Consider the following 144,179-nt stretch of genomic DNA (forward strand, 5'->3'; position numbering starts at 1 on the left):
AACGTCACTTCCCAGTAAATCGAGGTATATACACCGGCAAAGGGCGGAGCGAGTGGGAAAACATTTTCTTCATCATTGCCGAACCACTTCTTAGACAACAGTTCGTTGCCGAAAATATTAAGCGTTAGTTGTAGAGAACCGGAATATCAAGCGAAAAAGGATTTCTGGCATACACTAGTCGTTAGCTTCGAATTCATGCGCAAATCACGTACGCCGTTAAGTGGATATGCACGTGAGTGATATTGCTTACTAGATTTAGTCACTCCAAATGTAATATGGCGTTTTTACTTTAGAGTAGTTTGCCCTATCACTACAGGTGCAAATGGGGTTTGTAAACTTATATTTCTGTGTACGGATACTGTCCTCCTCTTCTGTGGTTGTGCAAGTTTTGTTACCTGATTTTATTGATAATCCTCCTCCCAGTATTACTATCCCTCCATCCTACGGGAGGATGGAATTAGTTTTCCACCATTGCTTAGTAGGAGGCGTGCATGATGTAATACCCTTCGCGCGAACGCAGCACAGCACATGCAGTGGTTGGGACACGGTAACAACTTCCGGATGAAAATTCATAACTGAACCGTTATGAATCGCACCGGAATTCTCCTGCCAGCCCACCTACAGGCAAAAGCAAAGCGGTGGCGCACTGTGACGCTGTTTATATATAAGAAAGTATCGCTGTTGCGACGTTAGCGCTCTTTCGCGATGCCAAGAATACCCACGATAGCTGTATACCGGCTGCGGTTACCTTTTTTCTGATGGAGACGAGAATCGTCAACTCCCGTGTGCCAAGGTGCCGGCGGGTGGTAGAAATCTGCAGGTGGTATAAGTTATTCTGTAGCCGCTCACTACGGAGCTTCTTATACTGTGGTGTAAAGTAGACACCGAGTTCCCCTAAAAATATTTTTTTAACTGTTTAAATCTTTGCCCAGATGAAAGCGCGAGACACCAAAATGAACGACCTGGTTATAAACCTTGGTATAGCATTCCGTGGACAGATTGGGCAACCGGCAACCAACTGTTACTGCATATGGGGGAGATGGGACTGTATACGGATTCAGTAGCGATTACAAACCAGTACAAGATGCTGAAATAGGCATAACCTAACTGAGCGGAGCAACACGATGATATTTATCTTGTATATTGTCGCCCATAACGTGGCATTTGGATTTGCGCTTCATGTGCTGGCGACGATCTTTTCAGCGTAAGTCGGTGGCATGTTTTTCTTATTTGAAGGCAACGTGAATTGTTAATGTCACTGGAATCTCGGGAAAGTTTTCGCAAGCATGGAAACCCGTTCGTGAGTGCAAATTATTTGAGCAGGAGCAACATACGTTTTTTTCGTAGCAGCGAAAGATTGGGAAGCCAAAATGGCCAAATTAAGAAGCCAGCTTTTGCTCGTACGAGCACAGTGAGGTGTTTACAAGCGGCTGTTGGTGTTGTACTGGGCGTATTAACGCTGTTGAAAGTGCCCACAGGATTTCGAGAAACAGACGACAACTTCGTCACTATTCATCACTGACGGCCGGAGCTGCCATTCAAACGACGTAAGGAGCTTACACTAAAGTTCTGTACCATTAAAGAATGGAAAGCAAAAAGTAGCGAAATGGGTTCATCGGCGTCGCCTTGCCTAAATATATTTACAAACGGAGCCGCCAATAAATATCAACTATACCAGTGTCGAAACGACTAAAATTGTGGAACGCGAAGCTTTGCAAAATCAAGTCCAGCACCAAACAATCCAACCCAGAAGCGAGCACCTCTTCCTTATTGGCATGGTTCAATGCGTAGTAGTAAGAATTTGCAAGGCCGTACTGGAGAAACCGTTGCTGGAGGAAGTATACTATCCTAGTCGCTTACTGGGTGAAGCCGCTTACTGGCCAGGACACCACGCACAAGTCCTGCAGAGTTGCTCTTTTACGCCGCGTTTTGATATGTTTTTATCTGGTCGCCTAAATAGTGGACACATGTCTTCAATTGAACATGGGATCTCATGCATTAGGCCTCTTCACAGCCACCGAGCCCTCTCATCTCTTTCCTTTCGCTTATACTGCACGTGGAGAGCAGCTGCTGCCGACATTCGTAACGGGTGGTGATGGGAGCTTCGTGGTTACTGTACCACGTCCTGGTGGCATCCTCTAGGCATCCTCTAAACGAGTATGCATGTCTAAGCGATCACTTGTCGCCGCACTCATTGAATACCACCACATAGCCGAGGCCGTATTGCCAGTCGTCGGCATCCTCAAATCTGTCACCTTGAAACGATATCGGTTAGCGTGGGGTATTTAGAACAAATGGAGGGGCACTGCCGGTTTACAAGATTGCCTTGCTCGCCGAAGAGGTCATCACAGCCGTGGATGGTGTTGCAAGGAGGCCGACCTCAGGCTGAAAGCCCCGCAGGCGGCGGCTGGCCCTGTGGGAGGGTGTTGTGTCCACCGGGCCAGAACGAGCAACGATGTTTTCTTGATCGAAGTTCACCGGCTGTTACCCAGCAAACTCCGCTAAACCTTAACGACAAAAAAGGCATCTCCGTGTTGAAGGAGCTTCTTTAATAGGCAAAGCTGCACGTAGACGATCAAGAAGGAAGAAGCGCAAAAAGCTGAGCAGGCTGTGCCGTTGGCATTTGAAACAGAGAAGTCCGTTTGGCGGCTATATAAACAAGTTAAGTTTTGGAAGTATTAGTGTGGAAATATCCAGAGTTATCTATCGATATCGATTATTCCGAAAACGTATATTTCCAAGGCGATATCGCACGGCCGATGAGAACTTGGACATAATTAATGCGTCTCAAAAGCGGATGTGTAAAGCGGACAGCTTATCGGGCGACAAGCATCGACGCGAATGGCATGTGAATACTTGAATCCATTTTAATTCCATTTGATTTCAACATCAATGATGTTTGGGGGCATGGAAAAAAAGCCATAATGTGCCTTGACTGAGTCCATGCCCTACGTGGCAGACAGCGAGTGCCACAAAGGTGCGTGTATTTCTCGCAGGGTATATGTTATAATACTTCTACAACACTCAAAACACAGGGAAAATAATTGACCCCAATATTTTTCTACAAAACGAAATAAAGCGAAGCATGTAATTACTATGAGTTAGGAAAAACTTTAAAATACCTAGCCATGACGATCTAAATACTGAACAATTAATAAGCAACACATCATTACGTGCCAGTTTTAGAAACACGACAAAATGCACACACTTGCTTGAAAACTCACAATACCAAAAAAAAAAAAAAGAAATGGCAGTAAAAATCTATACCATAATAATAAAAAGCAACCTATCAAAAGAATATGTTCCGCCAATCCTTAAACGGTACAAAAAATATCGACGTTTTATACAAAAAATATCCTTAAGCATTGATGGTAGAAAAAGCTTTAAGCATTTGCTTTCTGTAGTTAGTACAGCACCTCTCCCCTTGCCATTGCTCGGGGCGACGCATGTTATATGTATTAACGCGTAGTCGAAGATGTGTGAGTTTAATTGGTATTTTTGTATTTTTTACGTTTTCATGTTTTGCGTAGTGTTTTGTAGTCTTGTGTAGTAGTAATATATATTTGTAAAGACATCTTATATTCATTACACCATGTTTTTTACACACAAATGATATGTGAGACAAATAAGGTCCTTTGCTGATGATACGTTGCACCCTTTTTGTACTACGAGCCGTTTATCTAGGTTTTCAAGCGTGGCTGTGTTCCTTACTAGCGCACCGTAATTAAATAATGAAGAAAAATGCAATTATAAATAATAACGTTACCCGAAAACGGGAAATGAAAGCAGTGTGGTCGCACATTAGCGGTCACACTGGAAGATGTTTCTATTAGGTAGTTTGTGTGCTTTTCCCAAGACATGTGCTCTGTGGAGTATACGCCTAGTGTTTTGAAGCGGGGCACACATGCTATCTCTGTATTGTTAATCTGTGTGGGAATAAGTTAAACTTGGTATGCTTCGGTCAAAGCAATATTGCTTTTCATTTATTTATAGGAAGTGTCTTTTACGACGGCAACTATGAGAATTACCATCGGAAAATTCTCACGGCAGTCGCCTCCCATTGACTAGGAAGGCTAACCTGAGATTCAGTGGGATAAATATCCGCTGAGGGATAGTACTTGGTTTTAAACGAGAATTAAGGCTCAGGTTCGAGTCTGAAATTGCGATGTTTTTTTAGCTTTCGGAACTTTTTGGTCATTGTGATTTTGTTAATGCTTTTTTTACTCTGGTGTTTACTATATCAAGAGATGTACGCACAGGACTTCTAGAATGGGTTCGGTTACGTTTAATAAAGCTTGTGTTCTTTTTCATTGGGCTGGGTTAAATTAGGTTTGTTGCAGGTTGGCTGGATTTGGATAGGTCATGACGCGTTCGGTTGGGTTAGGTTAGGTTCGGTGAGGTTATGTTCCGTTAGGTAATGTTGGGGTGTAATATTATTCAGCAAATTTTAAGGCAGAGAGCGTTTATAGAAACTGCCGGGAGAATTTCTCGGAGGTAATTTTCACGGCTACCTTGATATTAGACGCATTATTTTTTATATTTTTTTTCAGGTCATTTATAAAATACAATCATTTCTTAGCTGTAACATTTTGTTTGCCCATTCAGTCAAATGAACTCATCATTTACCGGCAAAAAAAATTAGTCTCATCGTAATATGTATTGTTCTTCACAGACTCTTCATATTAGCGATTTAATTTACATAGGGGATAAAAAGAAACCGTCAAGGCATGCTCACTTGAGGAACACCTCCTTGAAATGCATTGAACTATTTTCTGCTTACTCAGTTTCACCTAATGGACAAAATAAAATTAAATAAGAAGGAGATCGTAATGCGAGGTGCCGTGGTTAATTGCACATTAAGAAAGTATCCGCTGATATCTCATAAAAGAAAGTTTCTAGAGCTTTTCCTCGAGGCCTTTTAGATAAGCTAATCTGCGTAATACCACAATTATCGGAAAAACTCTAAACGTGGACAACAGCTACCAAAGCTTGGAAAACGTGTTGCCTTATAACTTCATCTAGTTATTGAATTAGCCGCATTTTGATGTGGCATTTGCATATCTACTGTCCCCACAAGTGCCCTGAATGTACCCTCGAGATAACTTTTTATAAAAAAGATAGGAGGCCGCAAGATATTATCATCTGTTGAGTATAGACAAGTGCTCTCGCTTTACTGGCTTTCTGCGACAGATTGGCAACGCCTGCGTGATGCAAACAAATTGTCAGTTCTACGTTGTCATAGATGTTTCTTTGTTTATGGAGCGCATGTTACTTCAAAAAGCGAACTTTTATCACGGGAGTAAGCAGCACCATTCAAATGCGTGGAGAGAACAAGGTAATAGTTGTAGCCACTATCCCAGGGGTTTAATATGGCTTGTGTACGTATTGTATATGGTAATTATATTAAGCATATTGGTTATTTTCATCAGGGTAAAATAATTTTGGGGAAATAAAAAGCTATGGGACGGAACACCTGCTCCAGCAGCGTCCACATCTACCAAAAAGGTTGACATTTGTAATGACATCGTATAACTGAAAATGACTGGCTATGAGCTCGCAGTTTTATACAGAAACTACCGCTGCTCACTTAGACGGAAAGGTCAGTGTTTACAAAATTTTGTAGTTTTGACGCCTGGATGCGAGCTGATAGTTTTAAATTTTAATGGTGCACGCAAAATTGGATAGTTCTTGATCTAAAACAACCTAAAGTATTAGGATGTCGTTGTTAGTGGAAATGGACACGAAAACCGGCAATACTGAATTTCTTACCCACGCTCTCAACGTAACAAATTGACCTCGGCAGCTCCCGTGCTCCAACACTCTAACCGGCACTCACACCGTCACGTGCGATGTACATGGCTTCGTGGGTATCGTAAGACAAACAAGGTTCGGGCTGACCTCCACATTTGACACTAGTGGCCGCTCTTAGTCTTTGAAAGTCTTTGCTTGTAAAGACACTTTGACGTCGAACAATAAATGCAAAAATATCTTCAGAGGATTTTGTAGAGCTGCGTATCAACCGTTGTACAGTCGTGGATAATCCACAGAGCCGTTACACATGAGGTCTCGCGTGGCATCTTGGAAGGAAATGACGCATCTATCGTAGAAGCACCCATGTCACGAATTGTCTTTGCAGGACTTCGGAACGATTTAAATAACACTGGTGGTGTGAAATATCCGTCCATCTCGAATAAGGTATCGGGAATGTTGGTTAGGCGCAATCACGTCTTATAAACACAGCCGTATTGCGCCGTCGTAAATCATAGAAACCTAAAAATCGCAATTTCAACCTTACGAGACATATTATTCCGGAAGTAGGAAAAAGCTTAAAGTTCAAGATTTTAACAATGCGTGTGGCCCGCAAACAGTCATTTCCGGCGCCTGTGCAAGGGATTTGAAATATACAGGCGTCTAGGTTTAAAATGAATATTTACAATGAACAGTGCAATGTATTTTAAAAGTCACTTAAAAGCCACTGCTCAACAGTATATATTAAACTGTTATCCTGTAAAATCACTGTATGGGCTGCGGTTGTGCACCTTTAAGATAAAAGAACACAGGAGGGGATACTAAACGAAGGAACGAAGAAGCTGACGGCCAGAAGACCTCATCCTCTTGTCATCACTTTGTCCTGTTGTCGCCTTTGTGTCTGGTTAAAGCTAACGAGACCTTTAACAGCGCAGGGTTACATCCGAAATGGATGTGAGGCGCGCTTTAGCATAGTCTCAGCATTTGTCATCAAAATTGGGTTTGTCTGTAAGGTGCTTTTCCTGCCACCATAAGCGCGCGTCACAGAGGCCGATTTGTTTGGAAAAGGCATCATCCTCTGAATATATAGGCCACTATTTTTACACTTTGTTCTGCAAGCAACAACCAATGATATATGTAGAAATTTCCACAGGAAGGGACCTATATTCAACTCACGTCAACCCAGCTGTGACCTGGCATGGACGTCACAAGTGACATTTACAACAGCCTTGTAGACCTTCTCTAAAGGGTTGAATTTATCTATGCGCTTGTGCAGTTCCATTTAAAAAAAACAGAAGCTGAAACTTCCTCGAAAAGTAAAGTTAAAAGGAAAGGTAAAACTTTGGCGAAGCTACACTGTCAGCAAAACAAAACGTTGTTGCTCGTGCCTGTGATAATTTTAAACAAGTGGACTCAAATAAATGTTGCAAAAACGCAACATTTAAACTAGAACACATCTAATAAGCGTTTGAGCGGGTTCTTAGAATAAATGATACGTAACATGCCAATTATAATGTCTCGCATGCTGAGCAACAGCTGTTCGCAATGCATATTTACTTAGCATTGATCCCATTCTCGTCACATGTTCTGTGGATAAAATTCGTAAGCGTCATCTCCCTGATTGTGAGGCACTTTTCATCACACATCATGGCACCAAGCCTTACAAAAAGCAAGAATCTAGAGTGACGACGTGGTAAAAAAAAATTCCCCGCATTTCCCCGAGGGGAAGAATGTGAAAGTGCGAATGCACGAGTTGAATTTGCGCGGTTCGGTAATGTTCGCGAAAGAGAGATCACACACACACACACACAACTACAAAGAAAGAAAGATGCATTTATTCACAGACACCTATTTGTGTTGTCGTTGTACTTGATTGCTAGAGCGGATCTCAGCTTTGAATTTCGTGTCAGTACTCCTTTAAGCGGGTGCATTAGCCCTTCTCACGCCCGATTCCTGGCCAATCCCCCACGTGGGTATGTGCCATGTCAGCGGCCAGGCAGCGCGCGCCCATCTCCCCCCGTTGCCAATGAAGACGAGGAGCGCGCGCACCCGCAGCTGTTGCTATGCGGACGGCGGCGGACGCTTCAGGCTCGCTTAAGAAGTGCATTCGCACTTAAAAATCAACTATTCCTCTTTATAGCGACAACGAAGAGAAAATGTGAATCTGCAGGTGTTCAGTTTGTCGTTTGATAGTTCAGTTTGATGTTTTGATTGCCTCGGTTATATCGGTGGTTCGGCGGGTTCAACGCGGGTAAACGCACTAAAGTTTCGCGTTTTTTCATCGTTGTCGATAGACGGAGGGGTAGCTGATTTGTTTGGTGTAAAGTGAGAGAGTCTCGCAGTCTTGACTTTATTTGCGTCACTTATGATAACCAATCCCACAGTGCGAGTATGTGCGACTCTAGAGGAACACACTGGTTAGGTTGGGCTTAGCAAACCAACAAAGTCATCACGAGAAAGCTTCGCGGTCAACCATCGCCCTGATTAAACTAAACTATCAAGCAACAAACTCAAGGACGAAGGCCTTTGCTTTTTCCCATCGTGGTCGTTAAACAGAGGGGTCGTTGATTTTTTCTTTCACTTCACCCACGCCCATTAATCCTCATCCTCAGAGAAATGTGGCTTTTCTTTGGCGTATTGGCGTACAACGACGTCAGTGAGAGAAATAAAGTATCGCTTTAAAGAATGCTCCAGGCTTATAAGCTTGTTTACGTACTTTAAAGGCGAAAGCTTTGTGGTTTCCCCTGGCTATACTTAGCAAAACTTAGCAAAGCCGAAATTGAGGATTTCGAAGAAACGGATAAAGTGAAGTTGTATCAACCCCACAACTCACTGACTCATACTCCTCAAACTCGGTTGAGGTACAAGTATCAACGCCCACTGACCCCTTGACTGCATTAGTAAGCAATAAATAAGCAACGAAACTTCCAGGCCTTCATTGTCTGGCCTCGGGTGGTTAGAAGGTTGTCCGCAGCAAAGGTTATGCACTGTTAAGGTTAAACATTGCAAGTTCAAATCGCATCTACACAGCCAATGTTTTGTCCATACGCTGTTCTCTCCAGCTTTTTAATAGGAAACGGATTTTAATAAAGTACAATGACTGCCAACCATACTCATGCTGCGTTTTCGGTCCCAAGAAAGGACACTTTCTGAAAGCCCACAGCTTAGTTTATGGGCATTCGTTTTGCACCGGCATCGCCAAGTCGAAAGAACATGCTCGACTTGGGGAGCAACACTTCATGAGGTTCACATCGACCACGAGTTCGTGCAAGGCAAATGGTCGTGCTTACACCAATTCTCCTGGTCAATACCTCACACAGACCTTTATCCTCTTTCTGCATGTAGCTGAGAATATCAGGCAGTAATACGCATTCGTTCATGTTTACCTTTTGTGTCTTTGTTTTCCTGCTGTCCTAATACAAATCCAGCAGTCGAGAGAGTAACCGAAGCCACGAGCTTCAAAAAAGTTTGTTTGCCCTGCATGAATAAAAACTCCACCACAAAACCGTTAGCTATTGTGGGATAATCAGTTATGTCTATCACATTTTGGGACAGTTACATTGGACGGGTACCAAAAGAGCTAATATCTAACATTTGAGGGTCGGAAAAAAACCCAAAATTATGAAGCAGGGGGTAAACGTAGAATTTTGTTTTTACCAGAAATATCACACTCGCGTTGTCTAAAAAATTTGGTCATTTTAGACACCTGTAAATATAGTGACCACGGGCAAAAGCTCTATTTGGCTTTGTTTCGGAAAGGGTCTGCATACGGTGTTTTATGAACGTTCTGCTTTATTTATTAACAGGAGAGCGTTTCCAGCCGACAGAAATCCGTCCGGCGTAGACAGAAAATGCTGTGCGCTGGTGAGCGCGGGCCGCGCGGTGACCGCCCGGAATTGTCCAGGCTTGCGCGCGGGCGTACGCCCCACGAGGAAGGAAGTCCCGCCCCGCCCGCGTCGTCGTCGTCATTGTGTAGCGACCAGCGCGCCATGGGTCCACCGCGCCGAAGACATTGATGACGAATCTGCCAAGCCATCCCTTCACAATCTATACATCAAAACGAACACAGGACCAGTTAACGAAGTGGAAGTCTATACACACCAAGGCGAGTACTCGCTACAACAGGATATACCCTACGTGGCTGTTCCGTCGGAAGACCACAACGAACGAGATGACGACGATTGATACTGAATAAAACCCTGCACATGCTTTGTAGGTCATTGCTTTAGAGTGCCGTTCAAAGCACCTTTGATTTGCTGGGGCAGGGCTTCTCTCTCTTTCCCGGGATCTGCTATCAGTGTGGGGGGAAGCTAAGTCGGCCCCCGGCTCTCCTCTTTCTCCAACCTTGCAACACTAGTGCAAGCTGCGGCGAATTTTCTTTGCAAACGTGCAAGTGTATCATGTGGTGATTCTTCAACGTGGTAACATGACCTTCTTTACAGCGATGTTTCTTCAGCCAACTCTCCGTTTGCTTGAGAATTTCGCAGCCTGCCCTTTGGTTGAATATACTCGGTGATAGGATTCAGCCAGCCGCTTGCGCTGAAATGCACGTACAGATGGTCCAGCTAATGTTCCATCCATGCCGAGACTGAGCGGCCACGCTGCGGCAGAACAGCCGGTAAACCCTGGACTACTCAAGTGGTACCGCAGCAGCCAAGCTCCGAGCAAGCGCAGCTGAGACGCATTTGCATAGTGGATGATGGGGTGTGAAGTAACATATGCTACACTTGCGCAACGGGAACTCAAAGTCATTGCGACGTGGTAATCACCATAAAGAACATAACGTGAAAAGGAAATGGGGTCAGCGGATGACCTCGTGACATACTCCGGCTCACAAAGACTGAAAACGAGAGATAGATGTTTGAGAACAACACTTTTATAAGAAAAAATACAATTTTAAAAACCGTTAGAATGAAACGTGCCAAGGAAGCTCCTTGTTTGAGCCCTGGCAAGTAGTGTGCATCAGGTTAATGGTGAAGTCATTGCTTTATTTGCCAGTCATCTAAGGATAGTCAGAAGGGACGCGGTTTGGAGAACAGTTGGACATCATTGTAAATGATCTGCGCTGCTAGTTCCTGAACTGGGAGGTTGTAAAAAGAACAACAAATATCGACAAACGTTTTGTAATTATTAGGCGTAAATTCTCTTTCTAGAGGGGAATTAAATACAACTGGGTATAAATCAACAATACTGTAAACACGGACAAAGTGTTTTCTGAGTACACTGGGACGGTTACCGTCTTATTTTTAGGAAAACACTCCCCAAGGCCCGTGACCTTTCTCTACCTTATATGCCCGAATCTTACTAATATTATCTGGGTTATTCCTGCCGTTCTAGTCATAATGACTAAATGTAAACAGAAAGGTTTAAGACAAACTGGGTACAGGCCTAGCTGTTACCGATTGAAACTAGGCATATAAACAAACATTTGCAAAGGCCCAAAAGCTCTTTTTGGGAAAGCCAATTTATTAGGTTAATTATACTACACAACCGAAAGAACCACAACCACCATTCACCCATTAAGAACGCCATCGATAAAGTGAATCTTTAAAGTAACAGGAAAAGAAAATTTGAAATCACTAACATCATCAGGCGAGACTGCAAAGAGGCACTACGTGTACCTGTTACGATAACAAACGAGCGCTTTGAAGCAATGGGGCTGCACAAGACCCCAGACGAGCTTATACAAGCCCATAAAATAGCGCAGCTAGAAGTACTGTCTAAAAAACCACGCGCAGGCAGGCTGTTGATTTCGATACAAGCTATTGAGATCGCATACCACACTGAACAGGGATGAAAGACGGTTATCTCTTTATCCCTTTTAAGAGGGGGCAAGTAAATACATACCTTTTGTTTCAAAATAGGAACACGCACCCGGTACGTAACCCTGAACATAAATACGAAAGAGACAAAGCACTCTAAAGGTGATTCGAACACTTCGATTACACGGTCTACGTCGACGTGGGAGAGTACCTTGCTCACAACGCCATGGCCGTAGCAGTGGTCGATCAACAGGGCCATTCGATAGCGTCCGGAACCATCCGCAGGGACAAAACGGAGGTTGGAGTAAAGATGACAGTTGCCCTAGGGCTTTCCTCTATGGGAGCAAAATTATAACTGATTACAAATCTGGAATCAGGAACTTCAGATCGGGAAGGATTTCATCCGATGCGCAACAAATCCTCATGGGATTAAAAGAGTCAGAACCCCGAGGGGTGAAAATTATATGGATGCCAGCGCACAGCTGAGCCACCGGTCCATACGTGGGGTAGTGACCGCATGGTGACCTATTTGGAGATAAGTGATAATTACCGACTAGTTAGAACCAGGTATCCAGCAGTAATCGCATTTAGTGAAAGTGGGACTCAGTACCGTGAGTCTACTACAGACTATCACCTACCCAAACCCAGTGACATATCACCATTCTTACCCCGGGCTCTGTGAGAATGAGTGAAAAGTATGTTCAACAAAGGCTGACCTGGAATACCTTTTATGGGTCTGCCCCCTGAAAGATAACAGCACACCTCAAGCATTAGTAATGACTTCCTGGGAACAGTTAGAGACTGCTGCTCAGTTCCGAAACGGACATTGAACTCAGGGCTGTCCAGATGGCTGAAGACGCCCTCATAGACCAAGTACTGCTGACTACATTCTGAGGAGGGACTACTGAAGAGGACTGTGGCTCACTTCGTCTCCCATCACCGTTTATGACAAAATAAAGTTGACCACTCACTCACTCGAAATGCGGAAACATGAAAGGTTCCTTAAGATATAAAAGAATACTAAAGGAACTATTAAAATGCATAATAATACAGAATTAAGGTCACGGCACTCAATCATGTTGAGTACCGTGACAAAAAAATTTTTGGCATTAAGCAGTGCCTTCATTCAGTTGTGCTTTGCGCAGTGCCGTATCGCTGATCACATTTCCTTGTTAAATGACGGGGCCTGTTGCTTTCATTCTCCGAAATAGATTCCATGGCCGCATGGATTGGTCACTCGTGCGTACTGCGGTGAAGCTGAACCATAGGCTTGCCCGAGAGTGTAACGCAATGTGTGAGGTACGTAAGGTTCCCTGTGTACAGACTTATGGCTCGCTACTACTTTTATGCATGTTCCCAGAGGATAATTGCCAAACAAAACAGAAAAAGCAACCAAGATAAAAACTTGAATAACTGAAGAAAAAAAGCGTCTGTTTTACAGTTACGTTACAAAAGGAAAGTAAACAATACCATGCAAAGAACTCACTCTCGCCCCAATTTGCAGCTCATCGTTTAAAACTCATGCACTGCAAGTAGAACACGTGGGTAACCCCGATGTAAAACAAACAGATTTACTGTGTTACAACATCAGAATTCACTGAGATTATAGACAAGATGATCGTGAACGACATCATAAACAATATGAACGCGAATCCTAATTTTTGTGGTACCATCAAGTATTACGTATGGTATGGTGGTAAAGGGCAATTTTTATGAATTCCTGATCTGCTTGAAGGTATGGACCTGTTTTGAGGTAGTACAGTCGGCAGTCAACTAGAAGTGAGGTGGCGCTGCGTACGCAAAAAAGGCTTGCAAGCATAGTGCATTCGGAGGTGGCATATTTAACACGCAAAGCATTCTTAGCAAAAACAGCATAAAAAATGGGGGAGGGGAGAGCGCAAGGTATCAAAGCACCAATTGAAGTGTTCTGTGAATCAAACAGACACTTCTAAAATTTTATGTTACCTTTAAGAAGATCACAAAATATTTCTAGTCTATAGAGCCTTGGAATATTTGAAACCTTAATATGTAATTACATGCGATGCCACTGCTGTCTATATGGCAATGATTACGTGAGTTACCACTTCTTCTGTATGTTCCAAGGAAATTTACGTGTTACGTATGTTTGAAACTATCTATACTGTTTATTTCGTGTTTCAATAAATTTTTGTTTCCTAAATAATCCGCACTGAAAGCGCACTTCGTGTATATGCTTGTTTTTAATTTCTTACAGGATGCTTTGTTTTGAGAACCTGCAACTGCAAAGCAGAGCTGTAATTTTCGGAGTGTATTCATTGAATGTTATAATAGGTTCAGAGGCCTCGTCCTACATCTTTGCCTTTGGTCTTGGTACCTTCTTAAACAACTGGTGTGAAAAAAATATAGGGAGACAGTCATAGGAAAGTTACCGCTTTTTGCTGGTGGAATGGGCGGAAGGACAACATTTTAGATTGAGATTATAATGTTTAAGGCGCCGAAGTTACACATGAACTATCAGGTGCGCCACGCTGAAGTGGTCCGGATTAATTTGATTCACCTGGGCATCTTTGAAGCGCGCTGAAATGTGGACGCGCGGTGGCGTTTTCACTTTCCGCCTTCCCCTGAAAAGCAGCCACCACGGCCGGAATCTTACGTGCTTCTTTGGTCTCAGCAGCTGAGCAGCACAACGCTTCGGCCAATGAGACACTGTGTGGCGTGTGAGGGAAGAAATTTGAATGGATATGATAATTTTTAAAATGTGGAGCTTTGACAATGACTACAACGGCAGCCGGGCATCGATTGGTGTTGCCTGCTCCCGTGACTTAATATGAGTAAGACTTGAATAGCGAATGTAGACGTCCTTTAAGCGTATAGTACTGCCCTATACACAAGAACGCAAGGGCTGAACAAGCGAAGTCAGGAAGTAGAACTCGACCATGAAGTTGCCTTAGGGGACCTTTGCTGGTGTAACTGCGTTTTGACAACGTTCCTAGGGACACTTCAGTTTTTACGGCGGAAGTGTTAGAGGCTAACTGCCCCGTTTTTTAGAAGTGAAAGCCTTTGCTGTCTTACAAAACAGGATAGATGACCTCAGTCGTAGTTTTCTTTATCATGGTAGGAAAATAGCCGTGGTTGTACAGAGAGAATAAATTGGACTCGTGTGAGATTTGAGCCCAGGTAGCCAGATGATCAGCCCACTGCGCTAACCCTGCACTTTGCCAGATTGCAACAAGAATCAGCCCGATGCACGCACCAGGGCAGGTGCACGTGGGGGTACGTGCGATGAACGGGTGCACGTAGACGAGGGCTGTGACAGCGGGGAAGGTCCCGTATAAATTGCGGCTTGTCTTACTGTCAGAGAGGTTGGCGTCAAAATACGATGAATGATAGTGGAAGAAGCGGCGCAAACGCAACGTGGGGCAGTAAAGAAGTCTTCGACAATTGCTAGGCTTTGGACTTCAATGAACGCAAGCCGGCTTAGGTTGCGAGTACGTTTGTGCGTCCACAGGGCGAGATAAGCGTGCGTTCCTTACTTCGACACCCTCTCCGTTCGGCCCCAGACTCGCCTCTTTTTCTTAATAATTTGATGTGTGATGGTGTGATGGCGCATATTGCCCCAAAAGATACCTTCCCAGCAATGAACTTGTGTTAGAAGTGAAGCTGGCTGAAGCTAAGTGAAGCTGAAGCTTCGGCTATGTCTTCCTAAGATTATTTCCTCACTTTTCGTTTGCACAGTGAAACCCCCTCACTCTGCCTCACTTCGGCACACCTTCTACATCCATCCACCTCTGCCTCCTGCGCTTCATATTCTGGTACAAGATGCGTATACAATCGAACCTCGTTATAACGAACACTTATATAGCGAATTATCGGATATAGCGAAGAAAATACGAAGTTTGTTCAGTCAAGCTTCATTTCAGACACCTATTATTTTCATAACGAAACCGCAACCTTAAGAGCCGCGCGATATTGGCTATAACGAAGAAATATTTGGTTCCCGCGATGCTCAAAACTTGACAGCTAGCATACTAAAAGCAAAATAAAAAAAAGTGAGACAAAACAACCATTATTTAGTAGCTTGAAAAACTGAAGCGATAGCTGAGGGCCTTTATTGCGGGGACACTGCGATGAACTTCGTTCCGCCCATACTGTGTAAAGCCGCCAGCCGTAGGCCGCATCCTCCTTCAAGTAAATAAGAACGCAGGACTGTTTTGGCGAACAACTTTGTTCTGTTGCAATTTTGCGTTCCCATGCTCCGGTCTGTTTAGTTTGAAATGCCACAAGGTAAGATATAAGAATTACCTAGTTTATAGCGGGTTCGAGTTCTAGAACAATGCGTTTTTCATCTAGGATAGTTGCGCGAGCCACATTGCCGATTGGTGGCTAAGTGGCTAAGGAGTTTGCTTGTGTGCCCAAGGAAGCTGGGTGAATTCCAGGAAGCGGCGGTGGCTATTTGGATGGAGGCGAAAAGCGAAAATGGCGTAGTCTAGAGATTTCGGCGTACTTTAAAAAGACCATGGTATTCAAAATTATTCCGGAGCGCTCCACTACGGAGAACCTAATAGGCAGAATCTGAGCTAGAGTCAGCGCTTGTGCTTCGTCTCTCGTAATTGTCTGCGTCCCCAGTTAAATTTAGGCTCACCAGTGTTTAATTCAGAACCTAATACCCTAACTGTAGCTTCGGCACAGTAAACCCCAATTTTGTTTTCAATCGCTGAGTGAAGTTTGTAACAAAGGTTATTTTTCGGCCTTTGGATGTAATTGTTAGCTACTGATATTGTGGGCGCCATTTTATTCCTTTATTTATACGTATTTTTGTTTGTAAGTTCAGTTTTCATAACAACACTTCTTTCAAATGCACCCACATGCAGCAGCGTACGACAAAACAACAATGATTGATCGGGTGTACGTTTTCTGACGTTCAAATCTCCTGACTTCTGACCGCCCTTACCAGGAAGGGGATTTCAAGTTAATTCTTTTAAAACGGCAAACCGGTCTAACAAATCTTAAGTTCTGGCACGAACCCCACTGTGTGCCACTTTCTTGCCCGCACACTCTCAAAACGCACCCAAATTTCAGAAGAGGCATGCGCATTGTTTTGTTTTTGGCAACATTCACTGCTGTAAGCTTTCTGGGTGAGTGCTGATTTAGTTTGCAATAAATGGCCTCTGAGGCTGCTCTCATTTGATGTAAAGGCCTCGAATATGAGTGCGCTTTGTTTTAAACACGCACTGACTAATTAAAAATAATCGTGACTATACAGCGAAGGCCGCTGTCTGCCCTTTTAACTCGGAGCTATTGCGGGAAATTACCCTTTTTTTGGAGGTTCTGTTAGGTTAGCATAGAGTTTGCCTAAACCGAAGCACAAATTCGTGATTTGCATTTTTTGCATGAGTAGTCTTTCTTAAGTAGTTTGTACTTGACCATATCGTTATGAGCCGAGGAAAGAAAATTTTATGTTAGGCAATTATTGTGTATTTTGCCGCGTATTATTAGCCTACAGCGTCTTGTCGGGCTCTCCAGGCCAGATAAGTGGAGCCTTATTTGCTACAAAAATCATGTTTATTGCGAAAAATGCTACGTAATCCCAATGTTGATGTTTTCGTGTACGACAACCTGTTATTTTTTCAGCGATATTTATTGAATATTGTGGATACATCGAATAACTACTTCGAGAAATTAGAAATCCATTTTCAGCTCCTTTTTAACATCGTCGACGTCATTTTTATATTTTTAAGATTTGGCCAACCCTATAGAATTCAAAGGGTTAGAACAATATAACGCGTAGTGGTATACCCCTAGGAAGTGTAACAATTATAGAGGCTTAGATCTGATATTAGGGAGTTTTACTGTAATGCAGTACTTGTATGTCGATTTGCACTTCTGGAATATACAGTGAAACCTTTCATCACTAATTTTACACCGCTTATTGAACCAGGGTTTATCCCTCATCGTCGCATCTGAAGATGGTCTATTTATCCCTAGCTTGACGAATAACTATAAATGCAGAATAAAGGCCCAACAACATGCACGCGCAAAATCGACGTACTCGCGCAACGAAGAACGCCAGCGGCGACATAAGCCGCCACCTTTACGCCGACCGACCGTCGGAGAGGGCGAGTAACCACATATCACCGCAATGTCTACCGCAACGCGCGCGTAAGTCAAGCGCCGCGCAGTGTGGCTCGACTACCCCGAACTCAGCTTTGTGGCGACCAGTTAAACTACATTTTACCTAAAATAAAAGAAATAATGTTTATTCTCACATAAGTACGTATATTTATTACAGAAACAACTAAAACAGCTCTTGGGACAAGTATATTTAATACAGAAACAATTAGAACAGGTTTTGGGACCCCCAAAAAAAACGTACAGGATTAGTATGCATACTCGGCAGGAACAAAACCCTCCGCGACATTTGGCGTAAACTGCCTTGCTCCCATAGTTGCCCGCTGCCTCGCGCTTTGTCCAGTTGTTTGCTCTTTGTATTTTACAAATTATTTCGTTTTATCGCATTATTAATAGTAACGTTAGTTGACTTATCAATTTGCTTTCTTGTTATGCGACCTGACCGCCAGATAACATCACCGCCAGGATCTACGTCAACACCGTGCACCCGAAAGTTTGCGTCGGTGTCTGGCGGGCTCTGACTTGCACGTAACAAGCGCGTAGCAATGCATTCGGCGTACGCCGGAGTACGCCGGTTCCTTACGCGCTTACGGCGGTTTACTTCGTTGGGCGAGTACGCCGGTTTTACGGGTGCATGTGGTTGGCTTAATAGAAATTACCGCGACCGGCGGTTTGGAACAGCATTTCACATCATATTTTGTAAGATCGCCAACTAATCCAAACTCCGCTTTTCTGTTATTTTTCGGCTGTAAATAGTGCGTATATTCTTTTTGTATTCGCACTACATCGATGTAACTGTGATTACTACTAACAACGTAATTTATTTAGAGATAAATAATGCACAAGAGAGTAACATGCATGGACAATATGTGTGCACCCTTCTGAAAAGTTTCAAAAAGCCTTGATTTTATTCTCGGGGCAACTGCGCTCTTTAATGTTTCACTGCACAAAATTTGACAATACAAGTACGCCGATGCAGTTGCGCTCTAACACAACACGTTTATAGGCTCGTATTACCTGGAATGCTCATAACACTTTGCCATATAACTGAACGTGTTACTAATTCTTTAAGTGAGCGGCCCATATCTAGTGTCAGAAAGCAAACTGAATGGTGTCATTCCGGCTAAAGTGAAGAAAGCAATAGCCTTGCAACAAGGTTTTATAACACAGGAACGACAAACAGTGCATGATGCATGCAATGCAAAAATGTGGCAGTACACTTATATTAAAGAGAAGCTGAGAGTTGCATGAGACTCTGTTAAGCCCTGAGGTCAAAAAAGGTTTAGGCAGAAGCTGTGCGTTTCTGGTGGAGCTTGAAGTCCGGTTTATTTCACGAGGGCTGGCGTTTGTTTTGTATTTAGACAAAAAAAATCACTATTATTTCTTTTGATTGCTGTAACAAAAACGGGCCCACCGAAATGCTTAGATTAATTTCGTCCTGTGGGCTTCAGTACTTGGAATATGATGCTTGAAGTGGCCGTAATACCGATGTGGTTGCCTTTCCGATCTACGGCCATGTAGTGTAAATGCCAAAAGCACCAAATTTCGGCAACGCTCTGTTTAAGCAAAATAAAATATATGTAGCTTTCCAAATTCTGACATCATCAATACTTTTATTCCACAACATTTGTTGTTGGAAGCGGGATTGGGGTAACTGGAAAAAATTTCACTTTGGTCATGCGTGTTTGTACAAATTGGACCATCGGAATACAATTTGGCTTTTGTGGCAAATCCTCGATTTGGTGAGGTTTGGAGGAAATTCCTTCTGTATTTTTGACCTTATGTGATGTCAAAAACCGACATAAACCTTTACAATGTCAGTCGTGAAACAGAACGCGGTACAGCTTGCTTTAGCAGCTGATTCGATATAACTCCGCTTCTTATTCACTGTGCCACACTGGGGCACAGCGGCGTGAGGTACGAAACGAGGTAATATGATACGGATCCCGATTACATTTGTTACTGGAGTGAAGGATAGAATAAAAATGTCTTTTGAGCGGAGAAAGGTCATATTTCCAGTCCACCCTACGTAGTGCGTTCAAGAAGGGCTGCTTCTTCAAGGAAAATTGTTTTGCTTTTGACAGCCTGCACTTACTCGAGTATGGCTCAACAATATTGTTGGGATAAAAGGTTCAAAGAAGAATCAACTTTTTTATGCCCCGTTGGTTCTTTAGTGAAAAGGTTATTACAAGACTTTTTTGACAGCGATTCTATTTAAGCTGGCGTTGGTCCGGCGAACATGCACAGGAGAACCCAGCCGAGCAATGATGTCTTAAACTGTGCGATGGAAGAAGTTTCTTCACTAAATACGTATTAGGATATACAGTAGCCGACCGTTTTTTCGGACTTCAAAAGTTCAGACTCTCTGGATATTCTGGACTTTCCCGAGCAAGCTCCAGTGACCCCATAGGAGAAATGTATGTGGAAAACGGATGTTTCGGACAAAATAAATCCCAAAGTTCGATTTTTCAGACAAGATGTTGCGCGGCAGAGCCATGGTGGGACTCCTGGACGACGCCATTTTGAATCCTAACTACCTGGCTAGCCTCGCATTGGATGGGGATTGGCTTTACTCCCGCGGGGGCAACCAAATTTGATCTTTCGTGGCATTTAGAGTGATTGTTGCAGGCGACACCAACATAGTGCGGTGCGCGGAGCTAACGGACGACGAGATCGTGCGCAAAGTGGCTGCGCTGCCGCAAAGCGACTCTGACTCTGACGAAGATTCTGTCGACGGCCCGCAACCGTCAACGCAAGATATTGCCAATGTTTTGTCGTTGTTGCTTAACGTTTATAAATAAAACGTGAAGCTTGTAGAGATAAAAGAAGACGTTCTGACACGAATTTAGTGCAAGGAACCATTCGGGATGTCTTCAGTCCTGTTTAAATGAAATAAAGTTCGCTTTTGCGATTCGCTGTAGACCATGAAACTTCAGCATCTGTGGCACGAATTGTTCCACCACAAAACTCCAGATATGTATCAAGCTGTATATATGACGTTTATCGCCAAGCAGGGGGCTACTAAACAAGCAAGGCCCCCTCAGTATCTAGAACTTCCAGTAAAGTACGGATGCAAGAGCGTTATGCCTTTGTCGTCGATCAGAAAAAGAATCTCCACATCCGGGAATTGAACGAATCATCTCGCCAGTTTTAGGGCTACGTCATAGCCACTGAGCCACAGAGACACGTCTAGAAACAATGTTATACAGGTCTGCACATGCAGACATCCGTTGGAGGCCTCCTAAGGGCAAAAATATACGAAAAATAAACTGAACATGTACAGCCCCATCCATCTGTCTAGGTGGGTTTGTGAAATAAATATTTATTGTTAGCTTTTGTACACCTAATAATATAATCTTGATTATTCCGCTTCTATTCCAAACAGAAATCCACATCTAGCTTGCGCTGTATCCAACGAGTTGGTCAAGAGCGGTAATCGCCTTCCGTATTTCAACAAGAATGGGAAACTACACTACAGGACGTATGACTCACTAATTTACTGACATCGCTCCGACGTATAGGAAGGCGCTGCTCTGTCTTCTAGTTCTTATAAGAGCCCAGTACAGTTCTGCTTTTGCATTGAACAATTACCATCTGAATCGCATTTGGCTCGAAACTTTCTTTCCGCTTGGGAACTTCCTCATAAATACCGCGGCTTCACATCTATATTTACGACGTTCAGACGTCCGGGCGAGTGGTACATGTCGAATAAAACTTTGCACAAGTTCCGTCACATTTAAAATTAATGTCTTCAACGTTTTTTTTCGGACTGATTTTATACAACATCCCACCGTAATTTAATCACGCAGTACCATTTATGCTTGTCCAGCGAAAAAAATCTGTACGTACTGACCCCCCAACTGGCCCAGCGTATCAGTTTGATACGCGGGATGTGAAATGGCAAAAAGTGCGAATAAATTGCATTAAGCTAATACGAAGCCCGGAGTTCCGTTTTTAATACAACAATAGAATGTTATAATGTGAGTAGTTCAGAAAGCCGTTCCCATTGGTCAGCTGGCAGCTCGACAATGCTCTGTGCACCCGTGAGCTCTCGCGGTGCCATCCCACAGGTGTCCTTTTTCTCAGCAAACAGTGAGTATTTTTTTTTCGTCCTACATTGGCCAATTTATATTTCTCAGATGTTGTGCTACCCAAAAAATGTCTTTTTCTGTTGTTTTCGAGGCTAACTTCTTTAAAGTCGCTTCACATTTGATAAAGTGGGTGTGGATTTTTGTATGTCTTTTATTGCCCTTTTCAACACAGCTTTCGAACGTAAACGTTTCAACTGTTTGTTGTTATTTTATTTTTTTGGTTCCGAAATTATGAACATATTGGATCAGAGCGCCGCCGCTGAAGATGTCAGAAATTTTAGTTACTTTTCGATAAGTCATCAAGAAGATTACAGTCCCTCAGCCGCCGCTGACCCCTCCGAGACAAGCGATGATATTAAAATTGGAGTGGATTGCTTCGGGTCCTCCATAGTTGCGTCTTGTTTTGTAGAAAACAAATGGCGAAACGAATTGCTCAAAAACAGTCATACGAACAGCCCGTAGAACACGTGAAATGGTATTGTTACAAGAACAAATCGTTGTTGACATCCCACGGTCTGCAATTGCTGGTGTGTACAACAGTTGAGGCGGAGGATTGACCAGCATAACTATTATGTGTCGCTGTAGACGCACACCATTTGCTCCAGGCGCTGAAACATGTCTGTCATATCGGTGGTATTCACTGAAAAGTTTAGCGGGCGATTTTTTCGCTTGGCAACCCTAGAAACCGCCATGTCAATGGACACTGTGCTTGCGCATGCGATCTGCGCCCGCATCTCACAGAAAAAAAAAACATCAGCGTGCATCATCTGCCACGTTTCAAATTCTCGGTGATGGGGCCAACAGATATATTATTGGCCGCACTCACATTATGGGGTGCGGCTCTACGTGCCCTCGAGCACTCCGCATCCGTCGTCTCGGCGGCGGCGTCAACAGATATGAATAATAGGAGCGACTTTTTGAAGTGATGCAAGAATAGAATAAAAAGTAAAGATTAGAAAGGCGAGGAAAGAGTAGAGATGAGTAGTTCTAGTGTGGTTGATCCCGTCGCACAAAACAAACTCTGAAGACTACTGGCTGGCGTCATGGAGCTTCCCCGAGACGAAAATTCTCGAAAGAAACGGTGAAGCGTAGAGGGGAGCCAGCTTGCTGTGACGAGGAGTGAAGTCTGCGGCGGTTCCAACCACTTCGGAGTTTGCTGGAATGTAGTGTGGCCAACAGACGGTACTGGGGCGCAGAGCTGACACTCGACGACCCACACCAGCTGGGCGAAAGCCGGGTGACATCCAAATTCAGGGTCGCAGCACGCGTAGACAACGAGCCGCCCTACAACGGGCCGCCGAAGCGAAGTCCATCCGAAAGCGCCGGTGGTGAGAAGAACGCTACGCGATACCCGCTGATGCCGTAATCGATACGCGCGGCGGAACCACGTGAGACCTAAGGGCGAATTTCGCCGCGGAGAGGAGCACTCATGGTACGTGGCTTAGATTCAAGGGAATAAACCCATGTTTCTCTACTAGGTAATGCTTTTGATCTCGGTGGGACGGCCTGATGCGGGTGCCGCCATGATGGTGGCCGCGCGCCCCCGTTGCTGAGGCGACACACATGTTTGCCAGCATGTGCGCCACTCCAGGGAATACATTCTATATCACGCTGTCTTTGCCTGCGTCGTTAATTCGTGAAATGTCCACAGGCACCCAAGCCATCATTTCAAGGGGCGGCCACTGAAGCTGAAGACTTTAATTGCCAGCATATCAGAAACGCTGTTCTCCACAGTAAAGAGGATGGCCGGCCAGCCTGCCTTCGCATTACGGGAAGAAGACGAAAGTATGCCGGTCAGCCCAAAGAGCACGTTCGGAGAAACAGTGTTGGTCATCTTGCACTTGTGATGGCGACTTCAATGCTGGAGCTGTGTAGCGAGCGGCAGCACGTTTGGCACAATTTTGAGCGCGAAATGCAATATAACTCTTTGGCTGAACAAGGAACGCAACTGCTTTTTCGAATACCGCAAGCGACGAGACTGCAGCTGGCAAGGAGTTAGCAGAAGAACCCCCTGTATCATATATGACACCTTTATTTATTCTTGTATGGTTTGAAATTTCATTTTTGTTTTGTATGAATGAAGTAGCGTCAGCCTTAAATAAAGGTACGCACGTTTCTAGAATTTTTATTTGCCTGGAAACATGTTTGGGCTTTGTGGGTTAGCAACGTTTGCAAGAATCCGTTCCCATTTAATTTGATCCTGCTGTAGATACTCTGCGGATGATCAATAGTTGTAAAAGCTTCAAAGCTGTATAGTCTGAAAGAAGTTATAGCACCCAGCTTCGTTAATAATCTCACCCATTTTATTACGCATGCCTTTTTGAGGAGTTAGGGGGGTACAGTAAGGGTGAGCCTGGCTCGAGTGGAAAGTCATGCGCCAGATCGTACGTGACTACGCAACATGGGAGCCAAGTTCATGGCGTCATTGTCCCAAATCAAGGCACTACCTCTTCCCCACTCTCGTGATGGCGTGGTGTTATGACCGGGTTAAACTGCATGCTTGTAAGGGCCAGTGGTGGTAACCCCGGGCTTAACTAAAACTATCCACAGAAGCGATATCTTGCTCGTGAAGAATGGAGGGATAGCAAAGTACTCTGTTCTTTCGAGCAGAGGGATCTAGAACCCATTGAACAAGTAAGTCAGTGACGTGCTTGAAAGAGAACTAAAGACTGGAGCCAGAAGTTCTCTGCAGTGAGACAATGGCACATCCCTCGTTCTCCACTAGAGTGATGGCAGATATGTTTCCATCACTAATGTGTTCCCATTGTTTCGTCTTAATGGAGATGATGATTTTAAAAATGTTGGGACAGGCCCATATAGGTGAATTACCGGTAAAATGGCTACCCCCCTGTGGTGGTTTTAGGTGTATACAAACTTATGACCTTCTAAAGATAAATTGGAACGTCCGATGAAAGTGTGCAACGAGATTAAGCACAAATTACCAAATATTCTGGGTTTCTTAACCACTCAAGCGACCTCAAAAAGGAAGAAAACACTGAACAAAATTAAAAATCTTTCTTTTTGCGTCAGCCAGATTTGGGTCACCAAAAGGCACAATCAGTAGCATGGAAAGGGTTGACGCAGCTGGATATTTGACTTTTCAAGAGGCAAATACCTTTGTGCGAATCAACCGCAAAAGTTACTAAACAATTTATTGGCTCTTCAATTCTGTGGAGTGGATGAGCAGCTAAGATGCAGTCTGTACTATGGCGATCTGGCGCGTGTTGTGGGGCACCACAATCACTTCGACCAACAGCGCCACCTGTGGTAAAACGGTCACCACTGCAATGGGGACTGTAACACTAGTTGGCGGCGTGCCGCGACTTTCCTTTTGTTTTAAGGTGTGCCTTGCAATGCCTAGAAAAAGGCAAAGGGCTTTTATTTATTTTGAAAACGTTGAAAAAAAGACAACAATTACTAGGCACATTACGTGTACGTTTTGCGTGAGTTCTATAGGAAGCCTACGTACATACTCTATAAGAGCGAACCGCTCACCGTCAGGCGACTCGCAATGCGCCTAACTGCGATGGGAAGCTGGAAGGGCAAATTCTTTCCTCTGGGTACCGTTTCAATGCACAAAGAAAATTTCCAAGCCTTACTAGCAGGTGCTTGCCGTTTGGCGCTTTGGGGAACATCACTGCGGCTAAAGGAACCGGCGCACTCAGCATGAACAGAGGAGTCGAGCAGGTTGCTGCGATAGCATTTGTTGTTGACTATAAGGAAATGGCGTAGGGTACACTTAAACCATTATAAGAAATAAATGGTTTAAGAACTGCGCACAGAGCACGCCTGTGGGTACCGGCCATGTTTGTACAAAGTTAGAAAAGTGCGGGACCAGCTTACGGTGTTTAAGTCCTCGTATTGCTGATAAAACCTGAAAGGCAGACGCGGGACTGCAGCGTTTGCTTTCAGGGTCCTATGCTGTCACTACTAGGAAACAGAAACAGCTTCAGGATACCGAAAAACATTGTGGGCGGCCACAGTATCTCCCCCACCCCACAGTAATTAAACTAGTTAGTACGACCCTGTCTCTCGTTGAAACCCCCGTATGTAGGCATAGAGTCAATCGTGCTGTTGGGGAAACTGTTGCGATTGAAACCGGGGGAAATGAATGTTCTTAGAACGACCCGACGAGTTTCCGTAGCTGTTAGTGCAGCCTACAACACAAAACGCTTGACTTTGACCTTGTTTACTCGGATATATGCTCTCCAAGTGAGACCTAAATATTAAAAGAACGATGGAAACTTGACACAAAACAAAAGCAGTATGCGCAGTCCGATGCACGGAGCCATTGGCACAATCCGTCCAGCTACCAGGGTTCTATACGCAGCCTCCCCAATATCTACGAACGAAAAAAATTAGAATCCAAAAAATGGAAACGCAACTTGTGCTGATGACGTGACCGCCTCCCTAAGAATCGTGACGAAATAGGCAAAGAAGCACTTGCAACGAGGAAAGGGAAAATTTTGAAATTTTTGCGTTTAATGCGCCCAAGCTACAACTGGACAATGAGGCTATAAAGCGTGTTGTAATGCAGGGCTCCAGAATAATTTCGACCACGTATGGGTCTTCAACGATTGCCAAAATGTTAACAGACTGCTGTTCTTGATTTTTACCTCCATCTAAAAAGTGGCCAGTACGGATAGGAATCGGGGCAGCGTCCTTGGGCTCAGGAGCACTACGCCCGGTCAAACTGAGTCACGGCGATGGACCAACAGAGAGGGCGGTTCGAGAGTAGACGTCTGGAAAACGGGTCACACAACAAAATAACCGGAACGAAGCATGAACATCTAAATTATAGTCTACTGGTATTGCAAATGGTGCCTATTTATGAATAATCTACAGAAAATGCACATCGAAGGGAGAATACGTATGAACGTGATGTCTAAATATCTTTTGAACGGCGTGCGACCCTTATGGTGACCTCGTACTAACAGCACATGCACCGGGTCTCCTGTTTTCTTCGCAGAAGAAGCACGTAGCTTTGCTTCGAGTGAGGCATGAGGCGTGAATACACCAGAAGTTTTGCTTGTGCAGACGAAAAATGAACTGTACCCAGGCCATTAATCGCAACGCTGTAAAAAAGGGTGGAATTGTTCCGGCATATTTCCCTTTGAACTTTTTATACCGTCTGGTTGGCGCTTAAATGCCAGGGATACAAGGTAGCTGCAATGTCCTGCCTCGAACAATTTCAGTCCAAGTTGTCCGATGTTTACCGGCTGAAAAAAACTTCGATATAATACCACATCCATTGATATAATTACAGCCGAGCGTCTTTGAAAAATATGCCTCTAATAGACAAAAGCGTATAAGGCCACACGCATCGCGACCAGCTCCGCCTGGTAGACCATGAAGGACCAAAAAAGGCCGCACCCCCTGACCTATCTCCTGGCAGTTTTAGCTCTGTAGGTTGTTTCTAATCTTCATTGTATTTTTTCAGGTGAGGCAACGTTCTGTCCGAAGAAATGCAGTCGCGATGTGGTGAGTAGTTTATCTCAAAAGAAGCCAATGCACTAGAGGATAACATTTTGCGGTTGTGTTACCACATTTTTGCATATTTATCATTTCACACATGGCAATTGGCGGTCGTCTGCCTAGAATATGCTATGTTTAAGTGTAAAATCCGGATTATGCCAGTGTGACTACTATAGCTTAGCACATAGACCAGTTATGTACGCTGTTTTATACGCAACACCAGAGACATCAGTTTGGTTGCTCGCCACAAAAAGATAACAGCTCCGCAAACACTGGATCGGTACCGTTATACATGAACCCGTTAAGCAGTGCGAAAGACAGAAAGGAAATGAGTCGGTTCGGTTCGAAGTGCATTGGGAACCACCACTTTCGGACACGAGCAACGACGTGTTCCTGAAAAGGGTGTTGGAGCAGAGTGGCTGGTGAGAGTTGTGATCAAGCAAAAACATAAAATACATAAAAACATAAAAATACATACAGCGCAACGATTCCCCGACTTGATGAGACACGACAGCCGAGCTATGGACAGCTCGGCTGTCGTGTCTCATGTTAGTACAGAAGAAGACGTTTCGATCTGGTTCTGTTTTGACGGCTGTGGTAGCGTGATTGAAACCTTTTGCGTTCAAGTGGACTTCGATCGGAGGACAAGAAGGGAATATAAGTTTGAAACAATCTAATCAAGGACGTTATAAGTAAACTTACAGCAAACAGGTTATCGGTTACAGAAATCAATGTGACAGCACAGCAACTCTTGTGAACATCTCAGCAGTCGCCGGGACCGTTCATACGGCCCTCTTCCTCCAGGCGACCCAGCATCGTCTGTTCAAAGCCAGACGTTAGCTAACACGCTACGACACGACGAAGGCCGAGTTACGTTGCTGTAATTTTCCATGCGCCGAGAGCAGGTGCGAACACCCGCAAAAGACCATTCGCTTGAATCGTGCCTACCATGTTTCAACCTGCCCACGTGTATAATGTGCTGTATCGGTGCCGCTGGTGGTACCCTCGGTTTACACAGCTGCTCCACGGGCAATTGCTTTGAGCGGTAACGAAGAAATGGTCACGCGTAATTGAGCCACGTAGCAGCTGCTTCGGTACACTATGCTGTCGCTTGCATGTGCACACATACTACCTAGATTGATTTAATAGGCTAATGAGAGTCCATATTACGCCGCAGAACTCTCCATCGTTATGCCTCGGTTGCGGGAGGAGCTCATCCTCGCAGGTCGCTACCGCTGCCTCATCGCCAACTGGGCGGCTTGTGCGGTGGCGAGACTACGACAACATTTTATTGCTGGCTTTGCTGTAGAATCTGCTTGACCGCAAATGTTTTTTAGAGGCAGTACAACCGCCACTGACAGCCTGTTATCCTAGAAGCTACTGACGCCGCGCTATGGCAATCCTGAAGACACTGCGTGGGGCGCAGAGTCAAGAGGCCCAAACGCCAGTACAATTGTCAAGGCATGAAGGCGAAAAGTCTTGCCTCCACACCCATAAAAGCCCCGTAGATCGTCTTCACCACAGCGCTTGATAAAGACTAATAAAAAGGACTGAACGTACAAGTTCGACGGATAAATCGGCCAGAATGCGATTTCCATACAAAAATGGATATGCGCAGGAACACCGCCCATGGCGCAAAATACGTTTAAATTGCGCCATGCATTTTTCAATGCGCCAACACGGATGCTATAATTAATTGAGATTAAATGTGCGCCATTGCCCCGCGTAAAACTTTGGCACCGTGCCACTTCGATTTGCCACAGCGACTTCTACCACTGCAGGTGAAAAGGCAGCTCATTGTCTTACAAACGGCCTTAAGCCATACAAAATGCTAGCTATGGCTCCAAATAGCTGTGCAGCTTTTACTGTATCTTCTATTTTTTGTTCTTAACAACACAGTCAAATATTAAATTCCCCGCCGGCTTTTAGGCTTATCCCGCTCTAAGAATCAGAGCGTCAAAAAGACGGTTTCAAGTAGGATAGGGCCGCCAATGCTGCAAAATTGGCACAAGCGAAGGGAACATTAGCTGCGAAGTGAACATTAGTTAAAAATACCGTCCCTCCTATACGTACATTTTATTCCCTTTATTATATGCACTCCTTAACGACTAATCAACTCATACTTCTAGCGAACTTTAACACAGGACGAAGCAACACGTCCTGTGTTCACGTTCTCTAGGAGTACGAGTTCATTGGTCAGACACCAACTCGCCCAAGTCTCCGCTTTAATTCTCCTTAACAAATTTCTCGCCTGAAACCTTTGACAGCGTTGTGAATCTGTGCGTTGCCGACGACAGATGCGCTGCCGATGACAGTCCCGCCAAACATGGCGTGAAGTAGAACAAAAAAGAAAGGGTATATACCGTATTTTACATCCTACAAGCCTCAGTAACCCACAGCGCTCGGTCTCGAGCGTGCGGGGCAATGAATAAAAACGTTCGGGCGCATTCCCTCTCTCTTTCCCCACGCTGCTTCTTGGTGTGGGGAATAAGGAAGATCCTGACTGTGGCACCACAGACCAACGTGCAGTAACGCTGAGAGGGCATTCTTTCCTTTCCCACATGCGCACGTTTCGTCAACATCGGGGATACTTTCCCCCGGAGTTAGAGAGCCGATAGAACCACCGGTGCCGGGCGCCAAGACAGCTCTTAAATAACAGTGCATGCTTTTTGCATGGCTACGCGAGCGTCAGCCCTCAAACCAAAGTGTACAAGTTTCCACCGTCCACCCGCCTCTGAAAAGCAGACGCAGTCCGCAGGGCCCGGTTCGAGCAGAAAACAGTGGGATGCGTGAAGCATCAATGTCAATCGCGATGTCGCTTTCTACAAGTTTGGAGGAATGCAGCAAACGGAAGGCTTGAGCGGCGGAACCATACAGATTTACCCACCGCATCAAGGCCCATCCACCGATATCAGCAACAAATGTTTAGCTATTTAACCACCGCTAATACTACTCAAACAGCTCAAATAAAGGAGCAGTCCTAACTTGATGTTTTACCGCTGTATGGCAACAATAAATAGCCACAGTGTAGTTAACAACTTTTGATGACGAATTATAGATCGTTTAGAAAAGAATTCTTGCAGTATTACATGAAAAGTGGGTATTTTAAATATGAGAAACATTTCCCTTCAGCAGTTCTTCTAGTTTCCACACAGGTCCGCATTTTGAGCGAAATTGCTGGGAATGTCAGAATATCACGAAAACCAGCTCTTCTGATACCAGCCGCTTTATATAACAATATAGATCACTGTAAAACTGAGGTATCTTGCAGCCTCAAATGAAAGTCGCTGTGTTAGATAGAAAGCACTCCTTGCTAAGCTTGCTTGAATTTTCTTCTCGCAGAAAGAAGTATTGAGCACGAAAAAACTGTAAGCATGTTTGAGTTTTTTTTTCAACAAGAGCGACGGCGTTCTTGTTATTTATTTTTGAGATCTACTTCCGGACAATGTAAAGCCATATTTCAAGTAGTTTTGAAGTCTACACAGCAAAAACACAGTGTATACTAACAACCATAGTTTGGCAAGCCAATGACATTTAAAAAACACATATATGATCCTAGTATTACTAAAAATGTTAAGATAACGTCATCTGTAACGCTCAAATTATCTTACAGATAATTTCAGGAATGTGTGTGCACGTAGCTGTCCAATCTCAGTTGCGAACACAGCTGGCTGGTAAAATTACAATAACTCCTACGGTCACGAAAGAAATGACGCAGTAAAGTTCCCAAAACGGCGCTATATTGTGATGGGGCGCGTAATCCCACGCCTGTGGTGCATACAAAACAAGGCTGCGCACCAAACATTTATAAGGTAGAACTATGACCACCTTCCGCAAATGAGCTATCCGAATGTGATTCTGCCGAAGTCGGGGTAGAATTCTTCGCGAAGATATTTACATGCTGCCCAAGAAGCTTTTTTGAGCCTTAACATTTCCCTTGGCGGTAAGATTAGAAAGCACGCTTGCGCGAAGTAAGTTGTAGACGATTGAATAGTTCTCCATATCTTTCATACTGGTTTGATATTTTACCTATTTTTTATGTGGCTTCACTGAAATCCGTCATGCTGGACATCAATATTCGCCGCTTTTTCTTCTGTACAGAGTGCATAATATACATTTTATTTTCTTTAGCATCGACCGGTTGTTGGCTGCATTTATCGATGCCGGGGAATTTTGCTTGGAACATATTATGATGGAACACCGTGTTATGTGAGTATTCAAGAAAAATTCTCCTGTGTGTGCACTCAAATAAAAAAAAAACAAATTATTTGTTTGTTCTATTCCTGCAGAGTTTTATACAAGAAAGTTACCCTTTTGCAATATTGCAACGCTGGGTCAACTGAACATAATTTTGTATCAGGTTTGCAATATCTGTATGGTCTGAAGTATGCGTAGGGGTTCTAGAGGCAGCGCCATAGCATATTTGTCATTGCGCTACTAAGTGTGCAGGCGATCTGGGTTTTATATTCATTTATTGATTAACACGCCCTCACACCATCAAAATCCATTGCGTGACGAGGAACAGCGCAAAGGGAGGAATGCACCGCGCAGAGCAAGAATAGAAGACGGTTGGGGGAAACTGTTCAGGTGATGTTTAAATGCACAACCAAGAGTTATATACAGTTGTCAATGCAGCATAACATCAGCAGATCGTTATTATGTGGCACAACGAGTGTGAACAGAAGCAGTGAAAATTATACTGAACAGGTCATGCTATGAGAAGATATAAAACGGTGTGGAAGAGCTATTGCAGTGCATATAAAAGAAGCTGAAGAAATTGGGCTCCACAAATATGATACTTAGGTAAAATTTGCAGATTATACTGAACGTAAGATTTGTAGTTAAATTCAATTCAACCTTTATTTCCAACAAAAAGTTGTGGGTCCCCCTGGCGAGAAGCGACCGTAAAGACCACGTGAAAGGTGCCTCAGGGCCCACACTCCCAAAGTAGAAAGTAGCAGTGTTCTGTTTCTTTTTGCTCCATTATACAGAGTTGTTTGACCTGAAGAGTTGCCGAGGAACAATATGCACTGTCATGCGCAGATGAACAAGGAAGCATAGTAATTGCAGCAACACAGGAGCAAAAACAACAGTCGTTGTTTTTCCCGATACGCCTAACTTACCTTGCTGAAATACTTTAAATGTTGGTGTCCTACGTAAAATACATGCATCTTTTCTCCACTTCCGCTCTCAACCATACATTTAAATGGCGTTCGCAGTTCACTTGTTTTTTGAGAGAGGCGCGGGGGCGCCTCTCACCGCACTTTGAATTTGCAGCCTTAACGCTTCTGCATAGTGCACGAAGCTTAATGGATAGCATTGTGGTGCTGATAATCTGCAGACGGAGGTGGGCCCAATTATTAGTACGATCATAAAGCATGCAACATAAGCACACTCTGTTATACCATCTGTCTAGCATAATCACATTGCAGCATTGTCTACCAAATGGAGTAATATTGTCCATATTCACAAATACTCAGTCGATAAAATGCTTTGCGAAAGCCACACAGAAACAAACTACCGACAGCGCTGAAGATTATATACTCACATTACCACGTAATGAGACGTCGTAAGATGACTTATAGTTAGCCCTCAATTGAATACAGAAAAAGGAAAAGGACATGTATGAGTGCCACTTACAAATGAAATTTACTGCAACAACGAGAACCTGCAGGTTAATTACTACTTGAGCGATACACCAAAATCTACCCATATTCATAGTGTGTACTGGTTGAAAATCAATTCTGAAGAGAATAAAATGAAGAAAACAAAAATTCAGATGTCAGGATTAAGCGATTCGTTAGGGGTACAAATGAATTCTGACATGAAAAAAAAATACGCCGAAGGCCCCACTACCATATTGGACACAAAGCGACCAGAGCCTTCGCATTGTTCCAGAAGGAAGGAAGGAAGAAATAAAGGTAAAGGAAAAGCAGGAACATCAACCAGGCTGTGGCCTAGTTTGCTATCCTATACGTGGGGAACGGGAAAATGGAAAAAAAAAGAGAGATGAAAACAGTAAAAGAATGGGAAAGTAAAGAGAGAGCATAAAGAGGTATGGCCAGCGTTACGACACTATAGGCGATAGAGTTCGAGTAGTCTTTTGCGCTACAGTGCTCCAGAGAAAGCTGTGGTACTAATAAGCTCCATAGGACAAAGGCCTGGTGCGTGCTATACGAAGAGCCATCGTGGTCCTCTAGAGAAGGAATAGATTTCGAAGTCAGATACATAAGTTCTTTTACAGGAGCCGCTTTTCTTCTGCTGAGAGTTCCCAGCGATGATCATTGTGGTAGAAAGACAAATAGGTATTTTACCGTGGTCTGTTTTTTTGCTTGTTCACCGGATATCAAAGTTAGTTTTTCATTTGCTCGTTACACTTCAAAATTACTACACATTCCTACAAGCTGCAATACTGCTCTTGCACTTGCGTAACACAGCAGCATCACATACATTTCAATTGGACAATTAAAATGTAGTCCACCTCATTATGATTACAGCGTTGGTACTTTCGCATGTTCATTCATGTTCCATGTTCATGCACGTGTTCCATGTGCAATGTTTTATGTTCATTCATGTTCATGTTTCTCTTTTTTATATAAAGAAAAACGTAATTATGGTGCAGAGGTAATTTATCTCCGCCATCCTGGTCATTATAAAAGCCGTTCACCTGTGTGTTTGTCATATATTATTGTTTATATATATCATCACCATCAAGTACAGCGCAATTTTTATAATTAGTATGATTTGACATCTTCGTAGAAAATATCAACAGCCGAATCATCGAAACCAGATGTTGATATATAGGCTGTTACCAACGCCATTGTCCCCCCTACTTTCTCTTGAAGGTAAACTGCACTCAAAATTTCAAACTCAAGAAAACCCTAATAATAGCGGAGCTGTTGTAGCTGGGCGTAATGAGTTGCGCGGGACGTATGAAAAATAAGCGGAAATGCCGAGCCCTTAGACGCTTGTGTCTCGCGGCAACCGTCGAGCTTACCTTGCTCACGTTGTGACTTAAGCAAACAAAAAAGTGGCGAAAACGTCAAGCAGCATTTCACGTTGCCTAGCGACAAACAACACCACAGCTTGCGCAACACCTGCTTCACAAAACCTTTGCACGACTCCTGCAACGCCGCGCATCCGTCGTGGGCATACGCAACGCCGCTTGGCTCCAGCTGGCGTCAACCGCTACCGCGCATGTAATTCTTGGCACCAGAAAGACGGAGATACGACGCATATGACGATGATAACTACTAGCACAGTGCGAAGCGAGGACAGAGCATGTCAATAAACAGTTTAAAACTTGTATACAATTGCGGCGGGATGTGTCCTTCAGTGCTCACGAAGACGTAAATCCTTCAGCTCAGCTTTGTCTCCCGACTTGCCCGACTTAGTGCAACCTTCGGCAGTTTTTTGCGGTATAGTCTGCCTAAAAAGGCTGCAAGATAAAAAATATAGCAGCGGAAATACGCTTATGCTTGATGCAAACGACTGTAAAAATCTGCAGAAATATAGAGAATTGTCTAATAATGCATAGCATTCATGTGTGCGTGCCTTGAATGGGAGTTCTCTATAGCCACTTTTTGCGGGTTTTTAAATACTGGGTGACCAATTATTTTCATTGGCGCTATTATAACGATTACAGGTGTTACTTGCGCCAAAATCTGTATTATTGTGGAATTGCAGGGCGTTACACGGTTGGCCATTTACCGTAATTTTTTATATTTTCCCATTTTTCCAGTTTTTCATATTTTGCAGTGATAAATTATTTCCCTTTACGTGATTATAAAGATTACATGTAGAACTTTCGCGAAATCTGAATTATTGTTTTAATGCGGGGCACTACACGGTCCGCAATTTATCGTCATATTTTATATATTTGTTATTTTTTAGTTTTTCAAAATTTTGTTCGAAAATTCATTTCCATTTACACTATTATAACAATGAAAAGTGCAACTTCCGCGAAATCTCAGTAATTAGGGAAAGGCGGGCCGGCGCCCTGTTCGATATTTTTCGTATGTTTTATGTTTTTTTATGTTTTTAGTTTTTAAAAATTTTAATAGACCGATTATCCCTATTACACTATTTTAACAATTACAGCTGGAACTTCTCTGAAATCCACATTATCGTTTAAATGCAGGGCGTCATAAGGTTCCATATTCTGCCTTATTTTGTGAAATATTTTTCTTGTTTTTAAATTTTCAAAATATTGTTAGTTGAATTTTCTCCATTTACGCTATTATAACGAATACATACCGAACTTTCGCGAAACCTACCCGCCACGGTGGCTCAGTGGCTAAGGCGTTGCGCTGCTGAGCACGAGGTCTAGGGTTCGATTCCCGGCCGCGGCGGTCGCTTTTCTGATGGAGGCGAAAAGCAAAAACGCCCGTGTGTACGATATTTCGGCGCACGTTAAAGATCCCCAGGTGGTCAAAATTAATCCGGAGCCCTCCACTACGGCGCGCCTCATCGCCTTCGTTGCGTCGGCGCGTTAAACCCTACAATCAATCAAATCAATCAATTTCGCGAAACCTGCCTAATAGTGGAAATGCAGGGCGCTAGACGGTTCGCCATTTTACGTTTTTTATATATTTCCGAATTTTTTGTCTATTTTGTAATTTTTAGTTTTCCAAAATTTTGTTCCAATATTGATTTCCATTTACACTATTATAACGATTATAGAGATGGAACTTTCGCGAAATCTGCATTATTGTCACGCGGTTCACAATTTGCCGCAATTTTTTATATTGTGCATATGTTTTAGTTTTAAAAAAATTCGTTCGACCATATATGTTCACTTACGCTAATATAGCGATTTCAGGTTAACTTCCGCGAAATCTGCATCATTGTGAAAATGCAGGGCGTTACAAGGTTAGCTATGTCTAGTAATGTTTTGATATTTTGCTTAGTTTTTAGGCTTTCAAAATTTCGTTCGACCAATTGTCTTCATTAAGGTTATTACGACGTTTACATCTGGAACTTTCGCGACATCTACTTTATTGTGGAAATGGAAGGCTTGAGGCGGTTCCTCATTTGCTGTAATTGTTGTATACTTTTCTCGGACTTAGTTTCTCAAAAATTCGTGGAGCAATTATCTCCATTTACGCTTTTATAGCGATTGCAGGTGGAATTTTCGCGGCATCTGCATTTTTGTTGAAATGTAGGTGGTTACACGGCCCTAGCAGGGGGGGGGGGGGGGCAGGACGGTGTCCTCGGCAAGGAATGCTACCCATTAAAAATCGGCGAATTCAAACCCTAAATTTAAAATAGGATGGTCATTACTGGCAGGCTGATGTGACGTTGGAGCGGTCGAGCGCGGCGAGCGAGCGGCCGGCTGTGCCGAGGAAACCTGCGCGTAGCTCTTTGCGCGCGCGGAACCTCCGGGATAAGCCTTCCCAAGGTAGCTCGATCGAATCTCCTGGATGGTTGGAGGACCAAGCGCACGTACGGCCGCAATGTCACTTCCGCATCGTGGCTGTTTGGGCGATCCGCCGATAGGTGCAGCATCGTCTGCGACGGAGCCATTTTAAATGTTTCTAAGTAATTAACATGTCGTTTCTTTGGGCTGTCAGTCTTGTGCCACTTGGTTTGCTGTTATGCAATGTTTGTTCAAAATAAATTTAACCACGACAACTTTTTATGGCTTTTGGGGTGCCTAATATAACGCCAAACAACTCCATAAAACGTGCACCTACTCTACAGTACTCGTTTTATTGCGGAACATCGCGGGTGATACCACAGACTATTCTGCCAGCAAAGCTATACTACGATCGCTGGCCAGAATTTACATGCGGAACATTTTCAGGTTAAAACTGGAGGATAAACCTGTTAGCGCCCACAAAACAGCCCTGGGATCTTTTTTAAATCAATAAAATCACCGCAGTGTTCAGAGGACGGGAACTGGCGCCTGAGCTTGAACTGTTACATTCAGCGCGTGATGGAGATGTGTGGCAGAAGCTTACAGCCTGCTCAAGAAAATGTGTTCTCTCCTTTTCCCCTTTCAACATACACATTACGGGGAAAGAAACCAGCTAAGACGGTGGATAGCGAAAACTGCCACAGAAAGTAAGCATTTCAAAGAGGCCTTCGGCCTATTGCGCACATGTGAATAGCGCGCTTGTGCGCATGTGCGCCTTAACCCGTGTGCCATAACACAGCCGCATGAGCGCCTTAACCCTTGTAGCACATGCCACTGGCTGTTTCTAGAAGTTTTTATTGCTGCGGAAACGAACTGTAGTTGACCTTCCTATGAGCGATTTGTAGGTGGTGAAGAAAAGTTGGCTTCACTGCTCTTAAAGAGAATAAAAATACTGGCCGCTTGCCCCTTAGAAAAAAAATTAATCTAGGTATTCTAGTCACTAGACCAGATCGTACCTATACTTGCCTCACAGCGGCTGAAATATAAACATATTCCACATAATGAAGTAGTAAATATATTCTGCTTAACTCTTACCAGTCCTAAATGGTGCTGAGTATTGCATTGGCCAAGAGGGAATGAATCAAACAGAAGACATCGGAAATCACGACGTTGATGTTAGCACTCTTAGAAGATTCAAATTGTTCGTTCAAAGTACAAAAATTGTCAAGAACACCAAAAGAGGCCTGCAAAAAATCTGCTCATGAAATGCACACGTATTCCGGTGATCTCCTTTGCATTCTCGACATCATTTTATAAACACGCGCTCGGAAGGGAGCTACCGAATAAATCACGGAAATTCTTTAGGCAAAAGGTTAAGTACGAACAATGCCATCGCTTTTCTTAACATAACTTTCACCCGTGATTTGTGTTTTCGATGATCAAAGCATGCTCCTTAATTTTCAGATTTTGCGTCGCTTAGGAAAACACTTTCATTGGACTGGAAACTGCACTAAAGGGATATGCGTTAAATGGGGTCCTCGCCGCAAGGATTCGCCCGCTCTTCGAAATTGCTACCACCGATCTACCAGTCAAGCCTTACCAACCCCTAGCATTCCTTTTGAACAAGGTAAGAAATTTGGCGGAAGGTGTTTCGCTATCTATGCAAGTAACAACGAAGATACTTTCCGCATTTTAGGTGCAGCTCAACAACCATTTTATAATGTTGATGTTTAGCAGACCATGCCCATAATGCCGTTACTTTTTACTTTTGTTACAACATAGTCTTGGCCATTACTTACAGACTGCGTGCGAACAAATATTTGTTAAATGTGGGAGAGGCAGGAAACCGTGACTTTAGGAGTGTGTAAGCTTTGACTAGCGAGCAGTCGAGGGCAGCAGGTAAGTTGGGATTTGTCCGCTCAGGTGCTGCTGAACTCCACTAAACCAGTGAGGCACGGAGTTTAGGGCCAAAACTGTGATTATGCAGAACAGTGCGTAAAAAATATGTTAGAGAAGTCTTCGGGATTCAGTCGATGGGCCGCCCGGTGCAGAGAACCTTATTAAGAAGTATGCGAGGGAAGTGGGCAGTCTCTTTGTTGTCATGGGTACCTAACGAACCCATTTATCTGTTGCTTCTTTTTGTAAAAAAAAATCACTGGCGAGACACACCGAAAGTGATAGTAGCCTACATAGGAGAAACTACAATGGCTGCATACACATCGAGGAAAGTGACGTCGGTATCAGAACTAGCTCCTAGTGCATAGATGTGAAAAGAACAGGAAGATGGCTACACCTTCTTACAGCTCCTCAGAGAACAGAGAAACCTGATTCGGCATTGTGTGCAGCATGGTTTTTCTTGAACATTTTCACATACTTTTTCTGTGCCCTTGACAGCTTGTGAAGTAGAATAAGCACGCTTGCGCCTCAACACCTTCCAGATAGCCTCGTTCGTAAAACAAGCACTTTTGTTAAAACTGTGTTTAGCTTTGAACTCAGCTATAAGGCGACGAAAAGATTGTTACACGTTCAAACAAAGTATCGGGATCAGGAAGCTGAAACAAAGCGCGTTCACAAGTCATGGGGGCTACATTATCAAAAAAATTTTAATTAGTCGACATTTCCAGCCCGCACTAAATCTTCGCATAATTGTCAAGGTCACCGTTTTTTGATGACTCTACGTTTGCCGCAGGGAACTGTCTATTCTTTTCGGAGGAGCGTCGATGTGCAACCCATTTTCTAGAACAGTCTATAAAAACTGGGCAACATTTTTATCCACAAATATTTTTTGAGCGCGTTTTGAATACGTTTTAGTGAAAAATCGTCTAAAGAAGTTGACGACACTTTACGGTTTTCAAACCAGTCGCGGAACACGTTTCATTCACTCGTTTGTGGAAACGTCGTAAGGACGGCGAAAGGTATTTCGTTTCAACTTTAACACGGAATTCGCCGCCAATAAAGTTCCCTGATGTTCAATGTAGCATCGTAGTCAGCGTTCTCGAGCACATACGGCTCTTTGAGTTTTGAGGAAGAATGGCGGCACGTTTCAAGGAAATTTCGTAGCGCAGCCATTAATAGTCGACTTGAGATATTTGGTCCAGCTTTTGTTCTGCTTCTCAAGCAAAAATGAGAACAAAGCGTTAAAGGCAATGCATGGAAGATGCGATGGAATTTTAAAGTAAAGAACTAATAAACGTCACAAGGAGTTCCTGGAAGATGCTCCTACCCAGCCGAGCCTCGTTATAACGAAGTAGTATCGGGAAAAAACTTAGTTCGTTCTAACCAATAGTCGTTATAACAGTAGAGGTAAAAATCGGCTATAACAAATCGACAATCTGGGTCGCGCTAAAGAAATGCAGAGCAAAGAGAAGATCTTGCACGTTGACAAGGACAAAACGAAGCTTGCAAGGTGGCACAGACCGCGTTTTCTGAACAGGCGTATTATAACTTCGGTAATGTGTAGAACGTGCGGAGTGTAGCACGGCGCCTCGATGTCCGCGTAGATGTTCCCTTCTCTTGCTCCCGAAGCGAATTCATAGTAGCGAGTCTGTTTGCATTTCACAAGATAACGTTCTCCGGGTACCCGTTACGGTGCACGTACCATTCAATCTTTCTTTTTTCTTTCTCGAGGCTTTGCACATATGAATGCGAATGCTTTGGCGGTTTACAAATAACGTCAATACTGAGTTCTTGCCGGACATAGAGTAGACAAACTGAAAGTTTTGGTGGCTTATAAAACGCGTCCACACCACGTACACGCTGAAAAATCGGCAATACAATGAATTTTTCGGAAGCGTGTCTAAAAATACTGTTGTACATAGTTTAAGTACCGTAGAAACCGTCAGACGGACTGCGTGTCTCTGGCCGGCATTCAATTGTCCTTCGCGTACCTTACAAAACATGAGGTTCTATTCGGAAGCAGAAACTTGTACTCTCGGGGATGGCACGCCAAGCTACCAATCGGGGACACATTGACATATTCTTGCAGCTGTTCATATGCTTTCCGACAATCCCTATAGAAAGCGTATAGTGGTTATTCCGGATGCTGTTACGTTGCTTTTAATGGGCTCACACTGGACGACGATGTTCTGTGGGACCGCAGAAGCTGTGACGGCAGCAGCAGCTCTAATGAAGACACTGGCGAGGACGAGCTGTAGGTCAGGTGGCCAATGTATATTTTGGTTCTGGAATGCGGCCGTGTGTGCTGTGTTTCTTCTAATTTGTTTTTCAACGTGCGATGTGGTAAGGGGGGAGTCGACGTACGTTCGAGTCGACCTGCAATATATGGCAAGGAAAAGTTCAAAGTTGCTTTATTACGACCTCCGTTGAAAGAATGCTGTTCAGCGCAATACGTGCACTTGTTATTTGTCCTTCAAATTGATACAGTAGGCACCTTCTGGAATCCAAATATTTCAAGAAACAGCGAAAACAATCCGCGGTCTGAAAATTACAACCAAAGTTTAATGTGTTGGTTGCAGAGCTCCTGCTACGATAACTGCTTTTTGTATTTTGCTATTGCGGACATATAAGATACAATTAAAAAAAACTTGAACTAGGGGCCTCAAAAAGTAAAAAAAAATACCCCTAGAAGCAGGCATCGCATTTGATAAGAATGACGCAGCTTACTAAGATTACAGCGCCCGATTGGGTTATACACAATTTTGGGCTGAATATTTCAAAATAAATCACTCAAAATTGAAACGCATTGTTACTAGTTTTAGCTGACCAGAAAGGAGCATGCTACCCAATGATTGTATAAGCTAAGGGCGACAAGTTTGTAATAGTTTTGTGTCGAGTAATAAAATGTTGTGTTCATTTGTTCACGACAATTTCAGCCACAAGACCCGAAGTTGCAACAGAGGTAGAAGAACCGGCGAAACCAAGTTCTGAAAATACTCCTTCACAACCACCAATAGAAACGGCCAACCCAGGTGGATCACCTAATGCAAGCACAAGTACGGAGGCAGCGTCTCAAACAGCTTCATCATCGACTATTGAAGTAACTACTCGGGCACCTGAATCCCCTATAGACAACGGCCAGCCGCCTACTGAAGCCAATTCATCGCCACCAACTCAAGATCAGAGCGCTTCGCCCGCTAGTGAAAGCGATGCTGGCCCCTCAGAAGAAACCACCGAAAGTACAATTGTAACAAGGACGTACGGTCCGAGGGAGCCGTGGGTGAATTGGCGTTTTACCACCACTACAGTGAGCCCTGAAACAAATGCCACCACCGAGGGCTCAGTTTCTCCAACTCCAGCCAGAGCTTGCTAAAGGTGGATGATAGAAAGGCATCGGTGATGTGTGTTTAAATAACAGAATGGCCGTAAACTGGCACGATAATAAAATATCTGGGCAGTTGCACCAAACCAACATATTTACTGTCGCCAGGGTGAAAAGGTGTTCGAAATAGATATACCGAAAAATACGGCGTTGGAGGGGCAAAATAATCACAAATTTTGTATCTAAAGATGTATTGTCGCAAATACAAGAAACCAAAACCACAAGCCGTGTGCTTGAGCTGATAGAGAGAAAATGGCGTCTCGTAATATAGGTGTTTTAGAGTCGGCGCACGTGCACGCCTAGAACGAACGCAAAAATTATGGATGCTTAGAATATACTAGTTTAATCTAGCGACGATTATTCCCAAATCAATTGTGCGCAGATGGAGTAATGAAAATTCAGACGAGGGGAGTGGAATCCCTGTTGTTTAATTTTCTCAGAGCAAAACGTCCTTTAAACGTTTGGTTACTTGTTTATTCTGTAATGTGTTAAAAATGTACAAGGACAAGCACCTGACGTGTGGAGAAAGCATTTTTAATACTAACCAGCACCTTTTCGTGGGCAAACCTTTCAGTATAGCCTTAAGTACTAATCCAGGTTTTTCATATAAAAAAGGGGCGCCGCTAGGGGGCGAACTATGCGGTCGTGCCTCGCATAACGTCTGGAATATTGTCCAACAGTTCTGGAACGTCGTTTCGCTGACAAACGTAAGTGGTGAGACAGCTTCCTTACCATGTGGTGACCACCCCGGATGACCATTCGGCCCCACCGGACTTTCTGTGATCGTAAATCGGTCAGCGCAGCTATCAAAAGGCAGTTAAGCCTAACGAACTGACGGCGTGTTTCGGAACCAGCGGCGGCGGCTGCCGCTGCCGACGCAGCTGCCGGCGCAACTGCAAGTGTGGCCAAAGCCTCCGCGCCGCCACTTTGTGACATGACCGTGGACGAAATCCAGCAGACTAACATGGACAGCCACGAAGCTCATGAAGTGCCACCGAGCGCCCGCTCCAGCCCAGCTGGCCGCTACGACGCTTCCCAAGATGAAGACGCCGAACGTGATCAGCTGATCGCATCGCGTCTTGACATGGGGTCTTGAATGGCATCTTGAATGGCATCGCGTCTTGACTACCATAAAGAAAAAGGTCGCCAAAACCGAAAGGGTAAGTCGGACTCGTTTCTCACTGCAGTTGAGACCACTGGTTAGGATGAAAGTACGAGATATCCCAAGACAGGCCATAACTAACGCCATTGGCTCTAGCTCTCCCAGCGCCGAACTTGCTGAAATGTCTGCTATTAGGTATGACGACGCCGCTAATAGCGCCCACATCACCCTCTACGATGCCGAACACGCTGCTAGGATTTCCAGAACTGACCACCTCACGTACCGGCACAACGGGCGACTTGAAGCCATAGAGGTGACAGTCAACCGAATGGACTTTAACAACAACACGATTCGCGGAGTTATACGGGTTGACTCGGCCGAAAGTAACGACACCATCTTCAATTGGCTGCGTTGCGAACAGGCCAATACACTACGAGTTCAGAAGATAGGGAAGTCGGTCCGCGCCATTATCACCTTCAACTCTGCAGTTCTTCCACGAGTTGTTAAGTATTACATGGAACTGGTGCGAGTAGCGGAATACAAACCTAAGAGAATAGTATGCTTCAACTGCCTTACACTGGGCCACATGGCGAAATTCTGTCCTGCCTCGAGAGTCTGGCGGGACTGTGGCCGCCCACATGCCACAAAAGAGGAGTGCGATAACAACACCTTCTGTGCGGCGTGCAAGGAGCCCGGTCACCTCGCGGTTAGTCCAGTATGCAATAGCCGCATGGGGAAATCGGCCGACCTAGATCAAGATGCCACAAAAAGGAAACGTCAAAAACGAACAAGAACACATCGAAGCTCAAAAATGGGATCTCTTGGGCTGACGTGGTCCACACCGAACAAAAGGACGACCCTTTTCCTCCATCAACTCGGAAAATGAATACTATCATGCAAGGGAACAACAGACTTAAACAGGAACTTCAAGAACTCCGTGCCGAGCTGCAGCAACTCCGCTCGGAACTCAGTCAAGCCCGAACACAGCAGAAGCGACGCCAATCCACCTCTCCGTGTCCGCCGCCAGCGCGCCGAAGTCGGTCTCGAGTGAAGAAAAAAATTTTGCCGCAGCAACATTCGGACAACACGCAAAAATGGTTTACGAAACACATGCTGGCACAACGGGACGCACATTTGAAGTTCGAAGCCTCCAAGGAACTACAAAAAGAATTTAAAGGACTTAATGAGTTACAAGGGCACGTACACACGCTAAAGGCCGACATTCAACAACTAGCCGACCGGCTCCGCTCATTTATTGAAACAGTCACCCCCGAGGAGACAAAGCGTAAGAAAAAGCATTCCCAGCACTGACTTCCCGCCTACGACGCGAAGCCAATAGACTCATTGTACAATGAAACTGCCATAGTTTTTCAGAGAACGGTCCCCTTCTAAAGCACCAGATCAGTACCCACAATCCCATAGCCATCCTGTTACGGGAAACACGGGGATCATGTAAACTCCAAAATTATACTACCTTTATGGATTCCGCCATTGAGCATGCAGGGAAGCATTCTCCAGTCATTGAAGGACAAGCAGCTATATTAGATCGCAACGAGTGCCGTGCCGTTCAACATAGACGGGACCAGGCCAGCAACGCTAATAGGGAGGTTATAATAGTATGCATCGGAGCACCTGGTAACCGGCGCCTGCTTCTAGTTTCTGTGTATTATCGCCTGAAGTGCAGCACTGGTTACAGAGATACCTACGACTGGATCTCGCACATCACGTCTCTCCGGTTCGAAGGCCCTATTGTGATTGGAGAGGATTTCAATGCACGCAGCACACTTTGGGGTTACTCCCACACGGACATCAGAGGGAAGAACCTTGAGAATTCCCTCGAATTCAGCGACCTTATCCTTCGCAACGAGCCATTTCACGCGACGCAGGTAGGCCTACACCGCAATCAAACTGATACCACTCCAGACCTTAGTTTTTGAACCCCAGGATTTATCAAGCAATGGCAACCACTGAACACGACATGGGGAGTGATCTTTACCCCATTTTTCTTCATATCAACAATAAAGGGGCACTGAAACAAAATTTTGAAGGCGAGATAACTTCGGAGATAGATCGGTGGAAACACATATACATCATCTGCAAAATATCAGCGGCGAATACAGCCTAGAACATATTTAAAATCAATTTTAAAGTGTGGGAAACGCAACCGAGCAGCCAGCAGAGGACTACGCGCAATCGACATCCCGAGGATATTGTGTAAATAAACAACGTCCAAATACGTCACGAGTTTGTGTTTGCCGCTTCCGCACTGCCGCCGTTTTTCGCCGGCTCGCCCAGCTCGCCGCTCCAATCGGAGGGCCAGAGGGCGGAGCTTCTGCTCTCGAGAATGAACGACCCGATCGTTGGCGGCGGAGGCGCCGTGATTTCGTCAGCTCATCGGGCAGCTGGCCGCGACCAAAGTTCTACAGCGATTCCAGGCACTCTGTTTCTATTACTGTTTATTACCATTGGATGCGAAAACGCGGCGGAGGACGAAAAGCCCACTGAGCTAGCCGCACGGTCGCTGTGCAGGCGGCGGCCACGGCCGCAAAGTGGCCGAGGCCGGCGCAGGTAGCTCGAGTATAGCTTGTTACCGCTGCACGAAATTGTCCCCAAGTCCCGACCATGGTGGCTTACATGGGAAAGTAGTTAATGATGCGATGGCGGGTTGCATTAAAAATTGTCATCTGCACCGCTTACGAGAGCGGCACTCGAATATCCGCCGCAGTGCTAAGCCGAACACATCTGTAGGCGGACCTGTAGGCAGACCGGCTGGCTGCTCCCAGCGCGCGTCTTGCCACCCACCGTCTCGAGTGTCACGCGTTGTTATTTAGCCGCGGTAGCATTTGCACTCGCAGCGCCTGCGTCACATCCACGGTCGCTTTTTAATTAAGCACCTCACGAGATCAGTACGTGGGGGCATTCGCAGAAACTGCCGTCGATGCGGATTCGATAGTGCTACGGCGGCTCTGCTCTGTGATATCCCTCCGACGGTCACGTGGTCAGCTTTGTTCACACAAAATCCACAAAATCCATCGTTTCGCGGCACTCGCTGAAACCGAAACTGCGACTGGCCGCATTGAAAATGCCTCTAATAAAACAACCGTCGCACGCTGAAGCAAATGAGGTTTCTACAGGTTATAAGTAGGTCACTAGCTACCTATCGCAACAAAAAAAAAACAAGATGCAAGATTTTTGTGTCAGTGCCTCTTTAAGAAGATGCGCCAACGGACCACTCTTAAAACCCTCAATTGGAACCCTTTCCGAGATAACTCGCGCGTGGAAGAGGATCCCGCTCTACTCGAATTTGTACACAATGTCACGGATGCGAGGACTATGGCTTTTGAAACTGTTACAAGCACAGTCGATGTAGAGGTCCCCGACGCTCACATGACTCGCCTCCTTCGGACAGCCGAGCGCCTTACTGAGCGGTACCGTACGGGCGGAATACGGCACCGGGATCTGATACGTCTGAAGAGACATTATAAAATAGTTAATACCAACCAAACAACGCTTCAAACAGAGAAATGGCACAATCTCTGTCACCGCTTGGGTCAAGAGAAAGGTCTTGCCCATCTGTGGAGCATTTTTCGAAGCTTGGCGGGCAAGACAAAATCAAAACTTCCTATTGTTGACGAGTTGATGTTACAGGCATATCCCTACGATGTCGAGGACAAGGTTATCCGCACGTTCTTCCCCCACGCCGCGTGCGATAAGGCACAACTGTTTCGTCTACCCTGCCTCTCAGTCCCCAGCCCACAGGAGTCGCTTGACAAACCTTTCCCAATGGCGATGTCCAGGCGGCTCTGGGACAAGGCAAACCTCGCTCGGCCCCTAGCCATGACGGGGTTACGTTGCAGGACCTCCGTAATCTTCCTTCTGCGGGACAGGAGGCGCTTCTGAAACTGATAAACTCTTCCTGGGAGCAAGGCCAAGCAGACGATCACCTGAAGCTTACGATCGTTTACCTCACCCCCAAACCATGGTAAAGACTCCCGCCGGCCGGAAAATTTGCGACCGATCGCACGAACACCGACGATATGTAAATTCAAAGAGTGCTTAATCAACAACCGAATGCAATATCACCTAGAACAAACAGCGTGGTTTCACCCGGCACAAACTGGTTTCGGACCCAATCTCGGAACTCAAGACTACCTATGGTTGTTACGAAGAGTTATAAATCGGAACTCACGAAAGCTCACACCAGATTACCTCCTGGCAGTAGACACGCAGAAAGCGTTTGATAACGTTAGCCAAGAAGGTTACTCAAGGAGCTCGCGCTGGCCTGCCCCAGTCAACGAGTGCAAACCTGGATACTCAACTTTCTTGAACTCCGCCCAATTCGGCTCTCGAGCAAAGATGATAGATGGACCCCACGCACATTCTTCCCCAACAGAGGAGTACCGCAGGGTTCCATACTAGGGCCAATTCTTTTCAACCTGGCTATGAACAGAGTGGCCACATCCCTCGAACAAGACAAGTCCGCTCGCTTTGCTATCTATGCCGATGACGTCGTGGTGTGGACGGAAGCAGTGGACTATCCAGACGATCAGCACATGCAAACGGAACTTCAAGCAGCTGTGGTCTGCCTTGAGAGATCCCTCACAGCCCTGAACTTGCAATTGTCCTCAACCAAGACAATTTCTCAGCGTCGATGGCCGATAGGCCACGAATACGGTTTACCAGTTAAGACTTGAGATTGGCAAAACTACACTTATGCCCCAGAATGGCACCATCCGGCTCTTGGGCTTGCAAGTTAGCAGCTGAAACAAGACCAATGCATGGATCCGTAAACTAAAAACAACCTGGCGGCAAACTTTGCATTTAATTACAAGAATATCCAACAAGTATGGTGGAACCCAACAGCGCTCCTGCCTCACCCTGGCTCGAGCTGTTGCAATAGGCCGGATGGCATATGACGTTTACACTTACAACCTGCGAGATAGACATATTAAAGACCTCGGTGTACTGCATCGTGCCACTATACGTGCCATTACGGGCCTCCAGCGACACACCAGAGTCGACCTCCTTGAGAAGGCTGCACCGCTTTCACCCCTCTCCGTCCTCGTGGAAGAGACAAAATGACATCACGAACAGTGCCTTGACCTTACCCCTCAAGGGAAAGCTCTCCAGAAATGGGACCACCAAATCAGCCACACAGACTCCTCAAATATGCCGCCTGCTCTTCCGCCATGGGAACGCCCGGCACCTGGCCTACTTCGTCGCCGCCCCATTGAGCGACGTCGAACTACTGTACGGGAGCAGTACATTGCCCAGTTGGCCCACGACAAATGCCCCGAGGAGTTAGACATCTTTACAGATGCGGCTATTAGCGGCATGAGCGCAGCAGTAGCCTGGACTTGCCCCGAAGACCCAACCCTGAATGGATCTCGGAAGATCAGCAACACGTACGGCCTTACTGACGATGTCGAGCTATTTGCCATTCTTGGAACACTCCAACAAATTCAGACCTCCCAGCAACCCGAATATCACAATTACCGCATCATTACCGATTCACACGTTGCCCTCCAGGAGTTCAACGAGGCTTATACCCATAATCTCACTGCCAACCATATTATAAGCACAATTAAATCCTTGCGCTGACAAGGTATTAATATTCGTCTGGCTTGGACACCTGGTCACACAGCTTGAGCGATTGGAAACCAGCAAGCACACGACGCTGCTAGGGAGTGCCTTCTTTCGACTCCTCCCCTGGCTACCACGCCCGCTGAAGAAACTTCACCTACATCTTTAGCCTGGTATAAAAAAAGACGACAACTGCGGCAACAAAGTCAACGGCGGCTTGTAGGGTGGGAGGTTGAAAACAATTTCCGGGCTTTAAAGGCACCTGATGTGCAAGTGCTTAATGTGCCCTCACAGTGTCTTTATCGAAAGCTGCAAAAAAAAGGACAGCCACTCTAAGAGGTGTACTGACGTGATGGTAAAAAAAAACACAGCAACATTACCAAAACATATTAAATCGTGTGTGAAACAGGGGTAACCCCAGGGCAAGAAATTCATCTTGCGATATGCATTTAGTGCTTGTTCATTTCACGCAAGCTTTGGTTTTATTTGAAGCAATTTTAAGCAGAAGATGTCATTCTTTAGCTTCAAAGGACAAATTCAAACTGAAACTTGCCGACATACACGCTACGAACTTGCCTCTCCAGCTCTAAGATCGAAAGCCTGGGCAGCGTTTCTTCTTATGCCAGCGGAGGTGTGCGTGGTGCAGGCGGGACGGTGAATCAACCGACTGTATTACTTTCGTTGCTTCCTTCTGGTCGGCTATCATCGGCGTGCCTTTTTCGAGTGGCAGTTGCGGCGGTTGGACACAGGTGTGGTATGCATTCGTGCAGTTTGACAAGACTCGTACGTTATATCTGGCTCTTCATTCGCCTGCTCGGATCAGGGAGTACGTGTCGCTACTGCTGCGTTCAGTTGCTGTAACATATTCTTCATATTTTCGGATTGCGGAAGGTAAAATACGCGCTGATCGCGCTGTGTTGTCATGGACGGTCACTTACCATTACGGTTGTGAAATTGTTTGCTAAATTCAAAATTCAGGCCATGGTTCCCGCATTTTGCCTTTTCCCTCTCTTCATGCGCAGTCGTCACCCAGATAGCTATGAAGCGAAATTTCTTGCGCTCTTTTAATAAAGCGAAGCTTTACTGTTCTCACTGATGCATCTGCAACGCGAAAACACCCTGCAGGAAAGCTAACTTTTCTGACGATGATGATGAATGATCGTGGGTGAAGCGAAAAAAAAAATGCTTGCGGTGGCCGGAATTGAACCTAGGTCCCTTGCGTTATGAAGCCCGCATACAACCGTTTGCTTCATTTTGACATGGTAGGAGCGGTTTGGAAAGCTCACACGACAACCAAAGAAGCCGTCACGAGAACGCTTCGCGTTCAGCCGTCGTCGTCGTGAGAAGACGGAGTATTAGATGCGACTGCATCTCATTCACTCGCCTTGTCCCTGCATCCGGCGTTGGCGTTGTTGTCGGCGTCCGCCCCTCCCCCATTCTCCTCGCCGCGTGAGCTGCGCTCTCTGCCGCTCACCCCTCTCCTCTCCGATAGCGAACACTATCTAGCGAGGGGCATTGGATTGGATTCGAATAGATTGACTTGGCTTGGCTTGGCATGGCTTGGATTGGATTGAATTGGATTTGGATTGGATTAAAGTGGATTGTGTTGGATTGTGTTGCGTCATAGCCGCGGCACACGCACTGGCGCCGGCGCGTCCCCTCACCGTTATGCGCGCTATAAAACGCGGTGCCTGCGCCGCTCCGCTCCATCGTTCCAGCGCCGTTCCTCCGCTGTCCAATGCTGCAACGTGAACCCCCTATGCGTCGCATCTACACAGGGGTTCCCGCGAGGGGAGGTGGGAGATTTTTATGATTTTTTTCCTACTTCGCCTTGCTGTAAACCACAACAATGTATTACCGCAATGATTTCTAAGTCTAGCCCGGTGAGAAAAATTTCCCAGTCTGGTATTCCTCATATTTCCGGCCCCATGTGTAGAACGTCGCGCGCATACCGGTAGCGTACAGCCCAGCTCAAAGGTACAGGCCGCTGCCACATGACATTGCGCCCCGAACAGTGTGGTTTGGGGTGTTTGACGACTGAGCGAGCACGTGAGTGAGTGAGTGAGTAATGAGTGAGTGAGTGAGTGAGTGAGTGAGTGAGTGAGTGAGTGAGTGAGTGATGGAGTGAGTGAGGAAGCGAGCGAGTGCGTGAGTGAGTGACATGTTTGTTCGTTGGATCGGCAAGACGTGTGCACGCGTTGGTGGTAGTTGTGAGGTGCCACGTTATCGTCGTTATCGCCGTTTCGAAAAAAACAATGTCGTGCGCTTGTGTCAGTTCGCACTCGTGTTTGTTGGTACTCAGAGCTTTTCAATCGAAGCTGGTGACGGCTTGGTACTAAGAAAACTACTCAATGCTCTAGCTTTTGGAATAAAAAGGGTTTGGAATAAAAAGGTACAGTACCAGATGAGCAGCGGTGCTTTTGAGTGCACCGCGCGCAACGACTTCATAGTCATAGATTTTTAATTCTATTATTGGGATCCTCGTTGTGGAGGAGCATATCACTCATTATGACTAAACTGCCGTAGGTCGAATTGTCATCGAAGTTGTAACACTTTGCATTGCACGCAGGTTTGTTTTCGCTATTCCCCATCGAAGTCGTGCTACCAAATCTTCGATTTTACAGCTTAAAACAAGGCGAATAATAATTTACAATATTCATAAATCATTCTTTGCCGCTACCTTGGCGTTTCAGGGGTATGGTGGCGCCATTAATGCGTTCGAAATAATTTCTTAGCCCTCCACTACGGCAGGTCTCAAAGCCAATGTGCAGCTTTGCTCGTGAAACACCGACATGATTTTTCTCGCTTCATGAACCGGTATTATATTGGATATCGGTGTCTAGGGGCCGCATTGAAGATTTCCGCAAAATAAAATGATTAATGTGGTTTAAAAACAAAGCGAAGTAGAAATTTCATTGCTGCATAGAAAGAAACAAAACGAATGCGAATGCAATTAACTAATATTGGCGGTATTGAGGTGCGAATGATTGTGAGTGGGTGACGAGAGTGGTGAGTGTGAGTGGCGAATGCGAGTGGTGAGCGTGAGCGCTAGTGAATGCGAGCGATGAGGTCGATCGGTGAGCGCGACGACTCGCGAGCGCAAGTGAGTGCGAGTGGTGATCGTGAGGAGTGATCATAAAGCGAGTGAGTGGGAGTGGTTGTAGAGAGTAGAGGCGAGAGTAGAGAGTAGAGAGTAGAGGCGACTATCTATTCTTTGTTGGCCGGATAGGCGAGTAGAGACTAATTGTGTCATGAGTTGGTAATGTCGTGTGAAGTGTAGAAACGTGTTAAGCCGTTTTGAGATACACTTGGGCTGTACCTAAGATGCTCAGTAGGGTAGTTCTTTGTAAGGGAAGGGTAATAAATGGTGGTAGAAAGTGGAATGATTTTCAGCTGTAAGAACTCCACTTAATCGGTGACGCCATCTACGATTTGTAAGCTGCTTAACGGTAACCACAGTATTTTCGCAGTAGATGCAGTTGGACTTCGGAAAAACGTCCGGTACAATAAGAGTCGAATAAAACAGCTTTGAGTCCAAAACTTGATGACAATGATGAGATGAGAACTTGATGAGAATATTGATTAAGTACCGCAACGCACTGGCCATTCTCCTGTTCTAGGACGCTATCAAGAAAAATCGGAACATTTACACAGTCGTTGTGGGACTGAGACCTGTTAGGAGGTTGACAGCCGCAGGGGCAATGCACGATACTAACCTGAAACGCAGCAAAGTCAGGAAGTCTGGAAAGTACTTTTTTCCCTTTTTTTCTATGCTACTGTTTCGTGCCTGGGCGATGTGTTTCCTGAAGAGTTTACCAAAGTACAATGGGATTGCAATAAAGTACAATGCCCCTTCTCTACGTACATCCGCGCGACGTTTATTTGATCAAATGGGGATTTTTTGAGCAAGTGCGCATATCCATGGTGCGTCGAGCGCTATTGCTTCTTCCTTGGTAACCTCTTAAAATTTTCTGCAAGACCTTGTGTTGGGATAATATTCATCCTCATACACATGATCGAACGCATCGTGAGGCAGTTCCATACCTATTGAAATGTGCAAAAAGCCGTTTCACAGATTAAAGGGACAGTGAAGTGATTTGTAAACATAGCGGGATTATTAGCGCAAATTGTAGTCCGGAGTCCCCAGGCCATGTTTCGACCACTCTGAGTGCGTTTACGCGAATTTATTTAGTAGAAAAGCAATTCGTAAATGCTGTCCTCCTCTCTGCACACTCACCATTTTTTGTGGCGTTTTTGTGTGACGTCACGAGGAGAAGAGCTGGCAATTGGCTGCACTACTGCACGGTTCGCCGACCTTCCGATCGAGTCAGTCGGCACAGCGTTTAGACCGCCGGCCGCCGACGGGTTGTCGCAATTGGCTCGCTCAATTGAAACTAAGCCACCGCATGGTTGTGAATGAAAGAATGTGCCTTTCTTTACTTTGTTAGTTTGTACACTGTATCTACCTCCAAGTCGAGTCAAGGTCGCCTCACACAAGCGCTGTACAAGGGCACATCGACGCTTCGCTGACTTTACGCTAGTAGGAAAATCTAAGGCAACTTGTAGGCGGGAGAAGAGTCAACGAAGTCAATATTGGTACTAAGAAAATAAAATCAACTGAAACTTTTACTGTACTGCGCAAAACTAGGGACCAGGATGCACTTTCTTGCGCTGGGTGAACAAGCGCAGCGGTCAGCAGCACGAACCGCGCACATCTGTGAACGCTTTTCCGTCCAAGAAATGCAATTGCTAGACGTGAGACATTGTGGAAGTTTTGGGGGGACGCTTACTGCAGGGGCGCTATACGACAAATAGTAATCTAAAGTACTTCAAATGATAAGGCTAAATAAGAGTGTAAACTGGTTATACATTATATACCTTATATATCCATCCTCGGCAGAGCTGTCCTGTGGCAGAGTGGTCTAAGGCGGTAGGTTATGGTTTTGTAAGTCGCAAGTTCGAACCCAGAGGGTGCATCGTTTTTTTTTTGCCAGTTGATTTGTTCGTTTTCGGCCGATGTTTTCTAACCTGAGTTCACCATTTTTGGGCCTTAACATTCACTGTTCCACGAGCGATTTTGCAGAACGCGCGCAGACTGCCACTGCCACTCTAGCGAGTTCTCGTTAGCGTGCTGCTGCTTGCGTGCAGTGGGCACAGGCCTGAATCAGCACATCCTTGGCCTGGAGCGAACACGCTTTTTACGATACAGGCATGAGTGAGGCAAGCTCCGAATATGAGGGAAAAGCGCATGGCATTTGAACGTCACCGGTGACGCGGAGGGCGTCATCGACTGCGTAGGCCTCGGCTAGTGATTTCTACGATTCCAAGCCGTCCTGGGAGGCTTATCTCAGACATTTTACAGCCGACAACATGACAACATGGTACGGCGATTACTGAGATATCGAGAAGGCCCATCCAACGATGCCGTCGGATGTCAAACATGTTGTTTTACAGAACCGAAACCAAAACTTGTTTGAATTCTAACCTCGGACATCTTCCAATCACGGTGCCATCTCCTCGCGACGTCACAGGTTTAGTTGGTGCGGCCGCCACAGATCGCGCATGGTAGTTTTTCTTCTTTCCCGCTTTATAAAATAATTAACGACTTATGAACCGGATAAACGATGAAAAGTGTGGTAATTTGAGCCAGTCTACGCAGTGCAAGCAAAACCGGGAGCTTGACAAATTCACTTCAGTGTCCCTTTAAGCGCAAAGCATTAAGACCGCCTTATGTTTCTTTTGCCTGCAAGTCTCCGCAAAATGCCTCCAGTTCACTGTGCGACATTTAAAAATGGTGACCAAAGAGTGTCAAGCTTTGAAGCGGGTTATGATTTCGCAAGAAGTAAAGAAACCCCGAAAGGCGTGTAGAATATAAAAAAAAATCTTCGAAATTCAGAATCAAGGAAGGGAAAAAAACAAGACAGCGATCATACCCTGTGCTCTCCTATCAAAATTAAGCCAATGGAAGCGGAGGTAAAGAGTCGCCCTTGTATAAATTCGAATTATTTGCGGGATAAAAGATCTGACCCGTGCAACCGACGAATGCTGTGTATTTTCCATGAGCTCAAAGTGTTTATGAGATACTAGTGACGCAAACTATACTGTATGATCTGGGGTCTTGCCGGGGACAACCAGGTTTAGGAAGGAAGGTAACTTCGGCTTTTTCTAGTGTGGTTACCAAAGAGTGGGCTGTGAGTGTACGAAAAAAAAGGTAAATTGAAAAGAAAGCGAGGCATCATGGGCGTTGTAACAGGTGACAGCCCGGAGCAAAATTAAGGTGGAAATGACCGTCTTTGAAATTTTTGTTTGAGTAGAATCGTCATTCCAGGTGCTCGTGACAGAAGAGTGCGTAATAGAGTATTGATATGTTGCTCAAGTGTATCGACTGTAAAGAGTCAGTTTAAAGAAACAACTACAACACTAGGTCTGCAGTACAGATGTGCCTCTTTTCGCGCGACTCTAAAAATTATTGGTCAACTCGGCCACGCGGATTACTGAGGTACGTCCTGCTGAGGTTTGCAACCAGAGCAGCGGCGTCGTTTTGCATATAATGTTTGGAAGGGGTACGGCAGGCCTGGAGTCGCTCGTCTTTTCAAGACCAGCCTAGCTCACGCCATTACTACTACGCAAGGCACAATCGTTATTATCACAGACTCTCAGATAGCTTGCTGTACTTTACAGCAAAGGTGGCACTGCCAAAGCGGCGCTCTATGTCCGAGCATTCCTGAAATTTGTCTTGGTTCCCGGACACAAATTTCTTAAGGGGAATGAGGCGGTTGAGACTGCTGCCCGCTCTTATATACAGCGGGCCGTTTCCCCCTCGGGAAATGACCGTCCATTACTCCTAACCTAAAACCTCTCGTGCGCCGCCCGGTAATCTCAGTGAAGTAAGCGCACAAACGGTGAATCTTCCCAAACCCAGACAAGCGACTGACAAAATATCAAGCCACCACCTGCCGGCGATTCCAGACCAACACCCATCCCCACCGCATTCGCCTTCATGCCATCTTGCGAACAAAATATTAAGATAGTAACTATTTTGGAGCACTAGAAGACCTATGTGAACAGTTCTTAGAGCTAAAGCAAACGCCAGATGTTCAACCAGTCTTTAACCCTTTCATTAAACAGTGGACGGAGTTGTTGACCCGCACCCTCCGTTCATGCTTGATCTGATGAAGATAGCCAGCTGAGACCAGGAAATCCCCGTCTAAGGATCACTTCCACGAAGGGAGTGCGCTAACAACACCACCTGTTGTGTTCATTAAATGCCTTATTAATAATTCATCCTCTCTATCCGGACCTCACGAGAGAAGAAAACTGCGAATGTTAAAAATAAATATTCAGAAAATATTGTTCTCATGTGACAGACGCCTTTTTCTGATCCTCACGTCCCCAGCAATGTTTCTCATATTCATGAAATTAGTTGTTACAGTGGATAACTGGCATGTAGGCGAAATTACTTTACGTAGGAATGTCTGAAAGGGGGCGGAGAGAAGCAAGATGTACGCCGTGGGTAGGTAGCCACTAAAGCGAACAAGGGAGCTGCGAGCTCAAGGGCGGATTCCTGCAACGCGCCGTGTCGCACTTCGGGTGTCGCATCCACCAGAAGTGCTGCAGTGTGCAGAAAGATATGACGGTGCACTGGGCGAGCACTTGCCCTCGGTAAGCCTCGATTTGCGCTTTTTGAGAAATGAGAATCATAATCATCATCGTAATCGACAGCCTAATTAGGTGCCCTGCAGGATGAGGGCTTTTCCCGACGACCTCAAACGACAGGAGTGGATGGAGGTCGTTGCTGCTCGGGTCCATTCTTTCCTACGAGTCCTCTTAATTCTTTCCTCGATGGAGGTATCGGCGTTCCCTTTCTTGTGAACTAGTCTCTCGGTGTCCAATATGTCACCCTTGTGCTCCACCGGTCGTCACTTCATCTCTCTACGTCGCCTGCCCAACTACATTTCTTTTCCTTTATTTAAAATACGATATCGTGTACTCTAGTTCGTTACCTGATTCAGGAAACTCGTTTACTGTTCCTAAGTGTTACTCCTGTGATTATTCGTTCAATGGCCCCTCAGCCAGCCTTAGTTTATTTTCCAGTTGTTTATAATAGCAAGGTGGGAAGTTTCGAGCTCAATATGTCATCCCCGGGAGGATGCATTGGTTGTACAATCTCCTTTTTAGTGATAGACGTAATTAAATTTTAATTATTTTGGAGTTCTAGCACAGTGCACCCCAGCCAACGTGTTTGAGCGTTTCGTTACATATGCTAAGCAGGGTGCATTCAGAATGTTTATTTACCCCTACTTTATATACAATTATCTTCATTTATAGCCTTGGGGCCATGCTTATGACTGTAGTTCCTCATGCATTTTTTTCAGATGTTCTGCAGACTATATTCGCAAGATTGTGTCATCTACAAACCTAAAATGGTTAAAGTCTTCTCTGTTCATACGTAATCCTGTGTTTACCCAGTCAAGCTTCCCGAATACCCTCTTCATACATGCTGCGAACAGCTTCCGCGATATGTTATCCCCCTGTCTTACGTCATTTCAGATAGGCAATTGGTCACCTTGCTCCTGAAAGATTTTTCTGCCTGTCCATCCTTCGTATATGTCGTTGAAAAGTCTTATGTATGTTTACACTATTCCCGGGTCTTTTGATGTTTCCCGCAGGGTGCGATGTTTACTTGATCAAAAGCATTTTCATAGTCTAGAAATGCCATGTAAAGAGGTTAAGTGTATTCTGTGGAAATTTATATTACTTGATTGACGACGCAGATGGGATTCATTGTTGAGTATCCTTTCCAAAATTCAGTCTGGCTGCTCTCCGAGTTGCTTCGAATCTAGGCTGTAACTTTTGCTGCAACTATTAGTTTGATAAAAAGCTTGCACGCAACCGAGAGTGGGCGGATGGGTCTATAAGTGTTAAGGCCTTTCGTATATCCTTTTTGAGCGGCTGTGTGCACTTTTAAGGTACTTAGGCATTCCGAAAACAGTGCAACAAATTTTAAAGACGATAGTCTTTCTTGGGCTACTTGAACCCAGAAATTTTGGTCTGTCTGTGTGTCTGCCTGTCTGTCTGTAACTCGACTCAGCCACCCGGCAAAAGTAAAATGCTTACTGCGCAATAGTCTTATATATACTCACAACCAAATGTAAACGTCTAAGCCCGGTTTATATGTTCATACTTGTCAACTTTGTTTAACAAGAACAAGACATTACGCAAATATAAGACGGGAAATTAGTACACAAAGTATATTTACAGTGTTCCTTTATTAAAAAAATTCCTGGATGCTTGGTTTTTTGATATCAAATAATATTCTACATCTATTGCAGAAACCGCTGCCTTCTGTTTTCCGCGCCACCTTCTGGTGTCATATGAGAAATCACGCGGCAACAGCAACAAAAGGTTCCACTAGCTAGGCTTCACGTTCTGCTTGGAACGGACGTGGAGCACGGCAACGCGCTTCTATAAACCTAGAAGTCAGCGGCCGCGATTTACGCCCGTCTCCGCCCTATACTGCAGCGCTGGTATCGACGATCCCCGCCTGTAGCAGTGGAACGCGGTAAATTCAAATCGCCTTGAGAAAACTTTTAGTGTGTTTACCTTGGGATGAGCGCGGCGCTACAGGAACTGCATGAGAGGTGAGCGGGGAATCAAAGGGGGGCATTTCCTTGGCAACTGTCTACAAAGACTAGCGTCTTTTGACGACATTTGCAACGAAAGGAGCAGATACGCGGCAATTGTTTTTTTCAGTAAGATATCTCCCCCCTTTTTAAAAAATCAACGACTATGGCGTGGTCACCTGCAGCTGCTCCTCTGACCATGGTCTTGAGACCCGTTTCTACTTCCTTTTTATTTGCTAGATGGACATCGCAAGCTATGATTCTATGCTCAGTAGTTTCCCCTGGTCTAAATTCGCTGGCGTATAGCTAGGTGTAGAACATTTCTGCTACTGTAGTTATCTCACCCATGTTGTAAGAAATTTTGCCCTGCTGGTCTCTGAGTGCGTAAATTCTTTCTTTAACGATAGCTCTCTTACTCTCAGGTGCTCGTAAGCTTCGTCAGCGATGGTTTTCGCCTCCAAAATTTCGCGTGTAAGGGGGTGTAGGTGCTTGGCCAAAACAACACACTTCTCAGAGGGGAGGGGAACAGCCACGGAACAGCCACAGGGGAGGGGAACAGTGGCTGTTCCACTCCCTCTTTGAGAAGTGTGTTGTTTTGGCCAAGCATTGACACTCCCTTACACGCGAAGTTTTGGAGGCGAAAACCATCGCTGATTTGGGGGTTAATTGCATTTCGAAGCCGTCGGTAGCTTTCGGGGCAAAACAGTTAGAATTTTTAAGGTCAAACCCGTGAATTTTTGAGCAGAGAGTTTCTCTTTCGCGCATGCGTCTACTGATTGCCCTTGCGTGAATTTCGCAACGTCCCATTTGTAAAGTTCTTTTGTTCTTTTTATCGGTTTTTATCGGTGTTATTGCGATGTGTGCTTTTATCGGCTTTGACAATGTTAAACTTCTCCGCAGTTTTATTTGTGTTGTTGTGATATTGACTATATCCTGGTTGGTTCAATGAGGCATGTTGGCTGATAATGAGCACTATATATGGGGTGGTCGGGTTTTTGTGCCATTAAAGTTGGAAGTTAGTGCCCTGTGTGTCGTCGTCTGTGTTCCTGTCCTCGTCTTTGCTGCGCTTCAATACGCCGCTAATAATCAAGCTAAACAATCGATAGTGGTTAGAAGTAGTTCAAGCCTATGCGTCAACAACGAGCTGTGATGGTGAAACCGTAGACAGCTTTACGGGTGCGTCGAATCAGCAACGAAGAAGGATACAACACTGTATACAATTCTTATGGCAGACTTTAACGCAAAGGTAGTTGAGAAGCAAATAAGAGAAAGGTCACTGGGAAACTTTGGAGTAGACAGTCGCAAGAGTCGAGGATATACACTTGTAGTTTTAGCGGAGAGAAATAACCTGAAGAGAATAAACTTTTTTTATAAAATGAAAATAATGAAAAATGGAGATACAAAAGTCCAGACTGTACAAAAAACAAGAACAAAATTGTTTTAATTGTAAGTGACAACCCAAACGCGACGGAAAGGGGTGTTTTGCAACAAAATTTCGGGAGCATTATAACGTAGTACCACAGATCAACCAATATGTCGAACCAGGTTAAACAGCGGTTCGGATTACGGTTAATTAATTTCGTTCCGGTTCGGTTCCGATTGAACTAAATCATGCACTGAACGACTTCGAAAGCTTGAACCGGTTCGTGAACTGGTTCAAAACTGCAATACTTGAGAATTGAAAAAAAAATTTTTGGTAGTGTAAAGTCGCTATAACACTCAGAACCATTTTGTGCAATCAAAATTCTGCTTTTTTGTAATCAACGTGCGGTATAAACGTCATCTTTATGCAGTGAGGCCTGATATTAACGTACCAGCTACTTTTTTCTCCAAAACCTTACGTCGCCCTAGGGACAACATAAAACCATTACCAAGAGACATGACTCCAGGATGAATTGGTTCACCTTGTTCGGTTTTTTCGTAACCGTGGAAAGTTAAGAAAAAGCTAACACGCTGCTAACACTGTTTCAATTTGAACATTTTTTAAGTTACTTATTTTTTTCTTGTGAAAACTACATTTTTGTAGCCATAGTGGAGTTGAGCGATTTACAAAAGGACAGTTCTTTTATAAAGACGAGGTATGGATTTGTTTTTAGTGCCCATTTTGTGTCCCACACCGAAAGTGAAAGAAGACGCCACAGAAAAATAGCGCCACCAGGGGCTGCGGAACATTCTTCATCGGTTTTGCTATCACGGAAACCAAGAGGGAATGCTACCTGTATCCCTATAACAAAGTAATCTTCAAAAAACTTCCGTGTAAAGTGCGTACGAACGCACTTACGCATGCACGAATACATAACAGGGAGTTCCAACCATCTGGGAAGAACCGCTTTTCCTGTACAAGAGATACAAACGGCTCTAATCGCAATCAGTGAACTCGAGCGACTTGTGCCCAACGCTTGGCACACCTTTAAATTCGAAAGAGTGTTATCTCTTGAATTTAAAATTGACTCTCGAAATTTTGCGTTGTCACGTGTCTTCTGTTGTCTCCCTGTAGTGTGTTTCAGAAATATATTTCTGCGCCCCCTCCACCCCCCCTGTCATTGTCTCTTTCCTTATCTTTTTGATGAGGTTCGACTTGCTTGTTTAAAGCCAATGCAGGAAACAAAGCGCCTCCCTTTTCTTCCAGTGTTCCATCCACCACGCTGTTGTTTTAATTCTGACGATTACCTACCTACCGGGAAAAGTCTACCCACCGGGGAAAGTTTCAACCCTTTGAGGGGAAATAAGTAGGCACATTTAGGTTTAACCTTGGCGGGTTCGCAGTGCAGCAATCTTACGGCCTGACTTCCCCTGTAAAGTTCCAGCGGAGGAATGACAATGTTCATGGTGCAAGTCTCCTAGAGGCTCCCGAGAGTGTGACATTTATTTGCTCACCGTGGCGGCATTAATGCTTGCTCGGACAGCAGCTTCATACCATTGTTATACTGGTGCGCAGTCCTGTTACTATTTTCTGATTACGAAGACAGCGTTTATATTGTTTAATTATACTGAAGGGGAAATTGCGCTGGAGGTTTTGAAGTCAATAGCGCGTGAAAGAGAAAAGCCAGAGTGACACACCACCCTCCGTCAACTATGGGTGGTCGAACTTTTTTACCCTGAACGGGTAACCATAATTTATTTTTTAGGTTCAGTTCCTGTTCGTGTCCAGCGGGTTCAAGAAATAGCGGTTCAGATTCTCGTTCAGTTTCGCCAAAAATACCCGTTCGTTCCGGTTAGACGCCCTGCTTACGAACTCTTGCCGAACACACTTCTGGAGACCAGAAGAACTCTGGGGAACGCTCGTTTAGGCAGCTCTGTTACGCGCTGAGTTGTAAGCCCCGATTCACAAACATTTAACCAAAAAGACGATCTGTTCTTTAAAAAAAAGGCCTTTCCACGACGCGACTTTGTCACGGAGCCCTTCCCTAGAATAAGCGGAAAGACTCGTCTTACCGGATTTTGTTCATAAACGCTTACCGCTGCAGACGTAAACCAATAAAAAACTGCCGATAACCATTGACCTTTTTTTTCGTTCCGAGAAATTTTACTATTACTTAATCCGCCCCAGCTTCATGCCCGTAACTGAATATCAATCCTTGCTTCTGTTGGCTCTGGTATCAGTTAGTCAACCGTAAGCAATACAGCTGGAATCTAAAAATATGTGCCTATTTTGGTGTAGCACAAAAAAGTACGCCCACCTCCCCTCGCGGGAACCCTGGTGTGATGCAACGCATCTCATGGGGGGTTCCATTGGCGTTTTCTATCGTATTGATAGCGCTTATAGCAGGGATTCTCACGCGAAGGGTAGGTGGGCGTAATTTTCCATTTTCACGATGCAATGCACATGCAGTACACGTATGCTCAGGTATGGTCTTTATTGCAGACGAGAATGAGTGCCTTGTGGTCCGTAAAGTGCACAGTTAGGGACTCGACGATTGCATCAAGCAATCGTCGAGTACTGCGAGAGAGCGCAAGCGTAATGCGGACGACCGTCGACTGAGACCGTCGGAGCGCGGCATGCCACTTTATATTCACAGCGCCCGAAGGAGAGGAGAGCGCGGAGAGAGAGAGAGTACTGCACATGCGCAGCGCGCGCAGCGCTGAGCGCAGCGCCGCCCACAGGTGCCTAGCAACGGAGTGAGAGCGCGCTGCGCGAACCCGCAGCTGTTTGGGAGAGAATGTTCGCTATCGGAGAGAGGAGAGGAGGAGAGGCGCAGCTGTGCGGACAACGCCGGACAGACGCAGGAAGGACAGACGGGCGAGCATGAGATGCGTTGCATCTAATAAAATACAACCACGAAAACGGAAATCGCAGTAACACTTCTTCCTGAAGCATGCCACTGCCATCGACCTTTTCGCAAACAGCCGGTGAGCGTAGATGAGAGTACCTAGTACGAACAGAACCCGGAACCACTTGGCGTTGCCCGCAAGAGAACCACGATTCTTTAGTAAGGGTAACCGCACAGCCATTCAGAATTGCAGGTACGATATAGATAAATGGCTGCAGAATTAATGCATGGGCAGCGCCCACATAGCCAAGCTTGGATAGAAAATTAAAGAGCCGGCTGTTTTAGAAGTTTTGTTGTTAAGTGTTGATCACCTTGTCCCCTCAAACGCGTGCAGGATACCTTTTAAATGCAGAGCATTTCAGTAACTCACGATGTCACCCGCGTTGACATCCATAGTCCGCACCGCACCCCTCCCTACTATATCAAAAAGAAAATACTATCCGGCGCCAGGTTTCGATCCCTCGACCCTGCGGGCGGAACGCACGTGTACATGGTACTCTACCAACTGCGCCACAAAGCCGACACAGAATGGGACTCTACGAACGCGCCTTATATCGTTGACTCATTCAAATTACTGCTGACGAGTGCTCTCTCGTCAGCAGTTGCCACAAGTGCAAAAACATTAACGTAACGCAAACTACTTAACGTCGTGCGCCCCCGGAAATGCTCTGCATTTGAACGTGCCCCTCGCGAGGGGGATGTTTCATTGCGTCTTCTCGCGGTAGCGGGACCCGTGGCGCCATCTGGCGGAGGCGCGGCACAACTCGTAGCACTTTCTTTGAAAAAAAAAAAAAGCGCCTCGAAAGCGCGGCAAATATGAAATAGGGATGACGCGCTTTCGAGGCAATCCGCCGACGCGGCTGCTTTGTGTACAGACTCGGCGCCGAGCGTCCCGGGATTCTGGTGCCGACCGAACCCCATTTCTTAGTTTTTTTACCAATGCTGAGAATCTTGCTGCGCTAGGGATCTCTAGAGGTGTCTACAATGAAACAGGGCACGATGTTAATTTATGTTCGCCAAGATTTGTACCAGAGCATCGTTGCGTAGCGCTGTGGTGCAAGATACAAATATTCGCTCCATTTTTTCTCAGTGACCTCGACAAAGTTTCGCGTGATTGTGGCCAGGTAAGTGCTGCTGCCAATGTTCAACTGGCTGCTCATTCTTTAGCTTGGTATTGTGGGCAACAAAATTTTTTGTTTGTACCAGAATTCTCCAAATTGTCTGTTTCAAAGCTTGGCTGTGGCGTTGGACTTCTAATTTGGTGAAACGTTTAAACGTACCAAATAAAACAATATTTCAGCTAATGGGGCGCGAATAAAAAACACAGGTTGTCTTCTGCCTAGTAATGGTAAAATAGAGTAGCAAGAGTTTATAGCTTTTATAAAAACTCTGTATCATTATAAATTGTGGTTTGTGTCGTGTTAAAGTAGATCTGCATCCAAAATGAGAAAAAGTACAAAGTACGCTTTCAATCCTCGTAGGATCTCTTGGGTTATATGTCAGTGTCATCTGCTCGACAAAATAATCTTACCATTCCACGGACGCTTAGTTGTACCACCCGGTTGCTCACCAGATGTGGAAGTATTAAAAACCGGATAAAAACTCGTCGACTTGAACTGTGTATGTGATTCACCAATGAAGCTGCGTTAATGATACGACGGCACGCCAATACTACAATTACGTCACCTTTTAAAATAATTTGTTCTGCCCGCACGCGGTCGCTGTCCCTACGCCGCCTCGCGATAAGCATTGAAGGGCCGACGCTCTTCCTACCGCACCGTGTAAGCGCGCTACGGCGATTTGTAACATTCGGCGGCAAACATGCAATCTCCTTCTCCCACCACCGCGACGACGACGCTACGTGACGGACAAATTTCCGCAGCTGGTCGGGGGGCGTTGTTCCTGCACGAATGTGTTAGCCTCTGCCAAAGTGTTCTGTATTAATAGCAGAGCTGATTAGGCCGATAAAACTGCGTACGTCGTACTAAAATACCATCAGCTTCAAGAAAAAAATGGGGTTAGCGAGGTCCCGGGAATCTAACTCGGGGCCTCTACGCCGTGAAATTGGCAACCTAACCACTGGTCCACCCCACAGACTCCAGGGGTACGGCTTAGCAGCGGGGGAACATTAACGTGTAAACCAAATTGACAAAAAAAAACGCTTCCGATGGTCGGAATCGAACCTGGATTCTTCGCGTTATGAAACCGGCGCCTATCCGATTGAGTGATCGTAGAAGTTTTTGTTCTTTATTACATGGGAGAAAACGCTCAGACGTGGCAGAACGAGGAATGCATAGTCAAGCAAAGAAAAGAATACGCTGAAGTTATGAGAAGCACATGTACATCAAAATTCAGGCAAACACACACAAGCGTTCACAAGAGGGAACCAGTCAGGTGGTTGGCCAAACGAACTATACACACTATGTAGAGATGCCACAGTTTCTCGGAAATATGACTTAGTTGATGTTGGTCGCTCAGCATGCCTATCACATAAGCGGCATCGCCACAGACTGTACAAATCAATCAACACAGACATGTTATAAGGCGGCTCACCAGGAAAGTCGAATGGCAAAAATGGGACAGACAACGGCGTAATATTCATGTCGTTTCTGAGCATTCGCTGTAAAATGTCCCAGAAAAAGACAGCATATCTACAATCTATAAAACAGTGATCGATTGTCTCTGGTCGACAACAGAGCCGAAAGTGTGTCGACCAAGTTATAAAAAGACCCAGGTCTTTTCCGGACGCGCAGGTTGGTAGTGCGGGTGTTTGCTTTGAACTCGGTCCCGGGTTCTAGCGTGGGCCAAGGGGTTCACTTTGGGAGAGATGTGTAAGCCTGTGGGCGAAACGATCGGGGCCTGCCAGTCATAGAAAATTTGGAAACAAATGTGAGGTTACAAATGTGTTACATGAGTACATGGTGGCTAATGTGTTACATGGTTACATGGAAACAAATGTGAGGTTATGATATACGGAGCGAAAAGTTGGCGCCTTACTAAACAACTTCAAAGCAAACTTAGGTCGGCCCAACGAGCCATGGAGCGAGCGAATAATGTCAAGAGTAACACTCAGAGACTGGAAACGAGCTACCTTGATTAGAGAACAAACTAGAGTAGAAGAGATCATGGGTCACATAAAGAAAAAGAAATAGGTTCATCTTAAGCGCAGAAAAAAAACAGGGACACAGTAGACAAGGACAAGCGCTACCTCCAACTGAATTTTATTGAATCAAGGTGAAATATATAGCAGCAAAAATACAAGAGATAAAGAAAAGGTTACGATTATACACAGATTAAAATAACGGAATCGCTTGCCGCTGTCGCACACGTGTCAGTTAGTCATTACCACGAGCAGTTCTTTTTTTAGAAAGCTGCCTCCTTATCGGACAAGGATACTGATGTCATGCTGACACTCAAAATCACCGTAGTTGCATTTCAGCTGGCTCTACCATCTCACGCGTGCGCTGATCAGAATCGTGAAACAATATCACAGAGTTATTAAAGTATGGTTCACACTTGGGGCATTCACCGAAGTGAGTCGACAGGTTACCATCCTTTCTTTTGTGTACATTATTTTGATGCTCACGTAACTTGGAGGTGCGCACCGTGCCGTCTGCCCTACATACACCCTTCCGCAGGCCAACGGAAAACGGTACACAACCCCTATATCGCATTTCACGTACTTGTTTTGGTGTCCAACGTTACAACCAGTATGTTCTTTTTGTACAGGACATGTATCTCTGCAAAGCCTCTCGAGTTTAATTGGTGCGGACATTACAACACGAACCCCAGCCCTCTGCCAGATTTTCTTTAGCCGATGTGCGATACCGTGCAAATACGGTATAACTGCCGTCTTACGGCGCTCGTTGCCGTCATGCTCATTTGTTTCGGCCGCTTTTATTACCTGTTTCTCACGCCTGCGGACAGCCTCAACGACTGCCACAATGACGTGTTCGGGATATCCTGACCGTCTCAGCCGAGAGACCTGTGCCTCCACAGCGCTCTGCACGTGATGGACACGGGATTTCTTTAGAGTATTGCAGAAGCACATCGTTGCTACTGAGCGTATCACCAGTTTGGTGTGTGCAGAGCTAAATGGCACGAGGGGCTTCTGGCTGCGGGGTGCGTAACTCCAGCAAACCTGGATGTCCGAAAACATGAGGCTCATGTCCAAGAACTTCAGCGCGTTACCTTCTGGTACTTTGTGAGTTATCTGAAGTGGTTTCAGGCAATCTTCGAAAACTGCCAGTGTTGATCTCCCATCATTGTCAAAGCTAGACGCGCACAGGTTCGTGGATAATTTTTTGGTTGTCCTTCGTAGGGGTGCGTATAGCTTTGACAATGATGTGAGATCAACACTGGCAGTTTTCGAAGATTGCCTGAAACCACTTCAGATAACTCACAAAGTACCAGAAGGTAACGCGCTGAAGTTCTTGGACATGAGCCTCATGTTTTCGGACATCCAGGTTTGCTGGAGTTACGCAACCCGCAGCCAGAAGCCCCTCTTGCCATTTAGCTCTGCACACACCAAACAGGTGATACGCTCAGTAGCAACGATTTGCTTCTGCAATACTCTAAAGAAATCCCGTGTCCATCACGTGCAGAGCGCTGTGGAAGCGCAGGTCTCTCGGCTGAGACGGTTAGGGAATCCTGAACACGTCATTGTGGCAGTCGTTGAGGCTGTCCGCAGGCGTGAGAAACAGGTAATAAAAGCGGCCGAAACAAATGAGCATGAGTGCAACGAGCGCCGTAAGACGGCAGTTATACCGTATTTGCACGGTATCGCACATCGGCTAAAGAAAATAGGGCAGAGGGCTGGGGTTCGCGTTGTAATGTCCGCACCAATCAAGCTCGAGAGGCTTTGCAGAGATACACGTCCTGTACAAAAAGAACATACTGATTGTAAGGTTGGACACCAAAACAAGTACGTGAAATGCGAGAGAGGGGTTGTGTACCGTGTTCCGTTGGCCTGTGGAAGGGTATATGTAGGGCAGACGGCACGGTGCGTCAACTCCAAGTTACGTGAGCATCAAAATAACGTGCACAAAAGGAAGGATGGTAACCTGTCGACTGACTTCGGTGAATTCCCCAAGTGTAAACCATACTTTAATAACTCTGTGATATTGTTTCACGACTCTGATCAGCGCACGCGTGAGATAGTAGAGGCAGCTGAAATGTAACTAGGTGATTTTGAGTGTGTCAGCACAACATCATTAGCCTTATCCGATAAGGAGGCAGCTTTCTTAAAAAAAATTACACCATCTTCCCGCGAGGGGAACCATGGGGTAGATGCAACGCATCGGGGGTTGCCGTTGCGTTTCCGTTATGTTAGCGATGTGAGCGTGTGGATTGCTGTTGTTGTGTAACCTGTTTACGCAGAATGTTCCCCCCCGATGCGTCGCATCTACCCCATGGCTCCCCTCGCGGGAAGGTGGTGTAAATTTTTAACCGAGCGCAGGCTGCGCGCTAACGCACAGCTAGCACGGCGACGGGAGCGAGCGCAGCCAAGCGCAAGCTGCGCGCTGACCGCGCTGACGCACAGATGGCGCTGCGGTGAGAGCAGCGGAGCGCGCAGCTGCCGCGGCGAGGAGAATGGGGGAGGGATGCGGACTACGCCGCGACAACGACGCGGGACAAGGCGAGTTAAAGAGATGCGTTGCATCTAAAAGAACTGGTCGTGGTAATGACTAACTGAAACGTGTGGGACAGCGGCAAGCGATTCCGTTATTTTAATCTGTGTATAATCGTAACCTTTCTGTATCTCTTGTACTTTTGCTGCTATATATTTCACCTTGATTGAAGAAAATTCAGTTGGAAGTAGCGCTTGTCCTTGTCTACGGTGTCCCTGTTCTTTTTTCTGCGCTTAAGATGAACTTTATGGAATACCAACTAGCCCGAACGCAAGCCCTTCTTCAAGAAATAGGTATGGGCCGGCCACGTAATTAGGCGAAATGACAATCAGTGGACTACTAAGATGACAGAGTGGACACCGAGATACGGGTCAAGAAAAACAGGAAGGACAATTACTCGATGGAGGGAAGAAAAAAGGATATTAGGACGCAAAGAGTGCACTAGAGCGGCGTGGGACAGGAGTGGTTGGAGGTTGATGAGAGAGGCCCTCGTCCTGCAGTGGACCTAGTGGGCTGTTAAGGATGATGATGGAACCACTGGGTCTCTGGGGAAGGGAAAAGGGCCGCCAGCTCTACTCGTTCTCCAGCCTTGCACCCCTAGTGCAGGTTGCTTCATTTGTTTTGTGTGGCTGGCAAACTACGCCACAAGCACGCGGCTGTGGGGTATTTCGCTGTGATAGACCTCGACATTCCCTTTTGTTTTTTTGGCTTGGTGCATCTGTTACATGGTTTTTTGCACATGCGCACTCCTTGCTTCGGAGGGTTTTCTGCGCCTTGTTAGACGGAGGGTTTGTCCTAGCAATATACAGCAATGAAAAGCCGTGTGTTCATCTGTGCAGAATCTGGTGGCTTATGCAGCAAAATAAGTTCCGTTCAACAAGCTACAGCACACGGTAGCCCACTTAACACACAGGAGCGGGTATGTAATATAGAGTTTTTAGACTACCTGTAGAAGAAGCAAATACGACATATATTTCATATCATACGTGCATGCAACGCACTGGCAATATTACCAGCATGGGTTTTTCTCTGCGACCTTTTTTCCTGACACACAAAAATTGAATCCTAAAAAGAAAGCGCCTAAAGGGCAAAAACGTTACCCGTTTTGAGACATCCCGAAAGGTATTTTTCATTTTTTTCTTTGGAAAGCTTACACTTGAATATCGAAACACAAAGGAGCGATTGCAGGGTTATGGCAATAAGCCGTTGTGTTGACGTCAAGGGAATTTTTAAACGATCCGCAGGCTACAAAGTAAACAAAACGCTTGAGGGGAACGGTCGTGCACCGATCAGCTGGCCTCATCTAACACGGGGAGGGGGGAAATTCATGTAATACAAAGTCTAGAACAAAGCTCAAATTGTCCGCAGATATTTGTTGCTGATTGCATGACGCTGCCCGTCATTGTTGATAAACATGTCGTATGCCAGCTTTTTTATCCTTGTGGTAAAGAAGAACTAGCACGTAAAGCAGCCTTGTGGTTAAAATTAAAGAACTGAGATTTCCTCGCAGCCAGACTTTGCCTATGGAGCCCTTTAAATTGGCCAAGAAAGCTTCTAACAAAACTTAACTTTCTCCTACGAAACCGTATGGTTGGGACCTGATACTGTGCTTCAGTTTTCTGTCTGTATAGGGGTAGTGTTATTTATGAAATTTCAAAACACACATTTAAAAGAACCCAGTGAAACAGCACACGAAAGAAAACAATGATATATGGGTGTTCGTTTCATGACGTGCAAAGCCGCTGACCTGTGACAGGCCTGACCAGAAATGACATTCATCTTAGTGCGTTTAAATACGCATAGCTAACAGACAAAGGCACTGTTGTCACCTGAACCGCCCACACTCTGCGGTGTTTTGCTCTCGTGTTGCCTTCAACAGGCACGCAGAATCGAGAAGAGATATGCTTATTGTCTTGGCTTTGGTAACATTTGCTTGCGTAAGCAATTTGGGTAAGTGCTTAGCATACCTGTGATGAAAAGGTCACTTAGAGGGGCCATATCACTTTTGAAAGCCTTGGTTTTATTGTGTTCCGTATTATACAATCAATTACTCACTAAAGAGAGTCATGATTATCGAGAAAGACCACTAAAACGTTGTGAGAAGTTCCAGGTCTAACGATTCTTTGACTGTTATCTCCAGCTCGCAGTCATGTCACGTAACTCTGATTATAGTAGGAGGTCGCGAAAGTGATGCACAAATGAGAGGTTTATATAAATCTGCATACATAGGTTTCGAGGTGCGTATTTACACATCTACATAACAAAGCAGAGAGAGGGAGCAAAACTATAAAATACTTCATTGTATATGTAAACTTTCTTTTATTAAGATTCCTGCCTGTGATAGAGGTTCCTAACTCTGTAACCCTTGTTAGGCGCACTACGACGGAAAGGTGGATTTAAGTTTCCCACGAAGAAAAAGGTACTTCTTCTTTAGAGCATTGCGCCTTAAGAAAAAACTTGAATTTTGTTATAGGCACGATGGTGTAAATAATACACAGGGTGATCAATGTTAAGTCGCCAGATGTTTTCAAAATTAGGCGCTTAGATGTACCGGAAGAACATCTCTACATTAAGTTATGCGCCAAGGGGGACACAGAATAAGGCGGTAATTATTGATGTCAGTGGCCTATTTAACTAAAATTGCCTAATGAACGTTCTAGTGGCTGCATTAAGCAGACATGTTTGTATTGAAAAATTCAACGCTATCGTGTTTCTGCATAGTTTCATTTGGCAGAATTGTTCTAGCCTGCTGAGCACGAGGTCGCGGGTTCGATTCCCGGCCGCGGCGGCCGCTTTTCTGATGGAGGCGAAAAGCAAAAACGCCCGTGTGTACGAGATTTCGGCGCACGTGAAAGATCCCAGGTGGTCAAAATTAATCCGGAGCCTTCCACTACGGCGCGCCTCATCGCCTGCGTTGCGTCGGCGCTTTAAACCCTACAATCAATCAAGAATTGTTCTAGCACACCCGTACTCCAAGACATCGAAGCGCCAATTTTGATTGCCGTTCGCATGATTACGAATGCAAAACAGCGAGGGTCGGCGCCAAGCTCCTCCCTTTTTGTTCTGTGTTTTGATAGCGGTTCTGAGTGCTGCAGTTTACGATAACGCAAGCCAAGACTAAAAGGATGCCAGCTATCACTTTTGCCTATGCCTCCACACAGTTGTCAAGCTGAACACCGTACACAGCAGGCACGTTACAAATGGGAATGTTGGGGTGCAAATTAAGGAAGCTGCTGGTGGGTTCTGGCAAGCCCAGGTGGTGTAGTATAGGGTTGAATGTTTGTTGTAGTGTGGGAATATTGGTGGCTATAGGGTGGGTTCGGTGGTGAACGAGAAGCTAAGGTGGGGCATTTGTTTTTGTGTTGTTGGTGCCTTGCTAAAGCCTACTCTCGGGTGAGCTTCTGGTGCGGTAGCGGGTAGGCTCATCCTGCAGGATGGGGGTGTCGCAGAAATGGACCGTATTGCTAATGGATGGGCTTTGGGTCACGGGGTGACTGGTGCCGTGCCGGGATGTTGCATTGTCGGGCTGTAGGCAGGCTATTGACAGCGAAAAAGCAGGACGCAAGAGAAGGAAGATAAAAATAATAAAATAGAAAGTAATCATGAAGACAGTAATAAGAAGACACATTCCACCACTCCTCTGCGACCACCCCCCCTTGGAGGTCTCCCGGGATAATTTAAGCACGCTAACGGTAATCACTGAGAAGCACGCTTACGCTACTGGCGTACGTGTGAAGGCAAAAAGATAAACAAAGGTGGTTGGCAAAGCCTTTCAGCAGCAGTAATAAGGAATAAATATGACGCCATGGGAGAATGACTTCAACACGATTATGCTGCTACTGCGGCCACTATTGCAATAGACTGTTGAACCAGTACGTTAATGGCAGCTGTTACACGTTGTGGAAAGTGGAAATAGGTCTAGAAGAAAAATAAAAAGTACACAGAAATTTCAAAGGAGCAGCGATGAGGCAGGGGCTCGCAGGAGCTTAACACTCCACAAGGTGACACCGATGCAGCCTCTATGTTGCGAAGGGTACACGACAACTTATATCCGTATGATGACGGAGACATTGTGGCGAAAGAAGATGCGTTCTTCTGATAGGCCTACAATTAGGAATGCATCATCAGATAGCTTAAACAAAATTACACGAATTCGCAATCCCCCAAGTCAGGAGTTTTAAAGGTGTTTCTGAATTTCATTTATTCGCAGTTCATTGCTTCTACGCCATCTCCTTCAAGCGTTCCTTCATTAAAAGGGTTTATGTAGGAGCGGCGGTTTTGTAATGGACAGAAAAAATGGCGTGGCGAAGCACTTAAATTGCGGCGGATTACCCATGACACGTTTTGGTTACCTTTTGTTGCGCACATTTGACTTACAAAACAGGATTGCCGAAGACGCAGTTCTGAGCATTGCAAAAACTTCTGTGTTTTGCTGATCACTGCTGTATAAGGTGTTGGCTGCAGCAATGGTAATGTTGCGTTCGACGTCACACTATCTCCCTTCAACCCGCTTTTCCGCTTCTACTGCTTCGCCAGCGCCGCCTGTATAAACATTGCCTAACGCGTCGCCAGCTTTTCAATGAGAGTGGCAGGTATACGCTTAGTTCAGGCACTCATCCGCTATGTGGCGGGAGCCGGCGGACGTCCCGCCTTACGTCAGTGCTCGGGAGTGGCGAACGCTGCACCCACTTCTACGACGTGTGTCTGTCAGCTTGCCTGTACGGTTTCAAGAGCACTTTCATTCACATCTTTGCCGGGACGGCGCGCTAGTTCGGGGGCGCACTGGGGATTCCGTTCAACGTGTCGCTCGCTTCATACCTGCTGCATTTTTCGAAAGATACCGACGGAGGCGGAACTAAAATAGTGCAAGAACATATTGATTGTCGGGTAGACAAATAGCAAACAGAAAAACTGTATTTTCGGAAGCTACAGCCATTATTTTACCAATATTTTTATCTCTGAAGGATTTAGTGAAGAAGAAATTGTGTGCACATCTTTTGTTAAAGCGCTCACGTCTACCATTACTTTCCAAAAAAATCGCGTGCTTGTAAATTTTAGGAAATTATAGAAAACAAAAGGATGAGCAGTTGACGGTCCAGCGACGCTGTCTGGTCGCTTCTACAGTACAATTCTCGATTTTAGAGCTGCATACCGGTGCGGAGTGCGAACAGCATGGTCAAAACAAGGCCGAATTGGGGAGGGGACAGAGGGGGATGACCCACTCAGAAAATTTAGCGGCACGTGATCCAAGTAGGTAAGCGCGCAAAGCCGGCATCAGCCTGCGGCAGCACAAGTGGTTTTGCGTCCGCCGTGGCAATGGCACTTTTATCAGCGACAGAGAGCGACAGACGGGCATGGTGCAAACAAAAAGGCGTAGGAACGCCGCCTGGGAACGCTAGACAAACTGTCAAGTATTTTGCATAGTTTCTGAGAAGCGGCGCTGGTTGGTGGACATGAAAGTACGTAGGAAGGCTACGCAGCAGGAAAGGGTAGGAGAGAGCAGCAGGAGAGTGGATGTTTGGCCATTTTTCGGTCACGCGTTAGGCAATGATTATACAGGCGGCGTTGGCTTCGCGCTATCTTCCACCTTCCACGTCTCTGATATAGCGACGAGCACCAACGGCACACCTCCCCACCCTCCCCTACTTCACTGCGGGTGGGAGCCCTTCTGAGCGGGAATCATGTTTTCAACGTCATAGCGTTATTGGGCTCATTGTTCAATTTTCCCGTGCCTGCTAGCTGTCCGCTATCAGCCGTGCTCATCAAGCGTCCATGGAAATACGTTATCGCCGCCACCCGGAAGCTACGACTGATGCAGCGAGATGCGAGTGTTTGGATAAATATGAAATACGACAAAACGGCAACTGAAGTGTGGAAAGGAGAACAATAATAATACGTCGGAGATTGAAGAAACGACACGCATTTCCAGTAGAATCTGCGCCTGCACAGTTATATTCGTTTTACATCCTATCGGTGGTAGCATGCTTGGCAGATACAGTCGCCAGTCGCGCCCGAAGTTGGTGCCATCACAACAAAAACACCTCTACACCGGTAGATAAACAATAAAATTTTCGGTAATTAATTTCCACAACCAGAGGAGCTTTAACGTGCACTGAAACCTCGGCACACCGGCGATTTTATTTTCTGCTTACATCAGGAAAACTCTTCCGCGGCCGGGAATGAAACCCGTGTCCTTGGGCTCGAGTAGCACAATGCCTTACCCACTGAGCCACCGCGGCGTGTTTTTCGCCGTAAACAATGCCGGCCCCGAGGATTGGGTCACCAAACTAAAACAGGAGGTAAAGAATTAACGCCAGTCACTCAGAAATCAAGCAAATCATACAATATGAGCAGAAACCAACTGAAAAAAAAATTCAATGTATCGAGTCTAATACATGAAGTTTCCAAGTATTTTCGATATTCCCGCGGTTCCCTTTCCGGCGCAAGCTGTGTTTGACAAACGACGCAAGGCACCACGAGGCAAAGTTAAAAGTCACCCAAAAAATAGGTACGGATATCATCCCAGAGTGCAGTCACGTAAGAATTCTCGGCATGCCCTGGAGTTAAGCGACAGAGCTGGCTTCACAATCACCCCCCCCCCCAAAAAAAAAAAAAAAACATTTTAGCAACTTGCCCAGATTACGAAACGTCTAAACAAGCGAAAAGCAAGAATGAGAGATGAAACGATAAAAATCATGAAGCCTTTGATCACAAGGCGGATTTTACTGAGCCTACCGTACCATTGTAACTTACCCGCAGCGAAGATCAAGTGAACCCCATCATCAGGGCAACATATAAGGCAGCCCTCCACCTCGCAATTTTTAGTGTGAGACAAATTGACAGGTGCTGGGCCAGCAGCGTAACCGAATTGAGAGGCAGAGACCGATCCAAAATAACAGGCAGAGACCGGCCTTTAGCTCTAGGGAGGATCGAGCTAAGAAAATTCGGAGGCAAATAATAAATTTGGGCAGCGCCGCACAGGAGTGGGGGAAGGCCTTCGCCCTTACATAAACCTGAATGGTATGTTGATGATTTTGACATTGAGTTGTGTCTTTCAAACCTATTTGAAGAAACCAGACAAACGGCTTGCCTGGCACCAAGGGCGTGTTTCGGAAAACAAAATCGGGCAGGGTCATCATAACAAAAACAGGACCCTCACCCCCACCCACATGGATTTATCGAGTGCACGCCATCAAGGGCATGTCACCGACCCAGCGGCTCCGTTAAAAAAACTCTACCAAAAATGGATTGAAACCTACGGAAGGAAAGGCAATGTGACAAGATCAAGTAATTCAAGGGAGGTGAAGTATCAAGGCAATAAAGTATACATCGACTGTGGGATTTATGATAGTAGAAGGCAGCAATTGTAGTAGTTGGCTATTCTGGAAATTTTTGTGACTGCATGGCTCTCCTACCTACAGGAACAAAGAATCGGACGTTGGAGCCATTCTCGAACGGCTAGAATCCTCGAATCTAGAACGGCTAATTGGAATTGTGGTCGCCGAGTTTCCATCGCTCCTCGAAGAAGTTGGTCCATAGTGATTACGATGTGTTGCAAATCTAAACCAAATCAAATTTACCTCAGCTGCAAAATAACAAAACAAAATGTTGCAGAGACATCTACGTTTGTATCCTAAGATGTAACGTGCGATAGCAATACTTTGAATCCCACGGAGCGTTTCCGTACGCAGCTGCTGCATTTTGGACCTATGCTTCACCGGCACAAAAGGTTATTGAAAAGAGAAAGAATAGAAACCAGGGTTTTATCGCCGTATCCCAGGATACATAAAGGTTCTCTGCGCTTCTGTGGCATAAAATGTGAGCGCGAAAGGTTGCAAATGCGAGGGGTTGGTCAGTTTGAGCAAAGAGTGGTCAGTGTCAGTGTATAAAAATGTTTAATTCGAAATGTTTGGGCCGGGCTGAACAATTTTGCTTTTTTCAAAGAGAGAGAGTGAGAGAGAGAGAGAGACCGATCTTTGTTCAAAAAGAAATAGTTGTGGTTTACGTAAATGGGGTAAGGAGATGGCGCGGACCTCAAAGGTGGAACCTGAGTCTACGGCACCGGATGTAGCAGCGTCTTTCCTTGCCCTCTCAATCAGCTTGTGCTGATCTTAAGGTAACGAGCTGTTCAAATCTGCCTCCCATGCTTCGAAGAAGTGGAATATATTATGTTTAAATTTTTCTACAAGGCCATACCCTTGGACATGGCTTGGTTGCGCACAAGAGGGTGGATGTTTCCCCGATTTCAGTACAGTTCGAAGTTAATGACTGATGTTCCCACCGTACACCTTAACGCACGTGGATTTTCAGATAAGTCTGTTGGTTTTTCGTCCACAGAGTTTATGATTCTTCGGCATTGAGACTTCGTTGTAGCAAGCAAAATGATTCGTTCTTAATGCTTCTTGAAGAGAGGTAGTCGTGGTGTGGTAGTCGTGGTCACAAGGACCACTGTATATGAGTTCGTGTGCCTCTTGCACAGTGCGTCGTTTGCTTTCAGACCATTGGATCCGGCTGTCCAGGTGACGTTGTTAACTGTCTGCACTTTGTATGGGAATATCTTACCGAAGCGCTTAGTATTCTGCCCCTAGAAAACTGTGTTAATGTCCTTAGTGAGTCTTTAATGATGTTATGCTTTTATTTGATACTTCTGATATACGGACTGCATTGTTACGCTATACGCTATGCATTGTTTCTCCGATTTCTCGAAATGCGTTAGGAAGACAAAAGTGGAGGACCTATTCATCGTCACTATCACCAACATCCTATTTAGGACGACTCAAGCGTGAAGGCCTCTCCTACTGACCTTCACCCGCGGTTGCCCTGCGTTTCCCTAGTACATTATGTGCTCCGAATACTGTTATTTCATCTCTCCATCGAGTAAATGGCCGTCCCCTGCTTGTAGACCCGTCTATGCGTGTTCATTCTGTTACTCTGGTGGTCCAACATTTGTTAGTTCATCTAATGGTCAAAACTGCGAGGTTGAGAACGGCCTTATATGCTGTACTAATGTTGGTGGTTCTTTCACTTTCTCTGGCGCGGGTAAATTTGTGGTTCGGCAGGTTCTGCAATATTCTTGTCATGATCAGTGATTGCATGAGTTTTATCGTTTCTTTTCTCTTCTTCTTGCTCTTTCTTGGTTGGATGTTTTGCTTGTGGGCAATAATTTGTTAAAGATTTTTCTTTTTTTTTGGCGATTGGAAGTTGGAAGGGACCCGCTTGTCTAGAAACCCGCCGAGCATTCTTACGTGGCTGTTCTCTGGGAGGATATTCGTATCTTCGGATATTCGGAAACTAGAAGTGACTTTTAACTTGGCGGCGTGGCGCCATCTGCCGTTTACTAAACGGAGCTACCAGCGGAGACAATCGTGGGAATATTAATAAGTATTTTGAAAACTTACGTGACTAGACGCTATGTAGTGGGCTTTATTTGAGATATTTTGGGCCTATAATCTATACCTTTCTTGATTTCTGAGAGACCGGCGTTAATCCTTTGTCCCCTGTTTTTTGTTAGGTCATCCCCAGTTGGTGCCGGCATAAGTCCCTGTGGAAAACGTTGGTAAGGCGTCGCGCCGCTGAGCCCAAGGCCACTGGTTCAATTCCGGGTAGCGGCGGTCATTTTTCTGATGGAAGCAGGAAACAAAAACGCCAGTGTGTCCAGATTTCGGCGCAAGTGTTAAGGACCCTAAAGTGGTCAGAATTGTTCTGGAGGCTTCCACTACCACATGCCTCGTAGCCCACGAGTAGCCTCGTTATATGACTTCCCGGATATTTGTATTTTTGGTCTTCTGGTGGAAACCAGCCTTGGTGTGATGCCGTACGTGCAGTTACTGCTGGAGATCGTGTCTGCCGATTATGCTTCCACCGACTGGGCATAGGACAAACTTCACCGCGCAGGCGCGGCACCTGGTGCAAACGCGCGTCCTTTCTTTCCTATCCGACGTTGTATCGTTGTCCTCCTTTCCAGAATTATGTTGCCGAGGCCCCACATTGCAGGTTCAGCGGAGCCCTGAATCGTGCTGCCTCAGTCTTAGCTTCCGGGTGGCAGCGGTGGCGTATTTCCGTGGACGCCTGACTAGTACGGCTGATAGTGGACGCCTAGAAGCCACAGGGGAATCGACAAAGGAGCCTAATAACGCTATCACGTTAAAATAACAGCGTAGCGACCGCCCCACGCTGTCCAACACCTTATTTTGCTTCCGCAGCGGGCGACGCGTTGCCGGCGCCCGTGATTCGGGGCAGGTTTCCTGTGCGCCGCGGTCGCTGATCTTGGCCTGCGATCACGTGGCGTGCGCAACAAGCGTGTGGTAGCGCCTGATGCGCGATATCGAGTTCAGAGGTGGCTTCTTTGTGTTCTGCCCGCTCAGTTTCGCGCATGTCCATTCATCATAGCGCCCGCACAAGAATTCGGACTCTGCTTAATTCTAACAATTTTGTGGTCCTCTTCGAGTTCTAATTAACGATCTTTCACTGTACTAAGTTCTGCAGTTTTTTTAAAAGAGAAATCTCTAAAACCATGCAACTTGAATTTAGCTCTGATTACCTTTTATGCCAGAGCACCTGCAAAACTTTCCATGGGCCTAATATAATACTTATATTATATGTAAATGATTTCACGCTCTCACCAAATTTTTTGTGCATGTTTAGTTGAAGAACGGTGCAACGTCTTTGATGGAAACGGGCAAAGGTCCACTATAGAGTCGTAATGCGATCTTACGCCATGAAGCGTCACCCCAATCATTTTCATGACCTTCTTACTTTTAGTCGATAGTGTTCGTACTCCTCAATAACTTCAATATAACATTTGGTATCGTAACCGTGCTTAACACACGTTTAGAACATTCAGTCAGAGCCAGGGCGCTCCTCAGTAAAGGGGGCGGGGGGCGTGCGGAAGAGGCACCATCTTGCTTTTGCAGGAAGGGCCGATGCAGTCTTGTGTTCTTTGTGAGGAGACAAATCTTGATCAGTCTGCACAAAGGCCACGGTGACACATGTTGTGCAGCCTAATGATGAGCGGAGCCAGGATTCTTTCCAATGGAAATAATGCGGCGTCACCTGTCCTTTGCAAACGGGATGACAGCATTCAGAAGGAGCCCGTGGGTTGCCGTCTGTTTGCGTTTATTTAATTTAGATGCACAGATGCCTTGTGGGATTTAGAGCCCTATTTTTGACTGCACAAATTCCCAGGAAAACTGGGAATTTGGAAGAAGTTTTTTCTGATTGGCTTTCAGTTTTGGTCACGTACTTCCGGTTGACAAAGCGGTTGTGTGTGCCTTCGTCATTTTGACGTTTGCAGACGTTTACGGGCATTACTTCTAAAGTTTGCCTTATTTCTCTTTAGTTAAAGCGCATAATTCTTGGCCGCCAATAGAAAACTAGAATAAATGCACCGGACATGAAAACGTAGGTCTGTCTTTGCTACTCAACAACAATACTGCTTGTAATACACGCCCTGTCTGTGATTGCCTGGTCAGGCATGATGTAATTTAAACAGTTGGGGCGAACGATCTCACCACACGTTGGCAACTTCAGCCTGCGCAGAAGTGACGTAACGTTACGTAAAAGCTTAAAAATGTTGCCTGCTTTTGTGGCGAAATAGGGCAAAAATTTGCACACACCTTTGGCGCTACGAAATGTCCGCGAATTTGCAGCAGGCGCAGTTTCGCCTGACACCCGATTTAAAGAATGCTTTCTACCGAAAGCAATAATAGTTTCGACTGTTTCCGACTCAGCGATCACGGAGCATACAAATAATGTGCAGTATTTTGCTTTAATGTTTGGCAATACAATACAATTTATTTCTTTGGCGTAACCGCAACATAAGAACACAGTACACGGCTCTCCATGACAAAGAGAACCCAGTGCATGGCATCTGTCCACACTCCTCCTAGTAAGCTGCTGCGTCACACAGCCGAAGTCAAGAGAAAAATAAAAAAAAGTGGGTTTTGTTCATTACAGCGCTGATTGTAGATGAGCTTGTCTACTGAGTGAATCAGCAACATCGGTACGCACCGCGGTAATCAGGCGTAGTGCTTCGCTGCTGTTATGTGTCATACAAGCGATGGTTGCGGCCGTCTTTTTATGTGATCACGCCATAAACATTTTACATAACAGCAGACGATAGAGTGGCGGCGGTGGCGGCGGTGGCGGCCGGGAAGGTGATAACGCAACAAAGCTTGCGTTGAAGCAGACGGCTCAACTACGTCACTAAAAGCGATTGAAAGAAATAAATAGATAAGTTAAAAAAGACTGGGTGATGTTCTTTAGCTCAACATCCCACTTTCGCTGGCTTTTGGATCAGCGTTACTCGATAGCCTTGTGGTGCTGACGCCAATTCGACCTGCAGAAATGTGTTCCCCTTGCCAACCCCAGCTACTGTCTAGATTTTTAGAATACATGCCAAGGGTTTTTATATTTTTTATGGGCAATATTTTATACCTTAGTTGTAATCTTTATCAGTGAAGCGTCCAATTGCACTGCATGTTTTCAGAGCTATACGTGAATCATGTCACTGATTGCCTACGTTGTGCTTACGCAAGAAACACGGCGAATGACCTGGCAATTTGTGCAGTCCAGAATAGGGCACTTATTAGCAATTCGTTTGCACGGGAACTAACCTTAGATATTTGTACAGTCTAAGGTGGACGATGCGCGCCCTGATTAAAAATGTTTCCGCGCTCTCGTTATTTTGAAAACTTTAGTGTAAGTTCTCTGACGTTTACAGCCTGTAAAAAAAGCTTCTTCATTACCACGTGAGCAGTGACCTAGTTTTATGTCAAAGCCTTGCCAAATATAAAAGCGAGTTATCACTGACATCGCGGCTAGCGCACCTGCTGGACGAGGCTTAATTAATGGTTGCAGCTCAGCTGAGTCCGTGAATCTATTATCACGGCGGCACTTGTCTAATCATTCACTTGTTTTTCCAGGTGAAGCCAAGAGTTTGATCTGTCCGCAGAAGTGCAGTAAAGATCCCGTGAGCTACTTATTTACTTTACGAAAACGATTGCAGTGGGTGTTCGCACATAGAGCGTGTGCGGCCATTAAATGTTTGTATATTAATCCTGGGCGGTACCTTTCGTTTAACATTTAGTCGTTTTTTAAATGTCGCCTTAAATATGTTATGTTTCGTTTTATAAACATGACGATGGCGTTTGAGTTCTCAAGCTGTTTAACACCAAGAATGTGAACAATGTGAAATATATTTAGAGTTTCTACGCAACACTACAGAGCCAGTGGTGCTTCTGCATATATAGAAGCTGAGTCTTATATGAAGAACTGGTAGACAAACTTCTGGGCCCAGCTTCTTGCTTCCCTGCAAATGTCATCGAAGAATCAGTCGTTTTGAGACACAGCCAAATGATATTTTCTTCGATCTCCCCTTTCGATTCATTATAACATTCCGGTCCTCTCATGCATTTTGCATGATGAATGCAGTTTACTGTACCCTTTGTTTCTTTGTGCACCTCGGCAGTTTACCCAGGCAGTATTGAACAAATTGTAGACATCGTGGGTAGTGCCGTAAAAGCTTCCTCAACCTCAAAATTTTTGGCCCTTATCTAGCTGCGTGACACAGGGTGAAAAAAAAAAACAGATCGTGTCAAACTGCCGTGCACCGGGCGTCACATAGGAAGAAAACAGCAGCACAAATGTTCAGGTGGACATTAGCCAACCCATAAAATTGACAAAGTTTTGCCCAATGATAGCAAAGAGTGAGGCGTCATTGTGCAAAAAAAGGATCAGGCGCACTATACTGTCGGCACGAAAGCTATGGAGTACGAATTGCCCGTAGTGTACGAAGAATGCGTACATTAGTGACAGTCAATAAAGACGGAAGGGAGATATTTACCCAAATGTTTTAAAACATGGTAACGGTATAATAAATACAACTCACGTGCGGAATGGCATCAAGATAAATGTCTTCCTCGTCGTTATGGGGTATCTATGAAAATGTCGTAGGCACCTTGGTGCTCTTATTACTCCAAGCTGATTGACAGTTTTTAATTCGCGCTATAGTGTTTGCTTCATGGGGTAGCCACGGGCAGGTTGACAACATAAGGCTTGTGAACAGGATTGAGCGACAAAAAATACAGCCCAAGGACGCACCTCTGAAGCACCTATAATAGGACTGAATTGAAATATTTCCAGTAGGAATACATAAACGACTTCTATCAGTTCGCATGTTATTATGCCGGAGTTGGGCATGCAAGGATCATGAGATATACGAAATGCCCCAATAACTTTGTCGAACTTTTACATTGCCTTCTGTGCAAACTTTAAAAACTTTACAAGCCACCGCCGGAAAGAAAATATAGACGCAACTTGTTTCTTTATATCCCTGGTGCTGCTTCGCTTACCATCTTACCACTTCTTCTAAGGTGCTGCACTAGAATTTGAGACCGGGAGTAAGTATATTTTTCCCTTTTTTTGAAAAACTATAACGTATTTTTGGTTTCCCTTAGAGTAAACCTGTTCTTGGTTGCATTTATTCATGCGACGGATTTCGGCTTGGTAAATATTATGATGGAACGCCATGTTGGGTGAGTGTCAAGTTGAAATTTCTAGTTCAATTGCTTCAAAAATTTCCAACAAATTTTAATGATTCATGCGTTTTATTGTTCTATGTAATGTTTTAATCCCCAATAAAATGACTTTATAAGGCTCACAATATCTCTTTGGTGCCATGGTCTGCGTAAAATAAGCCAACGCCTAGCCAAACTACATTTTGTTTTTTGACGTCTGGCTGAATACAGAGGTAGAATACGTTTTGCATATTGGACACATTTCTACCCTGAGGAGGCACGCGTAATACTGTTTATGTTTACGAAACGAGAACTTTTATATACTCCCTGGGCTCCAGCTCATAAAAAAAACATAACGAACTTTGTGGTACAAATATAAATACCTGATAACTGTGCTGCAACTATAGGTTGGTGCTACGGTGCAATATAGTTTCTACCATTAACTGGACACCACTGACCTCCTTCTCCCCGCAGGCAAAATTTGTTTCTGATAGTGGGTACATCATCAGAAAGCAAAAGCGACAGAATTACGCTAAAAATTACTTCCCCAAAACCGTTACGTCTTTGTTCTTATTTGGCGAACGCTGCAACGAAATAGGAGTACGTGAGCTTATGGTGTAGGGTAAACTACACTCATCTCAGCACACTTTCCTAAATGACGATTGTGTCATTTAGCAGAGGTTGCAAACTACGTTGAGCAAGAATTGCCAGGAAATTTGTCTATCGAAAATATCACTGGGCTTTCAAATACAGCCTTGAAAAATATTGCCTTTAAAAATTAGGTAATTAGTGTTGGAATTTCTGTTTCATGCGGCAAAGCCTTAAATGTTCTACGAGGTGTGGTATTATTTACGAGGGGTGAACTCTCATGGAAGTTGTCAATTTTAGTTTGTTTACCCGCCAAAAAAAATAATATGAATAGCAATAGCACCTATTAGGAATAGCACCTAATAGGAATAGCGCCTCCCGGCACACATACTGAAAGATATGTAGAATGGGGCTAATTGGTAATGTTTCATATTGAATTGCGCTACGTATGCAAATGCAAACAGCTAGCTAACAAGAATTTGCACCTCCTCCAAGTCGTGTTAGCGTCCTATTTGTCTTTTTATACCTAGCGCAATTCCGTATGAAACCCATGCTGAATGGCGCACGGTGGTTGGTACCTTGGAAAAGTACCGCTGCAGGACAATACAAGAAAAATCAGCCGAACGTTTTGTGACGGCTCGTGTTCACCGAAAAGACCTCGGCGGGTGGGCGGCCTCAAGAGCCAGCACGGTGCCAGACTGGTACGGTGTTATCCGGCAGCACCACAAATCCCGGGAACCAACGCCAAAAGAGGCCATCGCTGGGCCATGTATGTGTGTGCGGGTGTGTGCATTGAACTTCTAAGGATCAGCGACGGGTCCTTTCCGAAAAATGGTCGAGCACGCCACACGGGGAGGGTGTCACCGGGCTATCAATGGTAATTTCGAGTAGCGGCGGAGAGGTAAGTGCGTTGGGAAGCCCGAATGACTCACAGTGGCAAGGGCATCTTGGTACCTTTTTGGAGGCGCCGCTCTAAGCTGGAACCTCCCGATAAGAGCTCCTTTTGTGACGACGTAGGTGGCTCATTATGCCCCAGTCGGACAAGAGGGGACAGTGGTCATTGACTGCGTGGGAGGAGGTGTGGAAGAACGACGAAAGGTATTAAAAGGGGAGGCTGACCGGAGGGCGAGGATCAGTCAGATCGAGAGGCAGTCAGATAGAGGGACATCGATCCGGAGAACGGACAAGACTTGTCGCGAGATGGGTTAGGCCGTAGACAGGGGGCTTCTGGCCCCAGAGGCTAGCCATCACTCAGGTGCGACGTCTGGGGTGAGAGCGATCTGGGGAGAGGACGAGACGAGATGCAAGAAGTGGTAGGCAGAAGGCAGGGGAGCTTAGGACTCCGGAACCTAGCCATCGCTCGAAAGCGACGTCTCACCACCCGTCAGCACACTTAGCCAACCGAAGTCCAGCCATTGTACGAGACCCAGTCTAAGCAGCCCTATCACGGCGGGCCTTTCGTTCGAGCCCGAGCCAGAAAAGCCTCATTGCTGCGTACGCCACCTCTTCGTTCTAGCCCGCGCAGCAGCAGCCTCATCGCGGCGAGCCCTTCATTCGAGCTTGAGCCATAGCGGCGTGACCGCGGCGAACGTCAGGCCCTTCCAACAAGCCCGTGCCACATCACGCTGAAGCAGTCCAGCGATGCCCAGCCGTAAGCGAGGTCGAGCCAGTTATCTTATTAAATTCCATGTAATAACTTCCGTGTGGCTGTGCCTCCATCTCCTCATGCCCAGTGTGGACCCAGGGTCACGTTGAGAATCCCGACCATCACATTGGTGTCAGAAGTGGGGTCCACACTTAAATAATTAAGCAAAAGCTGCATTTCACCCCCAGCGAGAAGAGGTTGAGGCACTGACTCGGTTCTAACATGGAAGGAGTCCAATCGAGTGCACAGGCCTTCTGGGCGGGAGTGTTTGCAAAAGCCTGCACGACACCAGAACTCGGGCGGTTAAATTTAGAGTAGGGGGCCGCGTTTACCTAGAGTGCGTGTACATAAAGGCAGGGCTAGCCCGTAAATTGACCCCCAAATGGAGAGGACCGTACCGCGTTGTAGGGCAGCTTTTAGCGATCAGTTTTCGGATTCCAAGGAAATCGGTTGTTGGAATTCGTGCAGCAAAAGATAGCACGGCGTAGAGAGACGGCGGATGCCGAGTGGCTAAGACCGAAAGAAAGGTTAGAACGGGAGATAGAGACATACCGGGTGGAACCAGTGCAGTAGTTTGGACGCGCTGGAACAAAACAGACAGAGGAGGAAGGATGAGGCAGAATAAGACTGTGATGCGCAGTCAAGGAGCCAAGGAGAGTTTCAGCCCAGGCTCGAAGGAAACGACGGTGAGGCGCAGTTAAAGAGCCAAGGAGAGTTTGAGCGGAAAGGTCAATTTCGTTTGTTTTGGTTTCCACCTCGCCTTAGGTCTTGTAATTAAGTAAATTATTTTTTCTTGTTTGTTTGAAAACTGTACATAGTGTGAATAATCCCAACATGTGCACTCGAGGGGTATTCACATTGATGAATTCTTTTGAAATTCTACCCTGGCGTGAACCTCGGGAGAGACAAGCGTGATATTCTTTAGATGAGTTTTCGAGGAGGCTGTGCGCATGTGTGTTTGTGATTACAGTCAACTGTTATTGTTCGTTTAACATTCCTTTTAAGAAGGAGCGGATGTGATGGCTCGTGTTCGCCGAAACGACTTCGGCAGGTGGTTGGCATGGTGTCATACTGGTACGGTGTCATCCGGGAGCACCAGCCTACCCGGGCACCGGCGCTTAAAGAGACCAACACAAGATAGTGACAGAAATAACACAAAGGAAACACTGGTGAATCACTGCTCCGCAGTTCCGACAGTTTAATTTTAAGTCTTCCACTCTAACTTGTCCACTTATCCAAAACAATCGTGTTCTGTCAGAAAGGGTAATATTATTATTTTTCATTGCATGGTCCCTATGCGACCTATGCTTTTTCTAGCTGCTTGAGAATGCCCTAGAACAAGGTTCCGCAACCTCCGGCCCCCGGGGCAGAAGCACGGGGCGCCAGCTTGGTGTAAGGCCCCCCTTCCCGCCCTCTGGTCAGTACATATGTGAAGGCCGACATGGCAGTTTTGACCTATAACTGGGGTCAAAGCTGTGGCCTTCATGGTGTAAATAAACATGATTATGATTTCTACTACAGTTTCGTACACTATTTTAATTTGTCCGAAAATTTTTGTTGTCCCTGTAAAGCCCTTTCTCTCCCTCTTCCCCGATCTACCTTCAAACTCTCATTACCCAGGTGAAGAGGTTGGTCCTGGATTGGCCAATCGCCCTTTTTAACAACTCACAATTTTAGGGTGCACATGTTTTGCTACTTTTGTAATATTATGCTCAAAACACGGCTGTGGGTACCAGTGGTGTCATTGTGTCCGCTCATTACCTTGTCATGATCCCTTTTCTTTGGCGCCTTTTTGACCGCCTGTTTGTCATGGAATTGGGGCGTTCTCTGTTTAAATATACTGTATTCGCCTAACCATGGCAAGGATTGTTTTTTTCTGTTCTGTTTTTTTTTCTTTACGCGTGTCAGCAATTCATATTTGCAATAACCAGAAACGTGCATGGGTGCTTCTGTAGCTTGGATGATGAAATTATTTCTGTGGGCCACAATAACTGTCTCTGTTAGAGGCATTAGGTGGCTTTTAAACAGCCTGGTTAAAGCGCCAGGTGACGCGGATTTGAGCTGGTCAGCTACCGGCGGTTGTACACGGGATGCGTATTTCAATCGCACCCTTTAAGAAGAGAATTTCATGTTTAGATGCCCTTAATTTCTGCGTCTTTGCTCTTATTTTGTTTGTCTGTTGGTAGTCCTTTAAACTGCCTTTACGTCATGTCGACGTCGTTCGGCTCATTTTTTTTAGAGGGGTGGTGGCACCACTTTTCCCGGTTAATGTTAGGGTTACGTGGTTCGCTTCCTTTACTCAGCAGAATAAGCTGGTTAAACTATGGAAGGGCTTAGACCCGCGGAATATTGTTTATTTCGATCTCATTTGTCGCGCCAATGGAACAGCGCAGTTAGTGGCAGGAAGCTAATGGGCACCAGCACGACATCTCCCTGTGAACAGGAAAAATAGTGACGCAGCGGAATGTCTCCGACGTTTGGCAGGAACTGGTGACGTCACTCTAAACGCGCGCTAGGCGAGAGGCGACAGGACACTGGCAACGCTCTAGAACTCATGCACATAGGCAGAGCTACAAGTATCACCGATCACCAGAAGTGCATTGCTGTTGGAATCAAAGTTTTACATGCAGAAAAAAGGCCTATAATTTATTCTAGAATTACAAAAAAATTCACCATTTGTGCTTTTTTAGTAAGCGGTTTTCCCATATTTAGCATATTGAGAGGCCTAAACGGGTTCAGGAAGCTCAGCCGCTCAGCTGTGGGGACAGGGTGTTCGAAAGCGCGCTTCCGCCAGTCTCCACCCTATTTAGCATTCAGCACAAATTCGGGAAGTAATAGCGTGGTTTTGTTAAACGCGTCATTTGGGCTCCAAGCAATGGAAACCGAAAGTAACAACTTTAACAGCGGAGCTGTTGTAGAAGCCTTAAGTTTGACGTTGCAGGAAAAAAATACCAAGAAAATGCAGAGCGTTCATGAGCGCGTGCCTCGCGGCGACCGCCCAGCGTTCTCGGCATACTCAATGGCCTTAGGAAAAAACAAAAAAGAACTTAGCGTACAGTGCATGTAATGATTTGCATGAGCAACACGACTATATCGATGCACATGACGGTGACTACTACTATAGCACAGTGCAAAGCAACGACGGGACATGTATATAGACAAATTCAATCTTGCACATATGCCTAATGATGGTTCCTTCAATGCTCATGTATAATAAATAAATACTGCTCTTCGCTATGCTCAAACCTTGCGCGACTTAGTGCAAGCTTGGCCAGTTGGTGTGGGTAGAAGTCTACTATGCTGAGGATGACTTTGCATCTACCACCGTCCACGAAGAAGGCGATGACCTCTTCGATGCATACGATGACGATTACTAGCACCATAACTATGCAAATAAACAATGATACTTAAACAAATATGGGTCCGGAAAGGCTCATATACAACAGCTTAGCCATTCAAGTCTTCGGCATGAGTGGAAGTTTACCTGAATTTTTTATGCGGCTCAAATTTATGAGTTATCGCGCGATGAAGTATTTGAAGTTTTCTGCCAGGTTTGCTCGATTCTTAAACATGAATGAAAACTGCAAAATAGAATCTAAAGCTTTTATGTAAGTACTCCTTAATGTGACGATTGGTGTTTTTTTATTAATATTAGCGTAGTGTACTTCCATTGCTCCTGATTGTGTGCTGTCAAAGCCTAAATATATTCAATCAGTCAAGCTATATATTCATTTCGGCCGAGTATTGGTCAGTTATTATTTGAGCCCTGTGGTTTATCGGCTAGGAGGGATTCATAGAACACAGTCCCTTAAATTATTTTTTGTCATGACTGCTTGAAACCTCATAGTGTGCGCTTGAAATTTAAAAAAAACGCACCACTAAAATTTTTTGATTTGAAAGAAAGTTGTTTGTAGATGGCAGAAATGTTGCACAGATTTTTCTGAAGTATTTCAAACCAAACATCCAGAAGAAAACTGCAGGGAAAAGCGCAAAAAGGGCACTGGTAAAAAGTGAATTAGAAACAATGCGAATGCTTTTATTGAGATTACGTTTACTTGTGAAATGTGCTCAAATAATCTGTAAAGTTCTCAATTTTTAGATTTTGCGTCGCATAGGAAAAAGATACGGACTGCAAGGAAACTGCAGTAAAACGGTATGTATTGTATGGCCAAAGAGATACGGTATGTCGGACGCCCAAAAAAAATGCCATAAATCATCAACACCACAAGCCTTGCCAACGGCTCCAAACACGTTAGATCGAGGTAAGAATTTCTGAGGGCTGTTTTTTAACCACTTCTCCAAGTTAGAGCATAGATCTTTCCCAAAAGCCAAAGAAACCTGAAAGATCGCTTTTTGCGCGTAAAATCTTAGAACAATAACCAAAATGATAATGGTAATACAGGATTGCATTCAGACGGCATGCGAACAAACTTTTGCTAAATGTGAAAGGGGCCGAACATATTTTTTTGCAAAGGGACAAAGGAACAACAGAAAAACCATTAGGTACACATTCTATAAAATAAACGTTGATAAAAAAAACATTTGAGATCTTTTTAAGCAGGAAAAAAAAAACGCTGAATAATTTTTTGCACCATCCAACCATTTTATGCACGGTGCCTAACTTAGGAACATACCAGGAAAGTGCAACAACCTCTTTTTCGTCGTGGGAACTTCCCGGCCCCTTTCCACAAACGCTTCTTCCTCCGCTTGCGTACGAGCAGTGTTATGGCCTAGTGTCACGTCCCATCATAGCTAGCTCTTGACTCGTTGACAGAAAAGAGTGTAAAGGTGGCTAGTCATGTCCCATATCGTTAGCTTGTTCCGGCGACATTTTTTTCTAAGCATACACACGCCAACACGTTTCTACCTTGTAAGCACATAGCTTTATTTGGAAGCTTGCGGTACATCTTCCAAGCCTGCAACGTTAAAAATATCAATTGGCGTGGTTGCGTGGCAAAACATTTAAAATAAGCTGCTCTGTTATACATGCATTTCTCATGAAATTTCGTTATGCATAAAAACAAACTAAAATTTGACAAAAATGGTTGTGCTACATTCACAAAACCTACCGGGCTAAGAAGGACCAACAAAAAAATGAAAAAAACCTTACAGTAACGCGTAAGACTTGAAAGTAGCAAAACTGTACGCAACCTTCACGGCACGACGACTGTTTAGGTTCACCAATGCAGCCGATTTGCTGCTTCCCCGCTGCCGGAAGAATCTTTACTTCAACATTGTTGGTATAACTGTGAGCTTCCTACCTTTTTTGGAATTGATAATCATTGCACATCAGATTGGAGGGTCGCTGTACCCTCAAAAAAAAAAACGTCCGCCATTGGAGCCGATTTTCCTCTTCGCCGCTCCAACGATTTTTGCTCCATCATTGTTGCTATAAGTGTGAGCTTCCTTCAGTGTTTTTGTAAGTGATAAAGAATACACATCACCTTGGAGGGGCGTACACTATGACGCGTCTTTCTAGAGCAAGTGTTCGTCGATCGTCGACGAACACTTGCTATCGTTGAAGCAATCGTCGAGCCAATCCTCTACGTCGTCTCCAGGAAGTCTTGAAAACATCTGAGGGTCTCGATGCCGGCTGGTGATCATCCAGGCTGGGGCAAGTGGGCTTGAAGGTGCTGGGCCATCGGCAGGGTTGGTCGGATCGCCTTCCGGCATGCTGAGAGTAGGAAGATGGACACGCCGACCTAAACGAAGCTCCAGGGAGAAGCCGGGGAGAGCGTACGTGGATCGAGGTGCACTTCCACCACGTGCAAGATTAGTACACGGGAGACTTGAAGGACGCGTTTAATGACGACGCAGCTTCTCCGAGAGGCCGTTGCAAAAAGCGATGGTGGAGAAGGCGTGACGATGATAGATGAAAAAGATGGTGTGTTGCTCGCGTGCGACACACTGATGATGAGTTGCAAGGTGGGATTGGGCATTCGAGTAAAAGTTATGAAACAACAATGACGCCTGTGCTCGCACTTATACAAATGCAATAATTGCAAGCTCCATTTACCGCTTGACAATAGGCATTCGAATATGTAAATTTCAAGGCTTGCGGGTCCTATATTAAGTGTGCCGCCAAAGTGTCACGCATCTCTTTGAATACCCTTGGAGTGCTTAGAATAACGCTTCCGCATTGAAGAAGCAAAACAGAAGCTGCCTTGTGGCTCTGCCAGTGAGGAATATTGCTAACTGGGCGCGAGCTATACGGCCTCATGCTATTAACTTAGCTCATGTAGTTTATTCAAAATATCCAATGTGCGTTTTCTAGCCAAGGATTTTGGTTAAGCACCGTAACAGGGTTGGAAAGAATAGCGTGAAAAGAAATGTGGCTTACGACGATCCAAATATGGAAGCTACACACCATACGACAGTTACTCAAAACAAAATTTTCCCCTCAATTTTATTATAGTTGATTTAACAGTATCCACCAAAACGTTTATATATACAAATCTTTTAATGGCTGGGTGAAAGGAAAATCAGGGGTCGGTGCACGCAGAAGACTCTTCCGAGCATGGTAAGCGGAACGGGGCATCGGAGGGACCGAAAAAGGCTCTCTCGCACCAGAGGGCGCGCCAGCGAGCTCCTGCTACAGCAGCGAGCTACTGAAGCGAGTCCTAAGCAGCACTAGTATTAAAGCAAGAGTATAAAACATAGGCATATTAGTCCTTTTTAATATTATGACGTGTCATCGCCCTGCTACAAAAGGTAAACCAAGAGCAATACTCAATCATCATCATCATCATGCGTGACTTACTGCTCCAGCGACAATGGCGGACAGGTTCGACGGCAGTGTGGGCGCAGCGTAAACTTTGGAACGGCAAACACTGGCCGCACATTTTTGGGAAGTGGGTAGGCCCCGCTTCATAGATGAAATCCTCGCTGCATGTTCCAGCTTTAAGTTACATATTCCTTTGGTAAAACAGAGCACAGATTTGTGGATTGCCTCAAACAAGCTCAAGGTTTTCGGCACCAAACTAAATTGAGAAGTTTTACAGGGCACCGGGAGTGTTTTTTTTTTTGCAATGTTATAATACTTATGAACAAAATACTTTCTTAGACGTTGTGTAGACCATCCACAACAAAAAAAAGAGCTTTCATAAGTCGATGGCAGAAACACCTCGTTGACATATTTTGCTTTCAGAAATTAAAAACGTAATACCTTACTGTCATCTCTGATTGTGGATAAGGAGCACACGTTAGAATTGATCCTGCTGGTTGGAGCGCCGCGGACATGCCAATGAACAGCGCACTAGTGTGAAGCAAGCTGCCTATGTGTGTATCCGCAATAATGTCTGGTTATTAGTAGATCTCTCGCGGTATCTAGGCATTGAATTATCTTTATTTCCAGTGGTGTTTAACACTAACAGCGCCGACGTCTGGTACGCCTGCCCCAAATTCTGTCAATGGTGCTGGTGCATACCCAGCCAATACATTGTTTTCTTCAAAACAGCGCTGTGTGGAACAGCGGTAACGCTTGGTACATGGCAGTGGGGCTTGTCAACTTGTGTAGGTTGCGGGAACGTAACATGTATATAATTGAACTTCAAGGAAGGTTGTTCTATAGCAAAATAAACATTGACATGATACATATAAACAGTTTGAAAAAAATCTCAAAAGGCTAACATAATTGTGGACAGGCTCAAATTCACAATTTTACAAATTCTTTGACTGACACAGCGTTTTGCAAAAAAAGCAGCATGGAATTTCTTTTCAATTTCTTCTCTTATCGCAGCTAAACACGACAATTTTGCAAGCATTTTCAATGAAATTCTGAAATTTTGCGGTTTCGTTCTTTTTGCTCCCAACTATTCTAGGCACTACTCCCAAAGTCACAATAGGTGCGCACAAGCCTGTGGATCCACATTTTGAAATTACTCCCTCAACACCGTCAACAGAAACAGCCGAAACAGGTGGAACATCTGATGTTAGTACAAGCATGAAGACAACTTCTCCCGCTGTTTCGCCTTCGACGACAAAAGTTGAAAACGTGTCTGCCACGGCGCAAGAAACCACTATTAACAATAGCGCCACCCAGGAGTCTTCCAACACCAATTCACCACCTGCAACTCATAATGAAAGCTCGTCTACTTCTACCGACGAAACAATTATAGTCACTACAAGCATCCCGCTGGGCTCTCCCGCCCAATCATCCTCTGAAACTGCACCAGACACTGTAACTCCAGCTGATGACACTACTAAAGCGAATGCTAGCATCGAGGTTATTTCTACTGCCGACGCACCGTTGACAACGGGAGTGGAAGGTGATACTTCACCTTCGGAAGAATCCACCAAACACGATGTTCCTCGTACGTTTACATATCCCACCAGACCGGCCTGGCTGAATGAGCGTTTTAAAACAACCACTACAACCCAGAAAACCACTGAAGTCAGTGCCAGTTCTTCAGTGGCTGAAGAAACTTTGGCCCATAGCAACAGTACAGTCTCAACAAGCGGTACGGAATCATCGAAAAGAGAAAACGCCAGTGACGATTCTACGACGACCATGGCTTCGGCTTCTACTTTTCCAACGGCTTGCTAAAGGCGGAGATTTCAAAGGAATCGGTGATGGGCGCAAAAATAAAACTACACCCTCGACGGCAGTATTCAAATCACCAACTAGCCGAATCGGAGTAAAATAAAAACAATTTAGTTCCCCAAAAGTATTTCCTGTTAGCATGGCGTGAAAGTGAGGCCACAATGAGTAAAAATGAACAGTGTAGGAGGGGGAAACACCAAATAAAAGTTACTTTAAAAAGGTGTTCTCACACGTAGAAGCCACATAGACAAGAAACCGGGTTTTTACGCGGATAGAACTGAAACTGGCCCTTCAATAATAGATTGGACAGCGTCTATTTAACACGGCGAAAGAAAATTTTCTAATGTCATTTTTTTCCTGACAAACCGTGCCGATGGAAACAAAGCGAAATGTCGGTCGCTTTTGTGAATACTTTCATGGCAGTTTTTCCTTATAATAACATGCACTATCGAAGAACGGTGGAGAATTACATAACACCCTTCCCTGTACGAGAACTAAAAATCCCGAGGTGTTCCACTCTGTGAAGTTGGATGACCAGCGAAGCTTTCAGAAAACGAAATGGAGATAACAGCCTAAAGGATAACGAGCACAAAGATAACAACCACAAAGAATAAAAATTAACACAGCAGAAAACTCTGTGGCACATTGGTCATCTTACCTGCATTTGAGTAGAAAGCATGACGACAACAAATGTATTACTTCTACACCGTATTAACGTCTCTCACTTCGCTTTTCTTTTTTGTGCTTTCGCAAATTGTTTCGACCAAAATATTTTCTGCTACTGACGTTGCGTCCCGATGAAGTTTTACGCGGTAGCATTATTCACCTTTTACGTTTCCAATTCGCGGTCTCCTAATTTTTGAAGACAGCACGTTGCACCATCGAAGGTCCAGATTATTGGCCCGTCCTCCAAGTATGGGCCACAAGGAAAACAAGAACAAAAAAAGTACGGAGATAGTAGTAGTAGTAGTAGTAGTAGTAGTAGTAGTAGTAGTAGAAGTAGTAGAAGTACTAGTAGTAGTAGTAGTATTAGTAGTAGTAGTAGTAGTAGTAGTATTAGTAGTAGTAGTAATAGTAGGAAATTTTTATTAAGCCAAGAAGTAAGAGCGGTTTTCTATTATGGGACACCGAGTGATGACCGGGCGACCGATACCCTGGATGCCAGAAGTTACTGGACGTCCCGGTCGTCACTGGTGATGTGGTTCTCTAAAGGTCAGGGAGGGCGAGGTGGAAAGGAAAGTGCTGGAGATCTTGGTTATGTGCACACTCTAAAAAAATTTGGTCTGATGTGCGTGGCTGTGGTTTAGCCGACTTGCATGAACCTAGTAGTTTAAATGAAGAGAGGAGTAATTTTGTCTGATTTAAAGAGTTTGGGGTGAGGTTCAGGAAAAACTATCTGTCAAGTCGATAGTATTATGCAATGTCCTAAATTGTGACCAATGGTGTAAACTCAGCTTGTTATTCTGGTGCCCGTGCGGAGAGTGCATGTGGTGGGATATTTCCTTGCTGCTGCGGTGACCGGGGTTCAAAATCGGTGTTTGAGCACACATGAGTTTTTACTGAAAAGTAGCATACCTCTATCAGCCGAGGAAGTTTTTGTATCTGCGTAAGCAGAAAACGCCTGGCTAAATTAAAAAAATAACTGGCACCGGCAGGAATCGAACGTGGAGCAAATAGAGAAACAGAGCGACAGCCTGTCGTCTTACTGACTAAGGTACGCCTACGCGAGGAGACGGGGAGGCCGACGGTGCACTAAGCGAGCACAGCGGCGGGTCTATTACCTGCGCTCATTCAAAACCCTCAGTTGAAGTGCAAACTGCAAACCGCATAATTTATGATAACGGCGTTCACGGGGTTTGGATTAAGGGTGAATGGAACCGCGTCTGGGGAAAGGGAGAGCGCGGAGGGTGATCCGTGGCACCTCCCATGGAGAAAATGTGAGGGGGAGGCAGTGCGAGAGATGAAGCCTTAGCCGCGGGTACCGCCCTCCTCCACAGCCTATGTCTTACGCTCCTCTCTGTTTTCTTGCTGCCGTCGCTGCTGCTTTCGCTCACAATTACGCAGATGTCCCCACCCCGCGCCCTCCCTCCTCCCTGTGAAACCTAGGTAACGGTTGCCAGAGCCTCTGGTTTCACTCTTTGTAGAGCCTCGTGTGTGAATTCAAGTTACCTCGCACGGGTAATCATTGTAGGTGTCGTTTGTAGCTTCGCAGTGCAACCGCCTTCACAGCGTGGATTGTAGCCATTTTTTTTATGAACTTCCCCTTTGCAGCTGCGGTCATTTTCTTGCAAGGTTAACTGCAACAGGAACGACGACGATTTTTTGCATAATAGGACACCTAGGGCTTTCGCATTATATAATACACCGTTAGGGATACGACTTGCTGTAACTTTCTAACCAAAGTTGTTGGCTTTCTGGAGTCGTTTTCTGCCTTACACACAGCAGAGCGATCCGGCTTTGTGAAGACGCGAGCGTGTACACGCAGGTGTTATTGCGAAGGTGTGACCATCTCTGATGATAAAAAGTATATATTGTGTCTATGGCGGTGGGTTATTTACTTGGGAGATTGATTGATTGTGGGGTTTAACGCGCCGACGCAACGCAGGCGATGAGGCGCGCCGTAGTGGAGGGCTCCGGATTAATTTTGACCACCTGGGGATCTTTATCGTGCGCCGAAATCTCGTACACACGGGCGTTTTTTTACTTGGGAGCCCGCTGATGGAGAATTAGAAAGATAAAGGTAAACAAAACAATTATCACTGACCCCAAACAAATGGCTACGCAATTCAATGCGTATTTTTTTTTTATACGGTCTTCTCTAATGGGAATCTGTGCGATATTTCGGAGTGCTGCTCTGGCTCATTTGAGGGTCCAGTGGTAACTTGTAAGGGAGTTGTTGAAATGTTGCTCAAACTGGATGTAAAACAGTCTACAGGACCGGATGCCATTCTAAGTGCCTTTTTACGACGATATGCTGAACAAATTGCAGCGTTTTGACACATTTGTTTATTTATTAATACGGACAGGTGGTATACTTGATGACTGGCTTATGGCACGGTTAGTCCCGGTATTCAAATAAGGAGACAAATTAGATTACACCAACTACCGACCAGTTTTTATTACAAACACGTGTTGTAAAATGTTAGAGCATGTCATCGCGAATTATATTGAAACAGTTTTATGGGAAAGAAATTTGTTGTCACACTGCCAGGATAGGTTCCGTATGGGCATGTCCACCACCACCCAGTTGGTTTTAACAGTGCATGAGGTTTCCGAAATTCTGCATCGGTCAGGGCAGGTGGATATGCTCTCTGGACCTATGCAAGGCTTTTAGATAAAGTACCTCATGAGAACTTGTTGTATAAGTTAAAACAACTAGGATTACCTCTAAGTATTGTTCGTTGGGTGAATTCATACCTAACAAAGAGAAAACAGTTCGTCGAAATTAACAATTGTGCCTCTGATATGCTTCCTGTATCCTCGGGGGTGCCCCAAGGTAGTGTGTAAAGTCCCCTCCTGTTTCTGATTTAGGTCAATGATTCAGCAGAAGTTGTGAGTGATGTTTCAATCAAATTATTTGCTGACGATTGTGTAGTCTTTAGGGAAATATCGTTAAAGAAAGGTCACGACGTACAACAAAATAATCTTTTGGCAATAATTGATTGGTGTTATTGATAGGGCATGTTGCTCAACAATGAAAAAACAGTATTTCTGCGTGTAACACGTAAGATGCATCCAAGTACATTGTCTTATACTCTTCACATCAATGTCATCGCAGAAGTTTTAAAATACATGTACCTTGGTGTTACCCTATCTTCTAAGCTCAATTTGTGTGATCATGTATCCTATATCTGTATATCGTCTCTTAGTAAGTTCTGGTATCTGAGGCGGAAGCTCAAAAATGCTCCAGCAAACACTAAGCTAATGGCGTACAATGCATGTGTTCGAGCGAAATTAGAATATGCTTCAGTGGTTTGGGGTCCCTCTACTAAAAAAGACATTTCTCTGTTAGAGAAGGTGCAGAGAAAAGCCGTCCGATTTATTTACGGGAAATACAGCAGGCATGACTCACCATCTCTCCTGATAAAAGAAAATATATTCAAACGTTGGATGATCGCAGACCGGTCAGTCGGCTGATATTTCTGCATGATTGCTTGTCAGGCAAACTAAAAAAAGTATCTCTTCCAGGCATCGTTAACCACGTGTAACAAGGGCTACGAGACGCACTCATGAATTCGTATTGACACTTATTTTCGGTCGAGCAAATGGATTCAAAAATAGTTTTCCCCCAGGACTATTGCAGACTGGAATTCTTTACCTCTTGACGTTTTAAAAGCAAAAGATTTGGAAGAAGCGTTACAGCGTCATCTTTTTTTCAACTTCATGTGTTCTGTCGTGCTGCTCTTGTAATACATGTGTATAAGGTGCAGGGTACCATGAATTGTTTCTGATATATTTATTGCCTGTGTTCCCTTTCGTACTCATTTCAGTCCAATGTTTTGCATAAGACCCTCCTGCTTGGGTCGAAGTTTTGACCTGCAGTATCTGCAAATAAAAATAAATAAACAAAAATTATTTTCTACAGGGACTCAAGCATTTCTTTCAGACTGCGTACCTTTAAAACGTATCCCTGGTACGTCGCTTAATGAATCTATTTACAAAAGCTAGAAAACGCTCAGCCCTTGTGGAAAGGGTTGCAGCGATATAAATGAAAAAAAAACTTAACGCAAGATGGTTGAACGCGAAGCTTCCTCTGATACAAATTCAAAGTCCATAATCCAATTACCAAAGGCGAAATGTACGACAACACCGAGCTAAGCGAATTTGATTTAATCTTTTAGCTATTTGTTCATGATGGGGTCACCTGAGCTTGCTAATTCGGTTAGCTTAGCATTGTCGTTTATTTGGAGGTTGGCTGATTGCGTTGTGATCCTTGAACATGCACCGAAGAAAGCCTGACGCATCATTATCATCCTCATATCATCATGCACCCTCCCAGTGTGAAACGTTGGTGTTCCTGAAGTGCGTTCTTACGTAGCATCGCCACCAGTGTGGCGCAGTAGGTTCTCTTCAAAATGACTCAGCAACGTTTTCTTCAGGAGAGTCTGCTGTGCGTTAAAGAGCTGACACTGAAAAGAAAAAAACTAAACATCACAAAGCGTTCCCAATGTAATAAAGCCGCTGCTCATGGCGGATACCAGGGAGAAAACTTGGACCGGCCGTGGAGTGCAAAAACAGAGGATATATGTAAGCTCGAATCGACCCAAGGATGCCCCAAAGTATAGGTTACTGTAGCTGTAATTTCTTCGGTCGACTCTGCTGACTACGCATAATTTAGTTAGTAGAGTCGGTCCTGGCTGGCTGGCCGACTCTACAACGACTTTATTCCACGCCGCAAGGTACAAGCTAGTCAGCTGGTCTACCCACGGCTCGTAGGTAGGGCTAGTGATGCCATACAACACGGTATTGCTGGCAGTTTTGTGCAATGTCGCATAAGAACCACATGATCGGCAATAGGCACAGGTAACGCAGTATTTGTTTTGTTGAGTTGTTTTTATTCCTTGAAGGCAAGTGGTTTTAGGCCTAGTGATTCGAGGGTGAAGGGAAGAATATCTCTGGTGTCAGAAGTGGTAGTAGGTGAAAAAATTAGGGTAAGAATTAAACTCCCTGCTTCTGCATGCGGTCCTACGTTGGAGAGACCGGGAGGTGTCCATTCCAAATAAATGGCTAGTGTGTCATGTGTACAAAACTAGCCCTAGTCACATAGTGGGAAGCATTGCTGCGCGTGCAAGTGCCTTCCTAGGTCGAAAGAAAGTGTTTGATTGATTGGTTATGATTTTTAGCTTGCCAAGGCTACACAGGCGATGAGGTATGCCGTAGTAGAGGGCTCCGGGTTAATTTAAACCATCTAGATATCGTTAAAGTGCGCCGAAATGCCGATTACACGGAAGTTTTCGCTTTTCCCCTACATCAGAAAAGCTGCCGCCGCGGTTTGAAATCGAGCCCGCGTCCTTAGACCCAGCAGCAAAATGCCCTAGCCACTGAGGCGCCGCGGAGGGTGAAGAAAACGACTTGTTTGCGTCTACAGGAAGATGCGGGAACTTGAAAGCTTGATTGTGCAACGCTTTCGACGTTCCCTAAAAGGGGCTGTATCGGGAAGGCGGGTAAATAGGTATGTGTTTGTTCTATGGCGCGAAAGCAACAAAGACCAAAGAAGGCAGACACAATGGTTGAGCCATTATTGTTGCAATGTTTGCGGTAAAATAATGTTCGAAATGTGATGTGTTTAAAACTGGTTATTGTGGGTGTATATAGCGAGATTCATTTAAGCACGAACTTCAAAGTTTACCAATGATAAACGGGTGATGGGATGTAAATGATGAAAGTACGCGAAGAAGAAGAAGCTACCCTCTTCTCTGCGGTATACTGAGTATACATGCGGCATCAAAAGCGTTAAAAAATTCTTATGTAACAGACGTGTACTTGTACCTACTGGTCGATAATTTAAAAACAACCAAATATGAATAGGTACAATGCACAGTAAAGTTGAAAGACGTGGTCATTTCATACATCCCGAAGTATCGACATGTTCATAAAACATGTACGGCTGAATTGCTATATTTCAAACTTTCGTATTGTGGCCATAGGGCTATGTTTAAAAAGCGTTATTGTGTAGCTTGTGGATGGCCTATTAGGAGTCGCACATGAATACTTGTCAAGTTATCTTCGGATTTTCGGAGTAGTTGCTGACCATTTAGAGTTTTAATGTGTAGTTTTGTTTTCAGTTTGGGCGTCCCGTATCGTCTGTCACCACTTATGCCCCATAAATTGTGTTTTGAATCTTATTCTATAGCGGTGCCGTTAAAGAAGTATGCTGCCTGCTTCCATCAATCAACACTTTCATAACTAAATACCGAGTTTTAGGAAAACGCCTATGTTTTTACTTGCTCGCCAATCGCCTCACTTTAAAATATGAGAATTAGAAGTGAAGAAGAGCTGTTATGGTGTATTATAGTGACTGCCTATTTTGGCGTTTGTGCCTAAATGCCCATAAATGCCTATGTTCAAAATGGGAGCGTATATTAGCGCTATCTGTAGCCTTAAGTTTCTCTTTCGAGTGCAATTTAGAATCGTTATTCACGTCGCCGGGCGACATTGAGTGTTCTGAACTCTACGGGATTAAATCGAATCCTCTACTTTAACCAACTCCCGGAAAACAACGCTGGCAGCAGTGAAGGAGACGTGAGCAGTTTCCCATTGTACCCTCCCAGCAAACCACGTTACGTCGTGCAGATATCCCGGAGACGTCAGCAATCGACATTGCAGATGTCCAGGAGACGTACCGTTGGGATCAAAGTTACATATATTCAACGTTGCTACAACTGCAAAAAACCCGTCCAATTCAGACAGAGGTTAACGTACAATAGACGTTTCATGGTACTTTTATACGCTGTTTACGGGACATTATCTTAGTGGTACGTCTTATGGATATTGTCGTGGTACGCATGCAAGACGTATATAGATGTCTGTTCTACATTGGTTTTCTGTCTTTGGCACAAGCATTAGTTTTTTATATTCATGACTTGTGTACGTTAGTATGATATTGTTGAGATGAACCTGTATGCCTGAAATTTACATTCTTTATACATTATTTGGAAAGTTGGCCAGCCCCCTTACCAAGCTTGCCTACGTGTTGTGGGCATTTATACCTCCAATACATGTCTTACTAGCTATTCAGCACTGTTTGCTGTTACTTGTCACCTGGTTTCTAGACTAATGTGCTTCCACTTTTAAAGTGCTGAATACTGCATGAAGTTTCATATGTGAAGTGCCAAGCTGACCACACACTCTCGCAGAAGCACACGAAGCACAGCTCTAAACAAGAAATGTCACATCGAAAACAAGAGGCAGTAAGTAACAGCAAACCAGTCCTGATCAGCACAAGCGCCCTGGACAATAAGGCAAGCACAGTAGCGTCATCGAATTGTACCATACAGCACGGGGCTGTACAGGCCTTCTGCAAACAAACTATCACAGAAACAATTCAAAAATTAAACTAATTAAAATGACATTCTCCCATCCTATCTGTAGGTACCTGCAGCTGGGTAGTAAGAACGCTTTCAAGGTACACATAAAACACAAGAGTTCAGGTAAGACAGTTTATATTGACTACCAAATTATGTGCTTTCGCAACACAACCACTCTAATTTTCATTTCTATCTGTCCTGGTCCACAGGGTACACATCGAACAATTACAAGAATAGTACAGATATTCATGACTATAAATAAGTTACACACAGCAAAAAGGTTGACAAAAAATAGGAAGAAAAGCAAACATGTAAACCCAGGGTACAAGCGGAACATAGTTATGCAACTTGAAATATCACACATTAAAATAATTGGGTGAAAAACAAAGCAAGAAAAGTGTGAAAACAAAGAAATGATTCAATGGTGGTTATAAAAACACAGCAAATTTACGGAACCTAATAGTTCACATGTAGTAAAACGTTTCTGGAACAATAAAACATAAGCACCTAGGAAACACAGAACTGGTGTTGAGTGGTGGTTGTGAGTGCCATAAAAGTTTAAGCTACTTTAAACAAACCAACATCTAGGGAAATGGTTATGACCTATAGAAAAGGTGTGTATGAAGAAATGACTGTACGCTGGTTACAAGAGCAGTAGAAATTTACGTGATGAAATGATTCATACTTAGTGAAATGGCAGGACAACAATAAAACAGCAAGAAACTTTAGAAACAACTTATTGAATTGTAGTTAGGAAAACAAAAAGTTACACTCTTTCAATATTTAACACAAACTGATATGATTTGGGAACAAATGAAAAAAACGGGGAACACAGAAATGATTGAATATTAGTTACAAGACAGATTTACTTGACTACGTGATTCATATTGTCACGCATGTGGAATGTAGTTAAGCTAATCTAGCAAGTCCATCCTCCAAGCTTAAGAAGAAGAAGAACGGGTACGTTCGAGGAAGAGAAGAAAGAAGCTGGGACCTCTCGACGGTTTGGACAATCGGCGCCCCAGTTTTCCCTCGGCTTCAAGAGCAAACGTTCTGCGAATAAACCTGTCCCGGACGTGACAGATTGGTGGAGGTGCTGGGTACGCAACAACGGAACCACAAGGTTTGCGCCGAAGCCAACGTCTTGCGGGCCTGCCACCAGCGCTCTGTACCATGCCTCCGCGCGGTGATAATCACCAGCCGCAAACGGCGCCAATGGCCAGCTGGCATCCCCAACGAGAACCACGAGGCTTCTGGGGGAAAGAGGAAGAAGACGTTGAGGAGTGGCTGACACACTTCAAGAGGGTGAGTCGCTACAACCGCTGGGACGCCTCTGCTCAGCTCTCGAACGTTGTGTTTTCCTCGAATGGAACAGCGCTCACGTGGTTTGAAAACCAGGAAGAGAAGCTTACGACTTCGGACCGATTTGTGGAAGAGATATTAGCCCGTTTCGGCGACTCCGCCGCAAAGAAGAAGAAAGCAGAGCAGACACTGCTTCAGCGGGCTCAAGTTCCCGGCGAGACGTGTAGCACATACATCGAGGAAGTACTAAAGCTATGTCGAATCATCAACCCACAGATGTCGGAGGAAGACAAAGTAGGCCATCTTTTAAAAGGAATAGCCGAAGACGTCTATCATTTCCTGATAAGCCGGGAAAAACTGGAGTCCGCGGCGGACGTAATCCAGCAATGTCGTACCTTTGAGGCATTGAAAACCCGCCGCATTACCCCGAAGTTCGGCCGCTTGACCAACGTCACCACCGTCGCAAGTGTTGACGATAACCCTCCGCCTGACTTGGCTGACACTATCCGCCGCATCGTGCGAGAAGAACTGGCGCGACACCAGGCATACCAAGACAATATCGACCGCGGGCATACACGTGAAGACTACTTCATCCAAGAACTGCAGGCTAACACTCTCCAGCCCTCCAACGCCGGCTTCAATGACCGGAACTTCGTCACTGGGAGGGAAAGTTCTCGACGTGTTCTTGACCACGAGTCAGCCAGGTACGGTCCCGAGAATTTCCGTCGCCGTCCCCAACGACCCTATTATCCTCCACGTTTCCATGACGCGTATGACGAATACACCACTGGCCGTGAGCGCGAACCGCCTGTTTGTTACAAATGTGGTGTGGCAGGCCACATATCCCGCTACTGCCGTCGTCGACGCCAAGGAACAAGGTACGAGCCCCCACGCGTGTTCTACCGCTCTGAGGCTGGGGATTCCCGCTACGACGACCACTGGCCGACAAGTTCATTTTCCGGGGGACAACCGCCGACACGTCACAATTCACCGGCACGCCACGATTCACCGGCTTCAGACCGCAGCGTTACACCGCCTATCCTTCGCCGGCGACGTTCACCTTCGCCTCGGCGTAGGTCACCGCCGCCGGGAAACTAGATGGCGCGACCAATGGAGGTGAGGTCGCTGGGCAAACCACGTCTACTATACCTCCGACCGGACTGTCTACGATGGAATTACCTTCGCCCGTTCTTATGCTCAAAAACAAAGTTGGAATCGTGGTTGACGGTGTTCGAACAACGGCCTTAGTTGATACAGGGGCTACAGTTTCTGTGATGAGTGCTGATTTTAAAAATAGGCTTGGTCGTAAGGTGATGTTTAGTTGGGACAAGGTGGCTACATTTCGTGGTGTAGGTGGTGAGTCACTGCGACCGCTTGGCGTATGCTCGGTGAATTTTTGCTTTGGAGGTCAGTACTTCACGGCGGAGTTCACAGTGCTCCCACGCTCAACCCACGACGTGATACTTGGTATTGATTTCTTGAAGCAGTGTGGTGCCAAAGTTAACTGCAAAAATGGAGAAATTTTCATTGATGGGGCTGCTCTATCTGCACTTGTTGAAGACACTGCTTGCCATCAGAGCGCGCTTAGCGTTTTAGAGGACACAATGATTCCCGCGCGGTGTGCCCTATTTGTGAGAGTTGCATGGCCGGGCTCCCCACTCCGTGATTTCGACGCTGTAGTGGAGCCTACAACCCAGAATTGTGCCAAGAAGAACGTCCTAGTTCCCCGTGCCGCCATTTCAGTTGTCCAGGGTCAGTCCCAGTTGTGGACAGTCAACTATTCCAGCGAACCGGTAATGTTACCTCGTGGTCTCAATGTTGCCCATGGAACAGAGTATACATCCACTTCGGTAGCCGTTTTAACTGAAGAGTCGGGCCCATCCGTCCACACTCACCCAATGGATTGCTCCAAGCTTCTCGACATGATTAATAAGTCACTTGAACCGGATGAGCGCCGCGCCCTAGTCGATGTTCTCTCCAAGCACGCGGGTGTTTTCGATTTTTCTCAGCTGGAACGGTGTCCTGTAATTCCTGCTACTCGGACTCACCACTCAATACATACTGGAGGAGCACGCCCTATTCGCCAAAAACCTTACCGCGTTTCCCCGTCCGAGCGACGAGTAATCAACGAGCAAGTCCAGGAAATGCTGAGAAATGGCGTCGTTCAAGAATCCTGCCGTCCCTGGGCAGCACCTGTCATTCTTGTAAAAAAAAGGACGGTTCATGGCGATTTTGCGTAGATTATCGACGTCTCAATGCTATAACCAAGAAAGATGTTTACCCGCTGCCCCGCATAGACGACGCCATAGACTGCCTCCATTCAGCATCTTACTTTTCCTCCGTTGACTTGAGATCAGGCTATTGGCAAATTCCCATGGACCCTAAAGATAAAGAAAAAACTGCTCTTGTGACGCCCGAAGGACTATTTGAATTTAACGTAATGCCCTTTGGGCTCTGCAATGCCCCGGCCACCTTTGAACGCTTCATGGATACGATTCTGCGCGGTCTCAAGTGGGAAATATGCATGTGCTACTTAGACGATGTCGTTATTTTTGGACGAACCTTCAGGGAGCACAGCAGTCGCCTAGCCACCGTTCTTGAGTGTTTGGAAAAAGCTGGCGTAGTCCTAAATTCTAAGAAGTGCCGATTCGGAGACCGCCAAACGCTTGTGCTGGGCCTTTTGGTCGATAAAGACGGCGTCAGGCCTGACCCACGGAAAATCCAAGCAGTAAGCGATTTTCACAAGCCACGTTCTGTCAAGGAGCTTCGAAGTTTTCTAGGCCTTTGTTCTTATTTTCGCCGTTTTATACCTGGATTCGCTGACACAGCCAACCCTTTGACTTCGCTACTTCAGAAAAATGTTCCGTTTACGTGGACGTCTGAATGTGACACCGCTTTCCGTCAGCTGAAGCTTCTTTTGACGTCAGAACCTATACTTCGGCACTTTGACCCCTCGGCTCCTACCGAAGTTCATACCGACGCCAGCAGTGTTGGAATAGGTGCCGTACTGGTTCAACGCCATGATCAAAGTGAACACGTTATCGCTTACGCTAGTCGAGCACTAAGCAAGTCAGAAAAGAATTACACAGTGACCGAACAGGAGTGCCTGGCTGTCGTGTTCGCCACACAAAGATTTAGATCCTATCTCTATGGCCACCCATTTACTATCGTAACAGACCACCACTCGCTATGCTGGCTCATCAACCTTCGCGATCCTTGTGGCCGGCTTGCACGTTGGGCCCTGCGTTTGCAAGAGTATAATTTCACCGTGTCATACAAGAGCGGCCGTAAGCATGCTGACGCTGATTGCCTTTCTCGACTGCCGCTGGAAACCACTCCCTGCGACGATGCCCATTTTGACGACTATCTTGCTTCGCTCTCAACCCCATTTCCTGACGTCGGAACCTTCAAGGTTGAACAGCGCCGAGACAAGAGTCTACAGTCCCTATTCGAGTCTGCTCGTAATGAAAGGCGAGCTAGCCGTTTTTGCGTGCGCGACGGCCTACTGTACGCAAGGAATTACTCTGGTGTTGGTTGCCGTCTTCTGCTCGTGGTACCGCAAAGCCTTCGAAACAGTGTTCTCAATTTCACGCACGACGACCCCACATCTGGCCACATGGGACTGGCGCGAACGCTGCATCGCACCAAACAACGTTTTTATTGGCCGAATATGCATAAAACAACACAACATTATGTGGCGACTTGCACACAATGTCAGCGGCACAAGCTTCCCACAACCATTCCGGCAGGAAAACTTCAGCCGCTGCATCCGCCAACTTCTCCCTTCGAAAAGATTGGCATCGATTTGCTAGGCCCGTTCCCGCGCTCATGGAAAGGAAACCGCTGGATTGTTGTGTGCGTGGACTATCTCTCGCGCTACTCCGAGACCGCCGCACTATCATCTGCTACCGCAGCGGAAATCTCCAAATTCCTGCTTAGACGTATTCTACTTCGCCATGGACCCCCTCGCGTCATCATAAGTGACCGTGGCCGTCAGTTCACCGCCGACATCGTTGAAGAGATCCTTCGCCTCTGTCAAGTGCAGCTTCGTCATTCTAGCCCATACCATCCTCAAACGAACGGCCTCACCGAAAGGACCAACCGCACACAGACAAATATGCTCGCCATGTACGTTGCCTCCGACCACAAAAATTGGGACGACCTCTTGCCCTTTCTTACGTACGCTTATAACACTGCAAAGCACGAAATTACCGGCTACAGCCCTTTTTTTCCTTCTCTATGCCCGTAACCCTCGCAGCTGCCTCGACACCATCTTCCCTTTCGAAGAACACGACGAGCCTTCAGTGGCTAAGACACTTTGTCTTGCAGAAGAAGCACGCCGCCTTGCGCGTTTACGCACATTGGCTGCTCAAGAACGCTCAAAGCAGCGGTATGACTGCCGCCACTCCGATCTCGCTTACGCCCCTGGTGACTTCGTGTGGCTCTGGACCCCCCAGCGTAAACGTGAACTGTGCAAAAAACTCCTTCCCTATTGCGTTGGTCCCTTCATTGTCCTGAAACGCGTGAGTGAAGTTACTTACCTGGTATCACGTGTAGCCACAAGTGGACGACCATACAAGAAAACACAGGTTGCGCACGTGGCACGCTTGAAACGCTATAACTCCCGTACTGCACAGTGACTCGCCCAGAGGGCTTCGTCTGCGACCGGGGAAGTGTCACGCATGTGGAATGTAGTTAAGCTAATCTAGCAACTCCATCCTCCAAGCTTAAGAAGAAGAAGAACGGGTACGTTCGAGGAAGAGAAGAAAGAAGCTGGGACCTCTCGACGGTTTGGACAATCGGCGCACCAGTTTTCCCTCCGCTTCAAGAGCCAACGTTCTGCGAATAAATCTGTCCCGGACGTGACAATATCAAGCATACGCTCAAAGAACAATCACACAAAATAAAACCGCATGGAAGCGCCGAAATGATTCAATGGTGGTTCAATGGTGCATGCCTCCATCATCAGTTATGGTAGGGATTCTTGAACAGTTTGCGCTCTTCTTTGTGGTGCCAGAAACTGCCAAAATAGTTGCACACCGGATTGGTTGGAAAGTGAGTAAAAATTTCATGGTTCAAAGGCTGAAATAAATTTGAAACCGCATCTAACAATAAAAACTAAGAAGCCGCAGGTTGTCGACAAACCTGATATTTGCGCAGGATGTGACTGACAACAAAATCTGGGCCCTATACATTGTCTGGTGAAAGAATTTGAAGTTTGTAACAACACGAATATATCTAGTTAGACACAATGCAGCATGCCACTCGCAGGGGGAAAAAGCGTGTTTCCTGTTTCCCAAACCAGGAGAAGTCCTGCGCCAAGTTGACCGTCAACAGTAGCTTGAGCAGGCACCTTGTGCAGACTGTTGCAGTAGCACCTCCCTTGTAAGCCAGTTCTTCAATCTAGGCATTGGTACAGGAAAATCTGTGTTGTTAATACAGATTTTTAAGACTGGTATAATACAGAATGGCCGCCTACCATTGTCCCTGAAAAAGACAGTGTATGACAGCTGCATCCTGCCGGTACTCGCCTACGGGGCAGAAACTTCCAAGCTCACTAAAAGGGTCTCACTTAAATTAAGGACGACTTACAGGCTATGGAACGCTAGAAGATGGGTGTAACATTCAGGGACAGGAAGAGAGCGGAGTGGATATACTGTAATGTCAGCATTGGCACCACTAAGGCAACCCTAACACTAACTATGACAGCTATATATTGGCACCACTAAGGCAACCCTAACACTAACTATGACAGCTAATGTGAGGTACCACTAAATATAAGAACTTTATTTCGTGAATGGGGAGTCTTAGGACATTTTAGCCCAGCTACAGGTCCCATCTTAACTTGCAAAATATTTTCAGTGTCTATCCTAACCGATTGGTGGATTGAAGTAACAATATATACACGGATAATGCCATGTCCACAAAATGTGGCAATAGGAAACATGCACAAACCCGGACAGCGTCACTGCCATGGACGCATACATCGTGCAGCAGAATGGCGAGGTGGGCTAGTTGGTATATATCCATAACTAAACCTTCAAAAAGCATATCACTGAAAAACTCGTGATGTTGTCCTGTTCGCTTGTCCTGCTAGGCCTACATTTTTAGTTGAAGTATACGTTGTCCAGCGGGAAGCATCAAAGTAGTAAGTAACATGTAACATGTAAGTAATATGTAAGTTATTAGCAAACGACAGGCCAGACACCAGAATAATACTCTGCCTTAAACCTGCGAAATCCCAAATGCTGTGTTACCGTGAGAACAAGGTGTGTTACACACTAAATTCATTACGCTGAAAATTCCATAAGTGACAGAAATTTAACAGCAATTTTTGAATATTTTTACAAGGTTCTGAAAGGTTAATTTACGTTTGCTGTGCTACAGTAAGAGTACGTAGCACAACCAGCGCTGCTCATACTACTGTACCAGTCACGACATGCGTGTAGTTCTGACGTTACAAATAACTTCGGGTTGCATACACGTTGTTGATTCTAACATTTCATGACCAAACTGAGCGTTCGAAAAGATTGAACACTCAATGGAAACGCGAAAAAAGCATCCAGATTGCCTTTTAATCCAATGCTGTACTCTCAGAATTCACTGTATTAATATTTTATTTTAATGCTACACGAACGGCAATTATTCAATTTATTGTGCACGTTTTTAACCGAAAACTATCATGAAAAAAAAACGGCATCTGCAGAAACGAAGCAAAAACCAATATCACACCAAAACTACACGATGTGCGTGTAACGCATACACGCTTATATTCACACACGCACTTATATTCCCACACGCACTTATATTCGCACTCTCCAGCTTCCCTTATTTCATTTCATATCAAAACATTCGCGTAGCAAAACAGGACAGAACACAAATACTTCAACAAACACAGGGCAAGAAATTGCGCGAGAATTGATTCTGTTTACAAACGCAACAGCCAGAAACAAAGGTCTACCGACAAATCTCCGCAACGCACAAAGCGAGTCCCTCAAATCGTTAGGGCTAAGCGCTTACGCGTACCGAAGTTCGAGAGCAACTCTGCTACATTAAATACAAATGACAAGAAAACAAGGTTCACTAGTACTCACTTACCTCCACTACTTGGCAGTATTTGTACCTCCGGTAGAAAAATCCATGGCAGTCAAATCACCGAAATAACGAAAGTTGAAGGCTTGCACACCCGTGCCGTCACAGGCCTGTAGCACGCGTATCGATACGGAGTGCAGTTTATACACTGTCGGACTAGTTCCTGGAAGGAAAAAACTAGTTCCTGAAAGTTTTATCAATATTTGCCCAAATTATTGGAAAATACAGATATTAGTTGCCAATTATATACAAGAAAAGCTTGGGCGTGGGTATTTTTTAAAGAAAACTAATTCTACCGACAATCTAGATTACGGCATTTAAGTCGATTTCAGGGTCTGCGGTGGAAATAGAGCTGCCGTGGGGTTGTGGGCACCGTAATTTTACGGTTCGTTCTGAGGCAGCAACCACTTGCAGCGTATTTTCCGCGCGTCGACATCGCCCCGCGTTGACGGCGTCGGCAAAATGTACGGCGACGTGAGCTGACGCGGAGGAGGAGGAGGAGAACAAAACATTATTGAACAGGTAGATCGCGCTTAGAAGTGGGCGGGGTCCTCAGTCCAGGAGTCCGTTGGTGCGGCCTGCCGTCTTCGCCCTTTCACCGAGCCAAAGCTGCTTACTTAGGTCCGACCTGCAAGTTCACTCTCCCACTGCTCCTATGTAGCTACGCCGATTTTTATGCTGCTCGCCAGATATCAGCGTCGACGCAGCGCCAGAAAGCATCCGAAAGCGGGCGACATCGTCCGGATTCCATGTCCATCTTCTGGTTTGGAGTCATGGCGTTCGCAGAAAACAATCAATTTTTTAACGTGCGGTAATTGGGTGCCTTGAGGCAAATTACAAGCTATTTCTGTTCGAAAGTGCGCAATCCTCCGTGGCTAGCTTGGCTTTCACCGGGGAGATCGGGGGATTGGGAGAGCTTTTTGCGAGTTAAATACGGGAGCTCTGGCTACATCGCTTGTAGTGTTAGCATGAAGGGCTTGTCTACAAGATCGGTGCGTAACGAACAAAGTTTATCAACGCTAGAAATCTAGCGGTGCATTCAATTTCATTCGCGGGGATACCGTAGCTTGCATTGCATAGGGGGAACGATGAAGCGCGATAGCTTTTCTTGGCTTAAAGGGACACTGAAGTGAATTTATCAAGCTCCCGTTTTTGCTTGCACTGCGTAGACTGGCTCAAATTAACCCACTTTTCATCGTTTATCCGGTTGTCAAATCGGTAATTATTTTACACAGCGCGAAAGAAGAAAAACTACTATGCGCGGTTTGCGGCGGCCGCACCAACTAAAGCTGTGACGTTGGGAGGAGGGAGCACCGTGATTGGACGATGCCCAATGTTAGCAATCAAACAAGTTTCGGTTTCGGTTTCGGTTCTGTAAAACACAACCGATAGCGTTGTTGGATGGGCATTCTCAATATCTCAGTAATCATCGTACCGCGCTTCTGCCATGTTGTCGGCTGTAACATGCGTAAGATAAGCCTCCCAGGACGGCTTGGAATCGTAGCATTCCCTAGCCGAGGCCTACGCAGTGCATGAACGCCCTCCGCGTCCCCGCAGACGCTCAAATGCCATGCGCTTTTCCCCCATATTTGGAGCTTGCCTCACTCATACCTGTATCGTAAAAAGCGTGTTCGCACCAGGCCAAGGGTCTGTTGATTCTGGCCTGTGCCCACTGCCCGCAAGCAGTGGGTGCTTATGGCAACAGCACGCCAACGAGAACTCTCTAGCGCGCCAGTGCCAGCCTGCGCGCGTTCTGTGAACTAGTTCGTGCAGTAATGAACGTTGCGGCCCAAAAAAAGGTGAACTCAGTATAGAAAGCATCGGCGGAAAATGAAAAAGTTGCGGCCCAAAAAAAGGTGAACTCAGTATAGAAAGCATCGGCGGAAAATGAAAAAGTTAACTTGGAAAAGAAGCACGCACCCGCGGGGATTCGAACTAGCGACTTGCAAAACACTTGCAATGACATACTCTGCGCTCTAGACAACTGGGCCGCGGGGTGGGCTCTGCTGACCTTGGTAATATACGGTATATATTGTATAACCTGTTTACACTTTCATTTAGTTTTAGTATTTCAAGCAGCTTAGGTGACTATTCGTTGTTTTACGCTCCTGCAGTAAGCATCCCCGAAGTTTCCACAATATATCACGTCTAGCAATTACAATTCTTAGACGAAAAAGCGTTCGCAGATACGTAATCGTGCTGCTGACTGCTGTGCTTGTTCGCCCAGCGCAAAAAAGTGCTTCCCGCACCCTAGTTTTACGCTGTACGGTAAAAATATCAGTTGATTTTATTTCCTTAGTACTTATCTTGACTTCGCTGACTCTTCTCCCGCCTTCAAGAGGCCTTATATTTTCCTACTGGCGTACCAGTCAGCGAAGCGTCGCATGTGCGCTTGTGCAGCGCTTGTGTGAAGCGACCTTGACTTGGAGCTAGATACAGTGCACAAACTATCCAAGTAAAGAAAAACACATTCTTCCATTCACAAACGTGTCCTGGCTTCGTTTCAACTGAGCGACCGAATTGCGACGACTAGTCGGCGGCCGGCGGACGAAACGGTGGGCCGACTGACTCTGCCTGAACGCCGGGGAGCCGTGCAGTAGCGCAGCCAATTGCGAGCTCGGCTCCTCCCGACATCACACGAAAACGCCACAGAAAATGGGCGAGCGTAAAGAGAGGAGGTCAGCATTTTCGAATTAACTTTTCTACTAAATAAAATCGCGTAAACGCGCCCAGAGTGGTCGAAACATGGCCTGGGGACTACGGACTACAATTGGCGCTAGTAATACCGCAATGTTTACATATCACTTCAGTGTACCTTTAAATAAGGAAGCTTTGGTTATATTGCTTGCAGTATTAGCCAAATTGACCTCGCCTCCAAGATCGGAGCGGAAGAAACAAGCGTTAGAACTGCCGAAATTTGTCAAATACGACAAAAACCAATCACCCGACAATATTCGTTGGCAGCCTCTGTTAGGGTTCCAAATTCTTTGGAACACGCATTGTTTTTCGGCGTGGTCGAGTGGATTAGAGCTTAGGTGCTGGTTTTGTGTTTTGAAAGTCTATGGTTCGAGTCTTGACAGTACTTCACGGATTTTTTTTAGTTTTTGTTTGCAATGAGGGTGTCAATTTTTTTTTTCAAAGCAAAAAAAGGCACAGCACCTTGCCGTTTAACCTAAGTGACGTTTGACGGTAACCTCAGTATCGAGGCATCCCCTAAATTTGCTTTGCTCACACTTTGAATTCATGAAGCTGCAGTCGGTACGTAACATCAAGGTTAAATCAAGTAGCAAGTAAAATTGTGCTAATTGCGCCTTCGTTCATCATCCTATGTTATTTTGTTCAGATTTGACGGCAATGACCCCCGCCCCTGCCCCCCTCCCCCCTGAAAAAAACCTTACAAGGCCCGTTGGCAAAGCCGCTTGTAAGTCCTTGCCTCTCTCCGTGAGGTTCGGTATTGGTCGGTATTGGGCTACTGTTTGAAGGTCATAGTTTCAAAGCACTAGTGGTGGATTACAATATTTGCACAAAACCCCTCGGTACAAAACCCTTCCAAAACACATGCAGAACCCCTCGGAAACTTCAGTACACTACGCCTGCGGAGAGTTTGAAAATAAAGTATCGCAGATATAGCTAAAATAAATGTAACTGCGATAGACATGTTCGAACTAAAAAACGGACATACCAGCAACATCTGAACATCAGCAAAATATGTCCAAATACCGCCCACATATGAAGCAGCAGCAACATCGAGAGTACGTCTTTAGCAAAGTTGAAAGAACGCCCGACATTAAGGTACCAGCAACGTTATCTCAACATCCAAAAATTTTCATTAAAATATTGTACGTTGTACGGATGCCTACTAGAAATACTGCCTGGACATAGACGTTCGGATCTTTGTGGGGCGTCGCAGAGATGTTAGTGGTTTGCTGGGAGCTGTAGCTGTCGCAATCACTACATTATAACCGGTGCCTAAGTGCCCTTATTTCTAGCGGCCGAGCTGTTGTAGGTTGAGTGTCTCGTAAGTCTGCTGTAGGTCTTGCGTTATGCAAGGGTAGGAGCATGTTCCGAGACCCACCGATAGAAAGGGCAGTGGTTTCACCACAGGCGGTCTGGCAAAACTCGGTTCAAATAACCACGGCAACGGGGTGCAGTGGCGTCGAAGATGCTGGTTCTGCCTCCCGCTGGGCGAGGATAGGGGAGGTGGCGTCGCGCCTCTGACGTGTTGCTGTCGATGAACGCCTGCAACTGTCGACTCCTGCTTCAACAAAGTATCATTATGATAGGAAGATGTAAAAAATCGCCCACGCGTCACATTCCCGAGGTGTTTGTAATCCACAAAATCGAAGACTCACGTATAAGCACCCCTTGAAAAACAAAATTGCCAAATAGGGCGGGTTGTATCTACCAATAATAGGCGAAAGCCTTTTCTGTCTCTTTGAAAGTTGTCCTTGAATGAGCCCAGCATTGAAAAGAACGGTAAAAACCCAAAGAAGGCCAGACGCGGACTATGCCAGCCGTTTAAAGTATAAGAATGATTACCAAAGTAATTTATTATTGATTAGTGATGAGTAGTAATAACCAGCTAGCGGAATTAAGGAATGATTACATAGGTTAGGATGAAATGAGCATCAAAAAAGGTGGCTAACAATAACTTAAGATGAAATAATAATTGATTAGAAGCAGGCAAGAGGTGCACAACGCTAATTTACGATCCGTTATGATATATTATTGACTGATAGTTGTCAAGACCCAAGGGAAACCAGATAGAGGGGAGGTGTCAGAACCCCTTTAGAAGACGACAAAGAAATAAACTGCAGGCGTCTTAAGCGTGGCTAGTTGGTACTGTTTCATGCTTGCTAACAGCGCAAAAAAGTGGACGAACGAGGGAGACACAAACAAGCCCTGACTTTCAACTGAGTTCGAAAAAAAATGACAAATATATTTATATATCTCATCCGCACAGAGAATGCGCGAAAAGAAAGCAATGAAAGAAACACCCTTGCTGCCGGCACCGGCACTACATACTATCAATTGCGGTTTAAGCGTATGCCCAGGTATGAAGCCTTTTTCATGCAAAACCACAGAAGGCTGGCTGACAGAATCCGTCGACCGTTCAAGAATGTGCGCTGCCTTGGTCAACTCCCTGGCCGTCTTATTCGTATGGGGGAACAGTATTGAAGTGTAGCCTAAATTAGGTGTGCAAATGCACTGCTTGCAGTGTGCGGACAAGCGGGAACTAGTAGCCCCTTCTATTGAATTACATACTTCCGGTAATCGCACGTTAAGGCAGAACTCCAACCCGCCGCGGTGGCTCAGTGGCTAAGGCGTTGCGCTGCTGAGCACGAGGTCGCGGGTTCGATTCCCGGCCGCGGCGGCCGCTTTTCTGATGGAGGCGAAAAGCAAAAACGCCCGTGTGTACGAGATTTCGGCGCACGTTAAAGAGCCCCACGTGGTCAAAATTAATCCGGTGCCCTCCACTACGGCGCGCCTCATCGCCTGCGCCGCGTCGGCGCGTTAAACCCTACAATCAATCAAGGCAGAACCCCGTCTGCCCTACATAGACACGCTTGCAAGGAAGAGGGATAACATAGACGACGGAGATGTGACAGGGTGCTATGGCGGTCACACTTATTGGAAACACGAGAGCGCCTGGCAAGAGCTACTACTAGACTAGAGGATCCTAACAGCGCCGCGCGGAAGCAGCGGGCATGCGCGTAGCGGGGGCAAGTAAAGTACAGATCTCGTCGCGCGCATCGCGGCATCAGGGGGCAGCGCGTCGTCTTTTGCTTGCCAGGGTCCGGCGCTCACGAAGCAGTCGATGTTGCCGATGGCCGCCGTGAACGGCAAAAATAAAAAGTCTGGCGCTGGAAAAAAGACAAGAGATTTCTTTAACGCGCAAACAAAACAGTTGATGGGAACAAGGAAGAACGAATCGCGGTATTTTCCAACTACACGCATCGTCATTCTGCAGCAGTGATGATCGCTGACAGGAGCCGTCACAGCGCCCCGTTGCATGTCTTCAATGCTCGAACGCACTGACCGTCCGGACTATGCGCGACCACTGCGCGCACTGCCTGCATAGGGGTATCGTAATCTACAGAACTTTCATCTCTGTGGGCGTAAATCAGGATGAATCTCTGCTGATTATGAGCCTCGCCTGAAACCAAAAAAGCGAGTCTCCGTCTTGCGATACTTCTGTTCAATAATATTTTTGGCGAACTTCGTGCGTTTTGTGCAATGTTGTCAATAACAAAAGCTCGTAGTTTGCGTCCTAAATTGTGTATTTTCAGTGATCTCCTAACTATGTATCGCTAAACCAGCTTTATTGCAGTTTGAGGAGGATCTTTGTTAAACTGAAGAAGCTAGCTAATCTGCAATAAGAAGTTGTGCAGTAAAACCCCCCAGCCTGGGAGCATTACCGGGAAGCTGGCTTCTTGATTTCGAAGAATTTGTATTCGAAAACCACGCCTATTAGCTCTTCAAAGTTCCCGACTGCGCGCAAATTTCCCATGTGGGCATGTGCTGATGTGCTGCAAAGAAATGAATAGCAACAAGCACAACTTTTTAAATTTGTTTCCGTTATTGGACTTTGCTCGTCACAGCTCTTGTTTGGCGAAGCTCTCTACCGTTGTTTTTGTATCCAGTACAATCCTATTACTCCCCTTCCTTCGCCCTCTATCTGCTCTCTCGCTCACCCTTCGTCCGGCGTTACGCTGTTCCTTCCGGTCTCAACTCTCCCCTTCACAAGCTTTGCAGGATCTCCGTCCTGCAAAACGACGACAATGGTCGACAAAGCACGCTGAAATGCGCAGAGATCGCCTCCGATAGTGCATACACGCCATTTTGGTATACTACCCTGCCAGTAACGTTTTCGCAAGAACGGTAAGACACACAACGCCTCCAGCGAAATTCTCTGCCGCGCAGACAATAAATAGAACTCCCGGTCATGCAACGCCTCATTCCGAACAGTTCTACTAGGAGACGGTAACTGATGCGTACGCCCCTGCTGCACACGGTTGGACGCATGGTAGAAACTGCGGAAGCCATGTACGGCGAATCATAAAGCTTCTTACCATATACACTAGAGAGGAATCTCGCGCTAGTGCCTATGCGGCTCACATCAAGGCCGTCTGTGTCGTCATGGGCTGCCATTATATCATGCGCTTGCCTTAGTTTCATCATTTGCTTGGAATCAAACAATTTGTGGCCGTATATTCGAACACAGTGCCAAAAAACGCCAATAATGGTTTGTTAGTATATAAGTGGAAAATAAAAGAGGCTGTTTTAAAAAAGCTGAGGGAAAAGGAAGCAAAGCATCTTTTTGTCGGAACTGTTGTGCCCACTATTCGGGTAGTCAAGCTGGTAGTTAAGAACAATGTTATTATTTTGGGAGAAACTTATTTAAAGCTCTCATTTTATTCGTTTTACCATTATTTAAAATATTAGGTTGTTTGAAAAGCATGGAAAAGTTCTTGACCGTGCTAATGAAAACGTCGCCTTCGTGTTGAACCGGTGCACCGACCGCCAGTTACAGTTTAACAAAACTTCTTGCTGAGCGAGTTGGCTCATATTTGAAGAAAAAGGAAAACGTGGCCTTAAACAGCCGTGAGTGAAGACAACATATGGACAGCCGTAGGCGCCCGTATATGTCGTATCTGGTCGTCATCGAGTACATTTGGTTTCTTTTTTCTCGGCAGCTACAACTTTCGGGGCGGCATATTACCCTTTCGGTGATACGTTCTTTCCACGCCGGCATGACCACGTTAGATACGATCGCGCACTGCCTGCTCTTTCACCAAGCATGCAGTTGCCCCGGCTCACGGCTAGCACAGAACAGCGAGCATTTCGGGTGCCTCTGTAGATCGTAGAAGTGTTAACGCATAATAAAGAATGCAAATTGAAAACACTGCTGAAGAATCCAATTGTCATGCCCAAGCAAGAAGCCGGAGTCTTCCCATAACCCCCCCGAAAACATAAATTCGCAGGTGGAGCTTCCTCTCTAGTATACCTATGCCGCGAACCACCTAAAGAAAGCGCAAGACATGTCTGCAGCAACCTTACTGCGCACATACCGGCAGACTGTAGACTGGTGGCGGTCGCTGGTGCGGTCGCTACCAACGTTTCCGTGGAAGCTGCCCGTCCCGTAAAACGGCAGCTCACACAACACTACCTCCCCGGCGGTAATGGAGTGAAAGCCCCCTCAAAGTCGTCGCAAAGGGGATCGGTCGCCAGGTTCTGCCCATTCAATGCGCAGTAATTCCGAGAGACGAAAACAAGCTCAAAATTCCTCCACCCCTAAGGAGAGAGATCTGTCGGGATAGATATATGCCTGCTACGGCGACCGTGGAAAATGAACCACGCTGCAGCAGCCGCCGTACCGACTCTCACGAGGTCAACTAGCCTGTGCAATAAATATACGGAGTTTCCTCTGAGTTCTAGCAGTCAGCGAACACTACCAGCCCCTTCGTGGTCCTGGTGTAGCGACCGAATCCCCACTCAGCCATGGCGTCCACCTCACCGGTGGGGTGGCGTCGCAGCAACCAAGTCACTTGCATTTGATGCTCCGGTAACAAAGCTTAGCGGCAAAGAATGAGCGAACGAATTGACGAGGCCACCGTCAGCGAATGCTTCCATAGTCGCTGGGGTGTCCAGTCTGAACGAATAGTTCGCTCTAGGCCGAATGGTAGGAGATGCCAATACGACAAGGTTGTCCAACGGCCGCCTTCTTCTTATACAGAGAAAACACAATCTACGAGCGATGACATGATTTCAACATCTAAAACGCACTGGTCAGTCTTCAAACACACTGACGACCAGCTGAATTGGGGCGACTTCTGATACTACGCCCACCGTCCGCACATAAACAAAGCCAGCCACGTTTAACAGAGTCGGGATAAGGGGGCATTCCGTTCGCTACCCTTGAACTCCTTCTGTTACTTTGTTTGGGCTTGCACTGAGAGGCAGTGCAGCTACCTTCAAACCATGTAGCACATAATTGAGTGCAATAACAGAACACAGAGAAAATCGGAGCCGCCCCGCGCCGCTTTTAGAGGGCTGAGCTTTAAAGAAAGCTGCGGCCAGGCCGGAGTTTTAAAACAAATAACGGGGTTATCTACTTTACGCGACGCAGTGCATATTGCAACTTGATTATAGAAGGCTCTTCACATGGATTTTCGTACAAGCCGTGCTTTTTCAACGTGAGCGGCCTCAACTGGGCGCGCTGATATAGCCAAGCGCGGTCCGCGTGACTGCGCCGCTGTCGAACGAGGTGGTCAAGTATTACTACTTTGTTATTTCAAACTATCGAGCTATCTGAGACCTTGGAGCTATCTCACACCTAAAGCGAGCTATCTCACACCTTCTGGAATAGTGCCCCTGTACTCTTCTTGCCCCCGCAACGCGCATGCGCGCTGTTTCCGCGAGGCGCCGTTGGGATGCTCTAGTAGTAGCTCGCACCAGCGCTCCCGTGTTCCCCCTAAGTGTGGTCGCCATACTACATATATATGAATATGCTTCACCGGGCAGCCGGATGTGGTAACAACGCGTTTTAAAGACGGCAGTTTTTCTTGGGCTACCTAAACGGGCACATTGTGGTTTGTCTGTCGGCATGTCTGTCTGCCTGTCTGTCTATCGATACAGCCAGCCGGCCAAAGTTAAACGTTATCTGCGGAATAGTCTTATATACTCACATCCAAATCTGAACGTCTAAGGCTGGTGTTAATGCTCGTACTTGTCAACATTGTTGAACAAGAACAAGACACTACCCAAATATAAGGCAGAAAATCAATATATGAGTGCTATTTTCAATGTTCCTCTATTAAAAAATATATGGATGCCTGCTGTTTTCGATAACAAATAAATTAATACATGAACTGCAAAAACGCCTGCTGTTGCCCGCGCTACATGGCGGAATTCAAACAAATCAAATGGCAAAAACAACTAAAGGTTCCACTATATAGGTTTCAGATTCCGCTTGGAACGCTCTTGGAGTAGGGCAATGTGGTTCTACAAATGTTGTAGTCGGGTTCCTCGATTCACGCGTGTCTCCGCGGTACGGCAGCCCTGGCATCAAGGCACTCTACTTGCAGCAGCGGAACACGGTAAATTGAAATTGTCTTGAGCAAACCTGTACGTGTTATGTTGGAAGAAACGAGAGGAGTATGGCACAGCCGGAGAGGTGTTGGGGAGAGGGAAGGGGTGCATTTACTTGCCAGAGGTGCCAGTCGACTGTCGTCTTGCGTCAACATTTACAATAAAAGGGGCAGATACGGGGCCAATTTTTACTTCGAAGCAGTTATATGTCCCCTCCCCCCACCCCCCCTTAGTTCCCTAGTTTTTATTCTTATGTAGCCGATTTACTCGGCCCCGCTAAGGCTCTCCTCCTTGCCGTCACCGAGTCCTCTTTCACGAGCTGCGCAATCGGCTGATAATGGTGGCGTTACCAGAGCAACTTGCCGGCTTTGAACGCCAACGTGAGCCGATAATAATTTTTCAGCATGAAAGGCTTTCCGCGCGATATTTTAGCCCGTCTACCTTACGTGTTTTCGCCTAAGAACGCGCCCATCACCGGTTACCGGGTTATGCGTGCACTGGTTGGGGTGGGAGAAGGGGAGCATGCCTGCACAGCTGGTCTTCATGTCGCTACTGATTACAAGCGCATTGTGCTGGCGGGAAATGTATACGTGGAAGTCTAGCGGCTCAATGCAAGCTGTCAGATATACGCAATGGTCGAGCGACACGCAAAAACGCCCATGTGTACGAGATTTCGGCGCACGTTGAGATCCCCATGTGGTTAAAATAATCCGGAGCCCTCTACTGCCTTCACTATGGCGTGCCACATCGCCTGCGTTACGTCGGCGCGTTAAACCCTACACTCAATAAAATAAATCAATGCCCGGGTGGTTTGGGTTGGGCCTGGTGCGCTACGAAGACAGTAAGATGCCTACGACGCGGGACGGAAAGAGACAGGCAAATGTTTGTCCAGTAGAATGAAGCTCGAGTACTTCCCGGCTTTAACTCCCTATGGACAGACGGGTGTCGTTCGCTCAAAAGAGGACCGCGGGAATCAAAGGATCGTCTGCCGGAACGGAAGCACGAATGGACGCGAAAACAACAGAAAGACGCTGCCGCCGCCCTATCCACCGCATGTTCAAGCTTTCCGAGTAGCTGGTAATCTCTCCTGGATGAACAGCAACGTCGACGTGAGGCAATATTTCTTGTTCAGCTAGAAGGGCTTTCGGAGCGATACTTTTGGCGGTTCCTTTCAGTTCGAAGCACGTGCGTATAGCTGGTTGCCGGTTCATTAGCCACGAGTTGGTAGTGGAGAGAAGAGGCGTGGGTTCACGTGAAATTATGGGTTTCATTTCCTCACTGATGACATGTCTGTTGTGCTGGCAAGAAGTTTACACGTGTACGTTTCCCACCCCAATGCGAACTTTCCACTGTCCTGAATCGTCCAGCGGATTGGGTTGGTGTGTTCGGCAGACTCTAAGATGCCTACCACGCGGTAGGGAAACAAGCTACATGTTTGTCCTGTCCGCTAGAATAACTTTTGTGTCCTTCAAAATTTCGATGGGCAAAATGTCAACTGCTCGATCGCAAATTGCAAACAAGGGTGTTTTGTTTCTTGCATTTAGAGTACTGCGTCCAGCTGCTCAAATCATCCTTCTTTACAGAGTGGAAGGGCACTGATGTTTTCTGCTTACGTGGCGATCGACTTTTGCGCGCAATCGCGCCAACTAAGTGCGCGCGGAAATTACAACCTTGAATTCAGTGTTAACGTGCGCTGCATATTGGACGGGGGACGGGGACAGTGAAAAGACAAACAAAACGATGGTGCGCAAACTAGGAACTAGTTTATGGACAGCTGTATTGTTATATATAAGTATGCGATGGTGAGTGCACATTCATAAATTAAGCATATCTTCGTGCGCGTGCGCTCATGTACCATTGGACTTTTGTTTGGTAATTTTTGTCTCCTTTTCTGTGAGGGCTACGGTGGGCGCGCTAGTACATTTGTTTGGTTCCACTGACAGCATACTGAAGGCCTCAATCCTTTCCCGAACACTTCAGTCTTTCGAGCGTGATAGCCAATTTGCTTGTTTCAGCTTTGGTTTTCATCCGCATTTAGCGCAGTGGGCTGCAAGGTGGCATAGAGATTGTAGTTGATTGCAAGCACTGTTGTGCTCTCGCAATCTGTCATTTAAAGACCGGCGCGCTTGCCCGATGTAGGATGCGACGCAGGGAAATGGAATTTTTTTGAGCAACTCCAACTGCGCATTCGACGAATTTGTTGACGTGTTTTACACCACAAGATACCCGCCCTTGTGCGCTTTTTATTTGCGAATTCACTTTTTTGCACATTGAGTGTAGTTTTGAAGACGCTGAAAACAGAACTTCAACACTGTGCTTGCATCCAACTTTTTTCAATCTAGGCGATACGAGGTTGTTTTTTCTAGTTATGCTTTTTCTTTTGGCTTCTCGTTAAGTATTGTGAAGCATTTCTCGGCCACAGAAACCACCACCTGCTTGGTGTATCCGCTGGACATTAGGCGTCCAGTTTACAATAACAAACTTTCTGAAGCGCAGTGGGGACACGACTTTTACAGCTTGCATCGTGCTTGACATAGCAAGACTTCGTTTTGTAAGCTTTGAATGGCTTGAGTCAAATGATAGCACACCCAATTCTCACTTCTCGTTTTATAGGCCCAGCATGTACGGTCATCTTGAAGTCGCAGTTCCAGGCCTACGTTCTGGAGGCGACTTTCCTTCGCTATTTCAGTGGTAAACCGTAGGCTTTTTTGTGCCACTGTAAACATTTTCAGACCTTGTTCTTCCCTTCTCTTTGAATGCTTTACACGTGGGAAGCAAACTACGTAATCATCCACGTACCGGAAGCACCAAGACACACCTATAGATATGATCTAAGCTCTGGCTTCACTCCAGAGTGGCTTCAGCCATGTATATGTAGGAAAGCAGGTTGCATATCGCTCTGGTATACAGGATTTATTTGCCGCGCGCAAAAATTGAGCCGATTGTGCGGAAACGTCGATCACCGAGTAAACAAGCAATGCGCTGTTTCCACACCCGGCTGCACGGTGAAGCATATTGATAGCTGTGTACCGTGTCGCACTTTCGTCGTCTGTTATATCCCTGTACTTTGGATGCGTCTGTGTAGGGCAGACGGGGAGCTGGCTTGACGAGCGATTATGGGAACATTACCATTTAAATAAAGAGGGCACAAGTTCCAACATTTCGGCACATTGCAAGCAGTGCGGTTGCACACCTCGTTTTGCCGATACTTCAATACTGTTCTCTCATAAGAATTAGGCTGCAAGAAAGCTAGTCAAGGCAGCAGGCATTTTTGAACGGTCGACGGATACTGTCAGGCAGCCTTCTGTAGTTTTGCATGAAAAATAGACTTCATACCTGGGCATAGGCGGAAACCGTTAGTTATAGCATGTATTTTCTGTGCCAGCAGCTAGGGTATTTCTTTCATTTCTTTCTTTTCGTGCATGCTCTGTGAGGATGAGATATATGTATATATTTGTGTTCTTTTGTGAATAAATTCCGTGGAAAGTTAGCGCTTGATTGTGCCTCTCTGTTTTCATGTTTTCTTCCACGGTTTAGCGCTGTTAGCCTATATGGCGCGACAAAGAGCTTGAAAATAAATTTCGCACCGTAAAACAAAGATGCCTCGCGAGAGATATGGTCGCTTTAAAAGAGTTAGCAACTTCAAATGAAAAATAGCTGCGTTCCGAAAGGGCAAGAGGGCCAAATTACGAGGCGTGGCGACGTTATCAGGGGAGGGTGTAGGCCAAAAGTTTAAGCTGACGAGTTGGATAAGAGGATCAGTAGGGAGCGCCATGAGGAGACAGCAGAGTCTGGTGCGAGGAAGCCGGAGGTGACGCTGCCGCGACATCGACATCGGACCTCAAGCTTTGGCTGGAGCGGACCAACGGCGCAGTGGTCCATGTTTCTGAAAGGACACCCCACGGGCGTTTAGTAGGCCCCAATTGCGACGGGCGAGTGCCTACGAGCACCGCCAATGCACCTTGTGCACGCGGTTGGACGGAACACATATTGGCGACGCTTCCAGATCTATTTATTGTCTCTTGTGCCGCATGGCTAGTATGGGAGTAACCACCGAAGTCCGCCCTCACAGAAATACAGCATCAGAGGCTCGTCCACGCCGGTTCTATTCACCCACGGCTACGGGAAAGCAATGACAGGGCCATTGTTGGTAAATGGGCACCCCTATTTCATTTTTATTCCATTCTAAGGAATTCGAACTTTCCCTCATTCTAGTCCCTTCAAGTGCCCTGAATTGGAACATATTGCCCGTTCCCTCTCCTGGAATGGCATATAAGTTCAATTCCATTTCTGTACTTTCTCAGCGTAGAAACTACCTCCTGGTATCCATTCAGGTACGTACCAATGCAACGAAAAGGTGACGTTATCAGGCGCGTTGACAACCGCAAAAATATGCGTACATATCGCTAATTTCGGGGGGATGGTAGCACCTTGGTGTCATCTGGTGCTGTACAACCGACTTCCGAATTCACGAACAGGTAGTGTTTCCTATACGTAGTATATTTGCATCATCTGCATCTTGTAATGAGTTGCTCTTGCGTGGCGCTAAAGGAAGAATTGACTGATTGACGAGATATTTTTCTATTTGAAGACGGGGTCTAGACGTTTCTGCTGTGGGAAGGCGGGGAGGGAAAGAGGTAGGCACCCTCTAGATTCCGCGCGCGAGGCTGCTGGCAACATCACACTGGGCTGATGGTACTTGTGCTGAGGCTGTCCGAGTATGTATTAATTCACAGCTTCTACAGGAGAATGTTTAAAAACACTATAGTTGTGTCGGTGAAGATGAAAAGCAGAGCAGTGCAGTATAAGACGTATCACGGTAGCTTCACAGTCGAGGGACAATGTGTACATATGCGGCGGGCAATATCGCCAGCTTGACGCCTGCTCAGGATGGGGTACAAGGTCTCGCCGCATAATAGTCTGGAGCTCTGGCTGCTCATCTGCAGCCTCTACGGCACCGATCTTTCGATCTCCGCGACCGCCCCCATGCGGACTTGCCGCCAGGCGACCACTTCGAAATGGCGGGAGTGCGACACTGCCTCAGTTTTTTTCACTGGGACAGGCTGACACCCATCACTTTTACCCTTCAGCCGATCCACAGTAATACGCATCAACAATGTATTCGGTGACATCCCCAATGCAGACCCTTGCTGACCAAAACAGGCAAAATACGTTCCGGTCAGCTTAGTTATCTTTGTACCGTCTGCGACGTGTTACCTGGATATGGGCTTCGCGTATCATCCCACCAGTTCCAATACACTACAGTAGCTAACTCACGCCCACGTCGTCCGTACCTTGATCACATCCACACGTAGTTGTACTCCACAGAAGTGAGGAGTTCTATGTTGACAGCGCGAGGTGCGATAGGGTAGCATTTAAAAATAACGATGTTCGTTATTCATCTTCGCAAGGCCCACCTTTTTTTAAAAAAAGTTGATTTTGCTTATTGTTTTGTTTGGGCCTCAGCTCTTTATGTTCAATAGAGGAAAATTTTTGAAACCAATCTAGTTACTCTTGGCATATGTTTCTGCATGTGTCTGTGAAGCTGATCCAATGTTCTAAACACTTCATTTCGCGAGCCCTTAGCGGACTGTTTCGGAGCAAGCTGTAGCTATATGTTTTTGCTACACATTCCTTTGGTTTAGACCCTGGCGCACACCAAAAGGGACACAAGTAACCAGTTAGCGCACATGGTTGCTCTTGAGGGTCTCACATATCCACGCTTGGCTTCCTCGGACCCGCCCCCACAGTACTCAAAACTACCTCCAAGCAAAGATCCTCAGTCGTCAGCGCCGTCAGAAATCCGCCTACGTATTTCTCCACAGCGCAAAAGCACCTCCCAGAAAAGGAGGTTATCGCTATTAGGTTGGTTATTAGTTTAGATTTTGTGCTCTTTCGAGTATTTTTTTAGCGGTCGTGTTCCCTATTGTGAGATAAATTTGTCTTATCTATTACTCCAATGCTTCCGTGTCTATTCTCTTCTGCCCGAGAAGGACGATGTGACACAGTAAGCATTTGTATGTTGAGAGTAAGAAAAATTAAGGTTGTTTAAGTTCGAATATTATTAGAATACCTTAAAAGGTTAATGTAATTTTCTAAAATTATTTTAAAAATGTTGCAAACTTTCAGTCATTCCAGCAAGGATCAACATGGATCAAGGATCAACAAGGGTCAAAATGCTCAACAGAAGAAAGCTTTCGCGTTTATCTAGCAAATGCCTGAATTTGTAATGAATTAGGATTAGTGTAATATAATGATTTTAAGAAAGTAATGATCAAAAAGCAAGGAATAATGTAAAAATTGGCACTTTTGACAACAGTTTTTTTGCGGAACGGACTCCAAAATAAAATGCAATGTACAGATTTCCCTCATCCCAGTTCTTTGCCCAGGTATGTGTGTGTGAAACGCGTAATGTAATGAGGATGTAATGTAATGTAATGTAATGTAATGTAATGTAATGAGGATGTACGCGTAATGTAATGAATTAGGATTAGTGTAACATAATGATTTTAAGAAAGTAATGATCAAAAGCAAGAAATAATGTAAAAATTGGCACTTTTGACAACAGTTTTTTTGCGGAACGGACTCCAAAATAAAATGCAATGTACAGATTTCACTCATCCCAGTTCTTTGCCCAGGTATGTGTGTGTGAAACGCGTACGCAAAGTTTAATTTCGAACAAAAATGTTATTAACAGTTATGTAATGCCAGTTGCAAAATCTTGTTTGGGGAAAAAAGTAAATACAAGTACGAAACCGCATGTGATGGGGTTACATCCGAAAATGGGCTTACATCCAATCGTCACTGATTTTTATAACCGATGCGGTTTGTTGCGGATTGCCAGTACAAGGTCAACCAGCGACAACGTCCAATATAACAATAGTATGAACCAAATTTTTTGTAACTTTTCTCTGAATGTTTATAGGTACCGCAAAAGTTGGAAACAAAATAAATGTTGCAGTTTACTTTTTGTAAGAAATGCAAACCTCTCTGATGAAGGTGAACAGCGTTCATTCAGCCTTACACATCTCTGTCATGGTTCTTGTAAGTTTTATACGAGTACTGATTGCGCAGACAACGACCAGGATATAAGTGATAACATTCGAGACAAAATAGGGGAAGAAAACTAGGGTGCTACGTGCATAGGATATATTTCGTAAATGTATTTAATTTCGGTGTCGTTACATGAGGGCAAAGGTTGGAAAACTGTTTGTAATTATATGCAAAGCTAATCACGATAGGAACTTAGAGTTTATTCTCACTTGTTTATGAATGCTCAGAGATATTTTAGAAACGAACAGACAATAAATTCTCACATCAGAACAACATTCTTTTTTGTTCGATCTCAATTTTTTGAGTTATGATTGCGCAGGCCAGAAGAGAAATATCTGCGCACAACGATACTGTCTAAATACTATCACAAATACTCCAAATAGTTATGTAGAAAGAAATTATTGATTTCTTTAGGCAGTGCAATTTAGTTTCGGTTCCTTAATACCACGGTAAGAGCTCGAAAACCCGCCGCAACTCCAGAAAGCATCATAACAGGAACACATTTTTTTCTAGAGGCTTATAACTGTTTCGGGGTGCTACAAATATACAAACATAAAATTTAACTTCTTAAAAAAATTGGCTTTTTAAAGTTGCCTACCACGTTAAAGATCCCCAAATGGTCAAAATTATTCCGGAACCCTCTAGTACGGCGCGCCTCATCGCCTTTGGAGCGTCGGCACGTCAATCCGCAAAATCAATCAATCAAGATTTTTTTGTTTTATTTTTTTGCTGCTCATAATCAAGATTGCCTTTTTGCCATGTGTGGCCCTATATTCACACTAACAAAATGAGCAGTTTTTATGTGCCCTTCTGTAAATGTGTTGTTTTCACTGAACTCTGTTTTGGGCTGCTCTGTTCTTACACTTTAAGAGTATTATTAGCTCCTTCTACTGTGCGCATACTTAGTAGACGTATGCTGAAGGCACGGCTTCGCTGGTTGTCTGATTATCTGCAGTAGAATAATGACGGCGCCAATAGTGCGGTTGCGGAGGAGGTAATGGGTACTTTGGCGGGACCCACGTCACCGCGAAATTCATCGTATGGACTGGCGCAGGTCGGCTCACCGATAGTGCTGTACCCAACAACGTGATCACGTTTCTTCTTTTTATCGTTGCCAGTATTACACCGTCCAAACGTGGATGCTGAAGCCATTCTAACGGAAACCTCGATAAAGAACCTCTTTCACATGCTGTTTCCATGGCTACCTAGCGCAAATTTTGTTATGCCCCTTACGGGAACCCTTCGCTATTCGTCGTCGTCACCGTGAAGGGTGACAAGGCGAACTCCGAGCTTCCGTACTCACTGTGACCAACCATGACAGAAATCTTCTCAAGTAAAATGAAGAAACGTTGAACTTTGGCCGTCGGGGAGTTCGCCAAGCACCGGCAGGTAAGTATCGTATGAGAATACAGGCCCAGAGTTCCGGGACATTGCCAGATAGAAGGATAACACAGGTGGGCTTACATTACTCATTATTTACACCTCTTATATGTGGAATAACAAACTCTCCACACCCCAAAAACTAATGTTGCCTAAAAAGGTTTCTCGAAGTTTTGTTTCCAACTGTTGACGTCATCTTTTCGAGGAGTCGTATAATTACTTCCATTTTATATTATACAGTTCGTTGACAAATCAACCCCTGTTTCTTAACAAACGGTATTTATCGAATTGCATATTTTGGAAGGCATTACCGACGACCCGTACGAAAACCAAGAACGAAGAACCCGAGAATCTGATGCGGACGTGAACAACTATCAGCGAGCCCCGAAGCTGCTCACTCAAACCCGCAGGGTAGAACTGGACATTAGGGTCACCCGCAGCCGTAGCCTCAACAGCTCGCAGAGTGTAGTCTGTGAGTAAGATTAAACAAATGAAAGAAAATGGATCTGCTCGATGCCCTCAGAGAGCAGTGAGTGCGTGACAGCAGTGAGGGGTATCACCATGCCTCGAGAGGACAAAAATCTAGCAACAAAACACTAATTCTTATATTCTACCTGTCGACACTTCCCAAATTCATCAATGCAGGCTTTGTGCTCAGTTCTGTTCAAGTCTACATCCTGTTAGCACACTTGATGCTCGGTTCTGTTCGAACAATTTCCTGTTAACACACCTATATCTCCGCTTTTATCATCATATAGTACAGCACTTTTGGTGCTGTGGAGCGCCAACATAAACGTTCATTATTTACGATTTTACTTTTCCAAGAAATGTCTTTGCGATGTCTGAGTAAAAATGTATTAGTATGGAATAAACAATGTTCTACTTTTTATTATTTTCGATCTTACTTTTGGATAAAATGCCTTCGCGGTGTCTGAGTAAAAATATTGTAGTATGAAATAAACAAGGTTGTACTTTTATTATTTTCGATTTTTCTTTTGTATAAAATGATTTTGCAGCACCTGAGTGTTCAAGTTATTTATAAAAGTATGTTTCTATCAATGCTGTTGTTCTTTCAATGCTGTTGTTTGTCTCACGATCACTTTAGAAGTGAAAATATGATTTATTGTTTAAAGGCAATACCTGCTGTGATAGCATCTAAAAAGGTTTTCTTGCATTACTATACAGAATAAGTCTTCGCAAATAAATTAACTCAGAGGGGGCTAGTTTTGTTGAACAGAAGAATGTTTAAACGGACCATAAGGGCGATTTGGTACGAGGCTAAGATACATAGCTTAGCAGTTCACGCCCACAAAAGCAAGACATTTGATAACTCTTTGGGTGCTTGCTCATTTTCTTCGAAGCATTTAAAGATTTTGACTCGGCCACTCACTCCGTGTTTGGGCCGTACCCTGTTTGCATAATTTTGTTTAAGTCTTGAACCTCTACAGCTGCAAACATATCTACCCTATTTCAGCTGTTTGCCGGATGCCACGTGAATTCTGATAAAATCAAACAGATTACGGCAGTACCGTAAAGGTGAATTCGAATTATATATTAAAATGCGCTAAAGTTAAAGCTAGGCTACGATGCATGCCGCACCGCCGGATTCTGGATGCATTTCGACCACCAGGGGATCATTCTTGCAAGGAGAAATCTCGATAGAAGGACGTTATCGATCTTTCCCTTCATCTGAAAAGCATATACCACGTCCTGGAATTGACCTGGGCCATTTGGATCAGTAGCAACACAATATAGCCGCCGAATAACGGCTGTGGACAAAGAACAAATCTCTACCGCCATTTTTTCACACATCAGTTAGGTTGCTATGAATCGCAGGTCTATAATATGCCAATATGTTCAATCAGTGAGGTTATTGTGTCATCCTGTGTATTACACGCAAGAGACCGCAAAGTTGCAGCGGAACTGAAGCGTGCTGCTTAATTATAAAACAGTAAAATTATAACCAACACCAAAGACAAAGCTTGTGAATTCTTCAATGCAATGAGAAATATTTAAATACTTGTTGCTGTGTTGTTACACCTTCAAACCCGTTACAACTGATTATGAGCCATACCAGGAAATTTATACTCCAATAGTTGCCGTTTCACAGTGACATCAGGTGGAATATCCATGTACCCAAAACATGTCACCCCAGGTTCGATAGATGCCTTCTTTCGTATACTCCTTATATCCCATTTTCTTTTCCGGATTAAAAGACACGCTGTTTGCCTTCGCGCCTAATGTGTGACGCGTAATTGAATTGGCCATTGCTCATTCTCTACTTATACATTGTGCAATGAACTGAACATAGTGTGGTAAAATTGTTATATTTTGTTTTCTGTGGTTTGCGAAAAAACAAGACTATTGGCTGTTTATCTCAAAGCAATCAAATTTTCCCTGCTTTTTCTAGAAACTGTCTCTGGAAATTGTTTTTGTATCGGAAATGTAGTTGACTATACTTGTCAGGACTCGAAACACCTCCTTGATACCGCCGTGCAGCGACTCCAATTCGCTCCGAACATGACGAAAGAGTCAGAAATTTTCACCTACACACCTGTTTTATTGATTATTAGAAGACTCTGAGCTTTTCATTACTCAAAATAAAAAAAGAACGTTTTTGTAACAATAGACCGTTATTTTCCCGTCACTGCATTTATTTGCTTGCAATGTGAAACGCTTTTATGCGTTACAGGTAGCATAATTACAAAGAGGAGAATAGCGAAACTGAGCCGAAACACAAGAAGAAAATGACAACCACGAGCGCTGACTTACAACTGACTTTATTTTTCGGCATGTCACATTGTATACGCTGACAGAAAAAATACAAGAAAAGCAGAAATAACGGAAAAGCTGGCGATAACCCAACCGATCGTCACGCTGCACCCGACGCCATCTGCCACAAACACGTGCTGAACTATTTGTGGGACAGAAAATTAATCCCTTTTTGCGAGGGTGCGGTCACACATTTTCTTTTCGGTGCTCTATTTCTGTCGATTATTCATTTCTCTAGTTATTTTACATTTGTGTTTTGCAATTACGTGTGTTTTGTGAAAGACTGTAGCGCAGCCGCGGGAATTCCGACACTGGACACCTAGTAGTCTCTGAGCACTTATACCAACTCTAAAGCCACTAAAACCAACGCGCCCAAGCCTTAACTCTTGCAAGCTAGCATAATTTACTACTGGCTTAAAAGGTGTCGGAAATGAAATTCACCGGGCACTTTCGCTGAAACCCAATGTTGCACTTTAAGGCCCATACAAGCAAAAAATTGCACTTTTGAACAAAAATAATAATACTAACCTAAATTATTTAATATCAATACTCATTATTTCATTTACTTCACATATATTCTTATTACTCGTATTATTATGTTGTCCAATTATGCTTTCCATGCGGCAGCTCAGATTTCTTGACTTAGTTATTTGCAATGGAAGGTTAAGAAATCTTGGTTCTAGAGCTTTGCCCTTGTGTTTTTCTGTGAATCAATTCTGGTCCTTCTGTTGTCGTGCACAAGTCTCCTGGTTTAGTTGGTTCGGTTTCGTTATTTCGTCACGTATGTTTGTAACGCGCTTCACTTTTACATTGTATCCATACGTGTACCAGCAGAAAGGTCTCATGATTTTCATGGCCCCCATAATACTTCGGTGTATTCCTTCACGTCGCATATATTATTTTTATGTATATATTGTACACATTTTTATTTCTTTCCTACATTCATTTTGTGGTGCTCGCTAGGTCACTTTCCTTTTGCTGTGACCCTTTGTGCCCGTTTTGAAATATTCTGCAAGTACGAAGACAGCCTGGTTGTTATATCTGAGCAATATAAAAAAGTATTGATATGAAATCAACTCATATATGTAATGTATTGTTCCTTGTTCAGTGTTAAGTGTTCTTTTTGTCTGCATCTTCCAGTATACACATGCGGTGGCCTAAGCGAGAGTGACATTCTTTAACTCTATAAATGTCTACAATGCATAGATGTATGAAAATTATTATAATCATCTTCGCACATCCTTTCCCATTACAGCAGGCACCGGCTAAAGCCAAAAGTTGTTGACTATACAGTTATCTCTATTCTCTCATTGCGCTTGGTGTCTTCGCCTTTTTCCGCATCCTAGCAGACTAGGGTTTACGAGACACGTCCCGGAAAAAAGGCGACTTCGTGGTGGTTATGAGGAGCGTTGAGTTATCCGTGGAAATCGATAGCGTTGGGGGTGTAGGACAAATTGCTTTAATATGCCTTCCATGAGGTGCGTGCTTGAGAAACGTCTCCAGACCAACAACTGCGGTGTATGCAAATCAAACAAGTGGTGCCACGAGAAAGTTTAACCAGGGAATTGGACTCCGCTGCCATTACTGAGCTCTCATGCAGAATCGCGTACTATGGTAGCCTTTTTTACAGCTCTCCTTGGTAACACAAGCAAGTACGCGAGATATCTCTATTTGAAATCAAACCCCGCGTTTTGCATCGATTGCCGTGTGTGCTAGGGACAATCTATAGTGGGATCCGCGATAATTCTTACTTGCATGTCAGCGCAGAAGTTTTGCCGGAGCACAGTTCTTTGCTGAAAACGTAAGACACCAAACAGAGAGTGGTTTATATGTTAATCGACCAGATTTAGGGGAAATCCCCAAGGTGGAGTAAGTTTCTGTGAAGGAAAGTTTGGCTGCATTTAGGTGGATGTCAAACTTTCCTTCACGGTTTAAATGTTTTGAGGCAAAGATCACGCGTGCCAAAACCTCTTTCGCTTACACAGGACACGCATTATGCTGTCTACCATGCGAATGTATGAACAAGACGTTTTCGTGCAGGCAAAACTCAGATTTTAAAGATGTCAACGAAACAGAAAGAACTGGACGTAGACGATGGCCCGGCGAACATGTCACGCCAAGAAAAATACCTTCCTGTCTCGAAATTTCTTTTGTTTTCCTTTACCTACTTTGAACAGCCAGTCTGCCAGCAAGTGAAAGCTGCGGCAGTTGGCTCTTTACTGGATCAAACCGAGGGTAGTTAGAGGGAAGCAACCGGTGACGAAGTAGAAGAGACACCAACTACACCACCAACTACACCAACCACAACACCAACTACAACCACCGGAAGTGCCACGTGGACTACACAGGTTAGATTTGAAAGTCGCAAAGAATTTACTGAAAAAGTAACGTAATACGGACGGGGTAGATTTAAAATACCGTTATGTGGCTTAGAATTCAGGTGCGTGGTCAGGACAAAAATGGCTGTTTCCCAGCAGTTTCACCTTGTATGCTTTAAGCTCAAACTTGAACATTTGTTGTAGTGCGAGAGTACATTTGCTTGAGTCATGTTTTAGGAGCTATGTATGTCCGTCACACGGCACCTCGGGTTATTGTTGCGATGCCTTCAACGAAACATTCACCTAAATTTATTGTTGTCAAGTTTTTCTGCCGGCTGAAGGAAAACGCGGAGCTCATATTGCTGTTTAAACGTAATCGCTCCAACGCTTTTCGATTATTTACAGTTATTGGAGTTATTTGCTCACGGCACGACAAGGACTATAGCTGCCAGTGGTCTACGTTCAAAAGCTTGCATTGAATGGGAGCCGAAGGCAGGTATCCGCAGACTCAACCTCACCTTCGGCCAAATGGGTACAAATAGCTTAGTCTTGCGGATGGCCACAAATATATTTAAAACCTTAAAACTATAAAACAATATTTTGCTACCACCAGTGGTGAGCAACATAGTTTGAACAAAAGCTGAATTTAGTATTTAAGCTTATAGATGGATAACGAGTATGTGATTCATAGCGGCCCTCTTTGACTAAACGTCAAAGAGCGTTTGGCGTTTGATGTCATTATTCATTATAGGTTTTTATGCATATCATTTTTTCAGCCGAGTGCTCCTACCCTGCTAGAAATTAATGGGTTGGTATTATCGTTCCTTTTTATGTTATCCATTGATCGCTTTATTGTTGAAATTTTGCTTCCACGAATTTATGGACCTGCATTTGTTCCCGGTATCTATCCCAGTATTTTTTTCACTTCATCTCGTCGTATACCGGCTCCTGGGGCATGTGTATCATCTCTCGCACTTGAGTACGAAACAGTAAAATTATATAACGGAAATAATGGGACCAGTAGTGTGTTTTGTGGCATTCAAAAGGCCGTGGTACTCCTCTAGGTGTCTATGACATGCATTTTGTTGCCGGTGACTGTGTTTGAAGTATATCTTCCTTGGTGAATAATGCCGTTTGCCTTCACCGGATGGCAGCTGGAAACGTGGGTCACCATTTAATTGTTCATTGCGTGGTACGTGAGAGCTCGCGCTAGTTCCCGCCTAAACTTCAGCTGCCGTTTAAAACGATTGACGCGCATGAGTGCTGCTTAGTGTTGTTAGTTCTTGCGAAGAATGAAGCGGTCACATACATGTGCTTCCATTTGTGGGATGCGAGTTCTAGACTTACCATTCCTGGCTTTGTGTTTTCCAAACAAGCGGCCATGCTCCCACTGCAGGTTTACGACTTCCAGCATGTGTCAAAGCAACACTCGCGTTCAGTATAAAAGTTATGCTTGGAATAAGCTGCTCGGGCTACTTCAGCGCGAGCACAGTCAACGATGGCGTGATGGCGCCACAAAAAGTACCATCCTAGAATGACGTTGTGAGAGCATGACGAAAAAACGATGAGCTCGACAATATACACAAACGCTTTAATTGTAACCCGAGCAGTGCATGTGGCCAGTGGTTGCACAAGCCGCGCACTAGCGGTGCCGAGAGTAACCGCACCTCTAGGCGTCGTTACCTATCGCAGCGATAGGCAACGTTTCCCGTCAATAAAAGACACTGCAGTTCCAGTGTCAATAAGCGCCAGGGTAGCAACACCACCAACACTAACTCCCATTACATTGGTCGGCGAAGACGGAGGAGTGGAACAATTAGACGTTCACGCAGTGTATGCCTCCGAAACCGTGGCGTCTAGTTTTCCGGATCACCGTTCGGCGTTGGTAGCACCACGGCGCATCGAAGAGAGTGAGCGATGTCGTGGAGACAGCGAGCGACGGCTGGCAATGTCGCGGTTATCAGACGAAGCAGGTGTCGACGGCAACAGGGTTACAGTGAACTGAGTATTCTAGTTTACTATAACCGGGTCGGAGCGTGCTGCATGGCGCAAAACGTACGGGTCACGACTAGTCGCGTGTACCCGTCATGCCACCACGGCAGTAGCGCGTGACATCCGGCATTCCAACACGAATAGCAGATAGGGCGATTATCGGCCGTGCGCCGAGGATTACCAAATGGAGACGCTGGATGCGGCGCTAGACGCGTGGACCTGACGCGTTGAACCCCGTCAGGGACGTAACTCTGAGTGATTGCAGCAGCCGCAAAGTAGCGTCCGGGTACGTTTTCATTAAAAGGTCGTGCAACGATGTTGGCATAGGGGAAAGGCCAGTGTGGCACCGGGTCGGCGAAAGTCAAAGGAGCGGCCATCAGCGTTTGCGACATGATGGCGTATGCCACTGGGGCTACCGTGGGATTGGGCTGTCGGGTGCTTGGAAGATCGTCAGCAATTTGTCGTTGTATTAGGGTTGGTGGTAAATCCGACTAAGGCTGCTTCGCTGCGTAGCTGACGAAAAAACCTGACGGGTCACCTCTTCGCAAAGAAACTACTGAATTCTGCAGAAGAGTTCACCACTATCACCAGACACAAGGCTGCATAGCGAATGGTCTTCATGCACGGGTTTTCAAGTGAGGGCCATCTCTCTCCGGAGTTCAGAGAACTCTTGGCAAGCTTTGATGACTTCGGGAACAGTCCGAGGGTTTTTCGCGAGCAACATTTGTAAGACATCGCCGTATATTGGTCCTGGGCCTCAACGAAAGCCGTCGCCCTTGAGTCGCTTTCACTAGTGGCTCTCCGATGTGCGCGTCTCCTGCGTCGTCTTTCTCTTCAACGTGCGGAGGCTTGGCTGAACCCGCCGCAGTCACAGCCTTGACCGTGTCCATGGTTTCCTCCCCTTGCACCAACGCTTCCCCAGAGGCCCCGGCGTTCGAGCGTCTTTCGTCGCTCTTATCCGCGCCCTCCTCCGCGCTGGTAAGCGTTCCGCGTAAGTCTTCAGCGTCTCCTTCCTCCGCGTTAGCGTCGGCTTCACTCGTTGTCGTCGCGGTAGTTCCTGGGGTCTCGCTGCCACCCGTTCGTTGCTCTGCTCCCTCTGCTTCGGCGACGTCCATGAGGTGCTCAGCAGACGCCTCAGGGCCAGCGCGCCCCTTTACCGACGCGTACGAGGGCACGCACTCCGCGGCGAGATGTCTGAATCGCCGGCACTGGGTACAACGCGGCACTTTACCCTCACGGCGCACATGTCCTTGTCGATTGCAGCGAAGACACTGCATAGGCCGTCCCGTCACCACCACTAAGGCGAGCTCTCCCGCAACTCTTATCTGATGTGGCAAGTCGTCCAGCTTGATGCCACTTTTCAGCTTGAGCAGCACCGTCCTCGTCGCTGACCCCTTGCTTGTAACGCCTTGGACACGCCAGCGTTCGCGGTTCACTTCGGCCACTTTGCCGTACGGGGCAAGGGCGGCACGAATGTCTTCGTCGGTGACGCCGTGCAGCAGCCAATGCAGTTTCAGCCGTGCCTGTTGGTATTGCGGGTCAATGATGACGCACCGCCGGCCCTTCACCTGTAGCTCGGTGAATGCTAACATCCTCGTCGTCGCTTCGCACTGTTGAATGTTATCGCCCACACGTGGTTTATTTGTTAGGCTCCCAAGGCGACAACCTTGCAGAGCAAACCAGTCCGTGCAAGCGCGTCCCTGAAGTCTTCGACCTTGAAAGGTCTTGCTTTCACATCACCGTGCAAAAATAACGTGTTCGCTACAATACGACCGGTGGGCAGTTGGGGCAGTATCACCTGCTAATCCTCGCTGTCGCTTCCGTTAGGCCTGTTTCAGCGGCTCTGCTGAGCCGCAATTATCACTCCGCCGGAGCTCATGATTCGCACGTCCGGCCACGGGCGAGCGCTCCGACGTTGGAAATATAAGGTATATAATGTATAACCACTTTACCCTTTTATTTAGTTTTAGCATTTCAAGCAGCTTAGGTGACTATTTGTTGTTTTGCGCTCGTGCAGTAAGCGTCCCCCAAGTTTCTATTATATCTCACGTCTAGCAATTGCATTTCTTAGACGGAAAAGCGTTAACAGATGCGTAGTCGTAATGCTGACCGCTGTGCTTGTTCGCCCAGCGCAAGAAAGTGCTTCCCCCACCCTAGTTTTACGCTGTACGGTAAAAGTATCAGTTGATTTTATTTCCTTAGTACCTATATTGACTTCGCTGACTCTTCTCCCGCCTTCAAGAGGCCTTATATTATCCTACTGGCGTACCAGTTAGCGAAGCGTCGCATGTGCGCTTGTGCAGCGCTTGTGTGAAGTGACCTTGACTTGGAGCTAGATAGAGTGTACAAACTAACAAAGTAAAGAAAGGCACATTCTTCCATTTACAAATATGTCCTGGCTTCATTTCAACAGAGCGAATGAATTGCGAAGACCCGTCGGCGACCGGCGGACGAACCGCTGGGCCGACTGACTCTGTCTGAAGACCGGGAGCCGTGCAGTAGCGCAGCCATATGCCAGATCATCTCCTCCCGACGTCACACGAAAATGCCACAGAAAATGGGCGAGGGTGCAGAGAGGAGGACAGCATTTTCTAATTGATTTTTCTACTAAATAAATTCGCGTAAACGCGCTCAGAGTGGTCGAAACAGGGCCTAGGGACTCCGGACTACAATTTCCGCTCGTAATCCCGCAATGTTTACAAATCACTTCGGTGTCCCTTTAATAAGGGGGGATGGAGGACAAAACCGCCTAAAACGAGATTTTTTTATTACAGTGCCAAAAAAAAAACGTCTCCACAAGTGGCATTCTCGGATGCGCAGTCGAAGCAATAAAAAATGGCGCTAAATGCGTTTACTTGTGGCTTAGCTTTGCCGTGTCACCGCACGTTTTGTGTGATGCACAGTGATATTTACATTGATGTTTTTGCTTCGAAAGACGTAGGAACGTCGATTTTTATAAGTAGAAATGTTGCGCATAGTTACTTCAATTTTCCCGTTTTTTCGCACATCCCGCAATGGCGTTGCATTCGTTAAAATAGCATTGCGCATGTATTGCGAAAACTTTGTTTATGTGAGGTTTCTTTTACAGCAAATTAGAGTGATCATTCACGCGTAACGTCTACTGTGCCAGTTGGATTTTTTTGCTTTTCTCACAATGTGTGAAAGAAGCGATAATTTGAAACAAATGAAACGAAAACATTGAAGTGCGATTTCTCAAAACACCATTTCAGCTGAGAAAAAAGATTGTTTTCGACTTTTTGAGTTCCCGAAATATTTGATTGATTGATTGATTCTGGGGTTTAACGCGCGGGATTAATTTTTCCACATGGGGATCTTTAACGTGAGTCGAAATCTTGAACACACAGCCTTTTTTGGTTTTCGCCTCCATCAGAAAAGCGGCCACAGTGGCCGGGAATCGAACCCGCGACCTCGTGCTCAGCAGCGCAATGCCTTAGCCGCTGAGACACCTCGGAGGGTTTTCTGAAATAATATCTCGGGTGTTGTTTATCAATGCAATATACGCATGCTGAAACCGAAAAAACGTGTTCTCACCACAAGTTATTTTTATTCACACTTTCTTGAAAATCATTACAATTTGTGTTTGTGATATGTAAATATTTTCTTCAGGTTCAGGTTCATATTGAGAAGAAAGCCTGAGATATTTAGCACATACACCCGTGTGCCTGCAAAAACATTTCTGAAAATGTTCCTTAAGCCGATAAAAAAAGCAGCGGTTGGTTCCGCTGTCATAGGAACCAGTAAAACACGAAAGTGAAATGTTCAGCGAAATCTGCTGCTAAACATGATATGCGGGTCTGTCGCTGTGTTTCGCTGCGCTTGGCGAGCGACGTTCTGCTGGCGGGTCGGTTTGGCAAAGGTGTACTAGCGTCATTTCTATGATGGAAATGACGTCAGTGAAATCTTGGGGTATCGCGGCATAGAACACTTTTGTGTTACAATATAAAACCCGAAAACAAACTACCGTTTGTATACCGTACTCTAAAGGTTGCTTCCCCGCAAGCAGACCCTGTGTGTAGGGGTGCACGCTTTACAGGCCGCTTGCTTCATTGAATTGGCGTCCCTTCCGTGACGGATATGACGTCAGCGAAATCTTCGTGTATCCGGGAATAAAACATTTCCATGCCAAAAAGCTAAAACACTCTAAAACGTTTATTACAAAAACGTTTAATTTTTATGCACAAAATATTACACGCTGTTCGTAAGTATTTAGCATACATACCCTGCAAATTTCAAGTTGATGGCTGAAAAAGCGGCAAAGGTAGCCGCAGACATAAATGGACATCTACGACCACTATCCCTTCCCGACTTAAAGTTACCACCTGGTTGATTACTTGCTTACTTTTCAATTTGCACTGGCGGCTATCCCGATTATGGCTACGGTGACTGTAATTTGTTTACATTTCGGCTATTGGCTGTACCTTTAGCAGAAATGCGCTTAGCGAGCTGGTTTGACTTCTCGAACTATCCAAACAGCGACGCGAAAACAGAAGTAGGGCTTTTAAAGGGTCACCTTGTCACGAAACATAGCTAGGTTCGTTTTGCTTTCCCGTGACTCACTGGGCGTGGCCGCCCCGCGCCTATAAAAGGAAACGTTTATACATTTCGAACTATTAGCGCTGGGAGGTTCAAATTTGTTAGAAAGGTGCTGTAGAACTTTATGAAGCAGGAGTGCAAAAGGATAAGAGCTCACACAGCAGATGTCCTGACGAAAATGTGAAAATGCGCGCAGCACTTTCCAAAGGCGTCATCAATAGCGTGTTTTCCGTCGTCCCCACAGAGCTATACTTTTAAAATGTTCAGTATAAATGTTGGGCAATGCCCCAAACTTAGTAAAGCGTAGGTTAGGCAGCGCTACATGGTATCCGTGGAGTTTTATTTATCAAATCAAATAATCGTTGTGCTTTCTACCTCTTTTTCTTCCATTCCTAGGCTTTTACAGCTCCAGCAAGTACCCACGAAGTATGCCACGACTTCAAGGAGGCGAAGTTTAAGGGAAGTGGCAAGAGCGAGGGAGCACTCGAAATTTTGAAGGACACTGTGGCATCGGTACAGCCGCGACACTTACATTGTAACCCCCCCACCCCTCAGTACCCTTGAAAACAACTTGGAGTGCGCCGTAGAGGCAGTACTGAAAACAACAGACGACTGAAAGTTCTTGAATATTTTTAATCAGTTTTCTAGTATAGGAACGTCCTTCTTTCATGGTATACTCTGGTTTGGTCAGTGATAACGGATCTGCACACAGAAAGACTTGATATTTTAAAACTCTTTTGATAATTTTTGAGACCTTTTTTGCAACAGGCTTGCTTATCGATTTTGTGGATTCTTTGTTTAAGCGAACCAGTAAGAGAACCGTTTTGCAGCAAATGAATTTGTGTAAAACATCCCATAAAGTATACAACCAGGTGTTTTCGGCTTACCACGAAGCCATTATATTCCAGAATATTAATACAGAGTTGGTTTCACATAACTGTTGAGTAGACCTTTAATTGCACAATATTTTGTTCTGGGCAGAAATAACTAGCGTTTGTTTAAAAACTTCCATTTCTTAAAGCGCTCCGTAGAAATACTATTAGTTCCGCCAGCTAAAGTCTAAAATTTCTTATTACGGCCTTTTAAACATACCTTATTCACTTGGGTCGTTTTTAAAGAGCAACGTCAGGATGAAATGTTTTACTGGAACAGTTTTAGCGTTAGAAGTTTTCGGCAGCGCACTTTGTGTGGTGTTGAATAGTACGCACAAAGATCTTGCATCGCAGTGGCTTCCTATGTGGGTGGCTAGATACGATGAGGTAGTAGTTACCACGTGTGAAAAAAACTGGCAGCCATTTGATGTTTTCCTGTTGAAGAACGCTTTGGTTAAAGTTGTCGTATGGTCGCGGGCAAAGAGAGAAGTGCTCCATTTTCGGTTGTTGGAGACCCTACGAGACAACATAAGAACCGCAGCCGTGGTTCCCGCTGTGACCCCAAAGCAGAAATGGCGCCTGAATGTCATCTTACATAGGCCTTTTTTCCTCTGTATTGACTGGATAATCATCCACTGTGCAGACGACAGTCTCAATGAATTTTTAAAGTGGGGTTTTCGCGATCTCAGCAGATGCCCTGCCGGCGTTGTTCCTCGCAAGAGCGCGAGCCCAAAGTGCAAAGAAAACACGATTTCAGGCGAAGGAACACCAGTAGTGTTCTCGCGCTGGGGCCTTACTCAAGAGAGGAAAAGGGGGCGGTCAACATGGACCGACGCGTTCAGCGGGGCCACCATTTCCTGTTTATACGTCACAAAGGCTTCACAGTCCAAACATACGATGAGCAGTTACGAGCAGAACATCGTTCGTGCCGTTTATCGAGCTCTTCGACATGCCAATGCAACAGTTACCTTCAAGAAACGTAATGACGAAGAGGATTTTCTTGACGAGATCTACCGCAATGAAATTGATATTGTCTTGAAACTGCACAGTTTACACTATGTATCGCATCCATTATTTTCCTACCCCTATATTTTATTTTACCGATACGAGCGATTTTATGCCTACTCTGATGCCGGAGAGCGGTGGGTGTCATCTGTCACTATTTTAGGGCAGTCTCAGGTGGTTTTGGCGTTGTCGCTGCTATCCGGTGCCGCAGTGTGGCTGGCTCTCTCGGTTGCAGGCTGCGTAACCCTTGGAACGATCCTCAATTGGCGCGCTAATTTCCAGATCGTTTTCGATGCAGCAACGTTCACCACCGCGTCCCTATTGGCTACATCGGCGTCAACTATGTTCGATGGCGCAACATCTGGCTTTCGTTCTCTCGGTAGAACCATAGGCTTTATCGTTGCTATATGGCTTCTGGGAATGATCCCATTATCAGTCTACTTTCGTGGTGTGCTCACATCGCGCATGTCTATCTATGCACCCGCGAACCCTGTAGACACATTACGTGAGCTTGAAGCGCAACTAGACTCGGGGAAGATTCATCCATGCGTAGTGGAAGGCAGTGACATGTATCATCGATTGTATGATGTTGACCTGTCCACTAGCGGTATTTACCAAAAACTTCGGAAGGCGTACGACGATTTTAATGGTCAAGATGCACTCACGTTTGGTGATTTTGAGCAATGCTGGCGCCACTGTGCGACGAAGTCCGGTTTTGTGTGCCTTTACAACTCTTTACATGAGTTTGGTGGGAATACCGGGAAGAACACCGTCGAGTCACGGGAGCACTTCAGCCTTAGTTTTTTATCAATTCCCGTAAGAAAAACGTTTCCTGAAATAAGAGCCATGCGTAATTTGCTGCAAAGAATATCGGAGACAGGCTTGCATTCGAAAGTTAGCAGCATCGAAAGAAATGGCCCTGGTCACAGCACGAATAAGCGACTGTTGAATGCCAACGAGGAAATCTCTGGAGAGGACGTACTGAAACTTTCAGAGCTTTGGTCGTTTTTGGTATGCTTTGTGGCGTTGCACCTGTTCTCAATCACAGTGTGCTGCCTTGAAATCGCAACCGGCCACTGGTCACTAAAATGTGGCTTCATTTGGGGTTACGAGACCATAGGTTACCGGGTAAAAATATTTGGCCGTTTCCGCGAATATTTAATTGGGAGTGCTGTACGGACAAGAACGTCCGCGAATAATGGAAATCGTCGCCCATAGACTTTCTTCATTTTATGTTGGCTTATTTCCGGTTGACTGGCTGCACAAAATTAATCATTACTTTCCTAAGCGAAAAGGTTAACACGCGAAGCATGATGCAAATACGCAATGAACAACCACAACTGAGGCATTTGTCGCTTGGTTAGCTTCACTTCCGCCTAATGACCCCTCGGGCCCGCAAGACGCTCACGAGTGCGCTCATGAATGCCTGGCTGCCTAAGTGCCTGCTTTTCGGCCGAACGAATCACCTGAGGCCTACCATAGGCCTGTGAACGTTTGCTCGGGTCATTTTCTTCATCAGAGCTTGTTGATGTGGGCTTTACTGTATTGTGGTAAGTATACAGGCCTTCGACCAACGAATTACCCGTTGCCTGGCGGAGACCTGCGAACTTCAATGCAGATAGTCATCATGACCACAGCTCCTTAATGTGTGCTTCAAGTAATGTTGTTTAGATCAAACACCGCACGTTAAAGTCAGTCGTTTCAAGCTTCACTTCACTGCGGTCCTGGGTTTTTCCAAAATGAATAAAACCTGCTGTAAGCAAACTAAGGTTTCCCCTATTATCAGCAACGACGCATGTCAGAGAGCAAGAATGTTAAGATATTAGGGCTAACACTTCTCTTTCGGTGTGTATCTTTTAATGAGCAGATATTCTGCTCGACATCACAGTCTCGTTTGTTCAAATTTTCTCAATCACGAAACCTTCATTCTACTGAATGACCTGTTCTCTACGACCAAAAAATGGCTCTCAGTAAGGCTTGCCAGGAGACCAGACCTCACTTTAAATCAGAATTCATTGAGTGGGCATTGGTAATCCATCACTGACATGCTCACCAGTGATCACTGTATCCGGAATACTAAAGGCACCAGCTCCAGTTATCGACGGCGTGAGAAATATTTTTGTATTAGAGACCTGCACAATATCAGAAATGTATCGAACCGGTTTTCAAAATCTGAACACATGATGACCTGAAACCCCACTCTGAGCAAGTGGACGAATGGCAATACTTCCCCGACTACCATCCCCGACTACCAGGCCACGGCAGCACTGCTAGCATGCAGACCAGTAATCCACTTATCTTTTTCGTCCAGAATATAGTCGCCTTTGGTGCCGGTACCAGTGGACTAAGGAGGATCTTCGCAAGCGCCAAACGTCAACCTAATAGGGGGGACTTACGACT

At 45.5% G+C, this 144,179-nt stretch overlaps 1 protein-coding gene and 1 long non-coding RNA gene across 3 annotated transcripts; both read left to right on the forward strand.

Moving 5' to 3' along the window:
• Positions 1–16,456: 16,456 nt before the first annotated feature.
• On the forward strand, positions 16,457–93,444 carry LOC144144880 (uncharacterized). Of its 2 annotated transcripts, none has more exons than XR_013317368.1 (5): positions 16,457–16,624; positions 27,150–27,190; positions 31,316–31,393; positions 88,878–89,040; positions 92,599–93,444. It is a non-coding gene; the product is annotated as an uncharacterized LOC144144880 (long non-coding RNA). The 2 variants fall into 2 exon arrangements; XR_013317367.1 differs by lacking the exons at positions 88,878–89,040; positions 92,599–93,444 and adding exons at positions 38,007–38,169; positions 41,375–41,868.
• Positions 93,445–102,423: 8,979 nt separating this feature from the next.
• LOC144144881 (uncharacterized) lies at positions 102,424–103,829 on the forward strand. The gene has a single exon (XM_077676380.1). It carries the CDS (start codon positions 102,521–102,523, stop codon positions 103,745–103,747), a length of 1,227 nt encoding a protein of 408 aa, XP_077532506.1. The 5' UTR covers positions 102,424–102,520; the 3' UTR covers positions 103,748–103,829.
• The last annotated feature ends 40,350 nt before the right edge of the window (positions 103,830–144,179 follow it).

This window comes from Haemaphysalis longicornis, unplaced genomic scaffold, assembly GCF_048455015.1.
Source record: "Haemaphysalis longicornis isolate Haplotype H1 unplaced genomic scaffold, Haemaphysalis longicornis Haplotype H1 scaffold_7, whole genome shotgun sequence".
In the NCBI taxonomy this organism is placed as follows: domain Eukaryota; kingdom Metazoa; phylum Arthropoda; class Arachnida; order Ixodida; family Ixodidae; genus Haemaphysalis; species Haemaphysalis longicornis.

Excerpts from the sequence above, each read along its gene's own strand:
- LOC144144881 (XM_077676380.1), top strand. The coding sequence starts at position 102,521 with ATGCCTCCGCGCGGTGATAATCACCAGCCGCAAACGGCGCCAATGGCC.